The sequence below is a fragment of the Musca domestica genome, unplaced genomic scaffold (assembly GCF_030504385.1).
Source record: "Musca domestica strain aabys unplaced genomic scaffold, Musca_domestica.polishedcontigs.V.1.1 87, whole genome shotgun sequence".
NCBI classification, from domain to species: domain Eukaryota; kingdom Metazoa; phylum Arthropoda; class Insecta; order Diptera; family Muscidae; genus Musca; species Musca domestica.
The window spans coordinates 1,406,616-1,550,794 of NW_026712423.1; the positions used below are offsets into that span (position 1 = coordinate 1,406,616).

At 35.3% G+C, this 144,179-nt stretch overlaps 1 protein-coding gene across 1 annotated transcript; it reads left to right on the forward strand.

Moving 5' to 3' along the window:
• The first annotated feature begins 2,499 nt into the window (after nucleotides 1-2,499).
• On the forward strand, nucleotides 2,500-66,460 carry LOC101888481 (uncharacterized). The gene is made up of 9 exons (XM_059131398.1): nucleotides 2,500-2,719; nucleotides 22,868-23,088; nucleotides 47,720-47,855; nucleotides 47,973-48,106; nucleotides 62,768-62,890; nucleotides 62,963-63,131; nucleotides 63,319-63,376; nucleotides 63,482-63,655; nucleotides 66,337-66,460. The coding sequence occupies exons 1-9, from the start codon at nucleotides 2,500-2,502 to the stop codon at nucleotides 66,458-66,460; spliced, it is 1,359 nt and encodes a 452-aa protein (XP_058987381.1).
• The last annotated feature ends 77,719 nt before the right edge of the window (nucleotides 66,461-144,179 follow it).

Below are 144,179 nucleotides of genomic sequence, written 5' to 3' on the forward strand. Positions count from 1 at the left end.
ATATTCAATTCGCAATTATCGTTCGATTCTCATGAAATTTTGAATGGGGATAGAGTTAAAGTCAGAATTAAAGCCTATTGTTTTTCAACATGTATGTTTAGGGGTTTGAATGGACCAAAAATAAAAACTTTCATTATTTGGCATTGGCTCTAGAGGTCACAATTACAAACCAAACGACACGGAATTTTTCACCTGGTTAGGGTTGAGGATAAAGGAGAAGTGTAGCATTTTGGACGACCCTTGAATTATATCTAACAGGTAAAATGGACCACAACTTTTGTGTTAAATTGTTTTGGATACCTATCAGTACGACATAGAGTGTAAATATACCCTGCAAATATCATCGGTAAATCAAATCAAAGGTAACATTTGTTCAGGACAGTATGGCATTATTTCAATTAATCGACCAAAAAAGATTTTGGACCTATGGAGGTTTTCCAATATATAATAATGTTGTAGGGTATCACATGGTCGGCCCCGAATGACTATAGACTTTGTTTACTTGTTTTTTCTTTATTCATTTTCCAAAACAATTAACTATATTATGGAATTTAGGTTGTCATTGGATGCATATTGAGTGTATATTAAGTTTGTGATTCCGTTTGTAACACCTCGAAATATACATTTTAGACCCCACAAAGTATATATATTCTTGATCAGTATAAAATTCTATGTCGATTTAGCTATGTCCGTCTGTCTGTGGAAATCACTCTAGTTTCCGAACGAATTGAAGTATATTGATTCAATTTTACTCAAATGTATATTATGTCTGCGGGACTTTGGTATTGAAAATGGGTCATGTAGGTCCACGGTTTGGTATAGCCCCCATATAACGGCCCCACATAGGTTAACGATAACGTATAGCTCCCATTTAACGATACCCCGCGATATTCGGTATTTTGAAAGTCCACACAAGGAGTTCCTTGTGAGTACTTTACACGCAGACATAGATTTGTCTTTATAGGTCCACAATATCGTATATCCCCCCATATCGGCACCTTCTTATATTAGACATTTTAAAGATTTTAAAAGAATTTTTAATGGTTTTTATTATTTTTTTTTGAAAATTTTCTAATTCGTTCCAAACGGTGGAGGGTATTCAAAGTTCGGCCCGAACGAACTTACTGCTTTTTTACTTGTTATACATACCCTCCACCATACTATGGAGGGTATATTAATTTTGTCATTCTGTTTGTAACTCCTCGAAATACTCATGTCAGACCCAACAAAGTATATATATTCTTGATCAGCGTAAAATTCCAAGACGATTTAGCCATGTACGTCTGTCTGTCTATGTGTCTGTTGGTCCGTCTGTCTGTCTGTTGTAATCACGCTATCTTTCGAACAAATTGAGATAGAAGGCTAAAATTTTGCACACATGTAAATTTTGCCAGTAGGCAGGTTAAGTTCGTAAATGGGCCATGTAGGTCCAAGTTATCATATAGCCCCCATATAACGGTACCTCCTGATATTCGGTATTTTGATGATTTTAGCGACAATATTTACCGGAATCGTTTCAAATTTGGTATTTAAAGTTCGTAATGGATGCTACATCCTAAGTCAAAAAATGAGCCAAATTTTGTATTGGAAGTTCGTAATAGATACTACAGCATAAAATAGAAAATGGGGAATGTTGGTCCACGTCTTCGTATAGCCCCCATATATCGTACCCCCCGTTATTCGATTTTTTGATGATTTTAGCGACATTATAAACATATTTTTCTTCAAGTTTCGCATTTAAATATTGTAATAACTTATGACAAAAGTTGCCTATGCAGGTCCAAGTCGTCGTATAGGCATTCGGTATTTATAAGATTTTAACAGAATTTTTAACGGATTTTATTTTTTGTTTTTTTTTTTTTTTTTGGAAATTGCCAAATTTGTACCAAATGGTGGAGGGTATTAAAAGTTCGGCCCGGCCGAACTTACAGCTCTTTTACTTGTTAAGATTTAAGCAGAATTTTTAAATGAAAATTGCCAAAATTGTTCCAAATGGTGGAGGATATTCAAAGATCGCCCGGCCGAACTTACTCCTGTTTTACTTGTTTTTTTTAATAAATTTTTCAAAAGAATTAACTATATTATGGGATTTGAAGTTGTCATTGGATATATCAACTCTAAACAAAGGCGGGCCACATTTTCGTGTAGCCCTCATACAAAGGCAACGCATTAAGGGCATCGCTTCTTTTAAAAAAAAGTTTAATCAAAGAACTCAGATCTGATTTTAATTATAATTGTTTAATTCGTTTGTTTTTGTTTTTGATGAATACAGGTCAATAATATACTTCGACCATACTCTCCCCTCTGATATCTCTACACACAAAGCCAAAATATTAAATATCATAAACTTTATCCAACAGCATTGTTTTGTTAATAGAAAGCGGGGTAAGGTAACAAATCCCATCCAAATCATATGAGACCAAACCAAATAAACGAATGTACTTCGAATAGCTGCTATCAGCCGAGCATTATCGTTCGTTTAACTTTTGTTGTTGAGTAATGTGTTTATATTCGGAGGTGACGGCCGAGGCGGTACGCTTTGCTGTACTCAATCGCGAAAACCAACAACAACAAAAATCCCCAAAATTTTTGTTTGTGCTTAGCATGTTGACGAAGACGACGACAGCGATCACTGATCGTCATGCTAGCTGTTTGGCATTTATTATTGTCAGCGTCAGCAGTGTTTTTGTTGTTGTTACCGTCACTGCGTCTCTTCGAAGTGATTTTCTAGGTCTCTTTTGTTGTTGTTGCTTACAAATTCCCATTGGATTTTTATAAACCGACTTTTTCGGCTGAGCGCCTAGTATTTTAGCAAATTTTATAAAAAGTTTAAAAGTTTTAAATATTTTTAACAATTTTTTTTTCGTTAATGTTTTTATACTTTGTCGGGGCGAACGGACTGTACATACTCGCAGAGCGTATGTTATATAAAATTTCGATCTCTGCAATGTATTTTTTGTCCCAAAGTTTTTGTACAGAAACCAAGTGAGCTAGCTAGCTTCCGATTGGTTTTTGTTAACATTTTTTGTATTCGAATTTCATTTAAACAAATTTTGAACAGAAATTTTGAACTTTTTGTATGAGGTGATCAGCTTTGATAGACAGATAGCAGTGATGCATTTGCCTTTCACCACTTGAGGAGAAATTTCAAAATAAACAACAAATCGTGAGAAACAAGCTATGTGCTATATACAAAGTACCTAAATGGGAGGAAATGAGAAGAGGGGAGAATTCATATAGAAAGTATAAGGTTTACCTTATATATCGTTGGGATCACAATGACGACACGTTTTAATTAACAATAATAAGCAAATTAATAAACGAAATCTATAATTATATAAAATACATAGGTGTTTGCTATTATAATATTATTAAGGTCCTCCCAAACGTTTATGTGGAGGGTTTTCGAATAAGTAATATAACGATGGCCGTAAATCGGCGATCTGGCTGTGTGTGTTAATATGTATGTTATATTATATTTGCGCATGTTTTTATACCCTCCACCATGGGTAGGAGGGTATATTAACTTTGTCATTCCGTTTGTAACACCTCTAAATATTCGTCGTAGACCCCATAAAGTATATATATTCATAATCAGCATAAAATTCTAAGACGATTTAGCGATGTCCGTCTGTCTGTCTGTCTGTCCGTCTGTCTGTCTGTCCGTCTGTCTGTCTGTTGAAATCACGATAGAGCCCACATTATTTGACGTAGACCTTTGAAATTTGGCACAAGTGTGTGTATTGTCCCTAGGATGGTTGGTATTGAAAATGAGATATATCGGTCCACGTTCTGGTATAGTCCCCATATAACGGTACCTCCCGATATTCGGTATTTTGATGATTTATGCCACATTTTTTCACGGATTTATCTGAAAATTGATATTTGTAGGTCATGACGGGTCCCTGAGCGTGTGGTAAAACATTGCATGTATAGGTCCACGTTTTGGTGTAGCCCCCATATAACGGTACCTACCGATATTCGGTATTTTGATGATTTATGCCACATTTTTTCACGGATTTGCGTAATAGTTGGTATTTGTGGGTCATAATGGGTCCTAGTTCGTGTGGCGAAACATTGTAATTATAGGTGCACGTGTTGGTGTAGCCCCTATATAACGGTACCTCCCGATATTCGGCATTTTAATGTTTTTTGCCACATTTCTTCTAATGTTCTTTTACCCTAGGGTGGAGGGTATTAAAAGTTTGGCCCGGCCGAACTTAATGTTTTTTTACTTGTTTCTATGTAATTTTTACATATCACTAGTTGAACCAGGTGATTTAACATGCATTCAAAATTTTATATACGAATATTTTGTGGCTTAAAAAGAATAAAACATGGCACATTTTCAATACCAAAAGTCCTGCAGACATAATATACATTTGAGTACAATTTTATCAACCTACTACGTTTCGTTCGAAAGCTAGAGTGATAAATGTATGTTTCAAGGTGTAACAGACGAAATGACAAACTTAATATACCCTCCATACTATGGTGGAGGGTATAAAAATACGGAAATGTGCAAAATTAGAAAAAATTGAAGTGGATTTCCAATTATATGAGAATAATGGCTAACAAACATTTGAACCTCTTGTGGGGAAGACCTGACGGAGTGGGCCAATTCATTTTATATTCACATCAGATCTCTGGTTGAGAGTATTGAAAATTTTCGCCCTTTGTGAGAAGGCACCAGAAAGGGTGGACAGATAACTGCAATCTTTTGAAGTTGAGTGGCATTTCTGATGCTATTAGAGAATTCGGTGTACTAACATGCTTCCACGTAACTATCGTATCCTCAATTAAATTGTTGTGTTGTTTTTTACTGTTAGCCTAACAACATCGAAAAGGCATTGTGGGTCAATGTTTCTTAATAAAATCCGAACCGATTTCAATATAATTTGACAAAATTTATTTTTGTACTAAATTCCGCAACACCTTCCATATTTCATTGAAAATGGAGATACATAGCGTATTTGGAGCATCAAATATACGAAATTAGCCGAAAAGATATATGGGAGCTATATCCAAATCTGTACCGATTTCAATATAATTTGTTAAATTTATGTTTGTACCAAATTCCGCCAGACATTCTGAATTTCATTGAAATCGAACCTACATAAGGCTTTTGGTGCATAAAATGCATGAAATCGGCCGAAATATATATATGGGAGCTATTCCAAAACGTCAACCGATTTCAATATAATTAGGCGAATTTATTTTTATACCAAATTTCGTCTCTCAGAGGTTACCTACGAATCTGATTTCTGAGTTTTAAACATGTATATAGCCTATGTTACTTGCAGGCTATGGTGTAGTAAATTCGGACATTTTCGGTAAAATCTGTTCAGCAGTTTGTTAGTCTATGAATTTCAAACAAACAAACGTACAAACAGATATCCTCTTTTATAGATATAGAGTGAAAGAACATGTTAAGTGAAATAGATATTTAAGGAAAACATTACAACAATGTCCCAACCTCCCGATTGTCGATTTTATTTGAATTTATTTGTTTGAGATCGTAAGTGTAATTCTCTAATAGGATGGGATGACACACTTCTAAACTGAGTTCGGTCGCAAATACATTTCTAAGCTTGTTTTGATATTTGTACTTAAAATCGCTGTATTAACGGCTGTGAGGGAGTTGACCCCATTTTTACCAAATTTAACCTAGTTGCTATTCAGCTGAATTCGCACGTGCCAAAATGTAGGGTTTATATTACACATATGGCGCCCAATAAAATCGGACGAGATATAAATGGGAAATATATCTAAATTTGGACCTTCCGCGTCGATTGGTCTATAATTGCGGCCTGTGGAGCAACAGCAAAATCAGGAAATTTTGTTAGTTTTTGGTCCATCATCTCCAAATAGGTTTCTATTCTGGCTCTAGCCCCACCTCCATTCTAAATATTGTGAAGATCGAGCCTCAATTGCGACGGACGGATGGCATAGCTAGACCAATTCAGTTCATCGAGATAGAAAGATCCATATATAATTTCTTACGTGGGAAACCAATATTTCGAGGTATTACATCATTTTTGGACCAATCAAACTTATAATACCCCCAGCGCATAGAGTAGTAGGTCATAACAAGTAAAAAACATTAATTTAGGCGGGGTCGAACTTTTAATACCCTTCGTCATTGGGTAAAGAAAACATTTTTATATAAAAATTTCTAAATTGAAGCGTGTTCCTGTTTAAACTACACACACCAGGAAGACCGTTTGGGTAATCTATTTAACTCCTCAAAAAACATAAAGTGGGCGGGGCTGTTTTATGGGAACCATACCAAAACGGCGAGTCTTATTCCAAATTTGAAAAAAAATGTGGGTAAATGTGACTAGGATTATCAAAATACCTAGTTTCGGTGGGTACCGTTGTATGTGCGCTATAGGAAAACGTGAACCTAAATATTCAATGCTCTGCCACCGGAGAGAGAACCCATTAAAAACTATAAATACCAATTGTTAGACAAATTCGCAAAAAATGTGGAAAAATAATCAATATACCGAATATTGAGAGGCATCGTTATATGGGAGCTATACCAAAACGTGGACCTATATATACAATGTTCCGCCAACGGAGCTAAAGTCCATTATGGCTTACATATGCCAAGTTTTAGAGAAATCCGTGGAAAATGTTTAGGAAATCATCAAAATGCCGTTGTATAGCGGCTATAGTAAAACATGGACCGATATAAGTTATATTCAATACCAACTGTCCTAGACACAATGTAAATTGTTATGCCAAATTTTGAAGCTCTACATCAAATAATGTGAGATGTGTTGTGATTTCAACAGAAAGGCGGACAGGCAGATCATTAAATTGAATTAGATTGTTATGCTGATTATAAATATATATACTTTATGGGGACTACGATAAAACTATTCAAGTTGGAGGGTATAATTAAGAAGGTAAAGTCATTTCAAATAATAATATGCATCTCTGAATTTTTATACCCTCCACCATACTATGGCTATGTTTCGAGCGAATTAAGATAGAAGGCTAAAATTATGCACACATGTTTATTTTTCCAGTAGGCAGGTTAAGTTCGTAAATGGGTTAAGTAGGTCCACGTTTTCATATAGCCCCCATATAACGGTACCTACCGATATTTGGTATTTTGATGATCTTAGCGACATTATTTACTGGAATTGTTTCAAATTTGGTATTTGAAATGCGGAAAAAAGACTTCAGTCTAAGACAGTGAATTTTCTGTGCAGGTCAACGTCTTCGTATAGCCCCCATATAACGTTACCTCCCTATATTCGGTATTTTGATGATTTTAGCGACATTATACACCGGAATTGTTTCAAATATGGAGTTTGAAGTTCGTAATGGATACTACAGCCTATGACAAAAAATTGCCTGCACAGGTCCAGATTTTCGTATAGTCCTCATATAACGGTACATCCTAATATTCAGTAATTTAATGATTTTAGCGTCATTATTCACCGGAGTAGTTCCAAATTACGTATTTAGAGTTCGTAATGGGAACTACAGTCTGTGACAGAAAATTGTCTTTGCAGGTCCAGGTCTTCGTATAGGCCCCATATATCAGTAGCTCCCTATATTCGGTATTTTGACGCTTTTGTGTACAATGCTTACCGAAATTTTTTGAGATGTCGTTTTAGAAGTTCGTAATGGAGGCTTCAGCCTGTGACAGAAAATTGTCTATGCTGGTCCAGGTCTTCGTATAGCTCCGACATAACGGTACCTCCCTATATACGGTATTTTGATGATTTCAGCTACACTATTCACCTTTTATTTCAAGTTTATAACAAACAATGCCTATGTAGTTCCACGTCGTATAGACTCCAATATAACGGCTACATTGGGTATTTTTATGATTTTAACAGAATATTTAACGGATTTTATTTTTTGAAAATTTCCAAATTTGTTCTAAATGGTGGAAGGTATTCAAAGTTCGGCCCGGCCGAAATTGCCGCTTTTTTACTTGTCAAATTTCATGATTTATAAACAAGTTCCCATTTCCGATTTCTGTATATATAATGGATTTAAAAATATACATTTTGTTTTATTTTTATTTTTTATTTTGTCACATAAATAATTTTGAAAAAAAATTAGTATGACTTTACCTTCTTCATTCTACCATGGACCAATGCAATGAATTCAATTTTCAGTAACTTGTAGGTCATAAAGTAATAGTTTTCATTTCCGAAAATCCAACCTTATCTTACCCTTATACACCAACTGACCCATGTGCAAGAAATTCAAGATTCTTGTCTCAGCCATTTCGTCTAGGCTTTGATGAAACAGTCAATTACTCATCATTCAACTCTTTTATATATAATGATTTGAAGCCTGAAAGTATGCTCCGTATTTTTGTTTGCAACGAGCGCTCATTGGATAGTTTAAGGCAATATTTTCAATTCACAATTCGATGCAACACACAAGTATGATTTGAGAAGTACCTTTGTTATTCAAAGTCATCCCTGATTGAGAGGTCTTTGTGTCCCCATTTCGATTCAATCAATATTGTGTCGCAAACTTTTAATGAAAAAGAAAAAAAAAGAAATTTAAATTAAATTTATTACCCAACACCTTTAATAATAAAAACCAAAAAAAAAGAACTTTTCATAGTATAGTTGCAGGACAAAATAAAAATTTCAATTGGCAAATATCAGTTTATTTTTATTTGTTTCGAACTTAATATAAAATAGCTGTTGGCCTTTGCTGGCTGGTTCATGGCACCCAACGTTGACGGCGTCGTCGCCATCGTCATCATGAAACGATTTCCATAAATTTTCTGCAACAATATGACATTTGTTAGACGTTATTGTTTTTCCGACCTGAACTGTGAAATGAATTATTTTTGGTTTTATTATTTCATTTCGACATAAAACAAAAACACAGCAACAACAAAACCCATCATCATCATCAACGAAAAATATAAAAGCAACAAAAAACCCCAACGTGTCTCAATTTTTTTTTTTTCGTTTCTGAAACTTTTGTTGACACTTAAACTCACCCAGAGGATGACAAACAAAAATGACACAAGTTTTTGGGCTGTTGCTTTCGGTTCGGCACTGTCGTCCTTGCCATGTGGCTGGAGAATATTTGCGGTGCTGTTGTTTTGTCGCCTCCGCCATTGATGGCCGGGAATGTTTTACAAAAACAGACGAGAAAAACCCAGGCCCTGGAATGTGAAAAATTTATGAATGCTTGGAGGGCAAAATGTGACAACACTCACTCACCCACCCATACAAACAAACAACCAACAACAACAAATACCAAATGAAATAATAACAATAAAAAAGCAAACCCTCAACGAAAATGAAAATTATTCACACTGAAGTGTGATTTCCTGTGATACAAGTGTCTGACTTATATAGTATTTGCATAACCTCGGGCATGTCGCAAAAAAGTATATATTAAAAATTTCGTTGTTATTTTTGTTGCTGAATTGTTGCTCAATTTTGTGTTTGGTATTTATTCCCATTTACTTCCAGAGATGGTCGATACATCTAAATTAATCGATTTTTATATGGTATAGTCGAACCTTTTTTTAATTTTTAGAAGCAGCGCTTTCCACAAAGAGACACGTTTTAAATAATGAATGAACAGTAGTAGTCAGAGAACTTTAAATGCATTAGCATACTTTTAGGCTGGACTATAGTTTTAGAGACTTGGATTTTTTAACATAGATGAGAGCATGGCGAAGCGGCGAACTTATACTTCTTTTATAAAATTTAGCTCGGAAGCGACATCGGAAATTATTGGTCCACTTCTTCTGGTTACTTTCTCAGAAATAACTAAACCTTTTAAACTTGAACTCTCAAAATATATAATTTTTTTTGTATTATTGCAAGTTCCGCTATCAAGTCCGAAGATAGAATATATCTCTGTGGTACCCCCTCCACAAATTATCAAAATTTTAAAAAATCATAAAAGGTGAAATTATTTTCAGATTTATCACCACTTCCTACTGCCCAATATCTTTATCAATTTGAAATGATTAATGGTCAAATTGAAAAAAAAATCCTCGAACATCTCTGGCCCTTGAAAAAGTTTACTTTAAAAATTCAGGTTTATTGGTTTAGCAGTCCTTCAATTCCTAAAAATTCACGTTTTTTGTTCAATGGGTCCTTGAAAAAGTTTACTTTAAAAATTCACGTTTTTTGGACAATGGGTCCTTGAAAAAGTTTACTTTTAAAATTCACGTTTATTGTTCTATGGATCTTTGAAAAAAATTACTTTAAAAATCCATGTTTGTTGGTCTGTGGGTCCTTGAAAAAATTTACTTTAAAAATCCACTTTTATTGGTCTGTAGGTCCTTAAAAAAGTTTACTTTAAAAATCCAAGTTTTTGGTCTGTGTATCCTTGAAAATTTTACTTTATAATCCACGTTTTCTGTGGATCTTTGAAAAAATTACTTTAAAAATGTAAGTTTGTTGGTCTGTGGGTCCTCGAAAAAAATTACTTTAAAAATCCACTTTTATTGGTCTGTAGGTCCTTGAAAAAATTTACTTTAAAAATCCACTTTTGTTGGTCTGTAGGTCCTTGAAGAAGTTTACTTTAAAAATCCAAGCTTATAAAAATCCAAGATTATTGGACTGTGGGTCCTTGAAAAAGTTTACTTTAAAAATCCAAGCTTTTAAAAATCCAAGGTTATTGGACTGTGGGTCCTTGAAAAAATTTACTTTAAAATCCACATTTATTGGTCTGTGGGCCCATGAAAAAATTTACTTTAAAAATCCACGTTTATTGTTCTGTGGATCTTTGAAAAAAATTACTTTAAAAATCCATGTTTGTTGGTCTGTGGGTCCTTGAAAAATTTACTTTAAAAATCCACTTTTATTGGTCTGTAGGTCCTTAAAAAAGTTTACTTTAAAAATCCAAGTTTTTGGTCTGCGGATCCTTGAAAATTTTACTTTAAAAATCCACGTTTATTTTTCTGTGGATCTTTGAAAAAATTACTTTAAAAATGCAAGTTTGTCGGTCTGTGGGTCCTCGAAAAAAATTACTTTAAAAATCCAGGTTTATTGTTCTGTGGATCTACTTTAAAAATCTACGTTTATTGGTCTGTGGGTCCTTGTAATAGCTTACTTTAAAAATCCACGTTTATTGGTCTGTGGGTCCTTGTAATATCTTACTTTAAAAATCCACGTTCATTGGTCTGTGGGTCCTTGAAAAAATTTACTTTAAAATCCTCGTTTATTGGTCTGTGGATCCTTAAAAAAAATTACTTTAAAAATCCACGTTTATTGGTCTGTGGGTCCTTGAAAAAATTTACTTTAAAATCCTCGTTTATTGGTCTGTGGATCCTTAAAAAAAATTACTTTAAAAATCCATGTCTATTGGTCTGTGGGTCCTTGAAAAAATTTACTTTAAAATCCTCGTTTATTGGTCTGTGGATCCTTTAAAAAAATTACTTTAAAAATCCATGTTTATTGGTCTGTGGGTCCTTGAAAAAATTTACTTTTAAATCCTCGTTTATTGGTCTATGGGCCCTTGAAAAGATTCACTTTAAAAATCCACTTTTATTGGTCTATGGGTCCTTGAAAAAATTTACTTTAAAAATCCACGTTTATTGGTCTGTGGGTCCTTAAAAAAATTACTTTAAAAATCCATGTTTATTGGTCTGTGGGTCCTTGAAAAAGTTTACTTTAAAAATTAATTTTAATTGTCTATGTGTCTTTGAAAAAACTACTTGAAAAATCCACGTTTATTGGTCTGTGGGAAAAAATTACTTTAAAACTCCACGTTTATTGGTCTGTGGGATTCTTAAAAAAATCTGTGGACCTTTAAAAAAAAATATTACTTTAAAAATCCAAGTTTGTTGGTCTGTGGATCTTTGAAACAATTTAGTTTAAAATCTACGTTTATTGATCTCTGGGTCTTGAAACAATTTACTTTAGAAATAAACGTTTATTGGTCTGTGCGTCTAAAAATGGGAAAATTTACGAGAAATTTTGTACGGGATGAGTTTAGGATAGAAGTCTATAATTTAAATGGGGATCTGAACTTATTTACATGGCGGAATGGACCACAACTTTGGTATCCACAATACAAAAATTTCACATTTAATCGCAAATATTTTTAACCCCGGTGAAATCACAAGTACACGTAAAGTTTACTTCTGACCTTTGTAAGGATGCTGGTACCCAAGATAACGAATATATAGCAAAATATGTGCAGTCTTTTGTATAAAAGAAGGACAAATTAGTTACACTATTTATAACACAAGAGCAGCATTACCGACATGGATGAAAGCTGGTTAGGAAGTGGCATAATGACAGGATACAGACATACCTAAGTGTACGAAAAACTACTACAAAATAAGTCCATTGTATTAGTCAAACGGATAGAAATGGAATTCTGTAAAAGTGTACTAAAAATAAAAATAAAAAATCCTATATTTGGTACCATTTAGTATAATGTGAACGGATCAAGTTGAAATGTAGACACTTGGTACAACAATTAAGTTGTGGAACTAGAGTTATTATAATGAGGTAATTTTGGAAATACATACCAAGTATAACAACTGTACTAAAAGGTGCTAAATTTGGAAGTGGGGTTGATAAAAAAAATTGTTTTCGGAAATGTGTATTAAATGTAAGAACAATGATAAATGGTATAAAATTTGGTAAAATAATGGTTTTGGTTGAATGGAAAATAGTTGAATATTAAAATTTAGTATAGGAAAATTTGGCATTTAGCATAGGAATTGAAGTGGTACTATACAGAGTGAGATTAAAAAACTGCAACCAACTTCAAACTGCTTTCCTTTCTAAGCCATTCGTCTGACAGCTGTTAAAATTATTTCAGTGACAGCTAATTATATTGTTTACAAGCGTACAAAACCATTTTGCTGAGAATTTTGATGGAATTGAAGCGTGATAGTGTGATTTCTTTATATTTGGCTGGAAAACAACAAGTGGCTATAGTTAGAGCACTCCAGCATTTAAATGTGAATAAATCTTTTGTGTCTCGTAACATCGATCGTTACCGTGATACTGGTAGCGTAGCCCGTCGTCAAGGATGTGGACGGAAGAAAACAGCAACATCTGCAGTGGCCGAAAAATGGCTAGTGAGCTGAACATATCGCAATATTCAATTCGGCAAATATTTAAAAATGAGCTCGGGGTAAAGCCATTGAAATTCCAAAAAGTGCAAGAACTTACACCGCCAAAGAAAGAAAATAGACTCAAAAGAGGTAAAGAGTTGATTCGCTTGGCCGAAAGTGGTGAACTGACGAATTTGGTTTTCTCCGATGAGAAAACATCGTGCCAACGAGGTCAACTGAAAATGTGCACCTTCGGTTGGTCACTAGACCTCAAGCTCCGGCCATTGTGCCGCCATAACAGCCGACGGTCGTTCTCCGCTCGTACTAATCGACCGTGGCATCAGAATAAATTCCGAATATCATCGCGAAAATATTCTGGAGGGTGTATTAAGGCCTTGAGCACGCAAACATTTTGGACACAGACCTTGGACATTCCAACAGGACTCAGCACGCGTCACCTAAGAATGGTTACATAATGAGGTTCCTCGCTTCATTTCCAGCTCACAATGACCAATAAAATCTCCGGGTACCAATCCATTGGACTATTGAGTCTGGAGTATTTTGGAAAAAAGGTTGGCACTAAAGAAGACCAAAGTGTCGATCAACTCAAGCAAGCGCTTCGCCGGAAATGGGCCTAAATACCGCAGAGCAACCTTCGGGTAGCGAGTGACGGTTTCATTGGCCGTTGGCCATTATTCATGCCAAAGGTGACCAGTTTGAACAAATCTAAACTTATTTTAAAATTTGATGCTATTTCCGATATTGTTGATTTCCTTCAATGAAATGTAGCGATCTTGTTGCAGTTTTTATCTCATCCTGTATACCCACATATATCTTCATTCTTTCTATAGCCACCACCTGGAAGACCAGGGTATATTAAATCTGTCATTCTCTTTGTAACATTCCTAAATATTCATCGTTGACCCCATAAAGTATACATATATATTCATGAACATCATCCGAATCGATCCATCTGTCTAGGATGGTTGATGTTAAAAATGAGATACATCGGTCTAGGTTTTGGCATAGCTGCCAAACGGCAGCTAACGGTACCTCTCAATACCCAGTATTTTGATGATTTTCGCTACATTTTCCCACGGATTTGTCTAAAAATTGGTATATGTTGGTCATAATAGGTTTTAGTTTCACTGGCGGAACATAGCATATATAGGTCCACGTCTTCGTATAGCCCCCATAAAACGGAACCTCCCTAAATTCGACTTTGTGTATAAATCGGTATTTTTAGGTCATAATGTGTTCTAGCTCCGCTGACAGAACATTGTATGTATAGGTCCACGTTTTCGTATGGACCTCATATAATTATACCTGCAGATATTTGAGATTTTGATGATTTTTGTCACATTATCCACGAATCGGGTAAAAATTGGTATTTGTAGTTCTTCATGGGGTTTCCCTCCATTGGCAAAACATTGAATCTGTATGTTTTCCTATAGCCGCCATATAATGGTAACCACTGATATTTGATATTTAGATCATCCTTGCCACATTTACCCACGGAGTTTTTTTTTTTTTTAAATTTGACATTTTATTCTAGCAATAGATAACAATCCTTTTAGTATAAAGTTGTCTAAATGGATACCCTTTTTGTTATGGTCCCCATATATCGGACTCACTTTATGTTCTTCTTATTTTTTTTCTTTTTTAAAGTTTAACTGCATTATCCAAACAGTCTTACTGGTATTTGTAGCTTAATATTTAACACGGTTGAATTAAGTTACTTCTACAGGGTTGCCCATGTTCGACGGACCCATGACTCTTTGGGCCCATTCCAATCGACGAGGCTTGTCCGCAGGTAACATTCTTTGCGTTCTTGGGACCTCTCAACACTGGCTCGTACGGCAGCGATATTCTCGGCCGATCGCCTTGGTCGACTTTTATGTGGCCTCTTCGGATTAAAAAGAGCCTTACCAGTCGAAAATGTTTCGTATAAACGCTTAATGGTGTTCTTAGAAGGCGCACTTCTCACATTTTTTAATGTTTAAGTCCTTCATATTCATAATATGCTCTCCACAATAATGTTATTTGGTACCAGATATCTGGTATAGCCCAGAATATCGTTTTATATTTCGATATAGCTTTCATATATATATATCTCCTTCTGATTTCAGGCTTATTGTGCACCAAATTCAGAGAATTTTGGCACATACGACCGAAATCAGCCTAGAAATAAGCACTTCAAACAGTTCATACTTTTAGGGAATTACATATTTGTATATCTCTTGAAAAATTCCTTACCCACTGTCTTCTCAGATTTTTATGATATCCTTCAGTCAACCACGTGTTTAAGAACACGACAGAGGACGCAGACTACAACACTTTTGTGTCTTTCACATTAATTTTATTAGGCCAATTTCGTGTACACCCACATTCGGGGCGAATATTTAAGTATCTGTCTCAGTGTTGGTAAAATCGAAGATAGACTGCAAATAATAAACAAAGACTTTTGTGTAATGAAGCAAATAGAAAATAAGATGATTACCTTTACAAATGTGTACATATGTACACATGAGTACGTATGTATGTACGCATAGAAACAATATGTGAGATTATGTTTGTATTGGGCTTGTGTATATTCCCTATTATGACCAAGAACGTTATTAACAAGTAATGCCTCTTACCTATGCTAGTAGCCCACAAGTAGGAGATACCAAAATAAGTGCTTGTTTGTGTGTTAGTATCTTGTGTAGGCCTTGGTATATAATTTTGATTTAAAGGTGTTTAATTCACACCTACACATGTGTGTGTCGCAAGCTGAAATGAATGGTTGTTATTTAATACACACAGGAAGAGATGGTATTACCTCATCTGTATCGGACTCTAGATGCTGTTGTATTCCATACAACATATGTGCGTATTTGTATGTGTACACCTCCGCAAACATGCCTCTGTGGTTATTGTCTAGGGTCTTGTTGATAGTTTCATTGCTGTCGAGGATTATTCTACATATCCTTTATTGTCCGAAGCCTTAATTGGGCAATCATATTAATAAAGACATTTTTATCTAATGTCGCCTGGTAGTTTATTTGAGGCGTGCAAACACACACACACTATTATGTTGGAAGGCATGAGAGGATGTATCTCCACTGACAATAGCTATTCATTCAATTTATGAAAATGTATTCACCGGAAACATATATACATATATTGGAAATGCTTTTCTCTCATCTCCCCCCTTAATTTATTTTACTCCATGGAAAGTCAAAGATTAGCTACATACATTTTCCTATTTGTCTTGAGATTTTCGGCATATTTGTTAGACTTTGTCTGAAGTCATTGTTTAATTTGTTAGTTGTGCTTAATTATTGTTTTATGTTTTGCTTATACGTATGTTTGAACAGTTGTCAATGTATGCAGAGCGTATAAATATATATATATATTAACATCATCACTATTCTCTTAACTAATTATTTATATGGACTGTGGGACATTTAAACAATTTAATGAGAGAAAAGTTGGATAGGTAATTATAATTAGTTGTCAGCCTAAAAGTATGCTAACAATATTTCTGGGTTTTGTTAGATTTCATAAAGTTGGGAATTGCTGGTAGATTTTCTAAGAAAATATTCGTATCATGTAATCAATAAGTAACATAATTTATTGGAAGAAAGTTAATTGGTAGCAGGGTGGGTTTAGTTGTCATATAATTTAGTACAGAATTCAAATAATGATGAATTATAATATTATTAATTATTGCCACAGATAATGCCGTAAATTTTGAGAGCGAAAACTTCGAAATTTCTCTTAAAATATTAAGAAAAAATATTAAATGTTTATATTTCACTATTGTATTCTGTTTTTATACCCTACAACACTATGTGTTGGGGGTATTACAAGTTTGATTGGGCCAAAAATTATGTAACTATCTCGCCGAGCTGAGTCGATCTAGCTATGTATGTCCGTCCGTCTGTCAATGTTAATTTGTAGTCACTGCACAGGTCGCAATTATGGCCCGAATCTCGAATCCCGAAAAATGGCGGTTAGGTTATGATCAGTATAGAAGCCTATTTCTTTTGAAGATGACCGCAGGAAAAATCCTGATTTTGCAGTTGCTCTGCAGGTCGAAATTATAGACCAATCAAAGCGGAAGTTAGCATGGGGTTAGATCTTAGGGCTGGGCAGAAGCCTTCCAATTTTGATGGTCATCGGGTAGTATTTATTTAATAGACCATAAGATTTGTGTTAAATTAAAGTCAACATTTCCATTAAATCGAATATTTTTAAGCCCGGCGAAACCACAAATAGACGAAAAGGTCAATTCTGACCGTTCCGTAGATGCCGATAGTAAATATATCTGTTATAAATAGCGAAATATATACAATGTGCATATAAGAAAGAAGGGAATGTTAGCTAGAATGCTTATATCTCAAGAATAGCTGGACCGATTTTGACAAATTTTGTCAATTCAGAATGCCCTCTTGGCATAAAAGAATAAAATTGAAAAAAAAATATTTTAATATAAATTTTGTGAAATGTTTTTATATTTTCATATTTTTTATCGCATGCGATTTTTTTAAACTTGACTCATAACATTGAAGTGTATATTTTGTAATATTTTTTCACCTCACAAACAAGTTTGGGGTTATTATATACGGATTGCAATTATCGTCCGTTCCTCACGAAAATCTTCACAAGGGTAAGATAAGGCTCAGAAGGGCTAAGTCTATCGTTTTCAAAGATGTTCGAAATATATTTAGGGGTTGAAATGGACCAGCAATTAAAAATGTTCCTGATTTTTCAGCCGTTATAAAGGTCACAAATAGAAACCAAAGGACACGAAATCTCGCATGAAGTTAGAGTTTAGGACAGCGGGTAGAATGGACCGCTACTTTTGTATGAAAAAATACCAACATTACTTACAGGCGGTGTCCGAAATACACAAAAGGCGAAATTCTGACTTTTTACGCAGATTTTGTTGACGAATATAGCCAAATGTCGTAAATAAGCTAATCATATCATAATCATAATCCAATTTTGGGGATACAGAGGGTCCTCTTGCTTTTGGAGATGATCGCAAAATATTTAGAAGTTCAAATAAACAACAACCAGAAAAAATTTCCTGATCGCACAATTAAAGCCAATCGACACAGAATTTTGCCCGAGAAAAGAGTTAAGGACTGAGACGATTTATAGTTGTAAAATTTTGCTGTAAAATGGGCAACAACAACTATCAGCACGTCGGAGGGCATAAATATTGTGTTAATATCAATCCAAATATCCGTCACATAATTTCAAAATCAAAATCTTCCAAAATGGATTTGGACATAAGTGGTATCACATGGTCGGCTCAGCAAGCCTATAGCCTTTGCTCACTTGTTCTAAAATCAATATTTAATGCAATATTATAATACTAGAGAATTATATTTATTTACCATTTATTTTAATACCCTCCACCTTAAAAGGCAGGGTATATTAACTTTGTCATTCCGTTTTTAACCTTACTAAATACTTGTCTAAGTCAATTCAACAATGTCCGTCTGCCTGTTGAAATCACGAAACAGTCCACATTATTTGACGTAGAGCTTCAAAATTTGCCAAATAATTGTTGTTATATCTAGGATGGTTGGTATTGAATATAAGATCTACGGTCTACTATCGGTCTACGTTTTGGTATGGCCCCCATATAACGGGAGGTACCGTTATATGGGGGCCATACCAAAACGGTATTTTGAAAATGTTCGCCATTTTTTTCACGGATTTGTCTAAAAAATTGTATTTGTAAGTCATAATGCGTACCAGCTCCGGTGGCGAAACATTATATGTATAGGTTTCGTTTTTGTATAGCCCCCATATAACGGTAACTTCCGATATCCGGTATTTTGATGATTTTTGCCACATTTTTTTTTTGACGGATTTGTCCAAAAATTGCTATTTGTAGTTTGTAAGGGGTCCTAGCTCCGGTGGCGGAACATTGTATGTATAGGTGCACGTTTTTGATTGGCCCCCACATAATGGTACCTCCCGATAAACGGTGTTTTGATGATTTGTGCCACATATTTCCACCGATTTGTCTAAAAATTGATATTTGTATGTCATAATGGGTTATATCTCCGGGGGCGAAATCATGTATTTATAGGTCCACGTTTTGTATAGCCCGCATATAACGGTACCTATCGATATTCGGTATTTTTTATGATTTTGCCACATTTTTTCACGGACTTGTCTAAAAATTGGTATTTGTAGTTCGCAAGGGGTTCTAGCTCCGGTGGCGGAATAAAGTATATATAGGTCCACGTTTTGGTATAACCCCCATATAACGGTACCTTCCGATGTTCTGTATTTATATAATTTTTCCCACATTTTTCCGACGGCAGAACATTGAATATTTAGGTCGACGTTTTCCTATAGCGCGCATATAACGATACCCACCGTTATTCAGTATTTTGATAATTCTAGTCATATTTACCCACGACATTGTTACAAATTTGGTATTACAAATAAAATAACAATCCTTAAACTATAACCTTGTCTGTAAAGGTTCCCGTTCTGGTATGGTCCCCATACAACGGCCTCAGCCACTTAATGTTTTTTTTAAAAAGTTTAACAGCATTATCCAAATGGTCTTACTGGTATATGTAGTTTAAAGTGGAACGCGTTTGAATTCAGATACTTTTATATAAAATGTTTTCTTAACCTAAAGATGGAGGGTATTAAAATTTCGGCCCGGCTGAACTTGAACTACTAAACAAAGTTTCAAGATGTCCGTTCGTCCATGTGTTTTCGTAAACAAAGCACAATTCATTTGTTTGGCCCAAGAACCCTATTGAAATTGGAGATAATTGATCAAAATTTAGATATAGTTCCCATCGTCCGATTCGACTTTTATTGCGAACACAATGTGTAATATTAGGCCAAATTGGACAAATTTGGCTCGCGCTAAGCCTAGAAATTAGTATGTCAAAATTGGTGAAAATCGGTTTGGATATAGCTATAGCTCCCATGTATATTTTTCATCCGATTTGTTTTTTTTAACCTCCACAGCTGTAACAACAATATTCGGGGAAATATATCAAATACAACTAGGAAATACCTTTTCCGAATGTTATCGAAATCGGTTCAGATTTGGATATAGCTCCCATATATACCTTTAAGTTCATTGGACACCAAATGGTTTGTATGAGCCCGAATTAAATGGATTTTGGCACATATAAACGAATTCAGCTTGGAAGAAAGCGCATAAAATTTGAAGAAAATCGTTCAGACATAGACAAAGCTCCCACATATATGTTTCATCCGATTTGGGATTTTAATTCAGTTCAGATTTGGATATAGATATATCTTTATCCGATTTCAGGTTTTTTTCTGGACCAAATGGCTAATATCAGGCCAAATGCGAAATATCAGCAAATCCGACTGAATTCACCCTAAAAATACGTGCTTCAAATATAGAGAAAATCGGTTGAAATTAAGCTATAGCTTCCAAATGTTTTGTCCGATTTGGTGTTAAAGTCCCTAACATGCGTAATATCACACTACAACAATGATATTTGATACAGGTCATAAGCTATTGCTCGAAAATAGCTCTGCAAATTTTATCGAGATCGTCTAAGATTTTTATGTAGCTTCGATATATATCTTCATCAGATTTACGATTTATGAGCAATAAGCTCACAATATATACAATGGCATCCCAAATTGGATAGATTTTTTCATATTCAAACGAATTTTACCAACTCGGTGAAACTCGGTCCGGTATATCTTTTGCTCCAATTAATATTTTTAATATAATCCTCATCGTAGTCACATCAGCAATGTTATTTGGTTCATAGTGTGTATGATCTACTTCACATAAATTCCCAACATAAACTTTTTTGTTACGGGAGTTCTACTAAATACGCATAGTAGTGTAGGGTATCATATAGTAGGCCCCGTCCGACTTTTGACCTTTCTTCACTGGTTTCATTTTAGTTTCGTTGGTTCCAATATTTATATTCCTAATGTATGGAATTAATTTTTGCAGGTAGTACATATAATTGGTTTGGGCTACGTACACGGCTTCAGCCAACCGGACTCTTATCCCGGGGAGAGGGAAGTTTATATTGATCAACTTCTTTATTGAAGAAATAACCATTCACCATTGGGTCTTGTGGGATTTCGTCTTTTAAATAATAACTTCTTTGCAGTCCTCATTCAGATAATAATATTTTCCGCAATGTTTTAGCAGGTTACATGTCTCTCATTCAGCGACCCTTTAGGAAAAGTTATTCCCTTGCAAGGCTTCTATAGAAATAGGACTCCTTAAATAAAAACAAGTAAAAAGACATTAATTTCGGCCGGGCCGAACTTGCAATACCCTCCACTATAGGGTAAATAAAACATAAAAACCAATTATGACCCACAAATGCCTATTTTTAGACATACTCGTGGGAAAATGTTGTAAAAACCATCAAAATACCGAATATCGGGAGGTACCGCTATATAGGGATATACAAAAACGTGGACATATACCGAATATCGGGAATATCGTTAAATCGACATAGAATTTTATGCCGATTATACTTTATGGGGTCTTCGACGAATATTTAGGGATGTTACAAACGGAATGACAAAGTTCATATATCCTCCTTTCCAAGGTAGAGGGTATAAAATTGTTTAAAATTTTTACTATGGATAAGTTAAGATTCTTAAACTTTTCATCTGTGGAAAACAAAACAATTTTTAAGGTCCTCCTCTATGTTCGAGGACAAATTCACATGAGCCCATTGATTTTCATAGGCCTTCTATAGAAGGCAGACATGAAGTTAGTGCTAAGTTCAAAAGGGACCTTTAATATGACTGTCAAATGCTTTAATATCTATTGTCCTTTATAAAAAAAGGAATCCTTCCTAGAGACAGTAAAGTTCTTAAACATTTTTGTTGTATAAATACAGTTTCCCAGGAAATCTTATAAGGAGAGATTGATTTCAATCCTCTTTATGCGAATGACCATTGCAATGACCAATCTTTAGCATTCTTGACTTTTGCAACAATATTTTTTCAGCTCTGTGCAAATTCCTTTTCACATAACATCAAATCCTCTCAATTAAAGGAAAAAATTCACTTTAAAGCCCACTTCTTCCATAACATCCTTATGCAAGAATTTAATGCATTAAATGCATCCTTTACCTTTCCTCCTTGACCAATAAAAAGAGACATGAGCACATTAAAAGATTTTCCATTTTACTGCTCATTTTTAAGCCATAAAAATCGTTGAGGGATTAACAAAAAATCAATAACTTTTCAATGAATATCAGAAGGACATGGCAGGCTGACAGAGCCGGGACAAGCAACGGCAAAAAAAAAAACAAATAACCTTTATTGACTCTTAACAACATATGTTGAGTCCTTTGGCGATTAACACCTCGTTACGTTCGGCCAACACTTGTAAATGGGGAAAAGGTTATGCCGTCAAGTCATTCCGGCAGTGGCCCAGTGGGTGGGATTTAAAGTGGAAAAAAACTGTTTAAAACTGATATGCTGGCTGATTTCTTAACTCCGGCCAGCTTAGCCTGGCAAACTGCCTTGACTGAGTGAATTGTTGGCCGGTCATTTGCTCAGCATACTGTTATACTTGCGATAAAAAATGGTTAGTATACGTAACATTTTGCTAGCTGTTGTTTGCTGTACTCTACCGTACCGTACTGATGCTAGGCCATTGATATTAATGACAATGTTTGTTGCTGATGTCCTTGTATCCTCATAATACGTATACGTAATAATTTATCATTAATTTTTCTTAAACATAATTTTTGTGTTTTTTTTTTCGCAATACACTTTAAAGTAATAATGTTTGTGTGTGTGTTTTTCTCTCTCGCTCTCTTTTTTTTTCAATTTTTGTAGATTTCACATTGGCTTTGCGTAATGTCAGCGTAACCATACCGTTGGCTGTTAAACGTGGTGATAATGCGATTTTAATCTGTAATTACGACATTGAAAATGACACTCTCTACACGGTTAAATGGTATCGTGGACGTCGTGAGTTTTATCGCTACACGCCAAAAGAGAATCCGGCATGGAAAATATTCTCAACATCAACGGCGGCGAACGGTTTATCAGTGGATGTAAGTATACCAAGCAATGAAAAGTCAATTTTCTCTATTGTAACACAGATACACGCACACACATACACATGTATTCCCCTCACACATATAAATCCAGTTCAGTGTTGTGGCAAACTCCCGTTGCGAAAACAGACACATTTCAGGCAACCAACCAAGCACAACACCAACACTGACAGGCTGCCCTATAACGGCGTTGGTCAAAAGTTCCAAAAAGGACAGTGGGCGGAAAGGGAAGCAGTATTGAAAAATTGTAAATGCTTGAGTGACAATGAATAAATGTCAGAAACAAAATTGTATGATTAATGGATAAATTTCTTGGTGATAAACACTCAACTGCTTGTAACATATCGTACTGTGGTACTGGTATGTAAATCCTGAAACATTAGCCGTAACATTTACTTTTTTATCTAAAGAAAAAGTCGTCCAATTTTCAAAATTCACAGTATCAAAAAATATAGTACACCGATAAAATAACAAGTAAAAAAAATATTAAGTTCGGTCGGGCCAAACTTTTAACACCCTCCACCTTAGGGTAAAGGAAACATTAGAAGAATTGTGCCGAAAACCACCAAAATACCGAATATCGGGAGGTACCGTTATATGGGGGCTATATCAAATCATGGACATACAATGTTTCGCCAACGGAGCTAGAACCCATTATGGCTACAAATACCAATTTTCAGACAAATCCGTGAAAAAATGTGGCAAAAATCATAAAATTACCGAATGTTGGGAGGTACCGTTATAAGGGGGCTATACCAAAACGTGGACCTATAATTACAATGACTCGCCACACGAACTGGGAACCATTATGATCTACAACTACCAATTTTCAGAGTAATTCTTGAAAGAATGTGTCAAAAATCATTAAAATACTGAATATTGGGAGGTACCGTTATATGGGGACTATATCAAAACCTGGACCTATACATACGATGTTCCGCCACACGAACTAGAACCCATTATGACCCACAAATACCAATTTTTAGACAAATCAGTGAAAAAATGTGGCAAAGACCATCAAAATACCGAATATTGGGAGGTACTGTTATATGGGGGCTATACCAAATCATGGACCCATACATGCAATATTTCGCCACCGGAGCTGGAACCCATTATGACCAACAAATACCAATTTTTAGACAAATCCGTGAAAAAATGTGCCAAAAAAAATTAAAATATTGAATATCGGGAGGTACCTTTATATGGGGGCTATACCAAAACGTGGACCTAATACCAACCATCCTAGATACAATACAAATAGCTCCGCTAAATTTTGGCGCTCTACGTCAAATAATGTGGGCTGTATCGTGATTTCAACAAATGGACATCGTTAAATCGACTCAGAATTTTATGCTGATTATGAATATATATACTTTATGGGGTCTACGGCGAATATTTAAGGATGTTATAAACGGAATGACAAAGTTAATATACCCTCCTTTACAAGGTGGAGGGTATAAAAATTCACCTGAAACAGATACAATTTTACATTGCAGGTTCTAAATAAGTGCAATTTCCGCCAACAAAAAGTTTCTTTATGGGTCCAGTATTTGCTTTTTAAGATTTCTATTGTCAAGATCAAACACCAAATTTGAAATAGTTCCGTTGAAACATATAATGCCTTGAATCATTAAAATTCACAGTACTAGTATGTATAGGGAAACGTCGACCTATATTGATCATATTTTGCCACAGGATGAAGAACCTACTACGATATCCAAATATCGAATAATACAAAATATCGGATATTTTCAGGTAATGTTTTATGTAGTCTATACGAAAACGTGATGGAAAGTTAAACTTTTTACAATCCATCTATATTTATAAAAGACTTAATTAAAGTAAGCAATGAATTCTTGAAATTATGGGAGAGGGTCACTCATGGTCCGATGGGGCCAGATAAGGCTGAGTTTTTGAAAATTCTAAATAGAACGGTACTAAAACATTCATAGATACTACATATGGTACCATTTGTATTTGAGGAGGCTGTAGAGCTATAACTCTTAAATTTCGAATGAGGGTCACCGATGGAGTGTATGATAGATGTACAGAGGGTTTTTGGAAATTTTCACTATAAGTGTAAGAAAAGTATTTAAATATATGAAATTTGGAGCCATTTAATATCAAATGGGAATCAAGGTTGAGGAGTAGAGTCGATGTAAGGAGGTAGTTTTGGAAATGTGTAGTCATAAATACGAAAAGTCATAACGGTACTACTTGTAGTGTAATTTGACAAAGTGTAGGATTGGGATACGGAGGAAGTTTTCGAAAGTTCTAGTTATGTGTATGAAAAGTACTAAATGGTACTAAATTTAGTACAATTTAAATTTTGGGGAATCCTTAAATTTAAAAACAAGATTACTATTGCAGTCTAGGACTTAGAAATATAGGTAGTTTTGGAAAGTTGTATTTATGTGTACTAAATAGTAATAAATACAATTGATATAACTTAAATTTTGGGAGAACCAATAGGGTTGGAAATCTGAAATTTGGAAATACAATAACTATTGCATTCTAGGACTGAGATATATAGGTAGTTTTAGAAAATCGTGCTAATGTATACTAAATGCTAGTAAATCTGGTTCAATCTATATTTTGGGAGTCCCAGTAGAGTTGGAATCCTGAAATTTGAAAATAAGACTGTATGATGTAGATAGTTATGTAAATTTGTACTCAAGTTTAGTAAATTGTACTAAATTTAGTACAATTTAGATTTGGGTAAACCAATAGAGCCTGAATCCTTAACATTTTAAATAAGATATCTATCTGAGTATAAGATTGGAATATATAGGTAGTTTTAGATATTCGTACTTATATGTACTAAGTAAAGTACAAATTGTATTTGGGCGAACCAACAGGGGCGGAATTAAAAAAAATGGAATTGATTAGGATTGGAGTAGGAAGCTTTGGAAATTCGTAATCATTTGTATTAAATGGTTCTGCATTTGGTACAAATTGAAATTGTGGTTAACCGATGGGGTTGGAATTTTGAAATTTTGAATGAGTGTGACTGATGAAGTGCAGGTTAGATATACCAAAGGGTTTTTGGAAATTGGCGATTAAAGATTACGAAAACTTCTAAAATAGTACTAAACTTCTATAATGGTACCATTACCATACCACTTTAAATTTGGTGTGAGAATCAAGCTTAGAAAGTAAGTTTGATACATGAAGGTGGTTTCAGAAATGTGTACTATCTGTGCGAGCTATTCTAAATGGTACTAAATTTTGAAAAGATTGGTTAAGGGTGAACGGATGACGCTGAAATTTTGCATTGGGCTCCCTCTTGTTGTTATGTGGTTTTGGAAAGATGTACTAAAAGTGCCAATAAGTAATAAAATATTTGGATTAATTTGGTATTGAAGGAACAAATAGTGCTTGAAATCCGAAAGTTGATATTAGGGCCGCTATTCGTGTGAAGCCTGGTCTTATGGAGTTGGTTACTGGAATGTGTACTATAAATATACGAAAAGTACTAAATTATACAATATTTGGTATTGGGTGAAGGGATAGAGATACAATTCTGACATTTTATATTTAGAGTACTGATTGTATCCTGTTTTGATTTGGCGGTGGCTTGGAAAAGTACTAAATTGTACCAAATAAGGTACTGGGTTAGGGGATAAAGCTGGAATTTTGAATTTAGGTATGGATGTCACTGTTAAGAGAAGGAGATGGTTTTGGATGAGGGTATTATTATATTGTGGGTATATTTGTATTGATGGAAATTGCAGACCATAAATCCTGAAATTTTATATTGGGGTCTCTGTTGTAACTGCCATTGAGAAATGGAGGTGGTTTTTAAAATGTTTACTACAATTGTACGAAAAGTATTTACTACAATTGTACGAAAAGTAAATAGAAGTAAATTTGGTATTTGGGAGGGGATATAGCTAGAATCCCAAAATTAGATATGGATGTCACCCTTGGTTTCTATGGTTAAGAGAATGAGCTGATTTTGGATATGCGCTCAATAATTGTATTAAAATCCTGACATTTGATATTGAGATCTCTCTTAGAATCTGGAATTGAGATATGGAGGTTGTTTCGAAAATTGTACGAATAATATTTACTGTCACTAAATGTGGTGTTGGGGGAAGCAATAAGAATGGAATGGGTGAAGCCGTTATATAGCGGCTATTCCAAAACGTGGACCGATATATCTCATTTTCAATACCAACAATCATTAAGACAATACATTTTTTTCTGTCAAATTTTTATGCTATATGTCAAAAAATTTGGGCTGTATCTTGATTTCAACAGAAAGACATACAGACGGACATCGTTAAATCGATTTAAAATTTTATGCTGATTATGTGTATATATACATTATTCGGTCTACGACGAACAGATGTTACAAACCTTTTCAATGTGGAGGGTATAAAAACTAGCTTTGCTTTATCACTCTGCACACCAATAGAGACCCAATAATGGCTGTCATTACGAATTACTGAATTCCATATTTAATCCTTCGTCAAATACAATGTCCTTTTAGTTCGAATATCGACAACCAATACCTATCTCGTCTAGGAATTAACACTTCCAAATGTGTCCTTTTAGTTCGAATTTCGAAAACCAATACTTATTTCGTGAAGGACTAACACTTCCAAATTTAGATTAATATTTTTTTCGACTGAGAAAATCCTATAACACTATGTCCTAATCTCACCATAGAACAACAGAATTTAAAGGGTTAGCAACCTTTAAAATTGGGACAGAATCTTAAAAATATTGAGTACTCTTTTTTTTAAGATTTGCATTTCTAAAAATACTGCAGTTCATATACCAACCCACCAAAGTTTCAAAAATACATATTAGTATCTTTTCGCACTGTTTGTACATTTTCAGTTTAAATTTCCAAAATGTAGATATATTTCGGCGCAATAGCATTCCAAATTTCAGAGTTATAATGTTGACTTTTTCTAATTTATAGACAATTGTTAGAATTAAGAGATTTATAGTAAAATTCATTGTATATAGTATTTCTTTCTTTTTCATACCCTCAGCCATATGGTTGCAGAGGATATATATCATTTAATACGACCAAAACGTGTCCCATCGAAATAATGTTTTTAGACCCTAGGTCTTTTGAACCTAATCCGTTTTAGGATATTTGGAGTCGATGTCCGTCCGTCCGTTCGCCTGTCTGTCTGGTGCGCACGATAACTCTCGAAGAAAGTATCCGATTTGTCCAAGCTTGGAACATCCAAAGATTATGGTATTAGCTTAGATCGAGATGGGGAAAATCGGTCCACTACTTTTGGTATCTCCCCCACAAAAGAGCAACATTTTCAAAGAAAATAATTTACTGCACAGAAAGAGAAAGGAAGACCCAATTTTTCTTTAAATTTGTTTATCTCAATATTTTTGTTGGTTCACTCCATTAAGTATCTCCCCCACAAAGGCCTACAATTTTGAATAATTATAACTCCCATAACATGTGAAATGAGAGTCCGATTCTCTTTACATTTCACACTTACCAATAATTTTTTTAACAAAAGATCTGGTGTAAAGATGAGATATATCGGTATACTCCTTCTGGTACCTCCCCTAAAAAGGGTCAAAATTTTGAATATCCATGAAGTTTGTAAAACGCGAAATGAGCATCCGATTTTTTTATACATACCAATATTTGGATCCATCCTTCTAGTACCTGCCCTACAAAGGGTCACAATTTTGAATAGTTATAACGTTTAAATTTTTAACTATCTTCAAATTTCGCACACTTCATCTGATTACATTCGAACTCAGCACATCCCAATCATCAGCACAAGACGTGCTGTGAAGATGGACAGTATCGGACTGTTTCCTCATGTTTCCACGGGTCAAAATTTTATATAATTATATATCATAAAACTCGAGCTTTTCGAAATATTATCAAATATGTCATATAAAGTGATACGTTTTAATATTTTTATCAGACTTATGTCAGATACGAAATTGAAAATATTTGTTTCATTTCAAATTAATTTTACATTTTGATTTTCGTAAATATCCCCCACTGTTCGCTGACAAAAGTTGGATAGGTTGAATATTAAATGCGAAATTTTTAAAAATGACCACGTTCCGTACTTCGTTTTTGTTGTTTGATGTTGTTGCCATTTTTTTCTACTTGTTTTTGCCTTTACTTTGTTAGTTGACATTAAACGTCAGTAAAGTAGAAGACAAACGGCAGGAGCTATGACAACAGCCGCTTCACATAGCCAGCCAGGTTAAGATAACAAGAACATGGACATTGTCGTATTGGCTGCGTCTCATCATCAGCAGCAGCAGCAGCCTCATCGTCGTCAACAGGAGTAGCAGTAGTTAGTTGTTATCCTGGTTGACTGTCCACCGCCAGCACCACCGTCACCGAACCGAACAGTTTGGCAAAGTGGGCTACATAATGTGAATTGATTTTTTATGGTTAAAAGGGGATTTAAGCAGAAGACGATGAATGAAGAGGATAACAAAATAACACACACACACATACACACAAGTAAACATTGGAGGGACATTGTAGAAAAAAAAGTATAGCAACGACATCAACAAATGAGTCGAGAAGAGCATTGGGGATAAATATTGATTAAATGTGATAACACGAGGTGATAATGAAAGTAAACAAAATGACAATTAATTTTTAAGCCTAAAAGTACACTTTAAATTTTGCCGACTCAGGGAAAAAGGTCGTTTTGTGTGATGGTAAAAGGAGGGAGATTGAAATGGAATGGTGGTCCTATGGCCGACACAAATGAACCCCAACATTAATTGTTGGACTGATTCAAGGAGCTAACAGCAGGAAGGCCTTATTGGAAAACAGGTATTTTGTTTTACCTTTTTGTTAATGAGAGCAAGTGAATTTTAATGGCCTTTAAGAGAGATTTCGATGGGAATTTATGTGGCTGAATTTTTGGGTGGGGAGATTTATTTAAATTGTTTTGGGTACAAGGTACTAATTCTGTTAAAAAGTTGCTTTGCTAAAAAATTTAAAGTAAAGTTTTTGGTTTAGTTTCAATTACTTGATACCAATGAAGTAGAAAGTATCCTAAGTCGGATATAAATGTACCAGATTTGGGCTATATCGACTACTTTTTTCACCTTTACATGAAAAATGTAATAATTTTCGGAAGAATAAGAAACGGGCGATTGGCAACGGATATAGTGGACCGAAGAATTCCACTGGATCTGCAGTATTAGATCAAGTGAAAACCTATTGGGATGAGCATTTAACGTTTATTTCCAAGATTATGCAAATAATTAATCAAAATTTAAACCTTTTATAGGGAAAGCTCCCCGGTTATCAGTTTTAACAGAATCGCTAATTTGTTTCGAAAATTATAAGAGATATAAATATTGAAAATTGTGACCCTTTGAGAGGGAGATAATAGAAGAAGCGGACTGGAGTGAATCCATCATCGTCACACCAAATATTTCGTTAGTAAAAATATTGGGATGTGGGAAATTTGGATAGAAACGGGTGCTTATTTCGCAAATTATAAGAAATATAATTATTCAAAATTTTGACCCTTTGTGGGAGAGGTACCAGAAGGAGTGGGCCGATATATTTCATCTTCCACCAAATCTTGTTTTAGTAGAAATATATGGATGTACCAAGTCGAAATATTATCGGATGCTTAAGCAGGAGTTTTATGAGCTACATAGTTATTCAAAATGTTGACCAATTTGTGGGGTAGGTACCAAAGGAAGTGGACTGAGTTGTGTGAAATTTTAAGAGAATTTTATGCTTATTTCGAATATTAAAAGAGGTATAATGTTTCAAATGTTGGCCCTTTGTGTGGGAAGTACATTACAGGGTGATATGAAAAACCTGCAACCAATTTCAGACTAGTGTCATTTCTAAGCCACTCGTCCGACAGCTGTTAAAATTATTCCAGTAACAGTTCATTACATTGTTTACAAGCGTACAAAAGCATTTAAGGGAGAATTTTCTAGAAAAGTGAGTTATTCGTGATGGAATTCAAGCGTGATAGTGTGATTTCTTTATATTTGGCTGGAAAATCACGAGTGGCTATCGTTCGAGCATTTAAATGTTAATAAATCTTTTGTGTCTCGTACCATCGCTAGTTACCGTGATATTAGTAGCGTAGACCGACGTCAAGGAAGTTGGCAGAAGAAAACATCAGCAGAAATGGTTCGAAAAGTAAAGAAGCGACTTGATCGAAACACGCGTCGCAGTGGCCGAAAACTGGCTCGAGACCTGAACATATCGCAATATTCCATTCGGCAAATATTAAAAAATGAGCTTTGAGTAAAGCCATTGAAATTCAAAAAAGTGCAAGAAATTACACCGCAGAAGAAAACCAGTAAGGAAAGCTCAAAAGTCGGGCGGGGCCGACTATATGATACCCTACACCACTATGCATATTTAGTAGAGCTCTCGTAAAAAGGTTTATACAGGGCATTTCAGAGCTCTATGAGATATTTGGTACAAAATCAAAATCTATCTAATTCTATCGTGCATTTTACGAACTATAGCTATCTCTGAACCGGGTTTCTCCAAATTTGACGTATTAGCTTCTAGACTGAATTCGGTCTTATGTACGAAAATTCATGCCATTTGGGCTGATATTGGCCATTTGATGCACAATTAACACGAAATCGGATGAAGATATATATGGGAGCTATAGCTATATCTGAACCGATTTTTACTAAAATTGGTGTACTTGCTTCTAAGCTGGTTTCGGTCGGATTTGACAAAATTGATGCTATTACGGCCATTTGGTGGTCAATCACCCGAAATCGGATGAAGATATATATGGGAGCTATATCCAAATCTGAACCGATTTCGGTAAAATTTAAAACAGCTATTCCTGTGCTCCATCTAATACCTGGTACCAAATATCACGGATGTGGAGTGAATATTACGAATGTAAGGGACTAAAACACTAAATCGGATGAAACATATATATGGTTGCTATATCTATATCTGAAACGATTTTCACTAAATTTGTTATACTTGCTTCTAGGCTGAATTTGGTCCGATGTACTAAAATTCAGTCCATTTGGACTTATATCGGCCATTTGGTGCACAATTAACCCGAACTCGGATGAAGATATATATGGGAGCTATATCCAAATCTGAACCGATTTCGATAAAATTACAAACATCTATTTCTGGGCTGTATCTTTTATCTGGTACCAAATATCATTCTTGTGGAGTGCATATTACGAATGTGAGAGGCTTAAACACCAAATCGGATAAAACATATATATGGGAGCTATAGCTGTTTCTGAACCGATTTTCTCCAAATTTGTTGTATTTGCTTTAAGGCTAATCTCGGTCACAAAATTCGGGCCATTTGGGCTGATATTGGCCATTTGGTGGCCAATTAACCCGAAATCGGATGAAGATATATATGGAAGCTATATCCAAATCTGAACCGATTTCGATAAAATTTAAAACAGCTATTTCTGTGCTCCATCTAATACCTCATACCAAATATCACGGTTGTGGAGTGCATAGTAGGAATGTGAGGGACTTAAAGATCAAATCGGATGAAAGATATATATGGGAGCTATAGCTATATCTGAACCGATTTTCTCCAAATTTGATATACTTGCTTCTAGGCCGAACTCGGTTGGGTGTGTCAAAATTCAGGTAATTTGGACTGATAGTGGACATTTGGTGCACATTTAACCCGAAATCGGATGAAGATATATATGGGAGCTATATCTAAATTTGATCCGATTCTCACCAATTTCAATAGGGTTCGTCCTTAAAAAAATATTGTTTGGAAAATTTCATCTCAATCGGATAATAAATGCGACCTGCATTTTGTTCACAAGAATACATGGACAGACGGACGGACGGACAGACGAACTGACATGCATAAATCGACTCAGAAAGTGATTCTATGATGGTTCTCAAAAGTAACTATGGGTCTATCTCGTTTCCTTCTCCATGTTACAAACAAATGCACAAAGACATAATACCCTTACCACTATGTGGTGTAGGGTATAAAAATAGACTCAAAAGTGCTAAAGAGTTGATTCGCTTGGACGAAAGTGGTGAACGGCCGGATTTGAAGTTTTTGTAGCAGTTTGTAACCAAAGAAAATGATTACTTGCCAAAGAGATCAGTTGATAATGTGCACCTTCGGTTGGCCACCAGAACTCAAGTGAAGGCCATGGTGATGGTGTGGGCAGCCATAACAGCCGATGGTCGCTCTCCGCTCGTATTAATCGACCGTGGCATTAGAATAAATGCCGAATATTATTGGGAAAATATTCTGCAGGGTGAATTAAAACCTTCAGCACGCAAACATTTTGGCCGCAAGCAAACGCATCGCCAGGAATGGGCCAAAATACCGCAGAGCAGCGTGTGACGGTTTCAGTGGCCGTTTGAAGGCCATAATTAGTGCCAAAGGTGACAAATTCGAACAAATCCAAACTTATTTTAAAATTTGATGCTATTTCCGACATGCTTTCATTAAATAAAATTAAAAAAAATTAAAATTTATGGCATTTGACCTTGTTGCAGTTTTTTATCTCACCCTGTATACTGTCCCTTCTCGAACCTGATTTGTAAAGTTTGAACAAATATGGATGATTCGTTCTTGACCTACATATATTGCCCATTTCCGAACTCCATCTAAGTTTGATAATAATACTACGAAGTACCAAATCTGAATGGAATCGGATGTTAATTTGTAGTTTTATGAGCTTCACTCTTTCTGGTACCTCCCCCTTGGGTAGGGGTGGACCGATATATTCCATCTTTGCACCAGGCCTTGGGTTAATAAAAATCGAATTATTCTTTTTCTTTCTATACAGTAAAATATACTTTTTTTTAGGAGGGAGGGAACGGACAGATATTGCCCATCTCCAAACTTGATAGAAATAAGATGCATCAAGTCTGGATCTAATGGGATACTTCCTTCGCGCACTATAAATGCGCACCAGCCAGCAGACAGACAGACGGACGGACTGACATTGCTAGATAGACTCCAAAAGTCCTTAAACGGACATTTAGGTCATATCAAATGATATATACTCATATGGATGAGAGTATAACTAACCATATGGCTGACGGACGGTTTTTGATCAGCCTAAAAATCTATGTCGATTTAGGCATGTCCGTCTGTCTGTCCGTCTGTCTGTCTGTTTGTTGTAATCACGCTATCTGTTTAATTTAGATTGAAAATTATTGGTTTGCAACGTTAACAATGGGTTAACATCTAATTACTTGTAAATGATTAACATCGTTGAAATCTGTCAATGTCAACAGATTTCAACGAGTGGCGAATGGCGCCAACGCCGACTTACTTCATGTTGGGATTGTTGTTTTGTTATTAAACGCTCTCTTCTTCTATCGCCCCGATACGAACGAAGGCTCTCCCCCGCTATCGTGCAAATTAAGGTAATATTGTTTACCAAAATCCTTTATATTTATTTATCAATAAAGCCTGGCTTTTGCCTTATTTTATCTTTTAAAAACTAACCCCACTATTGTGTTTTTATTTATTCTATTTTGTTTGGTTTGCTTTGCATATTCCCCCTTTACCCCGCATTGGCGCAAACATTGGTCCATTCGTACCGGATTACGAACGAGCTGTTGGTAAAAGAAGTTAATCGTTTCTTCTTTTTATACCCTCCACCATGGGTAGGAGGGTATATTAACTTTGTCATTCCGTTTGTAACACCTCTAAATATTCGTCGTAGACCCCATAAAGTATATATATTCATAATCAGCATAAAATTCTAAGACGATTTAGCGATGTCCGTCTGTCTGTCTGTCCGTCTGTCTGTCTGTCTGTCTGTTGAAATCACGATAGAGCCCACATTATTTGACGTAGACCTTTGAAATTTGGCACAAGTGTGTGTATTGTCCCTAGGATGGTTGGTATTGAAAATGAGATATATCGGTCCACGTTCTGGTATAGTCCCCATATAACGGTACCTCCCGATATTCGGTATTTTGATGATTTATGCCACATTTTTTCACGGATTTATCTGAAAATTGGTATTTGTAGGTCATGACGGGTCCCTGAGCGTGTGGTAAAACATTGCATGTATAGGTCCACGTTTTGGTGTAGCCCCCATATAACGGTACCTACCGATATTCGGTATTTTGATGATTTATGCCACATTTTTTCACGGATTTGTGTAATAGTTGGTATTTGTGGGTCATAATGGGTCCTAGTTCGTGTGGCGAAACATTGTAATTATAGGTGCACGTGTTGGTGTAGCCCCTATATAACGGTACCTCCCGATATTCGGCATTTTAATGTTTTTTGCCACATTTCTTCTAATGTTCTTTTACCCTAGGGTGGAGGGTATTAAAAGTTTGGCCCGGCCGAACTTAATGTTTTTTTACTTGTTTTCTATTTGTAAAGCAAACTTCATCATCACCATCAACAAAATACAGTCCACATACACATAATTATCATCATCCTCATCATCATCTATTTTCCTTTAAAAACAACCAGGTACGTAAAGTGAAAAAAGTGCCTTGTGAAAAAATAATATTCTTTAAGAAAGAATTTTCGAAAAAAATTGTGTTAAACAACAACAATTCGTGTCGTTTATTTGTTCTGTGGCCGTTTTACAACGCGTCGCGTACCCCGTTCCCCCGCCGTCTAGTTTTGCAAATATTGTTTTGCCGTCGGCATTCGACAAAAATCATAGAAAACAAATAAATCAAAATAATTGTGAAAAAAAGTGTATTTTTTGGCTTTTCTAGTGAAAATAAAATATTGTTGTCGGGTGTCATTTTAATGTACGTTAAATTTCCTATCGATCGGTATAGTTGAAATTAAAAAATTGTTAAATTTTTTGCAAATTTGCATTTTTGGTAATTAAAATATTATTAAAAAGCACCCCCAAAAAATACACGCAGCAATTACATTGGTTTGTTTGGTTGTTCGCTAACGATCGATATACAAACATACAAACGCAGTAATAGGCACACCACTGATGATCACTGCTTGGTCGGTCAGCCACACATAAGCGTATACATACATACGTTTGGTCAGACGTTTGATATTTTTCTATCGTTCGTTGCATTACAGGTGAACCGTGATAAAACGACCTGTAATATAATATATGAAAAATTTTTGATTTTTGTTTGGAATAATTATTAATGGTAATTGGGTGTAATAAAACGACGTTTTTGGAAAAATTAAATAACGCGTGCACCCTACGATCGGTCAATACGACTTTTTAGTAAAAAGTGTTAAAATTGATATTTTTAGTGCGGAATTTGAAATTTTTAATTAATTTTGGAGATTTTGTTCGAAAATTTTATTTGTTGGTCAATATTTTTTTGAAAAAAACACGCTACATTCGGTAGTATAGTTGCCTAAATTGTAGGTAATTTTAGATATAAAATTTGAAAAATCTCTATATTTTCGTTAGAAAATAGTACAAATTAAAATATTTTAGATTTTTTGTGCGCGAAAATACGGGTTTTTGGAAAATTACCGGTAGAATATACAATTTTTGGAAAATTTGATAATTTGTATATATATTTATCGATATATTTTTTGAATATTTTATATTTACTTATTGATTTTCTCACATTTTTCGTGGTACCTTATTATCGGTTGCTAAATATCTCATTGGAGATTATAATTTTGAAATTTATAGTTCAAATTTTGATTTTTCACTATAGTGTGAGAGGTTCAAGGCAATTATTTCGCGAAAGTTTTCAAGTTTTTTGGCCCTATAGTGCGGTTTTGGTAAATTCTTGGCATCTTTCGGTACGTTCCTTGAACATTTAACAAATTTGGACGATTTTTTGGAAATTTTTGAGTTTGTTGATGATTTTGCGTTCTTACTCCTTCGTATATTGTGCGAAGTCGAATTTGGTCTTTGGTTAATTTTTTTATAGCAAATCGTGCTTTAGTTGTTTTTCTCTTACTTATTGTAGTAGAGACTTGGCAAAAACCTTTCAAAATGCCTTTGACTCCAATTGATATGTTTATCAGAGCTTCGGATGCTCTCGTAAAGTTTAACGCTAGCTTTGAGTCTATGCGTGATGAGGAATTGGATTTCCAGTATTTAAAATCCCAAATTAATGGATTGGAGAACTTGTGGGAAAGAGTGCAGGAAAAATTTGAAAAAGGCTGTGATTTTATGATGACGTCTGTAGAGACATCTAAAGAAGAAATAGATGCTGTCGATCAGAAGTATAATGCATCTTTTCAACTGTATCTGAGATGCCAGGCTGCAATTAATAGGAAGTTAGACCAATTTAAAAGGGTTCGTTCTACTTCTATTAATTCAAGTGTTAGTGGTTCCGTAGCGTCGTTGTTAGAAACCCCGGGTGAAACCCTAGAAAAATCACTGAATCCAATTGTGCCGAAAACGTCGGTTGAAACGCGAAACCAATTGAATGTTTCGAATCAGGCTTCGCTCGAAAATCCTTCCCAAATTCAGACTCCGCTTACCTCTATTGTGGGGAATAGTAGTGCGAGTTTTCGAACTTTAGATTATGTTTCAAACTCGGATGTGGTACATAATCTAGCTTTGCCGCCTTGTGACACAGATGTTTTTGAAGGCGATTTCCACTCATGGCCAACCTTTAGGGATTTGTTTACCGCTGTGTACATTAATAATGCTCGTCTAAGCGACATTGAAAGACTTTGTCATTTAGTCCGGAAGACGACAGGGGAAGCTCGCGAGATAGTGTCAAAGTTTCCACTAACTAATCGTAGTTTTGCGCCTGCTTGGAAGGCTTTGATCGAAGCTTATGACAATCCTCGACTTCTTGTTCATAACCAGTTGAAGGTTTTATTCGATATTCCTGTTCTCTATAGTGAGACTAGTTCAGGATTAAAAACGATCCAACGCGGTATAAATGGTTTTTTAACTTCGATGGCAATTTATGAAGTCAAAACTGAAAATTGGGATCCGATTCTTGTGTTTTTGTGTCTCCAACGACTGCCAAAACTTACTCAGACCCTTTGGGAGCAAAGTGTAAAGGATAAATCCTCTCTTTCGTCTTGGAAAGACTTGGATGCTTTTCTCACTGAGAGAATTCGTACGCTCATGTGTCTTCATGACATGCGTGGCACAGATAGGTCGAAGCAGTTAAGTAGTAGAAAAGTTCAAGCGCATGTTTCTAATGTTAATGTCCCTAAATCGCCTAGTTCTCCCCGTGCTTCGAAAAGTCCACATTGTGTCATTTGTCAAAATCAACGTCATAAATTGTATGACTGTCCCCGCTTTAAGAGCTTAAAACCCGTTGATCGGTATAAAGTAATGAAACGCCATCATCTTTGCATGAACTGTCTTCGTAACGATCATGAAGTAAAGAAATGTGATAGCAAACGTCGTTGTTCGAAGTGCAATAAGGCACATCATACATTGTTGCATCGGGAAGATATTACATTGGGTAATTCGTCTGAAACTTCCACCGTAACTTCTAACGTATCCCCAAATTCGAGCTCTAGGCAATCCAATTCGGGAAATTGTGCAACATCAACTCTATGTGTACCCCGCCAGGTGTTCCACACCGCACAGAACAAATCTGTACTTTTAGGTACGGCGGTGGTGAATATCGTTCACCAAGGTGTTTTGTATCCTGCTAGGGCGCTGATAGATCCTGCGTCAGAGTCCTCTTTTATTTCAGAGCGACTCCAAAATCAATTGAAGCTTCCCGCATCCCCTGCTAAGGCTGTTGTATCAGGAGTTAGTGGTTCGCTTTCGGCTACTGCTAATAAAAGTTGTCGTATACAAATTAGCAGTCCACTCGATAATTCTCTAACATTAGAAACAAGTGTGTTAGTGTTGCCTTCTATTTCAGAAAATCTTCCGTCATTTGTGGCAAATTCAGATTTGAAGAAGCAAATCCCCGACCTTCGCTTAGCTGATGTAAATCTTTTTGAACCTCGACCTGTAGATCTGTTGTTAGGAGCCGATCTGTACCCCAAAATAGTTTTAGATGGTTGTCGTTCGATTTTGTCTGGAGCTTTACTGGCTCAAAACTCAGTGTTCGGCTGGATTGTCACGGGTCCTATACCAGCAGCACAGGACCACCAATAATATATCATTTGTGGATCGATCCCCCTGAGCTTTTGGTTGACGCTCAATTATTATCGTATGTCGGAGCTAGCAGTCACAAACCTGTGGGCGTTAGGTGAAATTTGATTTTAGATTTTTTGTCTACTTTGCAGTTAATAGTTAAGAGGGAAGTTCTTTCGTCTTTTGCGAAATTGTTTGATCGCCCAATGATTGTTACAGCGAAGATGATTAACTTTTAACAGCTACTGAGGCTGATTGGAAAAGTTTTTGTCCGATGTCGCACAGTTCTGACGAAATAGTCGCGTCGAAGCCAAGACATTCTCTTATTTGGACCCCCTTTGTTAGCATCGCCTGAACCTCTCATCACAGAACAACCATTAAACTTCATTAATCGGTCTAGGAAAGTTCAGGTCCTCGCCCACCAGTTTAGTTTGAGGTGGAAATAGAAATATTTGAAACATTTACACATTAGGTGTAAATGGAAATTTCCAGAGCGCGAGTTAGCCATAGACGATCTAGTTGTTGTTCGTCATGACCAGCTTCCGCCAAAGTCGTGGAAATTAGGCCGTGTCGTAAATGTTCATCCGGGAACTGACGGTCACGTTCGAGTCGCGGACGTCCGAACCGAGAACGGCGTTGTAAGACGGTCCACTACCAAGTTGGTCATTCTGACCGACCACCCCTCGATTAGTAATTAAAATGGTTCTCTTCTCGTTATATAGTATGTCGATGAAATTATATACCGAAGACGAACTCTTGAACGTGGATGACGGTAATGCCACCCCTGATTGTCCCCCCACTGAGACCACATTGTCCTCTGCTGCCGTGGAAGCAGCCCTGGTAGAACCGATTGCGGCCGTAAAGATATCCGAGCCTGGGTCCGAATCCAACAAGTCGGATTCATCTGCGGCCCTCGCCTCTGCTGATGTACCTATGCAAACCGAGTCCGAATCCTTATCGGTGGATTCATCTGCGGCTCCGGTCCCTGCTAACCCCAGAATTGAAAATTCGCGAACCGAGTCCGGATCTTCGGGTCCATCTGCGGCTCTGGTTGCCACTCCTCAGTCGTTGGAGGAGTCGGCCAAATTTAGTAGGTCCGAATCCTCTCGGGATTCATCTGCGGCCTCCCATAAATGTCGCCTTTGTGACCGCATGCACCCTTTGGATAGATGTAGCGACTTCCGCGTCATGAATGTTGACATGCGTCGTCGAGTTGTTGTTAAATTTAATGATTGCATACGGTGTTTAGCGAAATCCCACCAAGCCAGGGACTGTCAAAGTAAAAGAAAGTGTGCCGTATGCAACGAAGATCACCACACTCTTCTTCACGTTGATTCGAAGACCGTGGTTAAACCCACAAGTAATAGTCGGCGTCGTCCGCATACGGATTATAGGCACCGTTCGCGTCATAGTCCATATTATCGTCCGACTGAAAATGCTTCCCCCTCGCAGGTAGGACTGGTCGGCTTGTTGTCCCTCCAGTCTGGTATCTGCATTTCCCCGACTTTGTTAGTCAAAGTTGATGCTTTTGGCCGTCCCTCTATCGTGAGGGCGGTATTGGACCAATGTAGTAGGCAGAGTCAGATATGCTCCTCTTTGGTGCATAGTCTTCGTATCCCTACTTCAAGAATCGATGGTAGCCATATATGTAGGCTTAATCTCACCTCGATATACGACCGGAGTCAGTCCTTGTCAATTGTGGCAGTGGTGACCCATCTGGATCGTGCGCGTACGCCTACAGCGGCAATCCCAGAGCGCATAAAAGACTCCTTTCTTGGTCTTCCTTTGGCAGATCCCGATTTTAATAGGCCTGGTCGGGTGGCCCTGGTACTCGGGCCGGAAGTCTATGCCAGGGTCGTAACACATCGGGTGCATGCGACGCCAGGGTTACCGATAGCCCACTACACCATATTTGGGTGGGTATTGTCGGGCATATGTAACATATAGTGTTACACAATGTTTTTTGAAAAAATGAACTGAATTTAAAATAAAGAAAAATAAAGCATTGAATTGGAAAAAAAAGAAAAGAAAAAAAGAAATGGAACTATGTATTGTATTTTAGTTACAACATCCCAATATGTTGCAAGGTGGGCGGCATGTTTAATTTAGATTGAAAATTATTGGTTTGCAACGTTAACAATGGGTTAACATCTAATTACTTGTAAATGATTAACATCGTTGAAATCTGTCAATGTCAACAGATTTCAACGAGTGGCGAATGGCGCCAACGCCGACTTACTTCATGTTGGGATTGTTGTTTTGTTATTAAACGCTCTCTTCTTCTATCGCCCCGATACGAACGAAGGCTCTCCCCCGCTATCGTGCAAATTAAGGTAATATTGTTTACCAAAATCCTTTATATTTATTTATCAATAAAGCCTGGCTTTTGCCTTATTTTATCTTTTAAAAACTAACCCCACTATTGTGTTTTTATTTATTCTATTTTGTTTGGTTTGCTTTGCATATTCCCCCTTTACCCCGCATTGGCGCAAACACTATCTTTCGAAGGAATTGAGATAGAATGCTAAAATTTTGCACGCATGTTTTTTTCCAGCAGGAAGGTTAAGTTCGTAATTGGGCCATGTAGGTCCACGTTTTCATATAGCCCCCATATAACGGTACCTCCCGATATTCGGTATTTTGATGATTTTAGCGACATTATTCATCGAAATTGTTTCAAATTTGGTATTTGAAGTTCGAAATGGATTCTACAGCCTAAGACAGAAAATTGTCTGTGCAGGTTCACGCCTTCGTAGAGCCCCCGTATAACGGTACCTCCCGATATTCGATATTTTGATGAATTTAGGTACATTATTCACCGATTTTTTTTAAGTTTCGCATTTGAATATTGTAACGGCTTATGACAAAAGTTACTTATGCAGGTCCATGTCGTCGTATATACTCTAATGTAACAGCTACATTCGGTATTTTTAAGATTTTAACAGAATTATTAATGGTTTTCATTGTTTTTGAGAATTGCTAAATTCGTTCCAAATGGTGGAGGGTATTCAAAGTTACGGAACTTACAGCTTTTTTACTTGTTATCTAGTTCACAATGAGCTACCATTAAAATTTCCATCAAAAAATATTTATTTTATGTAAAATATATTTCACATTTATTGTATATGTTTCAGTTCAATACATTTTGTATATTTAAAGGTATGATAAATACGCTTGTTATTTTTTCAGCTACATTTACCTCCACTACTATTTTTTCATTTGGCCTATCCATAGTCCGTGGAAAAAGACTAAAGCAAAACGAAAAGAAATATTATTCTTACTTTGTATTTTTGTTTTTTTTTTTTTTCTTTTCAATATTACAACAAGTGTTTATATTCTGTAACATTTACTTTGGCCCAAATATATTCGCACATTACTTTGAACCCGAGCAGGAGATGAAGAGGAGAGTGGAATTGCTCGAAAACACATCCTTTTGAAGAGTTATACTTTAGGGAGAACTATGATGATGATGATGAGGGTGGTGAGGTTCTCATCCATCATGAATATGTGTATTTATGTCGTTTTTAATGAATCCCCCTTCTTCAGAATATACGAAAACTTGAGCTTCAGTTTATTTTACAGAATCTTTTTTTTATAAATAAAAGCTGTTCTTTGCTCAATATGAGCTCATCCATTGAATGTTTTCATTGAGGATTTAGCCTTAAATGGACTTTAATGAGAAATATTGTATATTCCTATGTGAGAATAACTACATGCTTTACTTACTTCTTTGAATTTGTAATAACTTGTAAATTTTTGCAGATTATTTGAACCAGCGCTGAGTAATCGTTTGATATTGGCGTTGTTATTAACATTTAGTGATTGCAATAAATTATTTCATGGAAATAAAATATCTTACCCAAGATTGGAAATGGAAATTTTTGATGACATATGAAGGGGATTTAAAAAATCTTTAATAGTTAAATCATATTAATCAATGTATATTTATTATCTCCTATGTATATAACAAGTAAAAAAGCAGCTAATTTAAAAAAAACTTCCGTCGGAAAATACTGTTCAAACGAAAACCGCTATATGGGGCCTATACGAAAATGAGGCCCTGCATAAGTAATTTGCGTCATAGGCTGTAGTAACTGTTCCAAACTTTATATACTGAAATCATCAAAATACCGAATATCGGGGGTACCCTTATGTGGGGGCTATACGATATCGAGGACCTATATAGACAATTCTCTTTCAGGGGACTAAAGTACTTACAAGGAATACCTTGTGTACATTTTTAGACAATTCCATTGAAAAATGTAGCTATGATTATCAACATACCGAATATCGGGAGGTGCCGTTATATGGGGGACATACGATATCGTGAACCCATATAGCCCATCTTCGAAATTGACCTACCTGCAGACAAAAGACAGATCTGTGCAAAATTTTAGCTTCCTATCTTAATTTGTTTTGACTGTAGTGGGATTACAACTGATCAAGAATATATACAGGGTCGACCATATTCGACGGACCTTTGGGCCCATTCCAATCGCCGAGGCTTGTCCGCAGGCAAAATTCTTTGCGTCAATTGAATTTTGTACGGGAACAAATGCAAATCAATGCGAATAATCCGTTGTAAAGTGGACCGAGCCATGCCCAACTGCTGAGTACGGCGGCGATGTTCTTGGGGACCTCTCAACACTGGCTCGTACGGCAGCGATATTCTCGGCCGATCGCCTTGGTCGACTTTTATATGGCCTCTTCGGATTAGAAAGAGCCTTACCAGTCGAAAATTTTTCGTATAAACGCTTAATGGTGTTCTCAAAGGCGCACTTCTCACATTTTTTAATGTTTTAAAAGCACGTTGAGTTTTCACAATTGACTTCTTCTGTTGAATGTAAATTTCAGAGCGTTCGCGTGGCGTGTATGAGTTCATGGTTGGACTGACGCTTCAAACGCGGTATGTCATTAAGCGATGTGACATCTTTGTCAAAAGTTATGGCGTTGCCAGATGGGTCCGTCGAATATGGGCAACTCTGTATACTTAGTTGGGTCTAAAATTATTATTTCAATGAGTTACAAACGGAATGACGAACTTAATATATCGTTTGTTTATATATAAATATTTATACTACACCATCGCCTGAAAGTAACATAGGCTATATACATTTATGAAATTCTACTTGGAACTGGAGATAAAGCATCGAAATCGGCAATCGGAGATTAAAAAAATATTGATTTTGTATGTAAATATCTATTGATAGGTAATATATAAAGCCTTCAATTTTGGAATGAGCAAGAATTTTTGCAATTGACATGTGAAATTTTCTCCCCACTAGGTTCCTGCACTACCAGTGAGCAACAATTTCATGTAGTAGCTGAACTAGCCTTTAAAGTTGTTTATAGTAATAAATAATAGTTATAAATGAATTATTCCAACTTAACTATAATATTTTGGAACTCTAGAAGTACCCAAAACAATATTGTTGAATTAACACATTTTTTAGTTTCTAACCATGTTGGTATTTGTTGTTTATCTGAGACTTGGTTGAATGAGAGTGACGGTTTCAATATTCCCAACTACAAATGTGTTAGAAAAGACAGAGCTGGGCAAATTGGCGGAGGTTTTGCCATAATTAAAATTAATATTGAGTTTAAAATTGTCCAAAGTATACCAACCCAAACAATTGAAAACACAGGAGAGGAATTAAAGCTAAAGTTGTATAGCATATACTTTCCTGGAGATAGTACATTCCGCAGCATATTTAAATCCGATTTACGTAAAATCTTAAAAACCTATGGTAATTATATTTTCTGTGGCGATTTGAATTCTAAACACCGTAATTGGAATTTCCTGCATTCGAATGTCTGGGGTAATATTCTTAACGATTTAAATCCACTTTACCCTTTTACCATTTCATTTCCGAATTGTTCAACCTATATCCATGCCCTCTCAACGTGTAATCCATCAACTCTTGATTTAATTCTAAATAACATTCCTCTTTTAACAAATCATAACTTCATCAATGATCTTTCATCCGATCATCTTCCCGTTCAATTTAAACTTTCAGGTAATCCTTCTCGGTCATGTAATTACAAGTTCAATTTTTCTGGTGCCGATTGGAGTGCATACTAATTTACAATTTGATATACCTGCAGACATCGATGATCACGTTGACTTCTTCACAAGTACATTGTTAGAGGCGTTTTGACGATCTGTTCCTCTTTTTTTCTCCAAAATGAAGTACTATAAACATCCTAATTATATTCTTAACTTTAAAAACATAAAAAATAAGTTTCGCAGAGACTAGATTCGGTATCGCCAAATTGTGGATCACAAAGGTTAGGGTTGAAATGGACAAAAAAATGAACATTTTACTGAAGTTTTATATCAAACAAGTAAGCAAAGGCTACAGTCGAGCGGGGCCGACCGTTGAATACCCTACAACACTATAATAAACGATACAGATATTGTGACAAATAATAAAAGAAAATCATCAGGTTTCGTTCTCTAATTTTCGGATAGTAGCAACTTAAACTAATTTGCTCATTTCCAATTTATTGGTAGATGTTGCACGTAAATGGTCTTCCTAGATCTGGAACCAATATTTCCCAAAGACCTATAATCTCTAAGAAGTGGCAAAAGATTAACATTTATTATTGCTTTTTGACTGAAACGCATCTATATGAGATACACCCATTTGACTATATTCTTCAACGAAATCAGCGTTAACGAAATAGTCAGAAGTGTGTCTTTCCTGTATTTGTGAATTCTCCAAAAAGTCACTGGAATGTACATTTTCGTATTTTGTCTATAAAAGTTGGCAAACTCCTTCACACATTGAATATTTTTGGATGGCCATCCAAAACTGCTTGGCTTTTGCAATGTCCGGTAACCCCCATAATTACGACCTGCTGACAATTTTGCAGTTTTTTGGTCCATTTCAACCCCTAAATATATGGCGATAATCTCCAAAAAGAATAGGCTTTTATTCTGACCCTTATCTGACCCTCATTCAAAATTTCATTAGGATCGGGCCATAAATGCGATCTGTATATGATATCCTGATATCTTAACTACTTAGTTTTGTAAGCTGTAGAAATATTACCAAATGTTTAATTCAAAATGAAAATATGCCAAAAATATGACAAAATTGAAAAAATATGAGAAAATATTACAAAATCAATATTTTCATCTTTAGAGAGATATTTTTATGCAATTTTTTTAGACGTTTTTTCTTTCCTGTCAAGAGGCCATTTTGAATTAATGAGAACTGTCGAGATCAGTTCAGCCGTTCTCGACATATAAGAGATCTTTCAAGCATATCTTCTTTGATAGACATATATATCGCACATATTTTGCTATATATTCGATTTTTTGGATCTAAACATCAATGTAAAGATCGCCGGGATTTAAAATATTCGCGGTTTAATGAAAAATTTTGAATTTTTTCAACACAAAAGATATGGTCTATTTTACCCGCTAAATATTATCCGATGACCACCCAAATTGGTAGGCTTCTTCCCCGCCCTAAACTCTAGCTACATGCGAAATTCCGCGTCGATTGGTCTATAATGGCGACCTGTATAGCTACTGCAAAATCCGACATTTTTTCAGTATTTGGTCCATTTCAACACCTAAACATTTGGCGATCATCTCCAAAAGAAATAGGGTTCTATTCTGACCCTAGCCCCACCTCGATTCTAAATTTCGTGAAGATCGGGCCATAATTGCGACCTGTAGAGTGATTACAAATTAACATGGACAGACGGACAGACGGACAGACGGACGGACGGACATACATAGCTAGATCGGCTCAGCTCGGCGAGATAGGGAGATCCATATATACTTTCCTATGTGGGAAACCAATATTTCGTGGCGTTACATAATTTTTGGCCCAATCAAACTTATAATACCCCAACACATAGTGTTGTAGGGTATAAAAAGTGTATACCTATTGTATATCAAGTAATGGAATTAAATCAGAAAGCGACAATGGTCAAATCAGCTGGGGTTTGCTTACCTATTTTGTTATCAAATTTTTGGCATGAGTTCATTATAGCGGTATCGACCAATACTAGATGTAAGAAAATTAATCTTAATACTAAATTTAAGATTTCCAACTTTATAACTTTCCAAATACAATATTTAGTACTATTTAGTACTTTTCGTAATCTTTTTGTAAGTATTCCCAAAACGACTTCCAAATCCTAACCCTACACACTAACAGAGACCCTAATAATAAATTTTAGATTTCAACACTATCCATTCTCCTAATACTAAATTTAGTGCTATTTAGTACTTTTAATACTCTAAGTGCGCATTTCCAAAACCCTCTCTTGACACCATTATCTACATTTCAAATTTCCAACTTTAGCACCATTTCCTAAAATGTTTACACTTGGTTCAAGACCACCTCCTCATATTAAGTCTACTTCCAAAAATTAATCCTTATACTAAGTTATCTCCGCATAACACCAAATGGTTTAACTATTTTACTACGTTTTAGTTCTTTCAGTACACTTATAGTTCAAATTTCCGGAAACCCAGCCATACACGAAAATGTTGGCCGACATACAGCATTTTACAATTCTATCTTCTCCTGAGATTTAAATCAATTAGTTATTTACTTACTGAAATTTTTCATCGTTTCGTATCGAAACTTTAGATCAATTATTATATCTAATTACTGGATTTTAAAAACTATCATTTCAGACAACCCAGTCGAATGCCAGCCATGTATTTATACGCAACGTGTCGTTGGCCATATCAGGACGCTATGCCTGTGAAGTTTCGGCAGACGCGCCATCATTTCATACAACGATGATGGGTGGTGTAATGGATGTTGTGGGTAAGTGAAATATATCAACAATAATTAATATTCAATTGTTTTATATATTTTATAAATATGATTTTGCAATTACATACTAAATATTACATCATTTTCTTACTGAACTCATTTCCACAGAATTGCCGACTCAAAGGCCCATCATTACCGGCATTCATTCACGATATCGTCTCGGTGATGTTATCAATGGAAATTGTTCGTCAGATTACTCTAAGCCCGCAGCAAATTTAACATGGTGGATAAATGACATACAGGTGAGTTGGACATGCAATTATTACTTGAAGTTGTGGGAAAATTTGTGGACAAAACTGCTATCCCCTAAAGTTATTATAAGCTCAACTCGCTAGCGAAATTTTTCAGATACTTATAAAAAGTTACCTTCGCCTTAACTAAAAGGCACATTTTCAAATAATTTTTATTGTTAATAATTTTCAATTCCAATAATAATTTTCATTATACCCTACAACACTATGTGTTGGGGTATTATAAGTTTGATTGGGCCAAAAATTATGTAACGCCACGAAATATTGGTTTCCCACATAGGAAAGTATATATGGATCTCCCTATCTCGCCGAGCTGAGCCGATCTAGCTATGTATGTCCGTCCGTCCGTCTGTCCGTCTGTCCGTCTGTCCATGTTAATTTGTAATCACTCTACAGGTCGCAATTATGGCCCGATCTTCACGAAATTTAGAATCGAGGTGGGGCTAGGGTCAGAATAGAACCCTATTTCTTTTGGAGATGATCGCCAAATGTTTAGGTGTTGAAATGGACCAAATACTGAAAAAATGTCGGATTTTGCAGTAGCTATACAGGTCGCCATTATAGACCAATCGACGCGGAATTTCGCATGTAGCTAGAGTTTAGGGCGGGGAAGAAGCCTACAAATTTGGGTGGTCATCGGATAATATTTAGCGGGTAAAATAGACCATATCTTTTGTGTTGAAAAAATTCAAAATTTTTCATTAAACCGCGAATATTTTAAATCCCGGCGATCTTTACATTGATGTTTAGATCCAAAAAATCGAATATATAGCAAAATATGTGCGATATATATGTCTATCAAAGAAGATATGCTTGAAAGATCTCTTATATGTCGAGAACGGCTGAACTGATCTCGACAGTTCTCATTAATTCAAAATGGCCTCTTGACAGGAAAGAAAAAACGTCTAAAAAAATTGCATAAAAATATCTCTCTAAAGATGAAAATATTGATTTTGTAATATTTTCTCATATTTTTTCAATTTTGTCATATTTTTGGCATATTTTCATTTTGAATTAAACATTTGGTAATATTTCTACAGCTTACAAAACTAAGTAGTTAAGATATCAGGATATCATATACAGATCGCATTTATGGCCCGATCCTAATGAAATTTTGAATGAGGGTCAGATAAGGGTCAGAATAAAAGCCTATTCTTTTTGGAGATTATCGCCATATATTTAGGGGTTGAAATGGACCAAAAAACTGCAAAATTGTCAGCAGGTCGTAATTATGGGGGTTACCGGACATTGCAAAAGCCAAGCAGTTTTGGATGGCCATCCAAAAATATTCAATGTGTGAAGGAGTTTGCCAACTTTTATAGACAAAATACGAAAATGTACATTCCAGTGACTTTTTGGAGAATTCACAAATACAGGAAAGACACACTTCTGACTATTTCGTTAACGCTGATTTCGTTGAAGAATATAGTCAAATGGGTGTATCTCATATAGATGCGTTTCAGTCAAAAAGCAATAATAAATGTTAATCTTTTGCCACTTCTTAGAGATTATAGGTCTTTGGGAAATATTGGTTCCAGATCTAGGAAGACCATTTACGTGCAACATCTACCAATAAATTGGAAATGAGCAAATTAGTTTAAGTTGCTACTATCCGAAAATTAGAGAACGAAACCTGATGATTTTCTTTTATTATTTGTCACAATATCTGTATCGTTTATTATAGTGTTGTAGGGTATTCAACGGTCGGTCCCGCTCGACTGTAGCCTTTGCTTACTTGTTTTTATTTTAAAATTTTTTCAAACTTTAAGCTCTAAGAATAATCGTGAGGAAAATTTGTTCTCTTTTCAACACATGAAAACATTCTCATTTGTCTATATTTTTATTAATGTGACCTTTCTTGATGTTATTTAAGTTTATGCCCTTTAAAAAAAAATTGTCATTTGAGTATTGAACGACATAAGGTCAAATAACATTCACATTGCAAGTGCAATATCTTCGACTAACGCAAATGTTTGAAAAACAATCATTTAATATCATTTATCGTATGAATGACGTTTAAATTGAATTTCTATTGAGATTTTTCCCCAGCCTTGAGTTTTTGTCAACATCATGTCTTTGATTTTTTTTTTTGGAATTCCCCAAAGTTTTAGTGTAAAAATGCTCTCAGTTAATGCTCTTTTTCGTACATGTTCTCGCAGTCATGTGGATAACTTGGCCACCCAGCAAACTAAATGGCAAATGCCTAAAATGTCCAAAAAAAATTTTAAATTTTCACAAATCTCTTGAAAACATTTTTCTCTCTTTGAAAATATTTTCGTTGAAGTTTGGTCTTTATAATTGCAGGGATTATTTTTCACAAAAAAATAAAAATGAGTATAATACCAAATTTCAGATTTCCATGTCTCTCCCGTCCTGATATACCCAATTTAGTACCATTTGGTACTTTTCGAACCTTGTAGTACATATTTGCAAGACCACCTGGAAATCTCAATCTCACCCAAGCTCAATATCAGAATTTAAATTTTCCATCCGTTCGCCAAAATCCAAATTGTACCAAATTTAGTATCAACTAGTCAAGTTCTTACACTAAGTACACAAAAACAACCTCCTTATATCAACCCTAGTTTCCCAAAATAATTCTTCTACCAAATGTCTACATTTTAGCTCCAACCATTCACATAATACCAAATAGTACCAAAATCTAGACTGTACCAAATTTAGTACCATTTAGTAAAGTTCTTACACTTAGTACACAAAAATCACCTTCTCATATCAACCCTAGTTCCCCAACATAATTTTTCTACCAAATGTCTACATTTCACCTCCAACCGTTCACATAATACAAAATGGTACCAAATATATGTAGTGTACAATTTTAATACTTTTAGTACATATTTAGCTCGAATTTAAGAAAAATAAAATAAAATAAAAAAGTGCACCTATAGCCATACCTCATCACATAATTTCAGATTTCTACCTCTATCAGTTCCTCATATATCACATTCAATACCATTTAGTACTTTTCGAATTTTTCGGGACATATTTCTAAATCACTTTCAAATCTCATCCCTACACAATAGCAGTAGAGCCCGATATTCACATTTTAATTTTCATACGTTTATATCAACCCTAGTTATATCCTCAGCCATATGACTAGAGAGGGTATATATAATTTGATACGGCCAAAACGTGCCTCATCGAAATAACGGTTTTAGACCCTAAGTCTCACTGGACCAAATCCAAATCAGGACATTTAAAGCTGATCTAGCAATGTCCGGCCGTCCGTCTGCCTGTCTGTCTGGCTGTTGCTTACGATAACTTTCGAAGAATGTATCTGATTTTGTCCAAACTTGGTACATCGGAAAATGTGAAGTATCGGTTCACTCCTTCTGGTACCTACCTCACAAGGGGACAAAATTTTGAATATCAATGTAGCTCATAAAACGCGACATTACTATCAGATTCCATTCAGACTTGGTTCATCTCAATATTTCCATCAATACAATACAGGGTTGCCAATATTCGACGGACCCATCTGGCAACGCCATAACTTTTGACAGAGATGTCACATCGCTTAATGACATACCGCGTTTGAAGCGTCAGTCCAAGCAGATTTTTACCATGAACCAATACACGCCACGCGAGCGCTCTGAAATTTATATTCAACAGAAGATGTCAATTGTGAAAACTCAACGTGCTTTTAAAACATTAAAAAATGTGAGAAGTGCGCCTTCTAAGAACACCATTAAGCGTTTATACGAAAAATTTTCGACTGGTAAAGCTCTTTCTAATCCGAAGAGGCCATATAAAAGTCGACCAAGGCGATCGGCCAAGAACATCGCTGCCGTACGAGCCAGTGTTGAGAGGTCCCCAAGAACATCCCAAAAACGCCGTTCTCAGCAGTTGGGCATGGCTCGGTCCACTTTACAACAGATTATTCGCATTGATTTGCATTTGTTCCCGTACAAAATTCAATTGACGCAAAGAATGTTGCCTGCGGACAAGCCTCGTTGATTGGAATGGGCCCAAAGGTCCGTCGAATATGGGCAACCCTCTATATGTTATATAGATTGTAGAGATCGGACCATTTTTCTGGTACCTCACCCACAAAGATCTCAAATTCCAATAAACTTGCCAAACAAGTCGACGATTCTATACAACTTGCCATATCTACATATTTATATTTCTCTGAACCAGAAATTCAAAATATATTTAAATAATCGAACATTGACCGTCGGCTTTTTAGTACTTTTAGTGCGAATTTCAAAGAATCCTTTAGTGCATGTCTCCAACAATCCATAAGTGACCGTCATTCCACATATCAGAATTCTACCTCTAATCCAAATTTGAGTTCCTTTTAGTACTCTAAGTACCCTTATGGAATAAATATTAACCTCTGCATATCTCCTACCTCTAAGTTTCCTCCTCACCAATTTTCAGATATATAAGCCATTTTTGAGTTATAAATAGTGTAATTAACACGACTTTCCTTCATGTATATAGATTTTCAGATCAAGTTCTGACAATATGGTTTGCTGGTCATACCCAGCCTTGTGTGCATGTCTCTGTATAGCCACTACGACCAACATTGGCTTCCACTAACAGAACAGGCATCCCCAAGGAGACCAAATACTGCTCAACGAGTGTCATTCATTAGCAATGTTCTTGCCTTTCAATACTCTCTCTTGATTTCTCTCCTTTTTATTGGCAGCACATATTCACTTGATTCTTTTTCCCAAACAGTCAAACCATATGTGTAGATATATGTGCTTGTGTGTATGTATGTATGTACGCATGGTATTTACTAATAAGACTACAACAATTCTTGAAATTGACCAATGCTAGAGCAGTGGTCAACCAATGATTCTTGTAAAAGCTTAAATTTCGTTTCCAATTTTAGAGTTTTAGTCGTTTTTTGGTTGGTTGGTAAAGTTTTTTGTACTTTTGGTGCATATACATGTATGTGTATGCATTTGACAGTTTTGTTGTTATGTCACTGTGATGCAAACGACGAATGTTAGAGCAGCGGGAATTGAAGCAATGGGAAGTAGGGAGAGGAAAAAATTGAAATGCCTAGTTGGAACAAACATGTTTAGGATAGATGGCGAAAGAAAGTGTTAGTGGGTGGTAATTTCATATAGAGGCTATGCCGATACTCTTTTCTACATTCCTATTTTTCGAGCAATAATTCTGTTTATTAAGATCTTAAAATGTCTGGTTGCAGTAATTGGGTTGAAAGTGTGGTTTTCACCTTGAAACTGCCTATTTTCGTTTTCTAAGGCTGAATATGGATATACAGGGTGAAATGAAAAAACGGCAACCAACTTCAGACTGTTGGCATTTCTTAGCCACTCGTCCGACAGCTGTTAAAATTATTCCTGTGACAGCCCATTATATTGCTTACAGGCATACAAAAGCATTTTGGTGAGAATTTTCCAGAAAAAAAGTTATTCGTGATGGAATTTAAGCGTGATAGTGTGATTTCTTTATATTTGGCTGGAAAACCCCAAGTGGCTATTGTTAGAGCACTCCAGCATTTAATTGTGAATAAATCTTTTGTGTCTCGTATCATCGCTCGTTACCGTGACACTGGTAGCGTAACCTGACGTCATGGAAGTGGACGGAAGAAAACAGCAACATCGGCAAAAATGGTTCGAAAAGTAAAGAAGCGACTTGATCGAAACCCGCGTCGCAGTGGCCGAAAAATGGTTCGTGAGCTGAACATATCGCAATATTCCATTCGGCAAATATCGAAAAATGTCGGGGTAAAGCCATTGAAATTCGGAAAAGTGCCAGAACTTACACCGCAACGGAATGAAAATAGACTCAAAGCTAAAGAGTTGCTTCGTTTAGCCGAAAGTGGAGAACTGCCGAATTTGGTTTTCTCCGATGAGAAAACATTCGTTGTCCAGCAGTTTGTAAACAAACAAAATGATCGTGTTTACTTGCCAAAGAGATCAGCTGAAAATGTGCACCTTCAGTTGGCCAGCAGAACTTAAGCGCCGGCCATGGTGATGGTGTGGACCGCCATAACAGTCGATAGTCGCTCTCCGCTCGTATTAATCGACCGTGTCATCAGAATAAATGCCGAATATTATCGCGAAAATATTCTGGGGGATGTATTAAATTCTTTGCCAAGCAAACATTTTGGTCGCAGACCTTGGACATTCCAACCGGACTAAACACCACCGCACTCAGCACGCGCCACCCAAGAATGGTTACAAAATGAGGTTCCTCGCTTCATTTCCAGCGCACAATGGCCAACAAAATCTCCGGATACCAATCCGTTGGACTACTGTATTTGGAGTATTTTGAAAGCAAGGTTGGCAAAAAAAAATCAACTCAAGCAAGCGCTTCGCCGGGTATGGGCCAAATTACCGCAAAGCAACAATCGGGCAGCGTTTGACGGTTTCATTGGCCGTTTGAAGGCCATAATTCGTGCCAAAGGTGACAAATTGGAACAAATCTAAATTTATTCTAATATTTGATGATATTGTCGACATTTTTTGCTTTCATACAATAAAATTGAAAATAAAATGATGGTGTGGACCGCCATAACAGTCGATAGTCGCTCTCCGCTCGTATTAATCGACCGTGTCATCAGAATAAATGCCGAATATTATCGCGAAAATATTCTGGGGGATGTATTAAATTCTTTGCCAAGCAAACATTTTGGTCGCAGACCTTGGACATTCCAACCGGACTAAACACCACCGCACTCAGCACGCGCCACCCAAGAATGGTTACAAAATGAGGTTCCTCGCTTCATTTCCAGCGCACAATGGCCAACAAAATCTCCGGATACCAATCCGTTGGACTACTGTATTTGGAGTATTTTGAAAGCAAGGTTGGCAAAAAAAAATCAACTCAAGCAAGCGCTTCGCCGGGTATGGGCCAAATTACCGCAAAGCAACAATCGGGCAGCGTTTGACGGTTTCATTGGCCGTTTGAAGGCCATAATTCGTGCCAAAGGTGACAAATTGGAACAAATCTAAATTTATTCTAATATTTGATGCTATTGTCGACATTTTTTGCTTTCATACAATAAAATTGAAAAAAAAAAAAAAAAAAATAAAAATTATGTCCTTTGACTTTGTTGCAGTTTTTTCATCTAACCCTGTATGTTGTTCACATCAGTTTTGTAGGTCCTGGTCTAACACGGGTCTTCGAGCAGAATTTCGGTTCAACTATCAGGACATCCAGGTCCGTGAAAATCATTACTTTTTATGGGGGGAAGGTACCAGAAGAAGTGGACCGATAATACACATATCCGAAATCTCTCTAAGTTTGACAATAATATTACGATGTACCAAGTTTGGACTACATTTGATACTCCCCAAAATAGTTATCGTGCACACCAATTAGATAGACAGACGGAGCGACACCCCTATATTGACTCCAAATGTCGAATTTGGTTCCAAGGGACCTAGGGTATAAACCTGTGATTTCAATGAGACACTTTTTGGTCGTATAAAATGAACGCTGAGGGAAGAAAAAGTTTTACTCAAAAAAAAAGTAGTTTGAATACCCACCACCATTTGGCAATTTTTAAAAAAAATAAAATTCGTTAAAAATTCTGTTGAAATCTTAATATTAGGGTCTATACGTGGACCTGCATAGGTAACATTTGTCAAAATCTGTTTATAATGTAGCTAAAATCATCAAAATAACGAATATAGGGAGGTACCATGGTGGTTATAAAATGTAGACCTGTTCAGACAATTTTCTGATATAGGCTGTAGTATGCATTACGAACTTCCAATACAAATTTTGAAATAAGTGCGGTAAATAATGTGCTATACGAAGACGTGGACCTGCACAGACGATTTTCTGTCGTAGGCTGTAGTATCCATTACGAACATTAAATGCGAAATTTCAAAAAATTCCGGTAAATAATGTCGGTAAATTCATCAAAATACCGAATACCAGGGGGGTACCGTTATATGGGGGCTATACAAAGACGTGGAACTGCACAGACAATTTTCAAATACCAAATTTGAAATAGTTCCGGTAAATAATGTCGCTAAAATCATCAAAATACCGAATATTAGGGGTACCGTTATATGTACCTGCACAGACAAATTTCTGTCAAATTTCATGCATTACGAACTTCAAATACTAAATTTGAAATAGTTCCGGTCTCTAAAATCATCAAAATACCCAATATCGGGAGGTACCGTTATATGGGGGCTAATAATAATAATAATAATAATAATAATAATAATAATAATAATAATAATAATAATAATAATAATAATAATAATAATAATAATAATAATAATAATAATAATAATAATAATAATAATAATAATAATAATAATAATAATAATAATAATAATAATAATAATAATAATAATAATAATAATAATAATAATAATAATAATAATAATAATAATAATAATAATAATAATAATAATAATAATAATAATAATAATAATAATAATAATAATAATAATAATAATAATAATAATAATAATAATATAATAATAATAATAATAATAATAATAATAATAATAATAATAATAATAATAATAATAATAATAATAATAATAATAATAATAATAATAATAATAATAATAATAATAATAATAATAATAATAATAATAATAATAATAATAATAATAATAATAATAATAATAATAATAATAATAATAATAATAATAATATAATAATAATAATAATAATAATAATAATAATAATAATAATAATAATAATAATAATAATAATAATAATAATAATAATAATAATAATAATAATAATAATAATAATAATAATAATAATAATAATAATAATAATAATAATAATAATAATAATAATAATAATAATAATAATAATAATAATAATAATAATAATAATAATAATAATAAATATATATATAAACAATACCCATCCGTCAAGCCAAATAAATTTTGAACAATTCTTCACAACTTCCTAACAATCGAATGCTGCCTCTTATAAAGTACAATCACTGGACTATTATTTATGCATCTAAAACATCTTGAGTCTCTAGTAGTAGACAACGACAAATAAAATACAGACACATACACCCCACATTCCTTACAAAAAACTTAGCTCGACTCAACGTTCTTAAATCTAGAAGACAATCTAGTCTTAGTGCCATTATTATTGCTATTTGAATTGGTATACTTATTACCACCATTATATCTCACCAATATCTAACAGGCAATGTGGAAAAAAATCGAAGTTATGTGCATGGAACACTTTGAAAAGCATTGGCTGTTCCCAATAATGATGAAGGTGACCATGCTGCGTCTCCATATGCTAATATTGGACAATTCCTGCTGTTTTGGAATGTTTACAACGGATACAAGAGCGTTGTTGGAAATTTTATGGTATTCAATTTTCATCGTTTAGTCAAACATCTAGTCCAACTATCTACCATGAACAATAGTGCTAATAACAAGAAAAATTGTAAGCAAAGAATTGAAATTGAAAAATATTAGAATAGCATACGAAAAGAAAAAAATCGTTATTGAATTCGTTGCCATACCGTCTATCATTTGAAATGACTTTTTGTTATGAGACTTCCTCAACAGACGTCTGCAGGACACTTAGCACTGGAAGTATGTTTTTCTTACACATCATACAATGTTGCTGGTTTCGGTGTTTTTTACGGGCATTGGCTTTGTGTGCAAAACATCGACATAGAAAAGTCCAAAAAAGGAAAGAACGAACATGAGCTGCTAAGAAATACCAATAACCATTTATTATGCATTTCAATATTTTGCACAATTTCCATTTTAAGTGCAGCATAAATCAAATTTAAAACCAAACTAATGAATTTCAGGTTTTTCCCCTCTTTGGTTTGGCGATACTTTTCCATTTGGATACTTTGGCATTTTTATGAGAAACTTTTTTTCTATGAACGAATAAAAATGTCAAATAAAAAGAAAAATAAAATAGAATTAGTTGTAATGTTGAAACAAATCTATATTCGCAGCATAGACGTGGTACAGCTAATGATGGTGGAGTTGGCATAAATTTAATTGCTGTTCTTCAGTAATCGTGAAACCAAAATCATTGATATGTTGTCGGAGTTGTGTCATTTTTTACTTTTTGAGGTAATGGTGGATTTTTTCGTAAAATCTTTTTATCTAACTTTTGGTCAGCTTTCCAATAACGGCTCTAGTTTTTGTGATAAAGTCAACATTTATATCAAAATTGGCTTTATTTTAGAGCAGTGTTGGCATTTTTATACCTTAAAACACTATGTGTTGTGGGTATTATAAGTTTGACTGGCCCGTTTGTGCATGTTAAGTTGTAATCATGCTACAGGTCGCAAATTTGGCACGATCCTCACGAAATTAAAAATAGAGACTGGGTTCGGGTAAAAATAGAAGCCTATTGTTTTTGGAGATGATCTCGAAATATTTAGGGGCCACAAATTGTGCGTGGAGTTAGAGTTCAGGGATGGCTTATTAATTTGAGCGATCATCGGACATTATTTGGGGGGTTAAAATAAACCCCCATTATGCTGACTGCCAAGATTTCGGATATAAAGCAAAAATTGTATAATATATAGGGTGAGATAAAAAAAAAACTGCAACAAAGTCAAACGCCATAATTTTTACATACATTTTTTTTTTAATTTTATTGAATGAAAGAAAAAAATGTCGGAAATAGTATTAAATTTTGGAATAAGTTACTCTTCGGAATTTTGGCGTATTTCCGGCGAAGCGCTTGCTTGAGGCGTTCGACATTTGGGTATTTTGTAGTGTCAACCTTGCATTCCAAAATACTCCAGACACAATAGTCCAACGAATTGGTATCCGGAGATTTTAGTGGCGCGTGCGATGGTGCTGGGTCCTGTCGGAATGTCCAAGGTCTGCGGCAAAAATGATTGCGTGCCCATGGCACCCCCCAGAATATTTTCGCGGTAATATTCGGCATTTATGCTGATGCCACGGTCGATTAATACCAGCGGATCGCGACCCTCGGCTGTTATGGTGGTCCACACCATCACCATGGCCGGCGCTTGAGTTCTTGTGGCCAACCCAAGTTCCACATTTTCAACAGACCTCTTTGGCAAGTAAACACGATCATTTTGTTTGTTTACAAACTGCTGGACAAGAAATGTTTTCTCATCTGAGAAAACCAATTTCGGCAGTTCACCACTTTCGGAAAAGCGAAGCAACTTTTTAGCTCTTTTTTGAGTATATTTTCTGTTGCGACGTAAGTTCTTGCACTTTTTGGATGTTCAATGGCTTTATCCCGAGCTCATTTTTCAATATTTGCCGAATGGAATATTGCGATATGTTCAGCTCATGAGCCATTTTTCGGCCACGGCGAAGTGGCTTTCGATCAAGTCGCTTCTTAATTTTCGAACCATTTCTGCTGATATATTGCTGTTTTCTTCCGTCCACTTCCGAGACGTCGGGCTACGCAATCAGTATCACGGTAAAGGATAACGAGCGATGGTACGAGACATAAAAAATTTATTCACATTTAAATGCTGGAGTGCTCAAACGATAGCCATTTGGGGTTTTGCAGCCAAATACAAAGGAATCATACTATCACGCTTGAATTCCATTACGAATAACTTTTTTTTTTCTGAAAAAGTCTCATCAAAGTGCTTTTGTACGCTTGTAAACAATATAATGAGCTGTCACTGGAATAATTTTATCACCTGTCGGACGAGTGGCTTAGAAATGACAGCAGTCTGAAATTGGTTGCAGTTCTTTCATCTCACCCTGTCTCTCCGTCTGTCCATATTAAATTATAATCACGCTACAGATCGCAATTATGGCCCGATCCTTATGAAATGGAAAATGGAGGTTAGGGGTTAGGGTCAGAATGGATGCTTATTTTTTTAGAGATGATCGCAAAATATTTAGGGATTGAAAGGACCAATAACAGAAAAATTTCCTGATTTTGTTTTTGCTCTAGATTCCACAATTATGAACCAATCGACGTTGAATTTTGCGTGGAGTTAGAGTTCAGGACTGGCTTATCAATTTGAATGATCATCGGACGTTATTTAGCGGTTAAAATATACCATATACCATTTGTAAAAGAAAGTCGACATTTTCACTTCTGACCATTACATTTATGCTGATTGCCAAGATTTCGGATATATAGCAAAATTGGTATAATATATATGTAAACTAGATCGATCTTAGTTATTCCGCTCATAAGTCAAGGACTGATTTTCACAATTCTCATTAATTCGGAATTGGTCTCTTGTTAGACAAGGATAAAATCTAAGGAAATCCCGAAAAAATATGACAAAAAAGAGTGATTATTTTTGATTTTTTTTTTCAATTTCTGTCATATTTTTTACTGCCTGCGATTTTTTCAATTTGACTTACAATTTCGAAGTGGATATTTTCTAAAATTTTTCTACACTCTGCAACACTATTTGTTGATTGTATTATATACCGGTATTATATACGGAATTTTGTATGGGGGTAGGGTTAGGGTCAGAATTAAGGCCTATTGTTTTTGTACATTTGGGGGTTCAAATGAACCCAAAATTAATAATTTTACTGATTTTGCAGTCGCTTTACAGGCCACAATTGAAAACCTATCGACACGTAATTTATCATTAGGAGAGAGTTAAAGACAGGGCAGAAGTCTTGCATTTTGTGGGACCATTGGATTATATTTAGGAGGTAAAATGCATCACAACTTTCGTGCGAACTTGTTTTGAATATCTATCAGCTCGACAAAGAGCGTAAATATAGGCAAGTGCTCCAGGCTAAAAACAATACGTAACTTTTGTGCAGAGCGTTTTTTTCATAAACGAAATGGATTTGGCTTTACCCTAATTTTTGGATGGCCCGCATTGCTATAGCCTTTGTTTTCTTTTTTAGTATATATTTCAAAAAAACCACCTTCAAATCTCAACCAACCCAATATCAACATTTCAAAATTCCAGGTCCATCCATTTACACAAAGCCAAATTGTACTAAATATAGTGCCACTCAGTACAGTTCCCCAACTTATTTCTCATAGATGTTAGATCTTTCCGAATGGTACTATACTCATACTTTTTCGTACACTTATAGTTCGATTTTCCAAAATTCTTTGGTTCATTTATCCTACACTCCATCATTGACTCAAATTCTGGCTCCATCCGTTTGAAAATTTTTAGTAACTTTTAGTACGAATTAAAAAAACACAACTTAAATAGTATGAGTCGATTGTGCCCACAGATATATGCCCCATAGCCTTGACCCTTCATGGGAATAGTTATAAAGAAGTGGGCCAATATTTCCCATTTCATATCTGAGCTACGTCTGATATTAATGTTGGAACGTAACAGATTTTGGTTGTATCGAATAATTTTTTCACATTTTAAGAAAATGTTGAAAAATGCGCAAGTCATCATCTATAGCGGACCGATGTATTAATCTTATCCTTAACATTTATTTTCAATTTTATGTGAATAAATGATAAACATAATGTTGAACTTTTGTGGGGAAGGTGCCACAAGGAGTGACCCATAGACTCCTCATTCATATCAAATTTGTATACCCTCCACCATAGAATGGAGGGTATATTAAGTTTGTAACACCTCGAAATATACATTTTAGACCCCACAAAGTAAATATATTTTTGGTCAGCATAAAATTCTATGTCGATTTACTCAAATGTTTATTATATCTGAATAATGCTATCTCTGGTTTTAGAATAAAAACATTGGGATGTGTGGAAATTGAAGAGAATCGGCTGCTTATTTCGCATTTTCTGAGCGATATATTTATTCAAAATTTTGACCCGTTGCTGTATTTAGCAGGTCTTGTGTTGGTATTGAGATGCACAAAACGTGAGGATGATAGGATAATAGGAGTTATAATTATTCAAAATTTTGACTCTTCGTGGGGGATGTACCAGTAGGAATATGCTGTACCACGTTTGAAAATAATCATATGCTCTTTTCGCCTTTTATGAGAGTCATGGTTATTCAAAAAAATTGTCCCGTTGTGGGGGAGCTATCAGAAAGAATGGTACGTTTTTGACACCAGATCTTGTGTATTTATAAGAGAGATGATTATTCAAAATTTTGACCCTTCGTGGGGGAGAGACTTAACGGAATGGGCCGATATATTCAATTCGTACATGATCTAAAACTGATAAAAAGATTGGGAAATGCAAAGTTTGCTCAAAATTTGGCGATATATTCTTATTCTATTAATAATTATTTTCTGTGAAAATGTTGACCTTTCGTAGGGGAGATTTCAGAAGGGATGGACCGATATTGCCCATCTCCGAGATCGATCTATATTTGATAAAAATATTATGATGTACCAAGTTTGGACCAAATCGGACACTCCCTTCGAGAGTTATTGTGCGCACCAACCAGTCAGACAGACGTACGCACGGACGGACACTTCTAGATTTTCTCCAAATATCTTGAAATGAATTTAGTTCAAAGAGACCTAGGGTCTAAAACCATTATTTGGAAGAAGTACGCTTTGGCCGTATCAAATGACATATACCCTCTGTTGCCATATGACTGAGGGTATAATTAGACTTATATCACCCCTAAACTCTTCTATATGGGTTTGTGGCCATCAATACCTCGGCCATTAGACCGTATATAGAATTGGATGTCATATCCAAACTCCACTCATGGTGAAAAAAACAATACTCAACCTGTCGTAACCATATGTTTTCTCTTCTTTTTAATTATACTTCTCTGACTCATTATTCTTCTCTGTCTTCCAGGTACCACCAAACTATTTGCGGACATATGATATACAAAAACATGTGGAGGAACAAATGGAATCTGCGGTGCTGGAAATAAATTTTATTGTGACCTTACAGCATTTCATAAAGGGGCGTTTAAAGGTAACACACACAAAGACATCAAAACTAATTTAACGTTTTAACGTAAAATAACGCATTCTCATCCCATTTTAGTTGAAATGTTCTGCACGCATACATCTAATTTACCATGCCGAAACGGAGAAATACATTGAAGAAGATCGTCCACGAATATTGGCTTCCGGTCGTTCACCAGAAGTATTCCCCTATGACCACAGCGATGAGTTCGACGATGAGAATGGCCTGTATCTGACACAATATACAAGTAAGTATTGCATTGAGGACATTGTGGCATTATTGTCCTTGGCAAAATTGAAAACAACAAGAACAAAAATAATTATATTTAATTAATGCCTTTTATTAATTATACGGTGTCCATTTCCGATATTTTCTGATTTTAATATTTTTGTGTTTTTCGTTCGTTCGTTCGTTCGTTCTTTCTCTTTTATCAGATTATCATTCTTCGGCAAAATCCTTAATGTTAAATCTCAATCATATTTCAGGACACATGTGTGTCCTGATGCCATTATTAAGCTGCTTATTATTCAGTTTTAATCAAAATTTATTAACAAAACCGTTGAGATTTTTGCAAAGCCTTTGCCATTGTCGAAACAGGCGCAACAATAACGCGGCGGATGTGATTTCCATTGGCAGCCATAAAAACGAAGTGGGAGCAGCAACAACAACCGCAACAGCAGCTATTGAGCTGCGTAATAATGAGACGCGACAACAACAACAACATCATCATCAACATAGCTTCTGCTGGTGTCGCCGTTGCCTTAACAAGCCGTATGTTAATAAGCAAAGATGTGGCAGTAAAGTTTGGCAAGTGCGATGGTTATTCTGCCAAATACGGAGTAGCAATGGTGCTGCCGCTTCTTGTACTTCTTCGTCAGTGATTGCTAGGCAGGATAATGTCAGGCACGCGCAACGGTGATAAGTTAATTTGCACAATTATTACGAAAGTAGCAACAACAACAAAAAGGTGGCAGCCATAGCAAACAACTGAACAAATTATTAAATAAAATGTGTATAAAAACAAAAAGCAACAACAATAACAGGTAATGTGTAACCGGTAAAATAAAAGAAAAAAAAAACAGAGATCGGGTATGGAGAGCATTTACATGTATGTAAGTGAGTGTTTGATTGTGTGTGTGTGATTTAATATACCCAATGAACATTTTCGTAGGAATTTAAGGAGATTGTTTAAAATCAAGGTTGAATTAGATCTTAAATTTGTACAGAGAACGTATGGTATTGTCCTTAAATGCTTTAAGGATATGATTTTTAGGAATTTCAAAATACGTTTTTTGGCTAACTATTCACACACATAACCGCTCACTTAAGGCGTTTCCTATATGAGATGATCTGCAAATTTTAGTAAATGTTGATGTATTTAAATGTAAACGACATTGAAAATCGTTCTTTAGAAATAGCGAGGAACTTAAATTTGCCATTCCATGAAACATGAAAATATTTCAGCTCATTTTAAAATATGTGTGAGGTACCTGCTGCAAAATTTGATGAAAATCAGATATCTGTACCAATATTTTGGGTGTTTCGGAATTATGATTATGAAATTATGAAGAGACTCTGATGCTTATTTCGCATTTTATCGCTAGACTTTTTGATTTCATATTCATTCAAAATGTTATATACGAATGGTTAAAAAAAAAAAATAAACAAATTCGAAAATAAAAAAAAATATTGTAATATTTTAATGCGTAAATGCACAAATAGGTCGGTCTACCAACGCGTGAACATGATAGGAACAGCTGACCATGAGAAAAGCAGGAACGTACCGATTCAGGGTTTGTCCTTCCGATTATTAATTTCATAGCAAATGCCAAGCGTGCTGGAAACTTTAATCTTTTGAAGTTGAGTTGCATGTATTTTGCTATTAGAGAATTACAATTATAAATACCTCTCCGCAATAACCGTATCCTCAATTGAATTGTTTTGTAGTTTCTTTTTTACTCCTAGCCCAATACCATTGCAATCATATACCAATCTGAAACGATTTCAATATAATTTGACAACATTTAATTTTACACCAAATTCCGTCACACCTTCCATATTTCATTGAAATCGAAGGTACATACCGTGTTTGGTGCATCAAATATGTGAAATCGGCCGAGAGAATATGGGAGCTATATCCAAATCTTAAGCGATTTCCAATTAATATGTCACATTTATTATTGTATCTAAATTCCGACACACATTCTGAATTTCATTGGAATCGGTCATATATATGTGTTTAGTGCATAACACACATGAAGTCGGCCGAAACATAAATATGGGAGCTACACCTAAATATTAACCGATTTCAATATAGTTCGGCAAATTTTTTGGGTACCAGATTTCGTCTCTCTGCCCGAATTTATCTGCATCTGTAATCGATCAGTAGATATGTGCATATAAAGTTCAAATTTTGGGAAGGTACCTCCGATACTGATGCTATATCTTCAGTTCCAAATGAATTTTAAAAATGTATAAAGCCTATATTACTTTCATGCGATGTTGTAGTATACTTGGAAATTTTCAGGAAAATCTGTTCAGCGGTTTTCGAGTCCATGAATTACAAACATTTTCCTCTTTTATAGATATAGATACTTATTAAAAATTTTTACCCGTTAGCTCCCTCTATCAGAAGAAGTAGTCTGACATACTTCATCTTCACACCTGGTTTTGTGTTGTTAGAAATATTGGCACATGTGAAATTTGAAGAGAATCTGATGCCTATTTTGTATTTTATGAGAGATACAATTATTCCAAATTTTGACCCTTTGTGGGGGAGGTACCAGAAGATGTGATCCGATATACTCCGTCTTCACCCAAAATCTTGTGCTAGTGGAAATACTGAGATGTGCGCGATTTGAAGACAATCAGACTCTTATTTTAAATTTTGACCCGTTTTGGAGAAGGTACCAGAATGAGTGAACCGATATATCCTACCCTCTTACCAGATGTGTAAATAAAAATATTGGAATACGTGCAGTTTGAATACAATCGGACTTTTATTACATTTTATATCTCCGACATCTGATTATACATGCCATTCGATTGCTCTATAATTGTCGTTGGTTCTAACTCAAAAAATTCTGGCTATTTTCATGGGCTGTAACCAGAGATCTCCAGGGGTGAGTAGGGTAGAATTGTTGATGGCATCTGAGACTGCATCAACATGAATGCCACTCAGACAAGCCTGATAGGCTTCTTGATCTATAGGCTCTCACTTGTAGCGTTGGACCTACCTCTATATAAAATCTTGTATTCGCTTGCCACACTGGGGCCGCTTAGCTGAACACAGAGTAACCAATATCTTTATAACACAGACTAACCTATTAATTTTGTCTCAGAAAGCTGTGGCTTGCGCGGAGGACTTAAACATGATGTCGAATTTAAATCCTAGGATCTTGGGGAAGTCGTAATCGAAATTATATTTTACATGACTGTTCTTATCTCAGCAGGGTATGTGGTTTCAAGCTCCGCAAGATAAGTATTCATAATTATGCCACATATGCCATCAACACTAGGGCCCGACGGCATGATCGTAAAATCATTAGCATACTTTACGATTTCTATGACATCTGAACGGTGAGTAATTTAGGAAAAGTTGAGGTTAAATGGTTCGGGAGACATCACCCCACCTTGGGGAACTCCTGTCTCTCCAACGTTTCAACGAACAATGTTACCTCAAACAATGTGGCGTGGTTGACAGTATTAAATGCCTTTGATAGCTCAAGTGCTACCTTTACGGTTCCATGACACGGCTTGTTGTGCTTAAATACTCGATTAATATATTTCGATATGGCCTGTTGTGGAGCTATGTTTTGGGCGAAATTCGTGTTGGAGGTTTACATCTGGATAGCATCTCTGATGCTAGGGAGGAGTAAAGCCTGAATGGTATTTTCTTCTGGAGACGACAGCAAAATTGGCCTCGCCAGTCTTGAGTAGCGAGAACGCCCGACATATTTTTCAGGCTTCGGGAACGAAGTTAGTGGCTAGTAACAAATTTGTCAGGTACTAAACTCCCGGCAAATATAGGTTTCTAATTCACAATGATTAAGGATATATATGTAGCGCATATTAGAAAAAAAAATTCTGTTAAAATCTTAAAAATAACGAATGTAGCTGTTATATTAGGGTCTATACGACGACATGGGCCTGCACAGACAATTTTCTTTCTTAGGCGGTAGTATCTATTACGAACTTCAAATACCAAGTTTGAAACAATTCTGGCAAATAATGTCTTTAAAATCATCAAAATATCGAATATGGGGGCTATACGAAGGCGTGGACCTGCACAGTCAATCTCCTGACATAGGTTGTAGCATCCAGTGTACGAACATCAAATACCAAATTTGAAACAATTCCGGTGAATAATGTCGCTAAAATCATCAAAATACCGAATATCCAGAGGTACCGTTATATGGGTCCTATACCAAAACTTGGACATACATGGCCCATTTTCAATACCAAACGTCCTGCAGACATAACATACAATCTACTTCAATTCGTTCGGAAGCTAGAGTGATTTCCACAGACGGACAGACGGATAGAGGGACAAATGGAGGGACATCGCTAAATCGACATAGACTTTTATGCTGATCAAGAATATATATATTAGTATATAGTATATAGATATAAAATGTATATTTCGAGGTTTCCGTTTGTAACGGAATGGCAAACTTAATATACCCTCCATACTATGGTGGAGTGTATAATAAAAATAAGAGAGACGAGATCGAATACTCGAGCAGTTTCTATTTAAACTTCACATGTCATTAACTCTGTAGGAAAATTTGGATGAAGATTTCCAGATTCGGAATACCCGGCGGAACTTTGAGTATAATACAATATGCCTTTCTTCCAATAAAAAGTGATAAAAACAGGAGTCGACGTACAATTTCACGCAGATCAAAAATTTTAAAATTTTGATAAAATCTAAAATGAATTATCGGGGTGTCATCGTCATATTAATGCGGTAAATATCCTACCATATTATGGTGAAGGACACCGACGTAGGCAGGGTGAAAGCCTAGGTCACCTAGGTGAATTTTCGAGGGTATATAGCTTGAAAATATCATTTTTATATTGCATCGGTCCCCCAGAAATGGTTTCTGGCCTTTGATGCTTCTGCTTCTTTTTGTACGAGAGTCAAGGCCAAATTCAGAAACATTACATTCACATATTTTAGAAATGTGGAAAAGGAAAATTCAGAAAAGTTAGATTATAATTTTATAAGGAGAACGGAGACATTTTTGAAATTTTTCCTGAAACTCACTTCCTAAATCAGAAGAACAAGAAAAAAATCAATGATATTGATTTGTTCCAATTTTTTTCAAAAATATCCTCCAAAACAAAAACTTCATTTATGACCATATTAGATTTCCTAATACCTGTAAATAATGAATATTTTTACCTCATCTTTTTTAACGTTAAAGAAACCAACAAAAAAGTTGTAGCCCATTCGGTTGAAAACGTAATAATATATTCTAACATACCAATAGTTTCACAGGGGAGGTCATTATTTGGGGGTTTGATTCCCTAACAAGGATATAAATTGAACCATTTTTAGCCAAAATACACTCAAAATTATGTGAACTGATCTTTCAAACTTCTCATGGAAACTCCCATACATGTAAATGTAATTTTGTTTGTTGCATTCATTTGTATCCATTCTTTTTTGCGTTTATTTAATTTATCAATGTCTGTATTTGATTAATAATATATACATACAAATAAATAAAGTATTTTTAAAGCCAAGGACAGCAGCAACAAAAAGCAACAACAAACCCAACAACAAATTATTAAGCATTTAATAAATTATTAAATTAATTAGGAAAATAAATCAAAAATAGGGTATAAGGAATGGAAATATAAACAATACCAACACATGTACTTATATGCACACACACATATATATACATATACAATATCATACTTTCATATTACGTCTTAAACCATACATACATACCCTTCCACATAACATCACTTACAGTTGTATGTATGTACTATGTAGTGACGACGACGAGGTATAATAATAACATCTACAACAACAAATAATTAAAACAAATTGTCTGAGTATTTATTAAATTAAACAAGATTAAGATATGAACATTATTCAAGTTTCATGCAACATTGCTGAAAGATTCAAAAGACTAAAGATTAAGAATTCAACAAAATTATTGCATAAATGACACAAATGCGAAAGCGAATAATGAAAAAAAAAAAACGAAAACATATAGGAAATCATTAATTTGTAGCATACATTTGGGGAGTGTATATGAAATGGAGATATGCTTGGCATACCTTTAAGGCAGTATGACAACATAGGGTAATAATTAATGGTTAAATATAAGAAAAATCTGATTTGAAAATAAATAAAAGTAAGTAATACATAAATATTGCATTTTAATAATGACAGGGATGAAGGAATGTAGCTGGGGGAAGAAAATATATGGAGCAGAGGTGGAATATGAACAACTATGGCTACACACCATGATATTTAAAGACATTTAAAGATTTTATGGTAAAGTAACAGAACTCTCATGGAAGGAAGGACCTGAAGGACGTCTCAATAGAAGCCCTGAAGGACGTCTCTATAGACGTCCTGAAGGACGTCTCAATAGACGACCTAAAGGACGTCCCTATAGACGACCTGAGAAGGATGTCTCTATAGACGTCTCTGAAGGACGTCTCTATAGACGTCTCTGAAGGACGTCTCTATAGACGTCTCTGAAGGACGTCTCTATAGACGTCTCTGAAGGACGTCTCTATAGACGTCTCTGAAGGACGTCTCTGTAGACGTCTCTGAAGGACGTCTCTGTAGACGTCTCTGAAGGATGTCTCTATAGACGTCTCTGAAGGACGTCTCTATAGACGTCTCTGAAGGACGTCTCTATAGACGTCGTGGAGGACGTCTCCATAGACGTCGTGGAGGACGTCTCTGTAGACGTCGTGGAGGAAGTCTCTGTAGACGTCGTGGAGGACGTCTCTGTAGACGTCGTGGAGGACGTCTATATAGACGTCGTGGAGGACGTCTCTATAGACGTCGTGAAGGACGTCTCTATATACGTCGTGAAGGACGTCTCTATAGACGTCGTGAAGGACGTCTCTATAGACGTCGTGAAGGACGTCTCTATAGACGTCGTGAAGGACGTCTCTATAGACGTCGTGAAGGACGTCTCTATAGACGTCGTGAAGGACGTCTCTATAGACGTCGTGAAGGACGTCTCTATAGACGTCGTGAAGGACGTCTCTATAGACGTCGTGAAGGACGTCTCTATAGACGTCGTGAAGGACGTCTCTATAGACGTCGTGAAGGACGTCTCTATAGACGTCGTGAAGGACGTCTCTATAGACGTCGTGAAGGACGTCTCTATAGACGTCGTGAAGGACGTCTCTATAGACGTCATGAAGGACGTCTCTATAGACGTCATGAAGGACGTCTCTATAGACGTCTCTGAAGGACGTCTCTATAGACGTCATGAAGGACGTCTCTATAGACGTCTCCGAAGGAGGTCTCTATAGACGTCGTGAAGGACGTCTCTATAGACGTCGTGGAGGACGTCTCTATAGACGTCGTGGAGGACGTCTCTATAGACATTGTGAAGGACGTCTCTATAGACGTCGTGAAGGACGTCTCTATATACGTCGTGAAGGACGTCTCTATAGACGTCGTGAAGGACGTCTCTATAGACGTCGTGAAGGACGTCTCTATAGACGTCGTAAAGGACGTCTCTGTAAACGTCGTGAAGGACGTCTCTATAGACGTCGTGAAGGACGTCTCTATAGACGTCGTGAAGGACGTCTCTATAGACGTCGTGAAGGACGTCTCTATAGACGTCGTAAAGGACGTCTCTATAGACGTCGTGGAGGACGTCTCTATAGACGTTGTGGAGGACGTCTCTATAGACGTCGTGGAGGACGTCTCTATAGAAGAATCGTGAAGAACGTCTCTATAGACGTCGTGCAGGACGTATTTATAGACGTCGTGCAGGATGTCTCTTTAGACGTCGTGCAGGACGTCTCTATAGACATCGCTAATGACGTCTCTTTAGACGTCGTGAAGGACGTCTCTGTAGACGTCGTGAAGGACATCTATACATAGACGTCGTGAAGTCTGTAGACTTTCTGAAGGACGTCTCAATAGACGTCGTGAAGTCTATAGACGTCTTGTGTGACGTCTGTATAGACGTCTCTGAAGGACGTCTCTAAAGGATGTCTCTATAGACTTCTCTGAAGGACGTATATATAGACGTATCTGAAGGACGTCTCCGTAGACATCTCTATAGACGTTGCGAGGGACTTCTCTATAGGCGACCAGAAGGACGTCTCTATAGACGTCGTGAAGGAAATCCCTATAGACGACCTTAAGGACATCTCTATAGACTTCTCCGAGGATCGCCTCTTTTAAGAAGGTTGCCTTTATAGACGAGAAGATAGTTTCCATGAAGGGAGTCTTCTATAGAAGAGAGTTACTTCTACACATAACTTAAAAATTGTGAATATTTTTATTTTTCCTCTTCCACCCTCACTGCTCGCTCCTCGGCTACATTCTCGCCCGCCCAACGAATGGTCTCACTTTGTGTTGTGTTCTTTTTTGTCCAAGTACGATAAATTGTAAATAGTCATAAAAAAACAATTGAAATAACAATATTTAAATTAAACAAATATATAAATTAATAAATAGTATTAAGTACAACTAAGAAAAAAACATAAATTTATTTGAAAAATAATAATAAATAAACCTAAACAACAAACATCAAGTGTCAACTGTTTATGAATTGTAATTATTTACTTATCGACTTTTATTAACATCTATGTTAAAATATTTACAAAAACCCACGAAAAAAAAAACAACTTTTGGAAAAATATTATGTATTGTATACAAACAGAAATCTGTATACATGTAAAATTTAACGAAATACCATATAAGACAACTGAATTGAATAATAAATAAAAAATATACATAGAAACAAAACAGTTGTACTTTTTTATGCGGAACTACAGTTTTTATTGAAAAAGTAAGTATTTGATTATAGTTAATAATTATCAGCCCATAAAACTCTGTGATATTATGAAAGAAGAAGAACAAGAAGAGAAAAGACACGTGCATTGACGTTATGAAGGTTTACATGAGGTAGTAATCACATTAAGGTGGAGAATTTCCGCCCATTGTTACAAATTTTAAATGTTCGTTTATCAAAACTCTAAAACTTACCTAACACCCGAAAATCTTTAAAACTGAGAAACTCTTTTGGGCTTAAAAGCTTCCCTTTTTAGTGGGATGACGTTGTAGACAAAAATATACGATGTAACATTTCACTATACGTGAACTGCTACACGTGAACTACTACTGTATTCGGTATTTCGATAATTTTAGCGACATTATTCACCGGAATTGTTTAAAATTTCGTATTTAAAGTTCCTAACGGGTACTTCCATCTGTGACAAAAAATTTCCAACTCAGGTCCACGTAAAGCTCCCATATAACATTAACTCCCTCTATTCGGTATTATGATTATTTTAGCGACTTTATTCACCGTAATTTTTTCAGCTTCGAATTTGAATATCGTAATGTTCTTCAACAAAAATTTCACATACAGGTCCACGCCCTCGTATAGGCCTCAATATATTGGCTTCTCCGTATATCCCATATTTTTATACCCTCCACCATACATTGTTTAAATTGAAGGGTATTTTAAGTTTTTCACTCCGTTTGTAACTCATCGAAATAATAATTTTAGAACTAGCAAAGTATATACACTGGTGGCCAAAACTAAAGCAACTTAAATCGCAAAGACAATAAATGTGTTGTAACTTTTACAAAAATAAACAAATCGTAATTATTTTTCCAGTTTTAAATGAGGGGTTTAATTCACTTTCAAGAAACTAAAAATAAAAATACAAAAATAAGTTTGAACGAAAAATAATATGTGGAAAACTAAAATGACCCAATTTTTGCTTGGTCAAAACTAAAGCAACTTTTGATTTTTTATTTTAAAATAATTAAATTTTGGCTAGTAGTCGATAGCATAACCATTATTTTTGATAGCAGCTGCACACCTACGAGGCATTGAATCTATAACACGCTCAATTTGATCCTTGGGTGTGCTTTCCCAGGCACCCCGAATTCTTTAGAAAATGTTGTGCTTATTTATTTCCGAATCTCTCATGATCTTCCTATCTACGATACTCCAAAGGCTTTCTAAGGAGTTTATGTCAGGTGATTGTGCCGGTCATAACAAAACATGAATTTTTGACTCCCGCAACCAATATTTGACAAGTTTTGATACAAGTTTGGGATCATTGTCATGCTGAAACACACAAATCAGCCCAATATTTTACTCAGCGTAAGGGAACAACGTGATGTCCAACACATCTTTGTAAACAAACGGATCCACAACTTCCTTTATTTTATGGATAGACCCAAGTCCATAGAAAGAAAAATAGCGCCACGCCATTTTTGACCCTCCCCCATGCTTCACTGTACCTTTGCAACACTGCGGCTTGAGTCCTTCATTTTTTGGTCTTCTCACCGTAAAATTTTTCACGTCTGAGCCTTTAATATTAAACGTAGACTCATCCCAGAAATAAAGTTTTTTCCATTGAGCTTGATTCCACTTAATATTATCGTTTCCGAAAGCCTTTTTGATTTTTTCAGATATAAATGGTTTTTTGATGTCTTACGGGCACGCAGACCAGCTGCCACTTCTCGTCTACGCACTGATCTCCAGCTTATATCCAATGATTGCTCTCTCACCAATCCTGTTGAACTCTTAAATAGTTGTTTTTTATTTCTCTCACAATTTGTGGATCAGTATGGGCTGAAGTTCTTCACGGCCTTCATCCGTTATGGACTGTTACTACTGATCCAGTTTCAAAAAACCGACTTAGTGCACAGACATAATTATGAAATCACATAAATATTTATGAAATATTTCTCGGAAATCATTATCTGTGATATGTTGTTTTGATAGTCCTTGATAATTTGCTGTTTTATTCAGGTACTGTATTTGCTTTTAGCCATTTTTAAATTTTTTTTTGGGCAGTACATAAAAAACGAAAAGAAAAACACATACTGTTGTAAAAAACTTCTCAAAAAGGATTTATGACAAGCGAAATTGTCGAAGGAAGCAAAAAGCGATAAATATCACAGTAAAAAACAACTGAAATTGCAGCGGTTATATGAATGTACAATAGAGTTGCTTTTGTTTTGTCCAAGCCAAAATCGGGTTAATTGACTTTACCAAACATAATTTTTTATATAAAAATGAATTTTGGTTTTATGTTTTAGGTTTTTAAAAAGTGAATAAAGTACCTAATTTAAAACAAGAAAAACTTTCTCATTTTCTTAATTTTTGAAAAAGTTACAGGGCATTCATTCTCCTTGTAATTTCAGTTGCTTTAGTTTTGGCCACCAGTGTATATTCTTGATCAGCGTAAAATTCTAAGACGGAGGCAGTCCGTCCGCATTTTTAATCACGCTAGAGTCAAAACGAATTAACATCTAAAATTTTGCAGAGATCAGTCTTTTGTATGCAGGCGCCTTGAGTTCGATGATGGGTTATATCGGTCCACGACATCGTATAGCCCCCATATAATGGTATCCCCCGATATTCGGTATTTTTGTGATTTAAGCCACATTTTTCAATGAAATTGTCTGAACGCCCTACCTTACCCTCTGGAAGAGAATTGGCTATATGGGTCCACGATATCGTACATCTCCCTTCTGGTATTCGGTATTTTCATGATTTTTGCCACATTGTCTCAAAATCCACACCCAGAGTTCCTTCTGAGTACTTTACCATCTGGAAGATAAATGTCTATATGATGGGCGCTATACGGTATCGTATACAACGGTAGCTCCCAATATTCGACATTTTCATGATTTTAGCAGCATTTTTCAATGGAATTCTCTGAAAAACCACACAAGAAGTTCCTTCTGAGTACTTTACTCCCTGGAAGAGAATTGTCTATATAGGTCCACAATATTGTATACCCCTATATAACGGTACCTTCTTATATTCGGTTTTTGATGACGTTGGCGACAATATTCAACGGAATTGTTTCAAATTTCGTATTTGAAGTTCGGAATCGGTATTACAGTCTATAACAAAAAATTATGCAGGTCCACGTCGCCGTATAGCCCCCATATAATGGTTTTCGTTTAAGGGGTATTTTTTGACGGATTTTCGTCAAAATTTTCAAGGTTCAATGGTGGAGTGTATTAAAAGTTCCGGCCGGCCGAACTTAGCTGCTTTTTTACTTGTTTTGATAAATTTTTTAGTCCAACCAATCGGTATTTACATGGTACAATAATGAGGTAGAATAGATTCGTAAAAACCAGAAATACAGCCCTGATGCTATGCCCGCTTCCTGTTAGAATTATTCAAAATTCTAGGCAACAAGTTTTTTCATTTATTTGACATCTTTTGCACATTTATAAATTTAATCAGATGAATGAAATGCTTCGATGTTCTCTCAAAAATATGATCATAAGTGTTCAATCTTTCAATTCCATGGCGAATCTGTTGGATACCATTATTGCGCGCTCCGCAATTAAATTTTCCTCCAATCATTGATTTTGAAAATATTTTGTTTTTGTTTTTCAAAACAATAAATACTAACATAAAATTGGGAGGAGTCGGGCACATTTAAAATTGCAATCAGCTGGTAGCTCTACCACCTTTTTATTGTACCATGGGTATTTATTTCTCAATAGAACTGAAAAATGTTGCATGGACATTGGATTATGGTCAGAATAGAAGCCTTTTGCTTTTGGTGTTGAAATGGACCAAAAACAGCAAAATTGTCTGATTTTGCAGTTGCTTTACAGGTCGCAATTATAGACCAATCCATGCGGAATTTAGCATGGGGCTAGAGCTTAGAGCGGGACAGAAGCCTTCCAATTTGGTCATCAGGTAATATTTAGGGGGTAAAAAAGACCATAACATTTGTGTTAAATAAATGTCAAATTTCCAATAGACGAAATATTGGTCCCCGACATAGGAAACTATGTATGGAACTTCCTATCTCGCCGAGCTGAATAAATCAAGCTACGTATGTCCGTCCGGCCGTCTGTCCGTCTGTTTATTTGTAATCACGCTGCAGGTCGCAATTATGACCTGATGCTCACGAAATTGAAAATGGAGGTGGGGTTAGGGTCAGAATAGAACCCTATTGTTTTTCGAGATAATCGCAAAATATTTGGGAGTTGAAATGGACCAAAAACCTATCTTCCTATTTCGACAAGCTGAGTCGATCTAGCTATGTATGTCCGTCTGTCCATCTGTCCGTGGGTTAGTATGGTTAGTGTCAGAATAGAACCTTATTGTTTTTGAAGATAATCGCAAAATATTTAGGAGTTGACATTGACCAAAAACAGGGAAATTTCCATGTTTTTGCAGTTGCAATTATAGGCCAATCGAAATTTAGCCTAGGGCTAGAGTTTACGACTGGGAAAAAGCCTAACATTTTGTTCAGCCATTGAATAATATGTAGCGGGTAAAAAAGACCATAACTTTTATGCCTGAAATACGAAAATTTCCACTAAACCAAGAATATTTTTATTCTGGCGAAGTCACATCTGCACGAAAATGTCACCTCTGATCGTTACATTGATGCTCATATCCAAGATATCGTATAAATAGCAAAATATGTACAATTTCATATATCAATGAAGGGAATGTTAGTTAGACCGCTTATAACTCAAGACTGGACGGATTTTGACAATTAACACATATTCGGAATGGTCTCTTGCCAGAAAAGGATAAAATATAAGTAAATCGCGTGAAAATATCCTAATACAAAAGTGAATATTTTTTTATATTTTTTATCGCGTGAGATTTTTCATATTTGACTTACAATATTGAGTTTTACGTTTGGTAATATTTTCACTATACAACACTATATTTTGGGAGTTTATATTCAAGTCGAAAATTTCGTCCGATCAAGAAATTTTGCATGATATTATGGTTAGGGTTAGATTAAAATGGACCAAGAATTAAATCTTTCCTGATCTTGCAGTGCCTCTACAGGTAACAATTTAAAACCAATCGACACGAAATTTTGCATGAGGTTAGGGTTTAGGACAGCACAGAAGTGTAGCATTTTAGACGACCTTTGAAATATATTTAGCGGGTAAAATGAAGTTCAACTTTTGTGTTAAATTGTTTTGGATAATTATCAGCACGACATTGAGTGTAAGGTAAATATTCCAGGTAAAACAACCAAGGGTAACATTTGTGCAGGACAGTATGGCATTATTTCAAATAATCGACTAAATGAGTTTGGAATTTAAGAGGTTTTCCAATATATTACAGTGTTGTAGGGTACCACATTGTCTGCCCCGCATGGCAGTAGCCTTTGCATACTTGTTTTTTATTTATTTGTTTTTTTTTTTTTTTGTTTGTTTTTGAAATTTTTGTCATATTGTCATTGGTATGAAATATTTGAACCAATACAATAGACAACTCACGCATTAAAATCCTCACATTTGTTATTTCAATTTTGCATTTTAATTAAAATACATTACAATTGATATTCAACAGTGCATGACACAGGTTCCCCCCCAAACACACACGCCAATGTAAATCTGCTCGCAGTTCCATCTGTTGCAAACTTTTATAATCCTACTGACATAAATGTGATAATGATAATAATTTTCATTTCAAATGCTTTTAAAACTCCAACAAACAACGGAAAATGAGAATCTCTTTCACCCACACACATGTATGAACATAAACACACCGTATTTCCACCTACACTAACTGTTTAATGGAAAGCTGTACGGCTTGGATGAGTTGAATATCCTGCAGTAAGTGGAAGCACTAGACACGCTTGTAAATTGCCAAAACTAACTTGCAACTAATTTGCACTTGAACTTTTGATTTTAGAAGATATGTTTTTGGAATGTTTGTTTGAGCGTGAGTACATAATGATATACACACGTATGTTTGTAGATGTGATGGCAAATAATAAATGTGTATTCTGGGTTTCATCACAGTATTCATGATAGCAGATATGTATGATTAAGAAGGTATTATAAGGGGGAAATGGACTACTTCGCCAATTTTTAACTCGGATTTTATTTCCCATGACAAAATAGAATTTCAACTTTAGAGAGCCACCAATGAGTCATTAAAAGATGACAAATATTTAAAACCTGTAAGGAAATGTCAAAAGTCGATCGGGCGACTATATGATACTTTAAACCACTATGCGTATGCGTAGCTAGTAGAGCTATATTCGGTTTTTTAAAATGTTAACAGAATTCCAAATGGATACTACACCCTAAGACAGAAAATTGTCTTTGCAGGTCCACGTCTTCGTATAGCCCTAATATAACAGTACCTCCCTATATTTGGTATTTTGATGATTTTAGCGACATTATTCACTGGAATTGTTTCAAATTTGGTATTTGAAGTTCCAAATGGATACTACACCCTAAGATAGAAAATTGTCTGTGCAAGTCTATGTCTTCGTATAGCCCCCATATAACGGTACCTCCCGATATTCGGTATTTTGATGATTTTAGCGACATTATTCACGGGAATTGTTTCAAATTTGGTATTTGAAGTTCCAAATGGATACTACACTCTAAGACAGAAAATTGTCTTTGCAGGTCCACGTCTTCGTATAGCCCCAATATAACGGTGATTTTAGCGACATTATTCACTGGAATTGTTTCAAATTTGGTATTTGAAGTTCCAAATGGATACTACACCCTAAGACTGAAAATTGTCTGTGCAGGTCCACGTCTTCGTATGGCCCCCATATAACGGCACCTCGCTATGTTCGGTATTTTGATGATTTTAGCGACATTATTAACCGGAATTGTTTAAAATTTGGTATTTGAAGTTCGTTATGGGAACTACAGTCTGTGACAGAAAATTGTCGGTGCGGGTCCAGTTTCGAATTTGAATATGGTAATGGCTTATGACAAACAATGCATATGTATGTCCACGTCGTATAGACCCCAATATAACGGCTATATTCGGTTTTTTAAAATGTTAACAGAATTTTTTAAGGATTTTATTTTTTGAAAATTTCCAAATTCGTTGCAAATGGTGGAGGGTATTAAAAGTTCGGCCCGGCCGAACTTACTGCTTTTTAACTTGTTTCTAATTTCGGCTGATATTACATGTATGATGAGCAATAACCGTACAATCGGATGAAGATGTATATAGCGAAGCTATATAATAATCTGAACCGATTTCGATAAAATTTGGCACAGGTATTTTCGAGCGGTATCTGATGCCCAATATTAAATGTAATAAATTACGTATGTGAGAAGATGAAACATATATATGGGAGCTAAACATTAATTTAAACACTAATTTCTAATATCTAGTAACAACGATTATTGGTGTGAAGGACATATTAAGCATTTGAGGGATTTATCACCTAATCGGATGAAACATATATATGGGAGCTGAATCTATATCTGAACCGATTTTCTCCAAATTTAGGGTTCTTGTTTCTAGGATGAATACTGTCGGATGTGCTGAAACACATTCTATTTGGGTAAATATTACACATTTGGCGCAGAATAAAATTGAAATCGGACGAAGATATATATGGGAGGTATATCTAAATTTGAACCGATTTTCACCAATTTCAATAGGGGCCAAAAAAACTGACTTGTGGAAAGTTTAATTTCAATTAAACAATACTTGTACTTTGACGGACGGAAGGACAACTATAAATCGAATCAGAATGCGATTTTATTCAGATCATCAAAGGAACTATGTACTATCTCGCTTCCTTCTACACAGAGTGAGATAAAAAACTTCAACAAAGTCGAACGCAAAAAATTTAAATTTTTTTCATCGGCTTTTATAGCGGCCCACACCATAACCGTGGCCAACGCTTGGCCGGTGGCCAACCGAAGGTGCACATTTTCAGCTGACCTCCTCGGCAAGTAAGCACGATCATTTTGTTTGTTTACAAATTCCTGGACAATGAATGTTTTCTATTCGGAGAAAACCAAAGTCGGCAGTTCACCACTTTCGGCCAAGCGAAGCAACTATATAGCTCTTTTTTTCTTACACTTTTTGGAATTTCATTTTTTAATATTTTCCGAATGGAATGTTGCGATATGTTCAGCTCACTAGCCATTTTTCGGTCACTGCGACGCGGGTTTCAATCAAGTCGTTTCTTAACTTTTCGAACCACTTCTGCTGATGTTGCTGTTTTCTTACCTCCACTTCCTTGACGGCGGGCTAAGCTATCAATATCACGGTAACGAGCGATGGTTCGAGACACAAAAAATGTATTCACATGTAAATGCTGGAGTGCTCTAACGATAGTCACTTGTGGTTTTCCAGCCAAATATAATGAAATCACGCTATCACGCTTGAAGTCCATCGCGAATAATTTATTTTTCTGGAAAATTCTCACCCAAATGCTTTTGTACGCTTATAAACGATTTAATGAGCTATCACTGGAATAATTTTGACAGCTGTCGGACGAGTGGCTTAGAATTTTCATCTCACCCTGTGTATGGGATTTATATTCAAATCTGTCCCATATAAAATTTTGCAGAGGTATTTTTATGCTGTATCTGATAGCTGGCACCAAATATCGTTGTTGTGAAGAGCATTTAACGGGTGTGAGAGATTTAAATACAAGATTGGATGGAATATATATATATGGAACCTATAGCTATATCTTAACCGATGTTCACCAAATTTGGCTGAATTCGTTCATATGTGCCAACATCCATTTCAATCGGGTTAATAGTAAATATTTGGTGCACAATACACTTGATACCTAGTAAGGAAATATATGACAGTTATATCCAAATCTTATTTTTGTGGTAATTTCTGATCACCTCTTCGAGAAATAACATTGACCGGAAACGTTTAAAACTGTAAAAGACCAATCATATCGTTGCCTGTGTGACATTTCGCCCTGCCTCGTTGAAGTTAAATGTTGTCCAGATCTATACCACCCAACTCCGACCATAAAAGTCATAGATCATCTCCAAATAGCACAATTCATTCCATGGCAATCGTGACCCACCCTCGTTTCTGAAATTGCAGGGCCCAATGGATCCGCTAAGACATTGGTCACTCATTGAGGATGAGAAAAATTTTAAATACAATGACTCCTGTTTTTTCCCCCCCTAGTTGTTGACTTAGCTACAAAATTGGAAATGGGTTTAATCACTCACGAAAAACTTTCAATGAAGTTGTCTATCATATTTATGTCCTGGACTCATTCAGCCAAGACTGTACATAACAGCTTTTCGTACACATGCATCCGCTCCAACCACGTCAGCAAGAAAATGATAAGTTGTATTGTTATAAACTTACTAAAGTTCATCCGATTGTGCACCAAATCTGTAATATCACTACAAAATGGATGGAATTTTGCACATTCAACTGAATATATACTGGAAATACACTCAATCTATATAAAGTGTGAGATAAAAAAAAACGCCATAATTTTTACATATTCTTTTAATTTTATTGAATGAAAGCAAAAAATGTAGGAAATATCATCAAATTTTAGAATAAGTTTAGATCTGTTCGAATTGGTCACATTTGGCACGAATTATGGCCTTTAAACGGCCAATGTCATACGCTGCTCCAATATTGCTCTGCGGTATTTTGATACATTCCCGGCGAAACGCTTGCTTGAGTTGACACTTTGGTATTTTTTAGTGTCAACCTTACTTTCCAAAACACTCCAGACGCAATAGTCCAACGGATTGATATCCGGAGATTTTGGTGGAAATTGTGCGCTGTAAATGAAATGAACGAGGAACCTCATTTTTAACCATTCTTTGGTGGCCGACGCTTGAGACAGAAAATTGCCTGTGCAGGTCCACGTTTTGGTATAGCCCCCATATAGTAGTACCTCCCTATATTCGGTATTGCTATGATTTTGGTATAGCCCCTATACTGATGCTTTTACAGATATCATCCACCGGAATTGTTTCAAATTTCTTATTTGAAGTTCATAGTGGGTAATACAGCATGCGACAGAAAATTTACTAAGCATGGTCCGGTTTTTTTTGTGTAGCCCCCATATAACGTTACCACTCTAAATTTGGTACATGGATAATTTTAGCGACATTATTCACCTTGGTTGTTGCAAATTTTTTATTTTAAGTTCATAATGGTTACAACAGTCTATGACAGAAAATTGTCTATACACGTCCAGGTCTTCGTATAGACCCCATATAACGGTACCACCCCATACTTCGAGTTTTGATGATTTCAGCAGTATTGTTCACCGGAATTGTTTCAAATTTCGTATTTCACTTCGTAATGGTCTGTGTCAGAAAATTGTCTATGCAGGTCTTCGTTCTCGAATATTCCCTGTATAACGGTACCCCCTATATCCGGTACCAAAATTTTCATTCAAGTGCGAATAGGTTTCTGCTTATGTTCACTTCCAGACGAAATCACTAATAAATGAAAAGGGAACTCGTTGCGGAAAAATATGCAATTGAATGTGCTGATATTGCTGACTTTCACATCCGACCTTTACCTGCGGCACGTATTACGATGTGGCAAATTTAAATCAACTTATATGTCATATAATATATATTATATATCTTCAATTTCTATAAGATATTTGATTTGTAGAGTTATATATTCTATCCTCCTTTGGCCCTTTTTGATCGTAGTTAGATGCAGATATTACGGTGTGCGAACTCTCAGAAAGTTGAAAGAAAAGTGCCGATATTAATGTACATTTAATGATGTATGGACCAAATAGTGGAACACCGTTTGGCCCTGGATATTTGTAATAATATAGTGCTGCTTTTCGCACCTTATCTGTTTATATTAGAAACTTTCTAGTATTAAACCTATCAGCTTTTCTATATTCTATGTAATCGTGGAATAATTTACTCATAGAAATACTTACCCTCTAAACAACGAGCTTCAATAAGACACCCTCAATTATAAACAACAATTGACAATAACCAAATTTTGCAAACGAAAAAAAAAAATGTTTATCAACTAGCAAATTCATCAAAATTCAATTAAAACTCTGTCCAAAACCATTTTATTCTATAAGCGCTTGTCTATTGTTTCGAAAAATGCATTTCATTTATTTCAGCCTTCTTTACAATGCTTAAACCACTTTATTATATGTTTTTAGCAAATTTCTATAAACAAACACAACAAAATGATTAAACGAAAGAAAAAAAAAAAAAAAAAAACAATAAAAAACACATTTTGCATTGTTTTCCTTTTACTGACCATTCTTTTAAAGCTTGTGGCAGCCACAGCATTTTTGCGCGAAAAGAAAATGGAAAATGAACAAAGCATAACCAAACTTCATTTTGAATGCATTCATTCGAAGTGTTAAGCGAAAATTATTTTAGTTTTCTTATTTTCAAGCGTGCAGGGCAGAGGCAGCTTCAGTTGTTGAGGCACAGCAGAGGCAGCAGCAACTTCTGACAGGCATTGGAAAAAAGTTTGTTGAGTTCTGTTGAGAAGAGAGAAAATGAAAAAAAAAAAAAAAAAAACAGCAGCAACGTTATTGAATGGTGAATTGGTGGATAACAAATATGCAACCAAGAGATTATTTTGTGTTAATTTTCAGCTGCACACCCTATATCTTTGAAAGTTCGAATAGTACTGAAAGATATAAAATAATGCAGCAAAGTATGGTAAGAGCTAGAACTTATATTTTTTCCAAAGAATTCTCACTTTATGTAATTGGCTTGGTTTTTGAATGAAATTACATTTTTATTACAATTCTAAAAGATACAGAAGTATTTCCACTGTACGAGCTAGAGATAAATTTTGGATGAGGAACACGTTTCATGTGATTGGGGGAGAAGTATGTTGTCAATTTGTACATTTCTAGCCTAAAAGGTACTAAAAGTTACAAAATAGAACCAATTTTTACTACGTTACCGAATTGCTATTTTAATCCCTTTTAACTACACTCCATTGGCAGTGGGAAGAAAAAGTGGGAAACTGACTCATCTGTTTGAGATACAACAAGTAAAAAAGTTGTAAATTCGGCCGGGCAGATCTTTAAATATCCTCCACAATTTGGTTCAAATTTGACAATTTTCGAAAAAAAAAATAAAATCCATTAAAAATTCTGCTAAACTCTTAAAAACACCGAATGTAGCCGTATATTAGGGTCTATACGACGACGTTGACCTGCATAGGCAACTTTTGCCATAAGCTTTGATAATATTCAAAAGCTTAACCAAAAAAATCTGTTTATAATGTAGCTAAAATAAATAAAATACCGAATATAGGGAGTTACAATACGTGGACCAGCACAGACAATTTTCTGGCCTAGGCTGTAGTATACATTACGAACTTCAAATACATAATTTGAAATAATTCAGGTAAATGTCGCTAAAATCATCCAAATACCGAATATCGGGGGTACCGTTATATGAGGCTATACGAATATGCTGTAGTATACATCACGACCCTCAAATACCAAATTTGAAACAATTCCGGAAAATAATGTCGCTAAAATCATCGAAATACCGAATATCGGAGGGTACAGTTATATGGGGGCTATACGAAGACGTGGACCTACATGGCTCATTTTCTGTCTTAGGCTGTAGTATCCATTACGAACTTCAAATACCAAATTTGAAACAATTCCAGTGAATAATGTCGCTAAAATCATCGAAATACCGAACATCGAGGGGTACAGTTATAGGGGGCTATACGAAGACGTTGACCTACATAGCCCAATACCAAAATCCTGCAGACATAATATAAATTTCAGTAAATTTTTATCAACTTACTTCATCTTGTTCGGAAGCTCGAGTGATTTCCACAGATGAACAGACGGACAGACGGACTGACATTGATAAATCGACATAGAATTTTATGACGATCAAGAATATATATACTTTGTGGGGTCTAAAATGTATATTTCGAGGTGTTACAAACAGAATGACAAACTTAATATACCCTCCATACTATTGTGGAGGGTATAAAAAGCACTTAAAGTTTACAAAATGGTACGATATTATTGAGCGATTGTTGTTAGTTACAACTTTAAAATGTTGCATTTGTGTCACTTTTTGCTTGGAGGGATAAGATGCCCCGGAATTTTTAGTTATTTTTACTTTAACGGTATAAAAATACTTATTGTTTCAAAAAGATTATTGAGCGATTGTTGTGACTTAGAACTTTAAGTTTTGCATGCAGGCCATTTTCCAGCGAGGTATTTTTTAATTTCCCAGCTTGAGTATACAAAAAATCTTTAATGTTAACAAAAACGCAGATACGTTCGGTCGGGCCGAACTTTTAATACCCTCCACCACTTTGAGGGATCTCGAAATTTTTCAAAATAATCCGTCGAAAAATACTACTTAAATGAAAACCGTTATATGGGGGCTAAACATAAGTAATTTTTTGTTATGGGCTGTAGCGCCGATTTTGAACTTCAAGCGCGAAAATTTAAACAATTCCATTGAATAATGTCGCTAATATCATCAAAGCGCCAAATGCCGTTATATGTGAGCTATACGAAGACTTGGACCTCCATAGACAATTTGCCGTCATAAGTTGTAGTATTCATTAAATTCAAATTTTCAAATTCTGAAACAATTCCGGTCAAAAATGCCACTAAAATGATCAAAATAACAAAGATCGGTATAAACCGTTATATGGAAGATATACAATATCGTGGATCTATACAGACTATTCTCCTCCAGATGGTAGGCTACTCAGAAGGAACTCCTTTTGTGGATTTTCAAACAATTCCGTTGAAAAATGTGGCTAAAACCATTAAAATACCGAATATCGAGAGATGTTATGTGTTATATGAGGGATATACGATATCGTGGACTTATGTAGACAATTCTCTTCCAGGGGCCGTAGTACTCACAAGGAATTCCTTGTGTAGAACTTCAGACAATTCTATTAAAAATGTGGTTAAAATCGTTAAAATTCCGAATATCGGGGGGTACCATTATGTGGGGGCTATCTGTACAGAATTTTGGTTTCCTATCTTAATTCGTTTTGACTTTAGCTTTATTACAACAGAAGGAAGGACGGACAGATCGTCTAAAATGTTTACGCTGATCAAGAATATATATACTTTGTTGGGTCTAAAATATTATTTCTATGAGATACAAACGGAATGACGAACTTTATATACGCTTCATACTATGTATGTTGGAGGGTATAAAAATGATTCGAAAAAGCTATGACCTTGAAATATAGCATAAGGAAAGTCCTTCGTGTGACGTGCCATCATCTCCATTAGAAATAGGCTTCTATTCTAACCCTCACCAAAACTCCGTGGATTTCCTGAAGATTGGACCATAATTGCGACTCACATAGCTGGACCTCAGCTTGTCAAGATAGGAATATCGATATGTAGCAAGTGTATCTTTTTCAAGGTTTTTCAATCTTGTTCGCTTAATCAAATTTATAACGCATCGCATTGTAGGGTGTAACAAACTGACGTTATTAAATCAGATTTGATATCATCGAAAAAAGGGAGTTTTAAAAAATTAGCATTTTCCATTTCATCGACCAAAAATAATGGGAATATCTTCAATAATTCTAATCTTTATAAACAATAAACCTGACTCCGTACACAATTTCGGGTCGATCGGACGATATGTAGTTTGATTACAACTTAGCATGGGCAGTCTAATACAAATGGCTGGATCCATTTTCTTTTAATATGAAAAGGAGGAATAATATTTGAAATTTAGAAGGAATGCCAGTTAACTTGGTAGAACTGGAGAATGAAACATTTTCCGCATGCATTAAATCTGCACAGTAATCATCCAATGGTGCAGTAATATCAATTTTGAGTGGGAAAGCGTGCAAAGTTTAATAAAGTCAAACGATAAAATCTCTTTTATCCTCTTATAACACTTATTTTAAACTCAAGTGTTTCCAACATATCAGCTAACTTTAGCTGAATCCCCGTAATATGTAGAGTGTTAAACAATAGCATTCTGTTATTTATTTCTGCTGTTTGTTTTTCTTCGTTTTATTTTATGTTAAGTTTAACCAAATTTACGATTTTTTTCTCGTCCACAAGAGTTGAGGAACCGTAGTATTTCTCAACCAACCAAGCACCGTGTTATACGTTTTTTTCTGCAAGTTTTACAACTTTTAGCATAACAATTGTAAAACTTAAATTGCTTAATTATTTACTCTAGATTTTGTTCGCTCTCCATCATACATTCCTTCGTAGCGTATTATTAAGGGTGAGAAATGGGAGAAGGAATTTAGTAGACTGAAATTTCAGGGTCGACATGTGTAAAGATAAACAAACTCTCCAAATTCGGTCAAATAAGTCAATGCGTGAATATTCAGAACGTATATTAGAGTTATACAAACTATTCTTAATTTTCATCACTCCAATAGAAAGTATCCTTTATATGCCCGTCTTTGTCATCAATGTTGTACAACAAACCCGTACAACTTAGTATCAATTGGTTGGAAGGTGATTATTGAAATTTCATTGTTTATTGATGATCTGAATTTATATAGAAAACAAATTATTTAGTTATTTGTTATTTAGTTAAGAAAAATAAATTGAAATAATAATAAACGCATTTTTGCAAGGACTTTCCAGCACGTACAAAGTCTGATAATTAAATGCAACATACATATAGACTTGATTTACTAGTGATATGTGGCGTATAATTATCTTATCATAAAAAGAAAATAGATCATACGTTACAGTGAACTAAGTAAAGAACAGCTCAATTCATTACTGCGACTTACCTATAGCAAGTAAATAACATAAAGACTTTACAACACAAAAGGCAGAATTTTAACACCCTTCGCCATGATGAAATAAAATTGTGAAAAATATGATAAAATATGAAATATCCGAATGCACCCTTTCTATATCTTTGCAATTCTAAATTTTTATATATGTTTAAGACTCTCAAAATGAAGAATATCTGATGGCAGATGTCTACTATTTTAAAAATCCACTGTGAAATTGAAAAAAAAAAAAACAAGTAAAAAAACATTAAGTTCGGCCGGGCCAAACTTTTAATACCCTTCACCTTAGGGTAAAGGAAACATTTAAAGAAATGTGGCAAAAACCATTAAAATGCCGAATATCGGGAGGTACCGTTCTATGGGGGCTATACCAAATCGTGGACCTACAAATGCAATGTTTCGTCAAAGGAGCTAGAACCCATTATGACCAACAAATACCAATTTTCAGGCAAATCCGTGAAAAAATGTGTCAAAAAAATTAAAATACCGAATATTGGGGTGGTACCTTTATATGGGGGCTATACCAAAACGTGGTCGAATACTTACAATGTTTTGCCACACGCATAGGGACCCGTTATGACCTCCAATTTTCAATTTTCAAACAAATCAGTGAAAAAATGTGGCATAAATCATCAAAATACCGAATATCGGGAGGTACCGTTTTATGGGGACTATACCAGAACGTGGACCGATATATCTCATTTTCAATACTAACCATTCTAGACACAATACAAGTTGCTCTGCTAAATTTTGGCGCTATCCTCAAAAAATTCATAATATAGCATGTTATACTTCCAAAGTACCAAATTATCGTAAATTTCGTTGGAAAACGGGGACAAAATCTTCGGAAGACCTAAAATCGGTGGAAAAATATTTAAAGTGGCTTTAAATATAACGACAAGATTTTTAGCAGGATATTTGGGGCATCAAATATATGAAATTGGCTGAGAATAAATACATGGGAGCTTTATCTAAATCTTAACCGATTTCTAATTAAATTGGCAAATTTATTATTGCAACCAAATTCCGCCACACATTCTTAATTTCATTGGAATCGGAAATACATATCGCGTTTGGTACATCAAATACACGAAATCGGTCGAAAATATATATGGGAGGTATTTCCAAATATGTACCGATTTTAATATAATTTGGTAAATTTATTACTGTGTCATGCGTAACTTCATTGGAATCCAAAAAACACATATCTTGTATTGTGCATAAAAAATGTGAAATCAGCCGAAAATATATATGAGAGCTAGATCCAAATCTGAACCGATTTCAATATAATTTGGCAAATTTATTTTTGTTGCAAATTCCGTTACAAATTTCGAGACTGTATCTGTAATGGATCGATAAATATGTGCATATAAAATCTAAATTTTTGGGATGAACCTCCGATTCTGGTGCCATATCTACAGTTTCGAGTAGAACTTCAAAAATCTATATAGCCTATGTTACTTTCAGGCGATGTTGTAGTATACTTGGAAATTTTCAGGAAAATCTGTACAAACAAACATACAAACATATTCCTCTTTTATAGATGTTGAAGCCACCCCCCACCCCACAAAAAATATTTATCTTAGGACAACAACTTGACCATATACAAAGGCATCCCAATATTTTGAGATATATTTCGAAACGTTTAATATGGAGATTTGAAAATTTATAAAGAGCTTTAGATTACTTCAAGAATCATTGCTTTGAAAATGGATCATTGGTGACCCTGTATAAGGTTTAGTTTCTTCAAGGGGGAGAAAGCCTTCCAATGCAAAAAAAAAAAACGAATTGTTGACCATTGTTAAAAAAAGCGCCATAATAATGTTCGTACTTTTACCCCTAATGTGGTCAAGGCACTATATACCTAATATCGAACACTTTCAAGGAATGTTTATATGAAAATTTCCAAAAATTTTAAGGTTAAAGTTACTTTGTGATGTAAACTTCCAAATTTTTTATTTGTTTCAGTATACTCTGACAAATCATTATGGGAGACCATTATATGCGTCGTTCTTTCGCCGATTGGGCTCTAGAGCAGTTGGCAAATGGCCCGTTGTTTTATAGCAAAATTGTGTTCAGCGATGAGGAGCATTTTTGGCTTAACGGGTTTGTTAATAAGCAAAATTGCCGCATATGGAGTTGGACCAATCCACAAGAGACCCTACAGACTCCATTACATGCAGAAAAATGCACCGTATGGTGCGGTTTTCACGCTGGTGGCATTATCGGAACGATCGTTACCGCACCATGATCAATGATTTTTTTGTTTAAAACCAGTAAAGAAAGTCCTAAAGTCGGGCGGGGCCGACTTTTTTATACCCTACACCACTTTGCTAATTTAGTAGAGCTCCACGTAAAAGAAGAATAAATATGCCGAAGCATTTGTTTCTCTTAAATTCGGACTTGTATTGCACATTTGGTGCAAAATTAATTTGAAATCAGATAAAGATATATATGGAAACTATATCCAAATCTGAACCGATCTCGATAAAATTTGGCAAAGATATTTCTGAGCTGTATTTGATATATTTCCCTGAATATCGTTGTTTCGGAGTGCATATTGCGGCTGTGGGTAACAAATACAACAAATCGAATGAACAATATATATCGGAGCTATAGCTATATCTGAACCGATCTTCATCAAATTTGGCATACAACCTTCTAGATTCAATTCGGTCGTATGTGCCAAATTCCATCCCATTTGGACAAATATTAAACGTTTGGTGCACAATAAAATGCAAATCGGACGAAGATATATATGGGAGCTATATCTAAATTTTTACCGATTATCTCCAATTTCAATAGAGTTCGTCCTTGGGCCAAACAAATGATTTGTGCAAAATTTCATCTCAATCGGATAATAAATGCGACCTGCATTTTTTTTTACAAGAATACATGAAAAGATGGACAGCCGGACGGATAGACGGACGGACCCTTACCACTATGTGGTGTAGGGTATAAAAAAGATTAAATTCCTCAATTTCTCTTCAAATTTTGGCTGACCTTTATATCTTTAAACCCTGGTAAGAGAAAATATTTTATTTTCCAATTTATTCAAGCTCTTACAATTATATTATTAATAATTTCCTGAAATATTGCGATCCTATTTTATAACACAAAATGTTTACAAAAGAAGACTTAAAAATTTGTAATGAAAAATCTGAAATTTTTTTATGAAATTAAAGTTTTGCAATATTTCTATTTATCATTGATTCTTTATGTCCTATTCCAGGAATTTAATAAAAAAACCTGCGCTACAACATCTGTCGCCCGTTTGTTTTTTGTCTCGATTACTTGAATGACTTGATTTCTGTATTTTATTTTTTATTTCTTTGTAATTTATTTATACTTCAAAAGTGAAAAATATTGTCATTTGTTGTGGTCAACTTCTATGAATTGGTCGCAGTGCGGTTTTTTTGCGAGCGCTTTATTCTATTTTGCTCAACAACAGATTTATTTGCCATGGGGGGTAATTACTTTAAATGGATTCAATTTGGGTAACTTTTTTAATTTTTCACTTTTGTGCACAATTGGTTTTCACAACAACTTGTAACTTGCTGTTGTTATTTTTGTTTTGCAATTTTTTGCGTTGGCTCCTTGTTTTTTTTCGAGAATCGTTTTCTCTTGTCGTCTCCCTTTTCTTATGTTAGTGATATTGCAGCAGCAGCAGCATTCATTCCGAGTGACATTTGGTATTTTTTTCGTCTCGACGGTTTTGAGGGTTTTTTTTTGCTCGTTGTGTGATTTGTTGTTTGGAAAATCGAATTTTTTTTCGTTTACCCTTTTTCAATTTGCCAATTTTTTTGAAGGCTGACAGATTCTGGGATTTTTTGTTACATTTTTTTATTATTTCTTTTATTTTCTGGTCTAATTGAGTTTAAGAGGTTTTTCACTGGAATGTCGAATTAATTAAGAAATGAATTGAATTCTGCAATTATATGCTGTGAGAGCAAAAAACAGCTGTTTAATTAATTAATTAATCAATTATGGTGGCAAATGTGTTAATGTGAACAAAAAACAAAAAAAAAAAAAAAAAAAAAAATGATGACGATGATTCTATTACAAAGGATTTCTGTGAACGAGCAGCAAAGTGATTAACACGAATGACCTTTTCAGAAATAGGATAAAATTTTCTTTTCCACGAAAAAAAATATTTTACATTGCTGTCCTGCCCTAAAAATGATTGCCTTCCAAGTATGAATGAATGAAGTGATATCTGATAATTGTATGAACTCTTTGCTCTTAAAATGCAGTTGTGAAATCTGACCCTTCATAACTATAATAACAGTCTGAAAAATACCGGCATTTTCTCAACTCAAATTTTCCCTTTTTATACCTAAGACCACAAGAGTATTATGTAGAAGGTTTTGGTCCATACACAGTTGTACAAGATAGAACCTGAATCTAAAACCATAAAAGAATGGGCTAGGCCGACTTTATGATACCCTACATCACTATGCGTTTTTAGTAGAGCTCTTGCATATTTATATTGGGAATTTATGTGAAGCAGATCATACCAACTTTGAAACAGATATTAAAAAATATTCATTGTAGCAATAGATACACCGAACCGACTTTTACCAAATTGTAAAAATCGGTTGAATATGAAAAATTTATACAATTTGGGCTAATATTATATACAGGGTGACATAAAAAAACTGCAACAAAGTCCAACGACATAATTTTTACATTAAATTTTTTTTTTAAGTTTTTTGAATGAATGCAAAAATGTCAGAAATAGCATCACATTTTAGCATATGTTTAGATTTGTTCGAATAGGCCACCCTTGCACGAATTATGGCCTTTAAACGGCCAATGAGACCGTCACACGCTGCCCGAATGTTGCTTTGGGGTATTTTGGCCCATTCCCACGAAACGCTTGCTTGAGGTGATCGACACTTTGGTATTTGTTAGTGCCGATCTTGCTTTCCAAAAAAATTCTCCAGACACAATAGCCCAACGGATTGGTATCCGGAGATTTTGGTGGCCATTTTGCGCTGGAAATGAAGCGAGGAACATCATTTTGTGGTGCGTGCTGAGTCCTCTCGGAATTTCCAATGTCTGCGGCCAAAATGTTTGCGTGCCGAAGGTTTTAATACACCCTCCAGAATATTTTCGCGATAATATTGGGCATTTATTCTGATGCCACGACCGATTAATACGAGCGGAGAGCGACCAACATGGCCGGTGCTTGTATTCTGGTGGCCAACCGAAGTTGCACTTTTTCAGCTGAACTCTTTGGCAAGTAAACACAATCATTTTGTTTGTTTACAAACTGCTGAACAACGAATGTTTTCTCATTGGAGAAAACCAAATAAGGCAGTTCACCATTTTCGGCAAAGCGAATCAACTCTTTAGCTCTTTTGAGTCTATTTTCTTTCTGCTGCGGTGTAAGTTCTTGCACTTTTTGGAATTTCAATGGGTTTACCCCAAGCTCATTTTTCAATATGTTCAGCTCAAGAGCCATTTTTCGGCCACCGCGTCGCTGGTTTCGATCAAGTCGCTTCTTTACTATTCGAACCATTTCTGCTGATTGCTGTTTTCTTCCGTCCATTTCCTTGGTGTCGGGCTATGCTACCAGTATCGCGGTAACGAGCGATGGTACGAGACACAAAAGACGTATTCACATTTAAATGCTGCAGTGCTCTAACGATAGCCACTTGTGGTTTTCCAGCCAAATATAAAGAAATAACACTATCACTCTTGAATTCCATTACGAATAATTTTTTTTTCTGGAAAATTCTCACCAACATGCTTTTGTACGCTTGTAAACAAATAATGAGCTGTCACTGGAATAATTTTAACAGCTGTCGGTTGCAGTTTTTTCATCTCACCCTGTATATCTTTATCCAATGTATTGTGGATAAAAAGGCTAATATCAGCCCATATGGACTGAATTTTGGCAATTCCGACGGAATTCAATACAAGCAAGTACATCAAATTTGGTGAAAATCGGTTGAGATATAGCTATAGCTCTCATATATATGTTTCATCCGATTTGGAGTTTACGTCCCTCACATGTGTAATATGCACTCCACAACATTGATCTTTGGAACAAGATAACAGATACAGTTCTGAAATATGTATTTAAAATGTTGTCAAGATCGGTCATGATTTGGACATAGCTCCCATGTATATCTTTATCCTATATCAGGTTTATTGTGCACCAAATGAATAATATCAGCCCAAATGAACTGAATATTGGCAATTCCGATGGAATTCATTTTAGAAATAAGTACTTAAAATTTGATGAAAATCGGTTCAAATATAGCTATAGGTCCCATACATATGCTTCATCCTATTTAATGTTAAATATGCACTGCACAACAAGGATCGGACATCAGATATAACTCGAAAATACCTTTACTAAATGTTATCGAGATCAGTTCAGATTTGTATATACCTTCGATATACATAGGAAATATCAGCCCAACAGATTTTTTCCATTTGGTGAAACTCTGTTCGGTATATCTATTACTCGAATAAATATTTTTATAACCTCCACCATACTATGGAGGGTATATTAAGTTTCTCATACCGTTTTTAACACCTCGAAATATACATTTTATACCCCACGAAGTATATATAATCTTGATCAGCATGTCCGTTGTCCGTCCATGTGTCCGTCTGTGGAAATAACTCTAGATTCCGAACGAAATGAAGTAGGTTGAAAAAATTTTAACCAAATGTATACTATGTCTTCAGGACTTTTGGGGGGACATGTAGGTTCACGTTTGGTATAGCCCCCATACAACGGTACCTCCGTATTTTCTGAAATTTTGTTATTTAAGTGCTATTTTTCACCGGAAATGTTTCAAATTTGATATTTCAAGTTCGAATTGGATATTACAGCTTATGACAGAAATTTGTCTGTGCAGGTCCACGTCTTCATATCGTCCCTATGTATTTTGATGATTTTAGCTACATACTTCACGATTTTTTTACCCTACACCACAAGGTGGTCACTGTATTATGTCTTTGTGCATTTGTTTGTAACAGGCAAAAGGAAACGAGATAGACCCATAGTTCCTTTTGATGATCTGCATAGAATCACATTCTGTGTCGATTTATGCATGTCCGTCCGTCCGTCCGTCCGTCCGTCTGTCCATGTATTTTTGTGAACAAAGCACAGTTCGCATTTATTACCCGATCCAGATGAAATTTTGCACAAATCATTTGTTTGGTCCAAGGACGAACCTTATTGAAATTGGAGATAATAGGTCCAAATTCAAATATAGCTCCCATATAAATCTTCGTCCGATTTGCCGTCCGTCCAAACCTGTAATATCAGCCCCAATAGTGTGGAATTTTGCACATATGATCAGATTGGACCTGAAAATAAGTATGCCAAATTTGATCAAAATCGGTTCAGATATAGCTGTAGCTCCAATATATAGCATTTTCAGATTAAATTAACCCTTTTGCAATTCAAATGAAACTTTTTGCAGCGGCAATGAAACCTTTTGCAGTGGAAATGAAACCTTTTGCAGCGGGAATGTAACCTTTTGTTACCGAAATGAAACCATATGCAACCGAAATGAAACTTTTTGCAAATCAAATGAAACTTTTAGATTTTAAGAAGGAAAAATAACAAAACATTTTTATTTTTAGTAGGTTTAATATTAAATCAACTAATTATAACTAATATATCGTTAAAGAGGAATTTTTATTGAGTATTAATATTTATGTTTTTATAAAATTTTTTCTTAAAGCTTCCATAAAACACAAGTGTAGATGCAGAAAGGTTGAAAAAAGTTTTTCAAGGTATTTTTTTAACGACCCGAATTAGGTATCTTTTATAATCTCCTCCATGGAAAGGAGGATATATTAAATTTGTCATTCGGTTTGTAACGCCTCTAAATATTCGTCGTAGATCCCATACAGTATATGCAATTATGATCATAGTTGATTTAATGATTTCCACTTATCTATCTATTGAAATCTCGACTGCTCTATCTCCATAATCAATAAAGCTGTGAAGCGGGAATCCTTTATTAGGTAAGATTAATAGTATACTATAACTATAAAAAATTGTGGTAAAGCTTAATTTAACATTTCAGTCCTGGCCAAAATTTGTTTAAATTTCTCTTTTTAGCGTTAAGCATTTGGAATTTAATAATATGGAAGCATTTTATATCAAATCAATAAAGAACCATTTGTTATTACAATAATTGAAAATGTAAGAAATAATATAAATAAATGTAGATATTTATAATCAATAAAAAATCCTCTTTGTCAATATATTAGTTATAATTAATTGATTTAATTTAAAAACTACTAAAAATAAAAATGTTTTGTTATTTTTCCTTCTATAAATTTAAAAGTTTCATTTGATTTGCAAAAAGTTTCATTTCGGTTGCAAATGGTTTCATTTCGGTTGCAAAAGGTTTCATTTCCGCTGCAAAAGGTTTCATTTCCACTGCAAAAGATTTCATTTCCACTGCAAAAGGTTTCAATTCCACTGCAAAAGTTTCATTTCCGCTGCAAAAAGTTTCATTTGAATTGCAAAAGGTTTCATTTAATCTGAAAATGCTATGTATATTGTTCATCCGATTTGTTATTTTTGTCCGCTGCAGCCGTAATATGCACTCTGTAACAACAATATTTGGGGAAATATATCAAATGCAGCTCAGAAATACTTTTGCTAAATTTTATCGAAATCGGTTCAGATTTGGATATAGCTCCCATATATAACTTCGTCCGATTTACCTTTTATTGTGCACCAAATGTCTAATATTTGTCCAAAGGGGATGAAATTTGGCACTTACGGCCGAATTGAGTCTAGAAGCTAGTATGTCAAATTTGAGGATCGGTTCAGATATAGCTATGGCCCCATATGTATTGTTCATCCGGTTCAGATATAGCTATGGCCCCATATATATTGTTCATCCGATTTGTTATATTTGTTACTCACAGCCGTAATATGAACTCCGTAACAACGATATTCAGGGAAATATATGAAATATATACAGCTCAAAAATGTCTTTGCCAAATTGTATCAAGATCGGTTTAGATTTGCATATAGCTCCCATATATATCAATGGCAATACAAGTTCGAATTGAAAAGCTACAAATGCTTCGGCAGATTTAGTCGTTTGAACTTTAAATTATAATTACAATCATAGCGTGTATGATAGAATTCTCCCATTAAAACTTTTAATTGTTATGTGGAGCTCTACTAAATTAGCAAAGTGGTGTGGTGTTTCATAAAGTCGGCCCCGCCCGACTTTAGTTCTTTCTTTACTGTTTTTTTTTTTAAGTTTCACATTCAAATATTACGTCGTCGTATAGACCTGATAAAATGGCTACATTCGGTATTTTAAAGATTTTAACAGAATTTTTAACGGATTTTATTTTTTTGAAAACTGCCAAACTCGTTCCAAATGGTGGAGGATATTCAAAGATCGGCCCGGCCCGGTTAAAGCTTTTTTTTACTTGTTTAATATAATCATAATCGAAGTGAAATCGTTCACAATGTTATTTGGTATTAGAGGTCACATTAGTTGAGAATCGATTCGGAGTTGGATATAGCTTCCCGTCCGACTTTTGACCTATCCTTACTGGTTATATATAAATTACTGGCGTTATACGTTTAGTGTCTTGTAAAATTTTTATCTATGGGAGTTATGAAGTTTGTTCAAGTTCTTAAAATCTTACATTACAGGTTACGTCATTCGCCTGACTCAGGAATGCAATGACAAAGTGCAGTGATCTGTAGCATCGTTAATTTGCCATTATAAAATGATAAACTATTATTTTGCCTGAGTGAATTTGACGAATAAACAGTTGAAACGAAAATCATCCAACCCCACAAATTTTCAAAAAAAATCGCTTAAATTTTTAGGTTTTTAAGCAGCATGGTGGGTCTGTCATAATCTATCGACGATGACGAGATGGATAAGGATTTAGAAAAAATATTTATTGACCTTAACATATGACCAGCATAATATAAACAAGTCCTATCATCATATTTCTGACATCCCTGTAAAACGAAAATTTTTGAAATCAACAATTTTCTTCAAACAGAGCCAAATCCTGGTTTAACCCTGAATCGGACCAACAAGTTATGAGCAAACATAATGTGAAGTATAAACCGTGTTTAATTGCCCTCCGTCTCATTGAAACTACTTCAAATGCATTTTAATTATAACCATTAATTGTTGCCTTATTCACAGAATTTTAACGCTTAATACTTTTATGCCAGAGAAAAAACCCATTGTTGTTCGGTCATTTGCATGTTCCTACCACACACATACATGCATATTCATGTTTGCCGCAATATATTCTCAATAGAGCTGGTGCTGCTGTATATCACACAATTAATGACCATGATATAAGCTTAAGCTCTCACCTCTACTAAATATTTTATTTTAACCTGTATTGTCATGTTATTTTGTGGCAATCATTTGCTGTTGCTGATTTTTCTGTCTTATTTGTGTTGCCAACAATTGAAAAGTAAAACAAATTTTCTCATAAAAATATGTTTAAAAAAAAAATTAATTACCTGTATAATGGACGGTTTGGCAATAATGAAAGTCATTATGTGGCATGTCAACAGTTTATATGTTATTAATTTTTATATGCATGTGTATGCGTGTATATACATACATGGTTGGTGTACGACACCCATACTTTATGAACGCCCCCGCGCTAAAGCAACGTCATTGCGTCCAACATCATTAAAAAGCAAACAATCATCCACTCGACTCCGCTCTCATCATTCAATGGCCGATATATTAAAGCTTGAATGCATAGACATATTTCCAGCCGAATGTGGTACAGTTATGGGTGCTTCAATAGTTGGGGATACGATTGCTACCAGAAAAGGAGATAGATAATATTTTCTTCTTGCTACTTTTGCAGACTCAATTCAAAACGGAGACGAATGTATGTTACCCTGCGCGACTATAAATTTGAATCGATTTCATATGACTGTTATGGCGTATGTATTTCCGCCTTAATTCAAATATTAGTTGCTTCTAGCATTCACTTAGTCCCATGTACTAAAAAACATTATATTTTGACCAATTGCAATAGGTTTCCTCTTTATTCAATTCCAGGTTGTTTCAGACAGTTTGGTTTTAAGCCCGTTTCAGGACATTTGAAGACGATTCAAGGGTGTCCGTCCATCCGCTTGTCTGGTGACTGGTGCGTACGATAACTTTCGAAGGGAGTATCCTATTTGACCTTAACTTGGTACATCGTTATATATTTTTTTTTAAAAACTAAGATCGGGTTCGGAATGGGCAATATCCTCTTAAACCCTCCCCACGAAATATCAAAAATTTCAATGAGAATATTTTAATTTATAGAGAGGAAAAAGGTCATCCGATTTTTTATTAGTGCTATATCAGGTACCAATTAATACGCATCCGATTCCTTTCAAACTCGGCACATCCCAATATTTCTATCAACGAAGGTCTGATACGAAGATGAAATATATTGGACAATTCCTTCTGGTACCTTAACCACAACCGGTCAAAATTTCGAATTATTTTATCTCTCAACAAAAGACCAAGTGTAAATATCGTATATATCGGTAGAATAACCAAACCGATCAAAAGCAGCGAATTGAGCAACCAATTCTCTTAAAATTTCACGCATGCCAACATTTATAATAACGGAAGATCAGGTCTACCGGAACATTTCTACTGGTACCTCCCCAATAAAGTGTCACATTTTTTATACCCTACACCACATAGTGATAAGGGCACTATGTCTTTGTGCATTTGTTTGTAATATGGAGAAGGAAGCGAGATAGACCCATAGTTACTTTTGAGGATCTCCATAGAATCACTTTCTGAGTTGATTTATGCATGTCAGTCCGTCTGTCCATGTATTTTTGTGAACAAAATGCAGGTCACATTTATTATCCAATTGAGATGAAATTTTGCACATATCATTTGTTTGGCCCAAGGACGAACCCTATTGAAATTGGAGATAATTTTAGATATAGCTCCGATATATATGTTCGTATGCTCCCATATATATGTTCGTCTGATTTGACTTTTATTCTGCACCAAACGTGTAATATCAGCCCGAATAATATGGAATTTTGCACCTACAACCAAATTAGCCTAAAAATAAGTATGCCAAATTTTATCGAAATCGGTTCATATATAGCTATAGCTCCCATATATATTGTCCATGCGATTTGTTATTTTTGGGCAAATATATCAAATGCAGCTCACTAATACATTTGCTAAATTTTATCGAGATCGGTTCAGATTTGGATATATCTCCCACATATAACTTTGTCCGATTTACATTTTATTGTGCACCAAGCGTCTAATATTTGCCCAAATGGGATAAAATTTGGCACTTACGACTGAATTGAGTCTAGAAGCTATTTTGTAAAATTTGGTGAAGATCGGTTCGGATATAGCTATAGCTCCCATATATATTGTTCATCCGATTTGTTGTATTTGTTACCCACAGCCGTAATATGCAATCTGTAACAACAATATTTGGGGAAATATATCAAATGCAGCTCAGAAATATCTTTGCCAAATTTTATCGAGGTCGGTTTAGATTTGGATATAGCTCCCATATATATCTATATCTGATTTCAAATTAATTGTGCACCAAATTGGCAGTACAAGTCCGAATTTAAAAGATACAAATGCTTCGGCATACGTAGTCCTTGAACTTTAAATTATAGTTATAATCATAGCGTGTATGATTGAATTTTCCCATAAAAACTTTTAATTGTTATGTGGATCTCTACTAAATTAACAAAGTGGTGTAGGGTATCAAAAAGTCGGCCCCGCCGGACTTTAGGACTTTCTTTACTGTTTTTTTTATCAAGAACGCCTAAGATTTGGATATGTCTCCTCTAAATTTAGTGAAAATCAATTCAGAATTGAATATGCCTCCGATATATTAGATCCTTCTGAACCCAAACTATAACTGATCTCAAGCCAAATATTCATAGATCAAATAAATTATTTTGTTACGGGAGCTCTACTAAATAGGCATAGTGGTGTAGGGTGTAATATAGTCGGCCACGCCCGACTTCTGACTTTTGCTTACTGGTTAATATTTAAAGCTTTCATACCTTGCACAACAAGTCGTTAACTGTATATGGATTTTATTATTTTTATCGGCCCTCTTCTTCTTGTACCTCCCCCAAAAAAGGTTACCATTGTATTTGGCATTTATTCGCAAAAAATAGGAAATAAATGTTTGATTTTCTTTAAAATCACTTGGTATCGAAATGTATTTATTATTATATGAAGTGGCATATTTCGGTGCGTTATAGCTATAACCTCATGCACATTTCGACATTTTCCAAAAACAAGAAAAAAAATAAGTTCTACCGAGCCGGACTTTTATTACCCTCCACCTATGGGTAAAGAAAACATTTTTATATAAAAGTATCTGAATTCAAACGTGTTCCACTTTAAACTACAAATACCAGTAAGGCCATTTGGATAAGGCTGTTAAACTTTTCAAAAACCCAAAACGTGGGTGAGGCCGTTGTATGGGGCCATACCAAAACAGGAACCTCCATAGGCAATTTTATACTTCAAGGATTGTTATATACCAAAGATTTTTAAATACCAAACCTGAAACAATTTTGTGGGTAAATGTGACTAGGATTATCAAAATAACGAATATCGGTGGGTATCGTTATTTCTGCGCTATTGGAAAACGTGGACGTAAATGTTCTGCCATCGGAGCTAGAACTCATTATGAACTACAAATACCAATTCTTAGACAAATCCGTGGAAAAATGTGGTAAAAATCATTATAATATTCAATATGTGGAGACACAAATTATGTCGGACCTATACATACAATGTTTTGCTACCGGAGCTAGAACCCATTATATTCAACAAATACCAGTTTTTCGATAAATCCGTGGAAAAATGTGGCAAAAATGATCAAAAGGCCGAATATCGGGAGGTACCGTTATATGGGGATTATACAGAAACGTGGCCATATACTATGTACAATGTTCCGCCACAAGAACTAGAACATATTACAAACTAAAAATACCATTTCTTAGACAAATCCTTGGAAAAATGTGTTTAAAATCATCAAAACTACAAATGCCAGTTTTTCGACATATCCTTAACAAAATGTGGCTAAAACCATCAAACTGACGAATATTGGAAGGTACTGTTACATGAGGTTAGTTATTTTTTGCTACCTATGCAGGTCCACGTATAACAGATATGGTAATACACATAAGAAACTTTAAATGCAAAATTTGAAACAATTCCGGTGAGAAATGTCGCTAAAATCATCAAAATACCGAATATAGGGATGTGCCGCTATATTGGGGCTATACAAAAACGCGGTCCTCTGTGAGTAATTTTCTGTCATATGATATAGTATACAATTTGTAACTTCAAATTTGAAATTTAAAACATTTCCGGTAAAAAGTGTGACACAAATCATCCAAATACCGAATACCTGGTGGGTCTATACCAAAACTTAGACATATATTGATATTAAAATACCCTTCATGGTATGGAGGAAGTTATGAAAACACTTAAAATTTAAAAAAAAAAAAAAAAATTATGTGAATAATTGTACGGTCCATATAATTTAATATTTGAAGACTGGACCACGCATTTGAATAATAAAATGAAATGAAAAATGAATTCCATGGTTTCTCTTTGTAAGACGATTTGTGCGTAAACTATAGACCAACTGAAGATGTTTGCCGAGTGTAAAAAGATAGTAGCTCAAAAATCACACTTTACAAGTAGCACTGCTTGCCATTAAGACTAAGTCCATGGGGAGTCAGTACTATTGTACATTGCGCTCTCTATATATAGGGTGTTTTCTCCAATATCCTTTTTAAGGCATCCAAGGGTAGGTACCTTTCTACCTACAGTTTCACTGCATCCAGACTGCAATGCAAAGTGTTGTTTGTACTAATCTGAAAACCTTGTTGGAAAAATCTGTACTCTTTATTCTGGGTGTACAATGAAGTGAATTCCATCTTCAAAGCTAAATGGATACAAGTTTATGTGTTGTTGGGTATATGATCAAGCAGATATACGACAAATATTTCAGGGGGCTGCAAAGGATATAATAATACCATCCTCTTCAAAGGCCATTGAGCTAAGAGGCATTAAAAATTTCTTTGGTATAGACCGAAACCTTCTGCTTTCATGTAGATATCTACATATTATGTTTGCCGCAAAGAAATTGTTGAAGGTTGCTATGCAAAATGAGTGTATTTGAGAAGTTTGAGAGAATCTACAAGTAAAAAAGCAGTAAGTTCGGCCGGGCCGAACTTTGAATACCCTCCACCATTTGGAACGAATTAAAACATTTTCAAAAAAAATAAAATACATTGAAAATTCTGTTAAAATCTTTAAAATACCTAATATCGGAAGGTGCCGATATATGAGGGGACATACGATATTGGGGACCTACATAGACAAATCTATGTCTGGGTGTAAAGTACTCACAAGGAACTTCTTGTGTGGATTTTCAGATGATTCCATTGGAAAATCTGTCTAAAACCATCAAAATCCCGAATATCGGGGGTACCGTTAAATGGGGGATATACAATATTGTGGACCTATATAGACAAATCCTCTTCAGGAGTTAAAGTGCCCACAAAGAACTCCTTGTGTGGATTTTCAGACAATACCTTTGGAAAATATAGCTAAAATCATGAAAATACCGAATATCGAGGGGTACCGTTATATGGGGGGCTGTACGATATCGTTAACCTATATAGAGATTTCTCTGTCAGGGGGTAAAGTGCTCACAAAGAACGCCTTGTATGGAATTTCAGACAATTCCATTGAAAAATGTGGCTGAAATCATCAAAATACGGAATATCGGAGGGTACAGTTAGATGAGGATATACGATATCGTGGACCTATATAGATAATTCTCTCTCAGGGTGTGAAATACTCATAAGGGACTCCTTGTATGGATTTTCAGACAATTCCATTGGAAAATGTGCGTAAAATCATCAAAATACAGAATATCGGGGGGTACCGTTATATGTGGGTTATACGATATCGTGGACCGATATAGCCCATCTCCGAACTTGACCTGCCTGCAGACAAAAGAGAGATCTGTGCAAAATTTTAGCTTCCTATCTTAATTCGTTTGGACTGTAGCGTGATTACAACAAACGGACGGACAGGGCTAAATCGTCTTAGAATTTTACGCTGATTAAGAATATATATACTTTGTTAGGTGTAAAATGATTATTTCGATACTATGTATGGTTGAGGGTATAAAAATTGAACTCTTATCAAATTCCATTTTTTGTACAAGTTATTAAAAACATCCTAAAGAAAAAATTTTTTAATTTCTTAAAGAAAAACTAACTAATATATCTCCCGAAAAATAATTTTGTACTGATTTCCCTTAAAAATTAATTTCAATTTTTCAATGGAACACCCCATTTGCAAACATGACAAACACGCACACATACACACACGTTCTTACATAAACACCATGTATGCACAACCATGGTCTGTGTATAACCTATAAACATGTTGTGAAAGATACATTCAATGTTTGTTTATTTGTTTGACGATGACAAAATACAAGTCGCATGCAATATTAATAAAGTTTAAACTGTTTAAAACATTAAATAATCAGCAGAAGTAATTAAATGTCATAATGAGATTCATCAAAGACACAAAAAGGAGGCGTTTGTTTTCATGCATGTATTGGCGCCTGGATGTTCACACACATGCCAACCTACATACATGTGAGTGAATAAATGAATAATATCTGATGAATGATGATGATGACGATGGTGATAATATGATGACATGACGACATACATACCTCAAAGTTATACAAATATGGAACAAAGTCTTTGGACCATAAAATCAACAGAAAAACAAAAGGATGTGTTGTAAAGGTAGCTTATTAAGGTTTGTATAATACTGTAATAATAATATGTTAAAAATATATTATTGATTTGTATACCTATGTTTTAAAAAGCAATGTGGAGACGTTTAGACCATTATGGTTACGATAGGCATAACGTTTCAGTCGATATGTGGTACTTTTGTATAGTGGAGTAGTGTAGGAACTTGTAATCCCATTTAGAATTAAATAGATAGTGCGAGATTAATTTCGAATAGAAAAAAATACGTCCACATTTTGACAAAGAACCTTTCAGATCATTTGGGATTTTCAACATATTTTTTAACCGAATCAGCTGTGATTTGACAGTTTTCAGACACAATTTTTATACCTTACACCATATAGTGGCAAGGATATTGCGTCTTTGTTTTGTTACGTTTGAGGATCATCATAGAATCACTTTCTGAGTCGATTTATGCATGTCAGTCCGTCCCAACATCCGTCTGTTCATGTATTTTTGTGAACAAAATGCAGGTGGCATTTATTATCCGATTGAGATTAAACTTTCCAAACAATACTTGTTTGGCGCAAGGACGAACCCTATTGAAATTGGTGATAATCGGTTCAAATGTAGACATAGCTCCCATTTACAGGGTGAGATAAAAAAACTGCAACAAAGTCAAACGCCATAATTTTTACATTTTTTTTTAATTTTATTGAATGAAAGCAAAAAATGTCGGAAATAGCATCAAATTTTAGCATAAGTTTAGATTTTTTCGAATTGGCCACCTTTGGCACGAATTATGGTCTTGAAACGACCGTCACACACTGCCCGAATGTTGCTCTGCTCTATTCTGGCCCATTCTCGGCGAGGCGCTTGCTTGAGGCGATGGACAGCTTGGTACTTTTTAGTGCCAACCTTGCATTCCAAAATACTTAAGACATAATAGATCAACGGATTGGTATCTGGAGATTTTGGTGGCCATGGTGCGCTGAAATTGAAGCGAGGAACCTCATTGTGTAGCCATTCTTGAGTGGCGCGTGCTGAGTGCGATGGTGCTGAGTTCTGTTGGAATGTCCAAGGTTTGCGGTCAAAATGTTTGCGTGCCCAAGGCTTTAATGCACCCTCCAGAATATTTTTGCGATAATAATCGGCATTTATTCTGATGCCATGGTCGATTAATACGAGCTGAGAGCGACCATCGGCTGTTATGGCGGCCCAGACTATTACCATGGCCGGCGCTTGAGTTCTGGTGGCCAACCGACGGTTCACATTTTTAGCTGACCTCTTTGGCAAATAAACACGATCATTTTGTTTGTTTACAAACTGCTGGACAACGAATGTTTTCTCATCGGGGAAAACCAAATTCAGCAGTTCACCACTTTCGGCCAAGCGAATCAACTCTTTAGCTCTTTTGAGTCTATTTTCTTCCTGGTGCGGTGTAAGCTCTTGTACTTTCTGGAATTTCAATGGCTTCACCCTCATTTTTCAGTATTTGTCGAATGGAATATTGCGATATGTTCAGCTCAGGATCCAATGTTAGGCCACTGCGATGCGGGTTTCGATCAAGTCGCTTCTTTACTTTTCGAACCATTTCTGCTGATGTTGCTGTTTTCTTACGTCCACTTCCTTAACGTCGGGCTACTCTACCAGTATCACGGTAACAAGCGATGATACGAGACACAAAAGACTTATTCACATTTTAATGCTGGAGTGCTCTAACGATGACCACTTGTGGTTTTCCAGCCAAATATAAAGAAAACACACTATCACGCTTGAATTCCATCACGAATAACTTTTTTCAGTAAAATTCTCGCCTAAAATGCTTATGTACGCTTGTGAACAATATAATGAGCTGTAACTGGAATAATTTTAGCAGCTCTCGGACGAGTGTCTTAGAAATGACAGCAGTCTGCAGTTGTTTGGAGTTTGTTTGTTGTATGTTTTATCCGATCTTGTGCTTAAGATTATCACATGCGTAATATGCACTCCACAACAATAATTTTTGGTACCAGATATCGAATACAGCTCATAAGTAAGTAGTTAAAATTATGTCAATAACGGTTCGGATTGGATATGTCTCTCATATATCTTCAACCGATTTCGGGTAATTGTGCACCAAATGACCAATATAAGTGCAAATGACCTGAATTTTGGTACATCCCTCCGAATTCAGTCTAGAAGCAAGTACATCAAAATTGGAGAAAATCTGTGCCGATATAGCTATAGCTCCCATGTATATGTTTCATCCGATTTGGGGTTTTAAGTCCCTCACATGCGTAATATGGATAATATTTATCAGATACAGCTCAGATTTGGATGTAGCCATATATATCTTTGTCGAATTTCACGTTTTTTGCGCACTAAATGGCTAATATCGGTACAAATGGATTGGATTTTGGCACTTCCTAAAGAATTCAGCCTAAAAGTAAGTGTTTCAAATTTTGGTGAAACTCGGCTCAGATATAGCTATATATCCCATATATATATTTCATCCGATTTGTTGTCAAAGTTTCTCAAATGCGTAACATGTAATCCACCACAATGATCTTTGATACCGGATATCAGATACAGGTCGAAAATACCACTGCCAAATATAATCGAGATCGCCTCAGATATTAATAAACCTTCGATATATATCTTCATCCGATTTTACGATTATTACGTACCATATATGTAATATCAGCCCAAATTATTGGATTTTTTCATATTCAACCGAATTTTACCATTTGGTGAAACTCGGTTTGGTATATCTATTGCTTCAATAAATATATATTAATATAATTCTTATCAAAGTCATATTATGCTCTATACAACAATGTTATTTGGTTCAAAGTTGGTATGATCTACTTTACATAAATTCCCAATATAGTGACGTAGGGTATCGTATAGTCTGTCCGGCCCGAATTTGACCTTTCCTTACTGGTTTAAAATGTTTTCTCTTTTAATGTTTCTCTTTATACACGTACATTTCTGTGTCACAAAATATCACATAATCGCCAAAAAAACACAACCTCCCTAGATCCCTGTCGTTCATTCTCAAAATGTACTAACACACACACATACATAAAACTACTGTCATATTGTAAATCCACCTAATACTCGTTCTTATCATGGCAGTTATTTGCAACTGTCATTGCTAAACTCATTTTGACTGCTTAAGCAAATTCAATTTTCTTTTCAGTGTGCATTTGGTAAATAGTTAGTTTCCTTTTCGTATTATTATAATTTTATAAACTGAAATACAATTTATTTTGCAATTTGTTGCAAGAAACAGAATGCAGAGAAGTAGGAGATGAATAAAAAATAATAATACAGAAAAAAAAACAGAACATAAGAAATGCCAACTAAAATGAATGCCTAAAGAAATAAGCAACACAATTTGTTGGCACAAAAAAGAAAGAGGGGGGTATTATTGTGTGTGTGTGTGTGTTTGAAAAGAAAATATGAGAAAAATTCTTTAAGTGAATTGGGGTCGATTATGAGATAACCTATACGAGCACTACACAATATCCAATGCAAATAATTCATTGCATTGTAGAGGGTATAACTTAGAGGTCCAATAGTCATACACTTTCTTCAACTCAAGGTCAGTTATATATAATGTAAAGTAGCAAATAAATACCCGAACTTATCATTACATCTTATAACGCTGTGTGTTGGAGAACAACTCGATATATTGATCCCGGACATAGGCTGTTATATATGCACTTTCCTATCTGGCCGAGCTGAGTCGTTCTAGCTATATGTGTTCGTCCATCTGTCGTGTTGTTTTTGGAGATTATCGTAACATATTCAAGGGCTTAATTGACTAAAAATTCTAGAGGTTGCAAGTAAAGCACATTCCACACAGAAATTGAGGTTAAAGATTTGGACGGAGGAAGGTAATAAAGTTGAAAATGCCAATTTTATATCGCATATACTATGGTGTTGTAGGGTCGCCACCGCATTGCTTTTGCTTACTTGATTTAAATTATACTGTAAACGCTTATACTAAAAGGATCTTGACAGAAATATTAACGATTCATTGAGATACTAGAAAAGTATCTCGGTAGAAGATGTATGCTTTCGAAAACCTCTGGGTCAAATGGAAAAGTCTTAAAGAGCAATATTTTAGATTCGGAAATCGGTATGCCTATCATTTTAACACTCCTGCATGAATATGTCGCTGGAATGCTTGCAAAGGAAAAACATCCCGATTTTCAGCATTTAATAATTAAGCCACAATTTCCAACCTAATGATTTACTATTTGGCCTTTGGTGTTCTAAGAATCTATTTCTGTAAAAAAATAGTTCTACAATTTCAGTATTCCTCAAAATTAATGGCTCTTTAAGATTTCTAGAAATTTAAAAGTTTGAGAGGCAATTTTGAGAGAATTCATACAATTTATTGTGATTAGATGAAAATTCAACTGTATAAGGGTGACGACCGATTTTAAATGATTAAAAAGGTCTTGACAATTTATATTATAACAAGTAAAAAATCAGCTTTTATATCCTCCACCATTTGGAAGGAACTTTAAAAATTAAAAAAAAAAAAAATCCGTCGAAAAATACCGCTCAAATGAAATCCGTTATATGGGCGCTATACGAGGACGTGTGATTTGTTAAGTAATTTGTGCCATAGGCTGTAGTAACGGTTCCGAACTTAATATACACAATTTGAAACAATTCCGGTGAATAATGACAAAAAATTATGAAAATACAGAATATATGGGAGTACTCTTATATTGGCGATATACCAAGACGTGGAGGTATTTAGAAAACTCTCTTCTTGGGGGTAAAGTAATCAGAAGGAAAACCTTGTGTGGGTTCTAAGACAATTCCATTCAAAAATTAGGCTGAAATCATTGAAATACCGAATATCGGGGGCTACCATTATATGGGGGTATACGATATTGTGGACCGATATGGCCTATGTTCGAACTTGACCTGCCTGCAGGTCTTTCTGGGATCTAAAATTATTATTTCGATGAGTTACAAACGGAATGACGAACTAAATATACCCTCCATACTATATATGGTGGAGGGTATTAAAATAGGGCACATTGGTATATTTTGGTTGCAATATACTATTAAAATGATGGAGAATATAAAGAAAATTGTCCACAATTCCGAAACCACCACTATTTTTTTACTATTTGCGGGAGTTTCGACATTGACTGTGTTTAAACAACAAGACGTGTTGTTGTTATTTTAAAAATAAGATTTATTTTCAAATCAATTGAGACATTATTTTGTTATTTAGAACCAAGACATACAGAAGGTTGAATAAGAAGACAACTCTACTACACTTCTGTGGTTTAACTCTGAATTTTAAAACACAGTTACGTATTTTGACAGCAGACTTAATAGTCAGATGGGCTTACTGGCCGACCTTATTTAGGCCTTGTGCACTACATTGATATTTTCGATCTCGATAAATTTGGTAAAGCTGTTTCTAAGCTCTGTATGATATACTTTCTCAAATATTGGTATTATTCATTGTTTATTACTGCCATGGAGGAAAAATTTAACAAATCGGATGAACATAGTTATATATCTAAACCGATTTGAAGTAAATCTGAAGTACATGCTTCTAGTCTGAATTCGGCTGGAAGTGCCAAAATTTACTCCATACGGACTGACATTAACTATCTGGTGCACAATAAACGTAAAAACGGTCGAATATATATGAGAGCTATATCCAAATCTGAACCGATCTCAATAAAATTTGGCAAATATATTTCTGAGCTCTATGAGATATCTGGTACCAAATAGATGGTTGTAGATGGCATTTTAGGGACAATAGGGACATTAACACCAAATAGTATGAAACATATATTAGGAAGCTATAACTATACCTGATCCGATTTTCACCGAATTGGATATACTTGTTTCTAGCCTGAATTCGGTCGGATGTACCGAAACACATCCTATTTGGATGAACATTGCAAATTTGGCGCACAATAAATTTCAATTCGCACGGAGATTTATATGGAAGCTATATCCAACTCTGAACCGATTCTTACCAACTACAGCAGAGTTCGTCCTTGGGCCAATCAAATGTTGTTTGGAAAATATCATCTCAAACTGATAATAAATGCAACTTCTATTTTCTTCATAAAATACATAGACGGAGGGACAGATGGTTTAACATGCATAAATCGACTCAGAAAGTGATTATATGAGGATCCTCAAATGAAACTATGGGTCTATATCGCTTTCTTCTCTATGTAACAAGCAGATGTCAAAAGATATAATGCCCTGGCTGCTTTAAAAAGTCACAAGTAAGAAAAGGTTATGTCCGGCCGGGCCGAACTCTCAATACCCCTGAGGTAAAGAAAACATTTATAAACAAAAGAATTTAATATTCGAACGTGTCCCCCTTATACTACAAATAGCAGTAAGATCGTTGGAAATGTCCGCCCGTCTGTCTGCCTTTCTGTCTGTCAGGTGCGCACGATATCTCCCGAATTGGATCCGATTTGATCCCAACTTGGTAAACCGTAATATTATTGCCAAAATTAGATCGAGTTCGGAGATGAACAAGCAATATCGGTCCACTCCTTCAGGTATATCTCACACAAAATGTCAGCATTTTTAAAGAAAATATTTTACTGCACAGAAAGAGTAAGGATAATCCGAATAACCTTGAGGCTCATAAAGCGAATTTAACATCCAACTCCAATCAGACTTATCATATCTCAATATTTCTATCAACAGAAGATCTGTTATAGAGATCGGGCCATTCCTTCTAGTACCACCCCCACAAAGGATCCAAGTCTTGAAGAACCAAAACAATCATAAAATCCGAAATAAGTATTATTTTCTCTTTATATTTCAAACATAACAATATTTTGATTAACCCAAAGTCTGGTGTAAAGATGAGATATATTGGTCAGCTCCTTCTGGTAACAGCCCCACAAAAGTTGGAAATTTTCAAAAAATATTTTACTACACAGAAAGAGAAAGGATAATCCGATTGTGCTACAACTTTACAAATCCTACTATTTGCTTTAGTATTAGATCAGGTGCGAAAAGGGACAATATTGGTTTACTCCATTAAGTACCACCCCACCAAAGGGTCAAAATTGTGAATATTTATAACTCTTATAATATGTGATGTGAGAGTCCGATTGTCTTCAAATTACACACATCACTATATTTTTATTAACCCAAGGTCTAGTTTGAAGATGAAATATACCGGTCCACTCCTTCCACTCCCACCAAGGGGGAACATTTCGATTATCCATTAAGCTCATAAAGCGCGAAATTAATGTCGGATTTCATTCAGACTTGGCATATCTTAATATTTCTCGCAAGACAAAATCTGTTACAATAATGGTAGAGATCTTCTGGTACGTCCCCCATAAGGGGTTCAAGATTTTGAAATGCAGAACGCTTAAAGGAAGGGAAATAGGAAGCCAACTCTCTTCAAATTTCACGCATACAAACATTTTTGCTAACACAAGATCTCTTGTGAAGATAATATATATGCGAACTCCTTCTGATACCTCACCCACAAAGGGTCACCATTTTCAATACTATTATCTGTCATATCTTGCGAAACTATTGAGCTGGTTTTCTAACAACTGTCACATATCTCATATAAAGTGAAGGAAGTGCTCGATAAAGTCCCATGCAACCGATACGAAATTGACAATATTGGCACATTCCTTCGGAACCAATTCTATAGAGGGTTAACAATTTGAATAATTATAACATAAGTCAAAATATATTGAAATAATCGAACATTGGCTAAGGGTATACATCTGTCGGTAAAACGTGAACCTACGTAGACAATACCATAAGGAATCTCAAATAAGAAAATAATTCCGCAGATAATTTGATTAAAAACATTAAAACACCGAATGTCCGGAGGCGCCGCTATATTGTGTTTATAGAAAAACTTGGACTAATGTATGCACTGTTCCATCACGATGTTAATTTCCATTACTAAACTACAAATAACGAATTTTAAAAAAAAATCTGATAAAAAATTGGGCTCAAATTATCGCAATTCAAACAATTCTGTTAGAAGATGGGCTAAATCGTCAAAATACGTTTATTTCGAGGTACCGTTATATGGGGCCTAACCAAAATCGTGGACCAATATTGCAGAGCTTCGAACACGAGCTTCTTTAGACGGACTGATATGGTCCAATCGACATCAGATTTTACGTTGATAAAGAATATATTTAATTTGTTGAATATAAAATGATACTTGCGATGGGAGTTGTAGGTATGGTGGAGAATTTGCAGAATTTAAAGATTCTGTGATTCCATTTTTGGAGGTTATGTTAAAAAATATTTAAAATATTATGAAGCCGCGAGAAATCTATTTTTAATTGATATAAAACCAGTAAAGAAAGTCTATAAATCGGACGGAGCCGACCTTATGATACCCTACACATAAAAAAATAAACAGAATTTGTGATAATTACATCATACCAATTATGATCATATTTATAATTAAAAGTCAGGAGGATTAATATAAGAGAGGAATATTCTCCTCTGGTTCTAAATTTGCCGAGGCATTTGTACCTTTGCGATTCGGGCTTATATGTTTACATATTTGGTGCACAATTAACTTAAAATCGGATAAAAATATATATCAAATCTGATCCGATCTCGATAAAATTTGTCAAAGGTCAGAAATACCTGTGAAAATGCTGTATTTGATATATTTTCTCGAATATCGTTGTTAAGGAGTGTATATTACGACTGTGGACAATAAACAGAACAAATCGGATGAACAAGATATATAGAGGATGTGGCTATATCTGATCGACGGCTTTATCTATCGATTTTCAAATTGACATACTTGTTTCTAGGCTCAATTTGGTCGTACGTGATAAATTCCATCCCATTTGGAATAATGTTACACATTCGGTGCACAATAAAAGGCAAATCGGACGAAGATATATGCAGGAGCTATATCCAAATCTGAAAGTATCTCGATAAAATTTGAAATTTGGCAAAGATATTTCTGAGCTGTATTTGATATATTTCTTCAAATATCGCTGTTACAGAGTGCATATTACGTATTACGTCTGCGGAGGACAAAAATAAAAAATCTGATGAACAATATATATGTGTGCTATATCTATATCTAATGCGATTTCGATCATAGTTGGCATCTTTGTTTCCAGCTGTAATTTGGCCGTATGTGCAAAATTACATACTATTTGGGCTGATATTACACGTTTGGTGCATAATAAAAAGCAAATCGGACGATCATATATATGGGTGCTATATCTAAAGTTTGATTGATTATCTCAAATTCCAATATTGTCCGTTCTTGGGTCAAACGGATTGCTTGTGCAAATAAATGCGATATGTACGTTGTTTACAGAAATACGTGGACAGACTGGCTGACATGCATAAATCTACCCGATCCTTGCTCAGATCATTTGCTTTTGATCATTTATAAAGCTCTATCAATAACATGCCATAATCCTGTCTTTATAAAGAACTAAGAGAGAGAGAGAGAGAGAGAGAGAGAGAGAGAGAGAGAGAGAGAGATCCGTTGCCACAAAGAATGATTTCCATAATGAATACTAAAATATTCGGTTTTGAGATTACTGCCTGCTATAGGGTACAAGAAAACAAGAACATTTTTGTAATTGAATGTCATGCCACACTGACTGCCTACAGTGTTACACGACTGCGCCAGTGGCATTGTCACGCTATGCCACATAAATGTTGTTGCAATGCTGCAACATCACGCAGTAAACCCACTTCGTTGTGTTAGTGTGTGTGTGTCACATTTTGTGTAGGTGAGTGCAGCAAATAGGCAAATGCAATTGTGGCAGTTTTTTCCTTTTGCTGCTTATTGCAAATTACAAAACAAAACATAAAACAGAAGAAATGAACAACGCAATAACAACAGCAACGCGTTGTGGTTTTACTCTTCGCTTCGTTTGGCTTCGTTTGTTCGTGGGTTTGTTCGTTAGTTACCATCTGCTAGTTAGTGTGTTGCCTCTTTTGCCTTTGCCATTCCATTCACTGACTGCATTATGCAAAACTAATAAAATTGGTGGTAAAGTTATCAAATCACTGGTAAATTTCATTAGCCTTGCCTTCGCTCGGCGATAAACAAACAGAGCAATAACCAAACATAAATAAATGAATGAATGCGCTAGATGAAAGGAAACTTTCTAATGAAGTTGGCTAGCAAACAAATAAAACTACAACCATAATTGCAGCAATTTCAATGGAATTAAGTCTTTTTTAAGGGTGCATACGTTTTTTATATTCTCACAATTTCAATGGTATTAAATCTTTTTTAAGGGGGCATACGTTTTTTATATTCTCACCGTTATGGTAGCACAGGGTAAATATGATTTTATACAGCTAGAATGTGGCAGTCCGACTTGAAGTATCCGTATTAATAAAAACTTTGAATATCGTAATATTTTTAGAAACTTTCATCGAGTTCAAAGATGGGTTAAAATCTTCCATTCCTTCCGTTACCTACCACATACACAATAAATCATATCTTGTACAGAAAGCAGAGGGATTAGTTGTCTTCGTAATATTTATACAAGATGTCCTATAAAAAAATCACCATATCGACAAACTCCTTCAGGTACAATTATAGTTTTCATTTTTCGTTAAATATCAACCTTTAATTTCAATCTTTTACAAAGCCCACAAAATTTTTATACCCTCCACCCTACATAGTATGGAGGGTATATTAAGTTCGTCATTCCGTTTGTAACTCATCGAAATAATCATGTCAGACCCAACATAGTATATATATTCTTGATCAGCGTGAAATTCTAAGACGATTTAGCCATGTCCGTCTGTCCGTCTGTTGTAATCACGCTACAGTGTAAACGAATTAAGATAGGAAGCTAAAATATTGCACAGATCCCTCTTTTGTCTGCAGGTCAAGTTCAAAGATGGGCTATATCGGTCCACGATATCGTATGGCCCCCATTCAACGGTACCCCACGGTATTCGTTATTTTGATGATTTTCTAATGGAATGGTCTGAAAATCCACACAAGAAGTTTCTTGTGGGTACTTTATGCCTTGGAAGAGAATTATCTATATAGGTCCACGATATCGTATAGTCCCCATATAACGGTACCCTCTGATATTCGGTATTTTGATGATTTTAGCCACATTTTTTCAACGGAATTGTCTGATAATCCACACAAGGAGTTCCGTGTAGGTACTTTATGCCTTGGAAGAGAATTATCTATATAGGTCCACGATATCGTATAGTCCCCATATAACGGTACCCCCCGATATTCGGTATTTTGATGATTTTAGCCACATTTTCCAATGGAATTGTCTGATAATCCAAACAAGGTGTACCTTGTGGGTAGTTTTTATCTCGGAAGAGAATTATCTATATAGGTCCACGATATCGTATAGCCCCCATATAACGGTACCCCCGATATTCGGTATATCGATGATTTCAGCCTCATTTTTCAATGGAATTGTCTGAAATTGTACACAAGAGGTTCTTTGTGAGCAGTTTACCCCCTGACATATATAGGTTAACGATATCGAATATCCCCCATATAAAAATCCACACAAGGAGTTCTTTCTGAGCACTTTAACCTCTGATAGATAATTGTCTATATAGGTCCACAATAGCGTATATCCCCCCATATATCGGCACCTTCCGATATTAGATATTTTAAAGATTTTAACAGAATTTTTAATGGATTTAATTTTTTGAAAATTTTCTAATTCGTTCCAAATGGTTGTTTATATTAAAACTGTACAATATAGATTCAACAAAAGAAATTTGTGCAACCATAAAAAAATTGAGCCTTCCTTCCGTCACCTGCCTATGGAGGTTGTATCCTCCACCCTACTATTCAGGATGTATTGATTGCGATTAAGTTAGTAACTCCTCGAAATAAACATTTTTGAACCCATAAAGTACATGTATTTCGGACCAGCATAAGATTCTGTGTCAATGTTCAAAAATTTACTCAAATGTATTTTTATACCTTCCACCATATTATGAAGGGTATTTTAAGTTTGTCATTCCATTTGCAACGCCTCAAAATATACATTTTATACCATTAATCGGCATAAAATTCTGAGGAGGTTTTTGGTAGTGAAAATTGATCTGGTATAGCACTTATATAATTTGGCAGTTTGAGGTCCTAGTATTTAGGACACATCCTTGCAGATATATCTATACACGTCCAAGACTTTTTTCCCCAGAATTTTGAATAAGTTGGTATTTGGTATTTGTTCGTAATGGGTACTACTTCCAATGAAAAAAGATGTACAGGTCCATCGTATAGCCACCATAAAATGGTGTTATATGGAATTTTTTGAAGCCTCCACCATACATAGTATGGAGGGTATATAAAGTTCATCCTTCCGTTTTTAACTCATCGAAATAATAATTTTAGACCCAATAAAATATATTTATTCTTCATCAGCGTTAAGATAGGAAGCTAAAATTTTGCATAGATCTCTCTTTTGTCTGCAGCCAGGTCAAGTTCGAAGTTCATTCGGTTTTTTTGATGATTGTAGCCAATTTCTTCAAGGAAATTACCTGAAAATCTACAAAAGAAGGAAGAGTATTGTCTATATAGGTTCACGATATCGTATATCCCCAGTATAAAGGTATCTCCCTATAATCGGTATTTTGATGATTTTAGCTACCTATTTCAATGGAGTTGTCTATAAGAGAAATGCCAATATACAGGCTTGCCCATATTCGACGGACCCATGGGCCCATTCCAATCGACGAGGCTTGTCCGCAGGCAACATTCTTTGCGTCAATTGAATTTTGTACGGGAGCAAATGCAAATCTATGCGAATAATACGTTGTAAAGTGGACCGAGCCATGCCCAACTGCTGAGAACGGCGTTTTTGGGATGTTCTTGAGGACATCTAGAAGGCGCACTTCTCACATTTTTTAATGTTTTAAAAGCACGTTGAGTTTTCACAATTGACTTCTTCTGTTCTTTTTTCAAGTTTCGCCTGATTCTTTTTTCAAGTTTCGTATTTTAATATTGTTATGGCTTATCACAAAATTTGCCTATCCTGGTATTTTCGGTATTTTTTAAGATTTTAACAGAATTTTTAACGGATTTTTTTTTTAATTTCCAAATTCATTCCAAATGGTGGAAGGTATTCAAAGTTCGGCCCGGCCATACTTACTGCTTTTTTACTTGTTACGAAACTAAGATCGAGATCGAAAAGGGACAATTGTTTCTTTTGTACACCTCTTCATTCAAATTGTCAATTTCACATTTCCTCCATGTCTTTTATTGAAAGCGGGGAGTGGCAGAGTATTAGCTAAGTGACAAACTGGTGCCTTCGTCAAATTTTGCCAAATTGTATCGAGATCGGTTCAAATTTGGATATGACTCCCATATTTTTTAGATTTACAGGATGAGATAAAAAACCTGCAACAAAGTCAAACGCCGGGAATGAGCCAAATAGTTTCTTTGTACACATCTTAATTAAAATTGTCAATTTCTTATTTCCTCCATGTCTTTTATTGAAAGCCGGGAGTTGATTGTGACTAGATTTCGTTAGTTTTTGCCAAATTTTATCGATATCGGTTCAAATTTGGATATGACTCCCATATATTCATCCGATTTTAGATTTACAGGGTGAGATAAAAAAAACCTGTAACAAAGTCAAACGCTCTAATTTTTACATTTTTTTTTTAATTTTATTGAATGAAAGCAAAAAACGTCGGAAATAGCATTAAATTACAAAATAAATTTAGATTTGTTCGAATTGGTCACCTTTGGCACGAATTATGGCCTTCAAACGGCCAATGAAGCCGTCACACGCTGCTCTGCGGTATTCTGACTTATTCCCGGCAAGGCGCTTGCTTGAGGTGATCGACACTTTGGTATGTTTTAATGTCAACCTTGCAACAAGCGGACGGACATAGTTAGATCGACTAAGGAAGGGTCTAGCAAAAATATTTCGAGGTGTTTCAACGTTTTTGGTCCAATAACACTTTTCATACGCCCAATAAATAATGTAAAGGGGATAAATTGTTATGGTGCAGGGTATGAATAAAAACAAGGTGTAGGCAAACAGTATTTGCTAAGTGACCCAGCCGGGTCATCTGGTGTCTTCGTTTGCTTGCAAAGCAGAATTTTTTATGGAATTGTGCCTGGAACTGAGATGTAGCATTCCAGCACCTGGATCTACATTGAAAATACAAATTTGTATATCAAAAGACACTTTTTTAAGAAATAATGCAAATATAGAACTTTTATGGCAAATTTTGTGACAAAAGGGATTATATCCTCGAAAATGTATTTAAAGCCCTGAAAAATAATAAATCGGCAGGTTTTAAATCCTAGGTGCTTTCTTTGTGACCACTTATCCCCATTTAAACTATCGCTTTCACTATTTCCAAATTTGTTAGTAACTGTTTCGTTTGCATCCCTTTTAAATGTTTAAGGTGTATACACAAATGAAGTTTCCCTTCGTGATGATTATGTTCTTCCCCCTTTATTTACAAACTATTACCCATAGGCATCCATTCCTTTTTTAATCGTACAAATGAACACATCAGTGGCTCATTTAATGGCAATAAAATGGTTTGCTAAAAAAAACGTCTTTGCTATATGGGAGTACAACATGTTGTGCCTCTCTCTCACACACACACACTCATACAAAATATAGATGTGTTCATAAGTATAAAAGTTTAGTCTACACTTATGGCAAGACTTTTCAAAGTCTTTTAGTCCGCCGGCATGTTGCAAAAAGAAGAAAACAACAACAACAACAAACAAATGAACAGACAACCTTTTTCTACTGAAAAACAGTCAAGTGTGCTTAAAAAACTTCTTCTGTAAATTTTTCTTAAGAATAGGCAAACAAACAAGCTAGCTGAAGAAGAAGAAGAGGAAAATAACAGCAACAACAGCGGCAACAAAAATGTTGATGAGTGCAAAGTACTTTTTGTATGATTAGCTCTATATGGCAAATTTGAAAATGACTATTTAGCCGAAGAAGATAGTGGCAATGCGATAATAAAGACTTTCCACTTGTTTCATATTTTTCTTCAAAGTTTTTGTTTGATGTTGTTCTTGTTGCTGTTGTTAACAACTTTGTTGAAAAGAAAACGGAATTTAGACATACATTCATAAATAACTTAGCACACACATGCAGGAAATAAGGCTACAAACTCGAGGAGATATTTAATTGATTTAAAAACACAGGCAAATATTTAAAGAATTTGGAAGGAAATAAATATGAATTAAAGAAAGGCGTTAACAATCCCTAAATATATGGACATTTTTACCAAAAGCTCGCTAGCACGGAAAAAGTATATAAACAGTATTTTTATATCCCCACCATGGTGTGGAGGGCATATTAAGTTTGTCATTCCGTTTGTAATACCTCGCCGATTTAGCGATTTCTGTCCGTCTTTGAAATTCGGTCTAGCTTCCGAAAGAATTACAGTAGCTTGATAAAATTGTATTCAAATGAGTGTCTGATCGACAGAACTTATGATATTGAAAATGGGCTATATAGGTCCACGTTAAGGTATAGCCCCCATATAACTGTACCTCCCTAAATTCGGTATTTTGATGATTTTAACGACATTATTTATCAGAATTGTTTCAAATCTGGTATTTGAAGTTCCTAAGGGGTACTACAGTCTATGACAGAAAATTATCTACGCAGATCCAGGTCTTCGTATAGCCCCTATATATCGGTAAATCCATATATTCCGTATTTTGATGTTATTAGCTACATTTTTCACCATAATTGATTCAAGATTCGTATTTGAATATTGTAATGACCTATCATCCAAATTGGGTATGCAGGTCTACATCTTCGTGTAGAGACCAATATAATAGTGATACTCTATATTCGTTATTTGTAAGATTTTAATGGATTTTATTTTTATACCCTACGGTAAGGTAAGGGTATTATGTCCTTGTGTAACATGAGAAGAAAGCGAGATATACCCATTGTTAGTTTTGAGGATCTTCATTGAATCACTTTCGGAGCCGATTTATGCATGTCAGTCTGTCCGTACATGTCAGTCCGTCCATATATAGACATACGGACGGACAGTATGTTTTGTGAACAACATGAGATGACATTATCCAAACAATATTTGTTTGGCCCAGGGACGAAATTTAGATATAGCTCCCGCATATATCTTCGACCGATATCAGTCAATATCAGTCCAAAATGACCTGAATTTAGGCATATACGGCCGAATTCAGTCTAGAAGCAAGTACATTAAATTTGGAGAAGATCGGTTCAGATAAAGCTCCCATATATGTATATGTTTCATCCGATTTGTGGTTTTAAGTCCCACACATGTATAATATGTTCTCCACAACAATGATATTTGTTACCGCAGAACTTATGGAGCTCAAAAATACATCTGTTAAATTTTATCGTGATCGAATCAGATTTGGATATAGCTATCATATATATCTTTATCCGATATCAGCTTTATTTTGCACCAGAACCCAGAAGACCCGAATTTAGGCACATTCGAGCCAACTCATCCTAGAAGCAAATACATCAAATTTGGAGAAAGTCTGTTCAGATATAGCTATAGTTTCCATATGAATATGTTTCATCCGATTTTGGTTTTAGTTCCTCACATGCGTAATATGCAATGGACAAAAATTATATTCTGTACCAGACATCAGATACAGCCCAGATACCCAGATACCTCTGTCGAAATCAGATCAAATTTGCACATAGCTCAAATATATATCTTTATCTGATATCAGGTTCATGGTGACTCAAATGTCTAATATCAGCCAGTGAATATTGGCAATGACGACTAAGTTCATTCTAGAAACAAGTTCTTTAAATTTGTTGAATATCGGTTCATTATATATCTATAGCTCCCATATATATGTTGCATTTGATTTTAAGTTTTAAGTCTATCACTTGCATAATATGCACTCCACGACAATGATCTATGGTACCAGATATAAGATACAACTCAATTCAGATCTGGTATAGCTCCCATATTTATCTTTATCCGATTTCACGCTTTTTTGTGCACTAAATTGTAAATATCAGCATAAAGGGATTGAATTTAGGCACTTCCCACGGAATTCCGTCTAAAAGAAATTGCTTTAAATTTTGAATCTGTTCAGATATAGCCATAGCACACATATATATGTTTCATGTTTAAGTCCCTCACCTTCGTAATATGCACTCCACAACAATGATATTTGATACCGGGTATCAGATACGGCTTGAAAATACCTCTGCCAATTTTTATCGAGATCGGTTCAGATTTTTATATAGCTTCGATATACGATTATTGCTACCATCTATGTAATATCAGCCCAAATTTAATAGGTTTTTTCATATTCAACCTACTTTTTCAATTCGGTGAAATTCGAACGGTTTATCTATCGCTTAAATCTCTTATCTTAAATACGATTCTTATCGATAAAAAAGTGCAACAAACACCGTAATTTTTACATTTATTTTAAAATTTTATTGAAAAAAAAAATGTCGGAAGTACCATCAAATTTAAGTATAAGTTTACATTTGTTCGAATTGGTCACTTTTGGCACGAATTATGGCTTTTAAATGGACAATGAAACACGCTGACCGAATGTTCCTCTGCGGTATTTTGGTCCATTCCCGGCGAAGCGCTTGCTTGAGGTGATCGACACTTTGGTATTTTTTTGGCGCCAACCTTGCTTTCCAAAATACTTCAGACACAACAGTCCAACGGATTGGTATAAGGAGATTTTGCTGGCCTCATTTTGTAACCGTTCTTGGGTGGTGCCTGCTGAGTGCGATGGTGCTGAGTCCTGTTGGAATGACCAAGGTCTGCGGCCAAAATGTTTGCGTGTCCAAGGCTTTAATACACCCTCCAGAATATTTTCGCTATTAATACGAGCGGAGACCGACCATCGGCTATAATGGCGGTCCACATCATAACCATGGCCGGCCCTTGAGTTCTGGTGGCCAACCGAAGGTGCACATTTTCAGCTGACCTCTTTTGCAACTAAACACGACCATTTTGTTTGTTTACAATCTGCTGGACAACGAAGGTTTTCTCATCGGAGAAAACCGAATTCGCCAGTTCACCACTCTCGGCCAAGCGAAGCAACTCTTTAGCTCTTTTGAGTCTGTTATCTTTCTGTTACGGTGTCAGTTCTTGCACTTTTTGGAATTTCAATGGCATTACCTAGGGTTCATTTTTCAATATATGCCGAATGGAATATTGTGATATATTGAGCTCACGAGCCCTTTTTCGGCCACTGCGACGCGGGTTCCAATCAAGCCGCTTCTTTACTTTTCGAACCATTTCTGCAAATGTTGCTGTTTTCTTCCGTCCACTTCCTTGACATCGGGCTACTCTACCAGTATCACGGTAACAAGCGATTGTACGAGACACAAAAGAATTATTCACATTTAGATGCTGGAATGCCCTAGCCACTTGTGGTTTTCCTGCCAAATATAACGAAATCACACTTTCAGGCTTGAATTTCATCACGAATAACTTTTTTTCTGGAAAATTCTCACCAAAATGCTTTTGTACGCTTGTAAACAATATAATGGGCTGTCGGACGACAAATGACAGCAGCCTGAAGTTGGTTGCAGTTTTTTCATCTCACCCTGTGTATAGGAGCTATATCTGAACTGAAATTCATCAAAGTTTAATCTTTAGACTGAAATAAGTGCGATGTGCCAAAATTCATGACATTTGGACTCATATTCCATATTTGGTGCGCAATTTATCCTAAATCGGTCGAAAATATATATCTGAGCTATATCTAAATCTGATCCGCTTATCATCAATTTCAATAGGGTTCGTCCTTGGGCCAAACTAATATTGTTTGCAAAATTTCATCTCAATCAGATAATAAATGCCACCTGCACTTTGTTCACAAAATACATGGACAGACAGACAGACGGGCGGGCGGACGCACTGACATGCATAAATCGACTCAGAAGGTGATTCTATGAGGATCCTCAAGGGTAACTATGGATCTATCTATCTTCCTTCTTCTTGTTAGAAATAAAGGAACAAAGATATAATACCCTTACCACTATGTGGTGTAGGGTATGAAAAGGGTTCAAAAATTCCAAAATATGTGGAATTTTTTAACAACTGGTCGCTAGAACGTAAAATAGTATTAAAATTGTATCTTTCAATCTAGAATCTTGAAATTTTAAATACAGGCTACTGTATTAAAACACATTTCTCTAAATAATTTCTGAATGTTCTTCTTTGTCCAAAGGTATTCGTATTTGCTTATTCGCAGTTCTTAATTTTGTATCACATTTCTCTACCTCTAAAGAAATTTGGTTCGTTTTCCATCATAATGCAATAGCTTATGGTCAGACATATATCTGCTTCAATGTAAATTACAACTTCTACAAAATTAAGAAAGTCCACCAAAAAACTTAACATTTCCACGGACATCCGTTAGTCGTTAATGTCCGTTTTCATCGAAATTCAAAGAAGATTGCTGTTAGAGCGAACATAGGATAAAGAGAGAAGTAAATGACGTGTCGTTAGACAAATATATCCTGGAAAAATCATTTCTTTGTAAATTTGTGGCAATTTTCTTGCAATTCTGTTTTCTTTGTAGAATAAACGAGGAAAACCCTTGTGTAGCATCTGAAAAAACAGGATCAAAATGAAAAACTAAAATTAACTGTCTTCATTGGAAGATATCTGTGCTATTTGACCGTTTCTTTTTTATTTTTGCAGGCAATTTCCTTTAAAAAAAAAAAGAAATCGAGGTGAACAGTATGATAAGGACAAGAAATATTTATATTTTCTTTATTTCACTTCAAGTCCGTTTGTAACACTACCCATTCCACACCTAACACCCTCCACAAGGCCTTATAAAATATGTATACCTTTGTTCACGCATTTACCCGCTCCGACATTTGCCCATGTAAACATGTTCGTTTACATCCATGCCAGCATCCGGAGACACGACCTGTGTCCAACTCTCTTTAACCGAACTGTAACTGGCCTTTTGAACGATTGTTATGTTCTGCTATACGCCGTCTTCCACCTGGTCGGTCTATTTACCTCCAACTAAAAACACCACCCTCCACCCACACACCCCCCGGCCTGTCGTTCTGGCTTATGTGTTGTCATTTTTCCCCATTGAAGGTAACATAAATTTTACAAATGATTGACTCAGCAAACTAAGCATGTGATAGACGACGATGCACTTTACAGGCTTAGACCATTTAACATTTGCAATTGCACAAACACAACGACATTTTTATCTTTTATAACACACATAGAGAAAGATACAGACACACGCACAGTGCAAAAACAGGGTGGGCGAGAAATATGCAGCGATGTATATTAAAAATACCATTGTATAGATAAAGGCTACCGATATTATAGCGAATATTTTCGTAGGGATCCTGCAGCGAAGTCTAGACTAGACTTGAAACTAGCCTATACTTCAGTAAATTTAGCAAACTCCAGGTTATGTCAATTGGAAAATAACACGGAAACTGCAATCACAAAGGATTTGTGGAACTCTGGATAAATTAAGCTCGAATCAATCCATAAAGATTTAAAAATGCATAACGTTCATCTAACTCACTGAGCGGTATTCTATCTATTGAAACATTGAAGTTTCTCCATAGAGAGCACCTGACATAAATTAAGCTTACTATATTTGTGAGTTGTGATCAGCAGTAAACTAGATGCTGTAATCCAGCTAAGTGGTAAGTTATCATAACACAACAAATTTAGAGTCTTTCTTTCAATAGAAAGTCTCAGGTGAAAAAAATCAAAGAAAAAATAACTTCTAAATTTGGTCAAAATTAAGTAGCCGTCTTCATTAAAATACATCCAATAGCACTGAACGAAATTACTCAACGGAGATCAGACGTCAAACAGGGTTTCTGAGACGAAATTGTGGCAATGCCTAACTTCGTCAGAGTTGTCACTTTTTACTTCTTTGCTTCTCGATATCAGATCTGAATGAAAATTGAAAACTATTTGGAAAGGACTTGCAACATTTAAAAACCAGTAAAGAAAGTCTTAAAGTCGGGCGGGGCCTACTTTATGATAATCTACACCATTTTACTAATTTATTAGAGCTCCGCATAACAATTAAAAGTTTTTATGGGAGAATTCAATCATACACGCTATGATTATAATTATAGTTTAAAGTTCAAGGGACTAAATATGCCGAAGCATTTGTATCTTTTAAATTTGGACTTGTATTGCCCATTTGGTGCTCAATTAATTTTAAATCGGATAAAGATAAATGGGAACTAAATCCAAATCTGAACCGATCTCGATTTAAAATTTAGCAAATATATTTCTGAGCTGTATTTGATATATTTCCATGTTGTTACGGAGTGCATATTACGGCTGTGGGCAACAATTATTACAAATCGGATGAACAGTATATATGAGAGCTATAGCTATATCTTAACCGATCTTCACCAAATTTTACATACTAGCTTCCAGACTGAATTCGCTCGTATGTGCCAAATTCCCTCCCATTTGGGCAAATATTAGACGTTTGGTGCACAATAAAAAGTAAATCGAACGAAGTTATATATGGGAGCTATATCCAAATCTGAGCCAATCTCGATAAAATTTGGCAAAGATATTTCTGTGCTGCATTTGATATCTGTCCCAATATATTGTTGTTACAGTGTGCATATAACGTCTGCGGAGGACAAATATAACAAATCGGATGAACAATATATATGGGAGCTATAGTTATATCTGAACCGATTTCGATCAAAGTTGGCATACTTATTTCAGGCCTAATTTGGTTTTATGTACAAAATTCCATATTATTCGGTATGATATTACATGTTTGGTGCACAATAAAATGCAAATCGGACGAAGATATATATGGAAGGTATATCTAAATTTTGACCGATTATCTCCAATTTTAATAGGGTTCGTCCTTGGGCCAAACAAATGATTTGTACAAAATTTCATCTGGATACTTTGTTCACAAAAATACATGGACAGACGGACGGACGGACATGCATAAATCGACTCGGAATGTGATTCTATGCAGATCATCAAAAGGAACTATAGGTCTATATCGTTTCCTTTTTCCTGTTGCAAGCAAATGCACAAAGACATAATACCCTGACCTCCTTGTGGTACAGGGTATAAAAAATCCGATGTGGAAGACAAATACTATTGATGAGGGAAAATCCTATCATGGCATATATTAAGTAGATTTCTAGAGTCAGACTATGGATCGCGTATGCATTTTTGTAATAATGTTCGCATAAATGGAAATTTCCAAAAATTTATCTTCGTTTAGCTACAAAATAGCCTGATGAACTGCTTAACCATAGGGGAGACGGAAAAAAGGCGAAAAATTCCAAAAATCAGGTGTCACGGTTATATGCGGCTGAACGAAAATATGGGATTTTACATCCAAGTTTAAGATAATTCTGTTGAACAATATGGCTCAAATCATCAAAACACCGAATATTTGGAGGTGCCATTATATGGGTGTTATACGAAGAAGATTTTTTTGGGCATTTTGCTGTGATAGGAAGATGTGCCCACTGCGAAGTCCATATTTCGAATTTGAAATCATTCTGGTGAAAGGTTTCGCATTAATCGCCAAAATTCCTAATATAGGGAGGTACAGTTATGTGTAGCTCTACGAAAGTGTGGACCTCTATAAGCAATTTCCTACCACTACAATGCGATGTAAACTATGCCCATACCTCATGAAGACCTGTATCACATGGCATAAAGACGTTCCATTAATATGGGTTTAGTATCTTCATTACATCAAAACTACTCAAAGACATGTATCTACTAGTCCCTTCAATTTGCAAATGTCTATTTAACTCTACAGGTTTTAACTTTTTACTAAGTTCTAAATGTGAATACGTCTGAAGATGTGTCCCAGAAGGCAGCAGTTCGTCAGAGTGAAGGTCGTCTGCTATGAAAGCGAGGAGTCTAAAAACGTCCTCGTCAACACAGTAGTTGCCTTTCACGGACTTTGGGAATGAAGTGAATTAGGGAACCACTTAGCATCATGCAGATTAATCACTGCATCACTTCAAAAGGGCTGCCACCGAAATCCCTACATCACGAAGCCTGAAGTTTACATAGTCCTGGTCCATGAACTTTATATCTAGAAAAATAAGGTGACTGGACTAGGGAATGGACGGTACTTCACTTGTGCCATCACCTCCAATGGAGATAAGGTAAGAGCGAATATCATTGCTAAAGAGAACTAAAACCTAATCCTCCTTAATAGAGAATGGAGACATATTCCAGTTCATATCCTCATCTCCTTTTAATTGCCATATGAGCACCCCGAACCGCCATTCCAAATAGTTGAGAAGTTGTTCACAGAGCTGGGAAACAAATATAATCTCATCGTTGGACGTGAGGGCAATGTTCACCATTTTCAATGGGGCAGTAAGAATGCCAATGCCACAGGTGAGTCCATTGTTGATTTTATTCTTAAATACATTCTCAAAATATAAAAGAGAGGTAACGAGGCTATGTTTCAAATTAAAGATAGAGAAGAAGTCATTCATCTCAACATTACTAATATGACCGAAGCACTCCGAGTGTTCTTTTTCGGACCACCAAAGATAAAATTTCAAATCTCTGTAGAGGAAATTCATCAAAAAACACCTAGGAGCCCAAGAAAGGTTCGTTGGGATAAATTTGCAGAGTATGCTATATCGAGGCTGAGTTCTATAGGTAATCTACAAGTAGCCACAGGTTTAAATGCAGAAGAATCTAATAATATCATAACAAGAGTCTTACTAGAGTGCTATGCTTATCTTCCCTGGCAAGAAATGCCAACCAGTTTGGAGTTCCAAACACTTAGTTAATCTTAGTAAAGTAAGTAGACGATTACACAACAAGGCCAACCAAACCAAACTTTGTACGGACTGGGAGGAATATAAGGTTGCCTTCGACAAGTATAACCGTGATGATTGGGAGGATTGTGGGCTATCGCCACTTTAAATTCTTTCAAATCACCTGGACCAGATGGTGTAAGTCCCGCAATGCTGCATCTTGTATTGACGGTAATAGTGCCGATTCTGGAGGCGATCTTTAAGGCTGGTGCCTATCGTACATTCCAGCACTGTGGAAGGATGTCACCGTCACTTATATTCTAAAGACTGGGAATCAAGCCATTCACTTCCAACGGACCCAATAGTCCTTTCTACTAAAATCTCTTGAAAGGTTATTAAACACCGAGATTAGATCTCTACTACCTATGACCACCTACATAAAAGGCAAATATGTTGAAACAGCCCACCACGAAGTCGTGGGTTACATAGAAACAAACTTCAATTGCTCTTGTTTCACTTTGGCAGCCTTTCTCGACATTGAAGGTCCCTTTAACAATGTCGCGCTTGAGTCAATTGACAATTCACTTTCAAAACCTCCTCTATGAACAGATGGATATTATTCTCAATAGCAGAATCATCAATTCACGCATCGGAGACGGCTCTGTCAAGAGCTAGGTTATTAGAGGTACTTCACAATGATGTATTCTATCACCTCTACTCCGGCTTTTGGTGATAAATGGTATATTAAAAGATCTGGAACATACCAGAAGTAAAGTCGTGGTCTAAGCTGACGTATTATTTTGCATTTTGTACCTATTCACAATTTTGGCAATCTGTAAGGGAATTAACAGATGCGAAACACTTTTAAAATTTTGTGGGCGGGTCGACGGGTGTACTAAAAGGAGTGGATCGGTTTTGTCCATTTTCGCACATATCGCTAATACTAATATTAGGAATTACAATGTTCACACAAATTCATATGATTTTTTTCTCTTTCCGTGAGGTAAATATATTCCTTTGGAAAGCTTCAGATTTTTTTTTGTGTGGTATAAATTACCTAAAGAAGTGGCTCTATAATTCCCATTTCCGAGCTCTATCTAAATTTGATAATAATATTGCGATGGACCATGTATGCCCAAAATCGAATACTCAATTAGAGAGTTATCATTTCCGACAGCTAGCCAGCCAGATAAACGGATGGATATCGCCAGTTTGACATCAAACGTCCTCAAACGGATTTTGACCGTTACTTCTAAATCTGTTGTAGTTTAGAATTTTGATTCTCTCTTCATAGCATGTTATTCATACTTCAAGCAACATCACGCATGTTCAACATTTTTCGACTTTATTTTTCTTCACCCTGTCGTTACATATCACACCAACATAGGGAATACTCAATGGGTCAATTTACTACTCAAATACATTATAAACGTTAAAGGCCACCTGGGCGTTCGATATGGCATGGCACTGAATTGCATTGCATCGATGAGGCGTAAATGGCCATAGTAACCGAATGTTGGAACCAAAGCACTTGTATTTTGTTCAATATTTGCTCAAAATTGTGTTACTGAAAAATACTCGATAGCCTGCCTGCCAGCTATTTTTGTTGTTGTTTGTCCCAAAATCGTTGATATATGTTAAACACGTTAACTTCAAGCCAGGTGTAAATTGTTCAAATGGTCGTTCGTTGTTGTTGTGTGTTTGACTAGCATTTGTAATCATTTAACATAAGTGTTGCAGGTTATCGAACACATTTTTGCATAAAATATTTGGCAATATTTTCTACTTAGAATGTGTGGAACATTTAAGATTTTTGGTTTGGAATGAATTGTAAGGGAGGTTCGCCTGAAAGTGGTAATGGGAAGTAGTCAGTATGACTGCTGAAAATATCCTTTCTGTAAATATTCTTTAAAGTTAAAATTTCGAGCCCAGTTTTCTTTTAGACATTCAATTAACATTTCAAAGAAATGTTGTCTATTTTCAAGAATTCAGTCTTTTTTGGTGTGTTACCATCTTAAATAAATACACCGGTTTATTACCCACGACACGTTGCACATTTCTTTGCAAAAAAAAAAAAGTGCCCAGGACTCAAAAGAACACAACTACGAAGAAATATATATATGTATGTTCGTTTATGCAAATTATATGTATGGAAGAAGAATTTTAATTACATGCACATCATATGTTAATTACATACCGGAGTTGAGGTAACATGGGATAGACATAGGTTGGTATGCCATGATATTCAGACGACGTGTATCGTTAATAGGGTGAGACAAATGTGATTTCATATTTTTTACCCTCCACCATACTATGGAGGTATATTATATATATATTAACTTTGACATTCCGTTTGTAACTCATCGAAATACTCATGTCAGACCCACCAAAGTATATATATTGATTTATATTGATTGATATTGATCAGCGTAAAAATGTAATCACGCTATCTTTCGAACGAATTGAGATAGAGGCTAAAATTTTGCACACATGTTTATTTTACCAGTAGGCAGGTTAAGTTCGTAAATAGGCCATATAGGCCCACGTTTTCATATAGCCCCCATATAACGGTACCTCTCGATATTCGGTATTTTGATGATTATAGCGACACTATTCACCGGAACTATTTCAAATTTGGTATTTGAAGTTCGAAATGGATACTGCAGCCTAAGACAGAAAATTGTCTGTGCAGGTCCACGTCTTCGTATAGCCCCCATATAACGGTACCTCTCGATATTCGGTATTTTGATGATTATAGCGACACTATTCACCGGAACTATTTCAAATTTGGTATTTGAAGTTCGAAATGGATACTGCAGCCTAAGACAGAAAATTGTCTGTGCAGGTCCACGTCTTCGTATAGCCCCCATATAACGGTACCACCCTATATTCGGTATTTTTATGATTTCAGCGACATTATTCACCGGAATTGTTTCAAATGACGTACTTGGAGCTCAAATGGGAACTACAGACTGTGACAGAAAATTGTCTATGCAGGTCTAGGTCTTCGTATAGGCCCCACATACCAGTACCTCCCTATATTCGGTATTTTGACGAGTTTAGGTACAATACCCACCGATGCTACAGCCTATGGCAGAAAATTATCTATGTTGATTCAGGTGTTCGCACAGCTCCGACATAACGCTACCTCCCTATATACGATATTTTGATGATTTTAGCTACATTATTTGATTTTAGTTACATTGTTTTTTAACTTATTTATTATTGCTTCCATCATCGTATGGAGGTCATATTGAGTTTGTCATTCCGTCTGTAACACCACAAAATATACATTAAGGACCCCACAAAATTTCCGTCCGTTCGTCTGTCTTTCCGTCTGTGAAAATCACACAGTTTTAACCAGAATTCGCTATAAATTGGCAGAATGTATTCCCATTATGTAAAAAACGTCCTTGTTTAGAACTATGAACATTGGTCGCAATTTTGATATAGTCCCCATATAACTCTTTACCGGTTTTATTTAGGCGACATTATGTTTCAAATTTCGTAACGTAAGGTGGTAATCGGTACTACTGCCCGTCACTGTAAATTGTCTATGCAGGTCCACATATATTCGGTCTTTTGATGATTTTAGCGACATTATTAAGCGGAACTGTATCAAATTTCTCATTTGAAGTTTTTAATGGGTTCTGTAGTCTGTCACCGAAAATTGTCTATGCAGGTCTATGTCTTCGGTTTTTATTTTTAAAATGAGTTATCGGTCCACGTTTTGGAATAACCACCATATAATGGTTTCTCCTGATATTCTGTATTTCGATGGTTTTAGCATTTTTTGCATCCGAATTGCCTAAAAAATAGTATTTGTAGTTCGTAATGGGTTCCAGCTTCAGTGGCCGTACAGTCTATATATAGGTCCACGTTTTCGTATAGCCCCTACATAACGGTACCTCCCGATATTCGATATATTGATGATTTTCGGAACATTTTTTCACGGATTTGTCTAAAAATTGGTATTTGTAGGTCACATGGGTTCTAGCTCCGGTGGCGAAACTTTGTATGCATAAGTTCACGCTTTTGTATAGCCTCCATGTAACTGTACCTACCTACGATATTCGGTATTTTTATGATTTTTACCACATTTTTCCACGGATCACATTTTATTTGAAGAGTCGCAATATATAGCAGTCATTGTAGTATTAAATTGGTATGGCCTCCATATAACGCCCTTACCCACTTTATGGTTTTTTGAAAAGTTTAACTGCATTATCGAAATGGTAAGATACCAGTAAGATACTAAGAGTTTAAAATGTATCAGGTTTAAATCCAGATACTTTTATACAAAAATGTTTTATTTACCGAATGGTGTAGGGTATTAAATTCGGCCTGCCGAACTAAATATTTTTTACTTGTTAGGTCTGACCTGCTCACTATGTGGCGAAGTTACATCATTAAAATAGTTTAGCCTTTTAAAGTCTATGGGGGTCATTAATATTCTAAGAAAAATAATAAAAAATTTAAGGCTGTCTGTTGAAATCACGATAGAGTCCATATTATTTAATCTAGAACTTGTAATTTGGCACAAAGGTTTATCCTATATGCAGGCTGATTGGTATTAAAAATGGGCTACATAGTTCCGCGTTTATGTATAGCCCCCATATAATGGTACCTTCAGATTTTCGGTATTTTAAAAGTGTCTGCCCCAATTTCCAGCCAAATCTGCTGAAAATTGACGTTTTGGGTTCTTGGTGGATCTGTTCTCTCTCTGTTACAAATATCGCTACATGTCCACTAATTGCTATGGTCCCAATATAACGGCACCTCCCATTTTTCGGTATTTTGAAAGTTTCTGCAATAATTTCCAACTAAATTAACTGAAACTTGACTATTGCGGTTCTTTGTAGGCCAGTTCTCTCCTTGCAAAAAAGGGTTTGATTTAGGTCCACTTATTAGCATGGCCTCCACATAACGGTACCTCCCAATTTTCGGTATTTGAATGTTTAGGCCAAAATTCTCAAAAAAAAAAAAAAACCAGTAAAGAAAGTCCTAAAGTCGGGCGGGGCCGACTTTATGATACCCTACACCACTTTGCTAATTTAGAAGAGCTCCACGTAACAATTAAAAGTTTTTATTGGAGAATTCAATCATACACGCTATGATTATAATTATAATTTAAAGTTCAAAGAACTAAATATGACGAAGCATTTGTATCTTTTAAATTCGGACTTGTATTGCCCATTTGGTGCAAAATTAATTTAAAATCAGATAAAGATATATATGGGAGCTATATCCAAATCTGAACCGATCTCGAAAAAAATTTTCAAATATATTTCTGAGCTGTATATGATATATTTCCTGAAATATCGTTGTTACGGAGTGCATATTACGGCTGTGGGTAACAAATACTAGAAATCGGATGAACAATATATATGGGAGCTATAGCTATATCTGAACCGATTTCGATCAAATTTGGCATACATATTTTCAGGCCTAATTTGGGTGTATTTGCAAAATTCCATACAATTCGGGCTGATATTACACGTTTGGTGCACAATAAAAGGCAAATCGGTCGAAAATATATATGGGAGCTATATCTAAATTTTGACCGATTATCTCCAATTTCAATAGGGTTCGTCCTTGGGCCAAACAAATGATCTTTGCAAAATTTCATCTGGATCGGGCAATAAATGCGACCTGTACTTTGTTTACAAAAATACATGGACAGACGGACGGACGGACAGACGGACAGACGGACAGACGGACGGACGGACGGACATGCATAAATCGACTCAGAATGTGATTCTATGCAGATCATCAAAAGGAACTATGGGTCTATCTCGTTTCCTTCTGCCTGTTACAAACAAATGCACAAAGACATAATACCCTGACCACCTTGTGGTGTAGGGTATAAATAGATTAAACTTGGCAATTGGGGTTCTCGGTAGGTCTGTTATCTCCTTGGGAAAATTGTTCGATTCAGGAGAACTAATTGATATAGGAAGGTTTTTTATATTTGTACAATCAGATCAGCTGGAACTTGGCATTTAGGATTCTTGGTAAGTCTGTTCTATCTCTACAAAAAATATTCGCTACAGGTCCACTAATTGCCATGGCTTCCATATAACTGTATCTATAAATTGACGGTACTTTAAAGGTTTCTGCCACAATTTTCAACAAAATTAGATGAAACTTTACAAATGGGGGTTTAGATAGGTATTTTCCCTCCCTGCAAAAAATGTTCGCTTCAGGCTTACTAATAGCTATGACTCCATATGACGATAATTAAAGCTTTTCGGTATTTTGAAGGTTTCTGTCACAATTACAAAACAATGTTGTTGGTTGGGTAATAACACACTTCGACATATTGGTTTCCCACATAGGGAAGTACATATAGATCTTCCTATCTCGCCGAGCTGAGTCGATCTAGCTATGTATGTCCGTCCGTCCGTGTGTCCATGTTAATTTGTAATCACTCTAAAGGTCGCATATATGGCCGATCCTCAAAATTATGCATGGAGGTGGGATTATGGTCAGAATATAAGCCTATTATTTTGGAGATGGTCTCATAATATTTGGGGGTGGAAATGAACTAAAAACAGAACATTTTCTTGACTTTGCAGTTGCTCTACAGGTTGCAATTACAGACCAATCGACGCGGACATTAGCATGGGGCTAGAGCTTGGAGACCATAACGTTTGTAATAAATAAAAATCAAATTTTCCATAAAACCGCGAGTATTTTTAATCCCGGCGAAATCACAAATAGACGAACAGGCCGTTATATATAGCGAAATATATACAATGTGTATATAGAAAGGAAGGGGATGTTAGTTAGAATGCTTATATCTCAAGAATGGCTGGACCGATTTTGACAAATTTTGTCAATTCAGAATGCCCTCTTGACACAAAAGTATAAAATCTAAAAAAATCGCAGAAAAATATGCCAATAATGATGTTAATATATATTTTGTAGTATTTTGTGACAATTTTTATATTTTCATATTTTTGTCGCATGCGATTTATTCAATTTTACTTATAATATTTTGTAATATTTTATCAATTGCAACACAGGTTGGGTTATATCGTCCGATTCTCACGAAAATTTTCACAAGGGTAGGGTTAGGCTCAGAAGGGCTAGGCCTATTGTTTTCAAAGATGTCCGGCTGATTTTCCAGCCGTTATAAAGGTCACAAATAGAAACCAAAGGACACGAAATCTCGCATAAAGTTAGAGTTTATGCTGATTTCGGTGATGAGTATAGCCAAATATCGTAGACAAACAAATCATATAGATGAGTCTAAATTTGGAGATACGGAGGGGCTTCTTGCTTTTGGAGATGATTGCAAAATATTTAGGGGTTCAAATAAACCAAAAACAGAAATATTTTCTGATCACACAGTTGAAGCCAATCGACACGTCTGTGAAAAGAGTTAAGGACAGGGAAGAATTCTAGCATTTTGGACGACCATTGGATTATATTTAGCTGTAAAATGGACTACATCAACTAACAGCCCGACGGAGTGCAAAAATATTGGGCAAATGTCCCTAGTCAAAGTCCTAATTTCAAAAGCGAAATCTTCCAATATGGATTTGCACATAAGTGGGCTTCTAACATATTGTAGTGTTGTAGGGTATAACATAGTCGGCCCTACACGACTATAGCCTTTACTTACTTGTTTTAATTTGTGGCTGAAGTCATAAAAAGACCAAATATCGGAAGGTGCCGATATTGCGAATATGTGCCGATATAGAATTTCAGACAATTCGATTGGAAAATGTGGCTAAGATCGTCAAATACCGAATAGCGTTACATGAGGTCTATACGATATCGTGGACCGATATAGCCCATCTTCGAACTTGACCTGCCTACAAGCAAAAGGCAGGCAAATTACCGTTCCCAATAAAATATTCTCCGAACTCGCCTTATTCAGTTCATTTTAAAGCGTTCTTCTTTTCATGTGTCGGATTGGCATCGCATGTCATACAAGTCATCATCTCACAGCAACGCTTACAGTTGTTTTACGATTCGTACAATCTTCGAGAAAGTACGGTCCAATAATGTCACCAGCAACGATATCGAAATAAACAATTCTGCTTACTTACGTACTTACGGACAAAAAATGAGCTTCGCCGTGCTCAGCGGTCAATAAAACTTATAATACCAACAGGAAGTTTGATTGGTCCAAAATTTTGTAGCATCTCGACATTTTGGTCTTAGACCCACGATGTTATGCATGTATCTTTCTATCTCGACAGGCTGAGTTGATTTGTGTTTTCGTTCTTCCGCCTGTACATTTTGATGTGTTCGCAATAACAGCTCTATCCTCACGAAGTTTTGCGTGGAATTGTGATTGGGGTCAGAAAAGAAACCTATTGGAGATGATGAAATAATATTTAGGGGTTGAAATGATCAAAATACCGAAAAATTGCCAGCTTTTATAGGTTTTCTATGGGCCACAATTATAGACGAATCAACGTGAAATTTTACATGGGATCGTCGGATAATATTTTGAGGACGAAATGGACCAAAACTGAAAGTCGCTTCCAAAGCGAATCACATATACAATTGACAAACTGAATTCGAGAATTTTGGCCCTTTGTAAGAAAGGCACAAGAAGAAGTAAACCAATGTATCCCATTATTGCATTTAGGAATGTTATGATTTGTAAAGTTTGGAAAAATCTTCTTAATCTTATGAAGCTACAAGGCAAGGGAAATTCAACTAATCTTAAAATGGAAAACTTAACATTAGGTTAATACTGACCTCATAAATGTTTACAAATTCTTATCACTCCACATAATTCCGCCCACCAAATAAGATCTGTTTTAAATGAAAAACCTCAAGAAAAACAAGAGAGCAATATCTTCCTTTGGGTATAAAACAGTTGCATATGAATTTGAAACAACATCATCTCCACCGGCAGTTTGTCTGTTACACTGGTTGCCGGGTAAAAAGTTCCACAGCCAGCTCACAACTCAGGTTGCACTGAATATGTAACGCAGGACCAAAAAAAGATAAACACAGAGCAAAAACTTTATTCAGTTCCGTTTGTATTTTTTTCTTCTCTTTCTTAATTCTTTGTCGGTGGGCAAAGACGCATGTTAAGCAGCCACCGCACACAAACACACAAGAGTTGCAGGAGTAGCAGCAGCAGCATCATCATCCCAGCTGCATACGCACACTCACATGCATAGGTTATTATATGACACACAGCAAAAGGTTACATTTATTTTCTTCTTTTTTTCGAACAAATGTTACTGCTGAAAAATAAATTAAAATTTTATATTTATTTTCGTAAGATTGTTGCAGTTATTTTGGTGTTTGTTGTTGTTGCTGCTGCTGCTGTTATTATGCCCTGTATGGGGCATAAGGTGTTCTGCATTTAAATCGTATTTTTTCAATGTAGCAAGAGAGAAGGTAATGCAAGATATGTAGTTAAATGAATGTTGAAATTCCCTTAAGAAATTTAGTTAATTTATGAAAAATAAATATACCTGATATGGGATGGAGGAACATACGTGGAGTTTTGGACTTTGAGGGTGGATGATAAAACGGTTTAAAGGCGCTCAAATATTGCATAGGTGAATAGATTGTTATGCTGGAGCTACATTCTAAAACTTAAATATAATGAAAACAGACACATCAAATGCTAGTTGGGCCCCAATTCCGATAGGCATAACGCTAAGAGTCGAGCATTTCCAGAGATACTTCCCAAAAAGTAGTAGGTTCAGGCCTATCTATACCATACAATACATAGTGGTATGGGTATAATGTCTTTGTTGTTTGAAACATGGTGAAGGAAGCGAAATAGACCCATAGTTACTTTTGAGGAGCTTCGTAGAATCACTTTCTGAGTCGATTTATGTATGTTAGTCTTCTCTACGCCGGTCAGCCTGTCTATGTATTTTTGTGAACAAAATGCAGGTCGCATATATTATCCGAATGAGATGACATTTTCCAATATCAGTCAAATGACCTAAATTTTAACACATACGACTTAATTCAGTCCAGAAGCAAGTATATTTGGTGAAAATCGGTTCAGATATATCTATAGATCTCATATATGTATTTCACCCGATATGGGGTTTTAAGTCTCTCACACGCGTAACATGTATTCCACAAGAGTGTTATTTGGTACCAGAAAACTTATGGAGATTAAAAGTACCTCTGTAAAATTTTATCCAGATTAGATTAGGATATAGCTCCTATATACAGGTTGCGATAAAACATGCAACAAAGCCAAACGCCATACTTTTTTAGATTTTATTGAAAAAAGCAAAAAATGTCGGAAACAGCATCAAGTTTTAGAATAAGTTTAGATTAGTTCGAATTGGTCACTTTTGGCACGAATTGTGGGCTTTAAATGGCCAATGAAACCGTCACACACTGCCCGAATGTTGCTCTTCGGTATTTTGGCCCATTCCCGGCAAAGCGCATGCTTGGGGTGATCGATACTTTGGTATTTTATAGTGCCAACCTTGCTTTTCAAAATACTCTAGACACAATAATCCAACGGACTGGTATCCGGAGATTTTGGTGGTCATTGTGCGATGGAAATGAAGCGAGGAACCTCATTTTGTAACCAATCTTGTGTGGCGCTTGCTGAGTGCGATGGTGCTGAGTGTTGGAATGTCTAAGGTCTGCGGCCAAAATGTTTGCGTGCCTAAGGCTTTAATACAGCCTCCAAAATATTTTCGCAATAATATTCGGCATTTATTCTGATGCCACGTTCAATTAAAAAGAGTTGAGAGCGACCATCGGCTGTTATGGCGGCCCACACCATCACCATGGCCGGCGCTTGAGTTCTGCTGGCACATTTTCAGCTGACATCTTTGTCAAGTAAACACGATCATGTTGTTTGTTTACAAACTGCTGGACAACGAATGTTTTCCCATCGGAGAAAACCGAATTTGGCAATTCACCACTTTCGGCCAAGCGAAGCAACTCTTTAGCTCTTTTCATTCTATTTTCTTACTGTTGAGGTGTAAGTTCTTGCACTTTTTGGAATTTCAATGGCTTTACCCCGAGCTCATTTTTCAATATTTGCCGAATGGAATATTGCGATATATTCAGCTGTTGAGCCATTTTTCTGTCACTACGTCGAGAATTTCGTTCAAGTCGGTTCTTTACATTACGAACCATTTCTGCTGATGTTGCTGTTTTCTTCCGTCCACTTCCTTGACGTTGAGCTGTGCTACCAGTATCACCGTAACGTGCGATGGTACGAGACACAAAAGATTTATTTACATTCAAGTTCTGGAGTGCTCTAAAGATAGACAAGTTGCTTTCCAGCAAAATATAAAGAAATCACACTGTGACGCTTGAATTCCTTCACGAATAACTTTTTACTTGGAAAATTCTCACAAAAATGTTTTTGTACACTTGTAAACAATATTAACAACTGTCGGAGGAGTGGCTTAGAAATAACTGCAGTCTGAAGTTGGTTGCAGTATTTTCATCTCAGTCTGTATATCTTGAAGTAGTTTACACCAGCTATGACGAAAAATCTATTCAATTTGGGTTGGTATTACATATATGATGAGCAATAACCTTAAAATAGGATTAAGATTTATATCGAAGCTATATAAAAATCTGAACCGATCTCGATAAAATTTGGCAGAAGAAGAGGATTGCGCATGTGAGGGACTTTAACACCAAATCGGACAAAACACTTATATTTGGGAGCGATAGCTATATTTGGACAGATTTTCAGATGCCCATAATGATGTTAATATAGATTTTGTAGTATTTTGTGATATTTTTTTATTTTTTCATGTTTTTTATCGCATGCTATTCTTTCAATTTGACTTATAATATTGAAGTGTACATTCTGTTATATTTTTTCACAATTTTTTCAGATTGCAATTATCGTCCGATCCTCACAAAAATATTCATAAGCGCAGTGTTAGCCGCAGAAGGGCTAGGCCTATTGTTTTGTCCGCAAGATGTAGGGGTTGAAATGGACCAAAACTCCAAATTTTGCAGCCGATAAAAAGGTCAAAATAAAAACCAATGGACAGGACATCTCGCATGAAATAAGACTTTAGGGAAATGGGTAGAATGGACCACTACTTTTGTGGAAAAAATACCAACATTTCCATTTTACCGAAAGGCAGAAAATAATTTACGGCCTAAATCCAAAATACGCAAAAGGCGAACTTTTGTCTTTTTTTATGCTGATTTCCTTGACAAATATAGCCTAATGTCGTAGACAAGCAAATCGTATAGATGAGTCTAAATTTGGAAATACAACAAATTGTAGTGTTGCACCTTATATCGGATGAAGATATATATGGGAGCTATATCCTAATCTGAACCGATCTTGATAACATTTGGCTACCGGGTATCAGATAACCGGTACCAAATATCATTTTTTGGAGTGCATATTACACATGTGAGGGACTTAAAAACCCAAATCGGATGAAACTTATATGTGGGAGCTATAGTTATATCCGCACCGATTTTCTCAAATTTGATATATTTGCTTCTAGACTGAATTCGTTCGGATGTGTTAAAACGCAGGTCATTTGGACTGATATTGGCCATGTGTTGCACAATTAACCCGAAACCGGTTGGAGATATGAATAGGTGCTATTTATAAATTTGAACCGATTCTCACCAATTTTAATAGGGTTCGTCCTTAGGCCAAAGAAATATTGTTTGGAAGATTTCATCTCAATCGGATAACAAATGCTACCTTAATTTGTTGACAAAAATACATGGACAGACGGATGGACGGACTGACATGCATAAATCGACTTAGAAAGTGATTCTAGGAAGATCCTCATAAGTTACTATGTGTCTATCTCGCTTTAGTCTCCAAATGTACAAAGATATAATACCCTTACCACTATGTGGTGTAGGGTATAAAAATGAAATAGGTAACACTAACCCATAGGTATATGTGAGTTGTTTATATATTATCCATGATTTCTATAGTTCCCGCGCCATTTTTTCCAACCAATCCAACTAATATTTGACAATTGAGGTCCTTTGTAGTTTGTGCAGAAAAATTATCAATAAAAGCGTTTTTTTTTTATTATATTTCTGCTTCTCAAAAAAAAAATAATAATAATAATATTAATAATAATAATAATAATAATAATAATAATAATAATAATAATAATAATAATAATAATAATAATAATAATAATAATAATAATAATAATAATAATAATAATAATAATAATAATAATAATATAATAATAATAATAATAATAATAATAATAATAATAATAATAATAATAATAATAATAATAATAATAATAATAATAATAATAATAATAATAATAATAATAATAATAATATAATAATAATAATAATAATAATAATAATAATAATAATAATAATAATAATAATAATAATAATAATAATAATAATAATAATAATAATAATAATAATAATAATAATAATAATAATAATAATAATAATAATAATAATAATAATAATAATAATAATAATAGTAATAATAATAATAATAATAATAATAATAATAATAATAATAATAAAATAAATAAATAAATAAATTAGTTAAATGAAATAAAATAAAATAAATTTTTCTCCGTATTTTAAGACCCTCAATTCTTCCATTCAAGAAATCTTAGAATTAGAAAATTATAATTTATTTTTGAATATACTTTTTTTAAATATGGGCTAATAAACATATGATACGTTTTGACCAGCCTACTACTACTGCAAAATTTACCGCAAATTCCGTAGAATATAATCTAAGTATTTTTTTAATAAATATTTTCATAATTTATATACATTTTATGCAACATGCAGTTTATTTCTTCAAGTTACACTGCACAAATTGCACTTATTTATCTCCATCCTATTCTTTTCTTCAACCAAGTGTAGAAATTTTTATTTATAATTATGAAACATGGTACACTGTTGCAAAAACTACCAACACAAATTTGTGCCGTTGCAACGATTACAGTTTGCAACAAATTTAGGGCAGGATGGCTAGCTTAACACTCGGTGTATTATTAAACTAATTAAATAAACTGTCAACATATTGCATTTTTAGAGTTAATAATTTCAAATGACAGTTGTCGCATTATTTCAAAATAAAATGCCAACATACAGAAAAAACTGCAAACATTGTGTTGTTGGTTTCTGAGCACTGAACTGGATATGTTACCAATGAGGATATGGGCTGCAAACTCTACTCTACTACTACTTCATGCTGCAATGGATTTTGTCCATAGGACAACTTGTTTATACTCAGGAGTGAGATGATGATGCTGCGCTGTGCGCTACATTTATGATTATATGTGTCAGAGTAAATCTGATATGTTGTGGAAAATGTGAAGTCGTGATATGTTTTCAGTGGTGTGATGGAATTTGAAGTGTGGCTGAAATTAACTATAAATGATGTGGCTATGGTGGCGTATGATTGCTATTGTCCATTTGTTTTTTTTTTTTAATATAGTTACTCATACGCAAACATGTGCACAGCCAGATCGCCTTTAACACTGTGCGACAAAAAAAAGCAAGGGCAATTCTGGCAGATTTTGAAAAGCTAAAAATAGAAAGCACGTGTATCGGCGTTTTGAAAGTTTATATGGCAAAGTAACGTAAATAGGGGCCACAAGTTCCCTCTGGAATTAAAATACATTTTAGAGCTAAATGCGGTACTTTATGTGAGTGTATGCAAAAATTTCCTACAAAGTCTCATTTCGAATGATGATGTCAAAGGAAAAATTATTCTTATAAAAAAGTATTTCCATCAATGTTCCCAAAAAAAAAAAAAAAAAAAAAAAATATTCCCTAATTGTTTTCATACATTTTTCTTAGTTTTTTTTTTTTTTTTTTTTTTTTTGAGTTGACGCCTGATGGTAACATAACATTTTATTTTAAGTGCACGTTTTCAAAGAGGATATCGTCTATACAAAATTTCACTATAAATTTCAAAATAATATTTGGTTTATAGGTCATAGAGAAGCAATTGAAATAGGCCCATAATTTCTTTTAATGATCTGCATAGAATCACATTCTGTCTGCCCGTCTGTCACAAAGTACAGTTCATATTTATTGCCCAAATGAGCTGAAATTTCCCTCGAATTCATTTGTTTGGTGCCAATACCAACCCTATTGAAATTGGAGATAATCGGTCAGAATTGAAATAGAGGTGCAATATACATATATCTTTGTCCGATTTAAATTTTATTGTACAATAAAAATAAATAATAACAATAAAAAATAAATAGGATGGAATTTGCACATACGACCAAACAAAAAGAAACAAATTTGGTGGATGTTTGTTCTGACATAGGTGTAGCTCCCATATATGTATATTGTTTGTTATGTTTGTTCTCCACACCCGTAATATTAACTCCGTCACAACGATATTCGCGAAATATATCAAATACAGCTAAGAAATACTTTTGCAAATTTTATCGAGATCGGTTCAGATTTGAATATAGTTCTCATGTATATCTTTACCCGATTTTAAGTTTATTTTACACCAAATGGTTAATATAAGCACGAATTGAAGGGATTTTGACACAAACGATCGAGTTCAGCCTGAAATGTTTCAAATATTCCTCCCGATATTCGGTACTTTGATGATTTTAGCGACATTATTCACCGGAATTGTTTCAAAATTGGTATTTGAAGTTCGTAATGACAGAAAATTGTCTGGGAGGTCCACGTCATCTTATACCCCATATAACGGTATCCCCGATATTTGGTATTTTCATGATTTTGGCGTCATTATTCACCAGAATTGCTTCAAACTTCGTGCTTGAAGTTCGTAATGGATGCTACAGCCTAAGACAGAAAATTGTCTGCTCAGATCCACGTCTCCATATAGCCCCCATATAACGATATCTCCTGATATTCGATATTTTGATGATTTTAGCGACATTATTCACCGGAATTGTTTCATACTTGGTGTTTGAAGTTCGTACAGCCTAAGACAGAAAATTGTCTGTCATCAAAATACCGAATATAAGGAGGTATAGCCCCTATATAACGATGCCTCCATATATTCGGTATTTTTATGATTTAAGCTACATTATTAAGCGATGTTTTTAGTTTCTCATTTGAATATTGGAATGACTTATGGCAAAAGTTACCTATGCAGG

Bases quoted from the DNA above. Each gene is read 5' to 3' on its own strand.
- LOC101888481 (XM_059131398.1), top strand. From the start codon at position 2,500: ATGTGTTTATATTCGGAGGTGACGGCCGAGGCGGTACGCTTTGCTGTA. The intron at 47,856-47,972 runs GTAAGTGAAATA...TCATTTCCACAG, and splicing joins TGGTGTAATGGATGTTGTGG to AATTGCCGACTCAAAGGCCC. The intron at 63,377-63,481 runs GTGTGTCCTGAT...TTGTCGAAACAG, and splicing joins AATCATATTTCAGGACACAT to GCGCAACAATAACGCGGCGG.